Consider the following 144,179-nt stretch of genomic DNA (forward strand, 5'->3'; position numbering starts at 1 on the left):
GACTCCACAGTCGACGACGACGACCAGGCGAGCAGAAATCACAATTCCGCCTGTACATGAAAAGAAATCCAGGACACTTTCACCTTATTCCCAGTTTCCAATTGCCTCCTTTCCACCACCCCCAGCTCCTTACTCCTCCTTTCCTGCATTAATATGTACACCACGAGGCACTTCTTCTCCAACCTTCTCCTTAAAAACACTTTCCAGAAATAGCAGGAAAAAACACACAGCTCCCAAAAACATAGGTATGTCCCCGACTCCTTGAGGAAAAATATTAGAATACGGGATGGTTTATATAGGCAGTGAAGCAAAATGGCGACTTTATTACGAAGGAGGAGTAAAAAAAAAATCCTTGCGCTGGCTGGAAGCTAAAGGGAGGCACAAAAATATGTTTAGTGCAGTAATTTCGACGGCTGCGAGACTGTCGGTGAGAGTAAAAGAAAGCGAAGCGAAGGAAAATCGGCAGAGACGCCAAATCTCGGTCGGTTTTGGTTCACTCCTCGGCTCCTTACCTCGGGATTATTTCGCTTTTTTATACGGATATTATCTCGGCGGCCGTGTACAGTATTACAGTAATGTGTGTTGGGTCATGCGCGTATCCACTCCACCTTTGACAGTTGCAACTACAGTCTTGAGGCAACTTGCAAACTCTCGCGTTATTATTATCTATATCGAGCGGAATAACAGTGGGGCTGTTTCTTTTTTTTTTTTTCTTTTTTCTTTCTGGCTAATAAAGTCGCTGCAACACCGGCTCGTGATACTCTTCCGACGTAACGACGCTGACGAAAAAGGGTCAGGGGCTTTAATTCCGTGTAGCAGCCGTCGCTAAGTATTTTCAATCTGTAATTGCATCGTCCTCCAGCCTTCAGCGGCAAATCACGCGAAGGAAAAATATTCCAGATTATTCTAAGTGCCGCTGCCTCTCTTGTAGGCCGTCAGACACTGCGAGCTGCTCTCTCCAAAAACCACTGGAATAACAATTATGCCTAAAAATCTGCCAAGCCAACTGAGCTGACAACCAGAAACTCCCCACATAAAATGGATTTGTTAGGCATTCTTCCTTGTAGCTCTTGTAATAATCCACCCCTAAATTCAAGGTCAGGATTATAATAACAATCCTGGTGATTTTAATTCACATTTAATGCACTTAAACCCTTTTCATTCCTTCATCTGAAGTGTCCTCATGCTGGCATTTCATCCCCCAGCTAATAATAAATGTTTCACATATGGTGTGAGCCCACATCTTTCTTGTGCCACAGCTCAGATGAATCATTCATGGCATCATCGCCACCTCACTCAGTTTCAGTGAAACAACAGAGGGTCTCTCTTAGTGTTTGATTGGTGCCAGTCATCATGACCTAATATTTCCTATTAGTGGAAATCATCTGAAACCATGATGTAATTTATGTGGGAAAGCTGTTTCCTGCATTGCCCAGTGGAGGGCAGTAGAGTCTTATTATTTGCATCATGTTTAGTTGTCACTGCCATTTAAATATATTGGACTCTATTATGTTTTTATAAATATTACATATACAGAAGGAATTCACAAGGTTTCCCTTCGTCGAAACGTGATGAAAACGAGGGCTGCGGACAAATGAGAATAGATTCATGTGGGAGGAACAAAGTGCTAATGAAATGAATGAATCAAAGGTAACATTAATCTTTTAAATACAGCTCCCAGAAGTGCCATTTTTTTTGCCAACTCCTGTGCTATGTGTCAGTTTGCTATTTAATAAAGATATATCATACCGTGGATACTTATTTAATAGCAGTATTAGATCGTATAACATCAAGTTAACACCTAATTTTATGGCTGCATTGGACAAAAGATTTCAAACAGGCTGGTTAAGGTTTGTCTGCATGGGTTTTCCACAAGGGAGCAGTGCAGTTCTGTTATTTGTCAAGAGTAGCTCTAATTGGGGAATAATTGTGTGGTTGGTTTTTCTGACAGTGTTGTGTGTTGATCCACGTTTGGGATTTCTCTGATATGTTCAGCAGACTCGTGGGGACGCTCTGCTGGTTCGTGACACTCATAGCCTGAGGGGTGTTTCGCCACCAGCCGAGTGACAGCTGCCGTTCCTCTTTGCACTATGTCCAGCTGATAAAGTTAAATCTGCTTCCTGCTTCCTTTAATGGCTGCTGATGAATAGTTCACACAGGGCCTTGTCTGACCCGTGATTAATCCTGCCAACCGTGGCAGTGATTTATGTTCCCATTCCTCCTCTGCTGAGCGAGCAAAAGGCTACTTAATGATTTTTAAAACCGGCCAGGTGGAGTGGTCTGTTCACTGAAAAGCTCTCGAGGATGTCTGTCCAGCAGCTGATTGGGTTATTTATCTTTTGACCTTTCTCAGTGAGAGTTGAGAGAGCATGCATGTGATATTTTTTTTCTCTGCTTTGTAGGAGTATCCTGAATATTAGCAGCTGGGCGGTGGCCAGGAAATTTGCAGTCTTCAGCTGTTTACGTAGAGCCACTCACCAACTCAAGCAGCTGTTACGGGGCTCCTCAGCGGCACCTGATGAGAGACGACAGAGTGTTTCTCATTTGATTTCAGTGCTGTCAGAGGACCGAGATCCAGCTGATCAAAGTCACAAGCAGGTAACGGTAAACAAGCGGGATGAAGAGTTTCTGCATTGGGATGTTTTAGGGAATAATCATGAAAGACAAGCTTTCAGAAAGCGATCGCACAACCTCCAAATGTCGCGCAGAGAAAGAGAAGAGACTTAATGGTAAACAGTATCCAATTAACTGCACCATCCAACCATCTGCTCCTCGGATTTATTCCCTGTCAAGGTTGAGAAGGCCACTGTTCACTGAATCTGTTTATCATACATGTGCCCTGTTTTGAACAGGTGAGATGCTTCATGTCTCCCAGTAATTGGATCCCAGTGTGTGTCTTTGTGAGCAAGAGGCAGACAAAGTGTATTTGTCTATTTAAGCAGGCAGCATTGCTTTGCATTCACAGAGTTCCACTTCTGTCTCATGCAACCCGAATGACAGGCCAGAGAGTTAATCCAAGTTTGAGGCATAATCTGTAGCAAATACATTCCACTGTTATTCAAATTTTTATATTCAGTTTTGGATATGTTTTTTTTTCTTTGTTCAACACAGTCTGATACGCTGAATAGAAACTATGGGACCTTGTATATAAGCAGAAGGGGGGGGGGGGGGGGGGAGTAGGAAAGAGCTACAAGAGCTGTGCAACATTTCTTACTTAGTTATGGCAAGGATAAAACTTCTGGGAGCACTTTGGAGATTTGAGGTGACGGCCACTGATGTAAATCACTTTTGAGGCCTTTAAAATAAAGCAGTTGTGTTTTCATACTTGCTTAGTTATTATCACTCTCGACAAAAAGCCAGAGGAAAGCTTATAGCTGGCTGCTGTTGCTCCGGGACAATGCACCCCTCCACACAGAACAGATGATGGAAGCAGCCAAATGTGGCTTTGAACTGTTGCCCCCATGCACCTTACTCACCCAGCCTTCATTGTTTGGCTTTTCTCTGTTTCCCAAACTTGTGTGTTTCCAGTTTTCAGTGTAATAATGAAGTCATCCATGCTGTTGAGGAGAATCTGGAGGCTTAAGATGAGACCTCCTCCCGTGAAGGGATAATGACACTTCAGTGGACTAAGTGCATTGAAGTTAGAAAAGAGTATGCTGAAAAATGAAAGCAATCTTCTTCTGTGACCTTCTCTGGTGAGGTCAAAAACTTTCTGAAGCACCCTTATATGCATATGCATTTTGTGATTTTCATGTGCTAGATTTATTTAGATGTATTATTTTTACATGCCAAATGTATAGAAACCAGCTATCCTTCCCAACTGAGATTTAACTATTTTTGGAATCTCAAAGGACACTCTATCATTTCCCTCATTATAGAGTTAGTTTTAATGATGGAGCAGCTGCTGGACAAAAAACTGCTTCCAAAAACTGGGTTGTTTTTCCAAAGATGGTTGCAAGAACTGATTTTTGCCTGCATTTGGAAGAAACATCTCTAACAACCTCAAAATATCTGTGGGAAAATTTTTTTAGGAATCTCTCGAACAATATCTTGTGATAAAACTGAAGAGGGTTGGCTTTGGGTTTTTAGACACTTTAAATTGAGTTGAGATGTAGACTAGTTCTGGTGCCATTCTCTCTTATGTTTGCCAGTCTTGTTAATTTATATTTAATTCTAGAGTGGGTCTTTTGTTGGTTCAGTGTTCGTTTTTAATCAGAAATCTGTCTTTTATTGTCTGCTAGCCTGACTACGAAACGCTCCACAATAAAAACAATAACAGTAATACATGAAAGTAAAATCAGGACCGAGGCTTCATCTCAATTAGTTTATTCAAAAAAGACAGCTTTCATCATGTGTCATACCATATGCCTAGATATCTGCAAGGCAGAAGAGTATTTTTCCTTTTTTGCATTTCAAACAGTTCATCAATCATCAGTGAGAGTAAACCGAAAGTGTCAATATTTACAGTACATCAGGTAATCTAAAAATAATACAGCGTGTTTTCTGCCTTTTAACAGTCAATAACTCACATTATCAACAGACAGCTTGTTAAGGGACAGATGGAAGGGTTTTGGATGGGGAAGTTTTGTTTGTTGGAAGTTTATTTCTTTATTTAAATTGTTTATTCATGTGATTTAAGCCTCATCGTCACATATCGGTGTCTGCTGCTGCCTCGAATGACATCAAAGGTGCTGGCTTGAGTCACAGTGAGAGTCTTGCATCTGGGTAGCTGTCAGAGTATCTTGATTTCTGAGTATCTGGAAATACGGCGCCGCTTAAAGGAAAGAAACAGGACAGAATTCAACAGAGACTTGTGCTTTCTCTGTGCATCTGTGTGTGAGAGACGACATACAGTAGACAGCAGCACACACAAAAAACAGACACTACAAGGCTGGGAAATACTGCCACTGTAATGCGCAAAATGTATCCTTCCATCAGCAGAAACTTACAGTGTGCGTCCCGTCTCCCTAGAGAAGATTTCTTAATATTCATACCAGATGTTGCTTTAATCTCTTCACCTATCAACATTTAAATTATTGCTTTATCAAGCATAAACAGTCAGTAATTATCACATTAACTCTCTGAGCCCCTTCCATTAATAAAATACTAAAGTACTGTTACAGTATACACAGATTAAAGTGTATGTTACTCTACAACGCTCATACTGCATATATATATATATTTCTAATTTCTCACTGAAATACTGCAGATAAGTCACAATACAAAAAGTTTTTATTGTGGGAATGACATTCAGCTTAAAGTGTTATTGTTGATCCTCCAAGTCTACAAATCCTAAAACTAAAGTCCTGAGACAAAAATGCAATGTGACATGTGGGTGAGGAATTGATTATATTGATGGGAGTCAAATGCATTTAAGACCAGCTCCAATTCCTTTTGAACAGGCTCAGGATTGATGCTTCAAATTGAAATGGAGATACATTGTCTAAATAGTAGCGTTTCAAGCAAATTTATGCTACTCTTAAATTCAAGGGATTGCCCACTTTTCCAGTCTCACTGGGTTTTTCTTTGATATAAAATATTTTCTTGAAGAAAGTGGAAAACTGTGAATCTTGCTGAAAATCTTCTCCTGAAGTCGCCCAATTAGTCCAGTCGGAATGAGACAAGAAAGCATTTGCTATGATTGAATGTGTACCAGTGTCAGGCCTAAATCATCACTACGATTGAGAATCTTTCATCTTATCGTCATTTTATAGTGGATTCCCCTGCCTCAAGTGGGGCTTTGTCTCCGTCTCAGTGTCTGTAAACCAGATTGGCCGTGTTAAATGAGAATCCTCCAGACCAGTTGGCATGTAGTCTATAGGCTCGTCCTCTCGCCTTTTACTTGTTGATTCTCTGCTCGCATATCTGAAGACAGCAGCTCTTCCATGGCTCCTAGAGACGTATTGTGACAGGGGATGAGGGAAAAGGCTGCCAAATGGATGCAGGGATGAGCTAAGAGAAATTTCCAAAGGAGGCTGCAGAGAGGGGAGAGGAGGGGGATACATAGTTAGCATTCACACAGATAGAAAAAGCAATGGTTAAAGGTCAGCAGTAGTTTGTTCCCACAAAAATGCATTTCTCTCTTTTGGTTAGTCTCTGCTAACGCACCATGAAGTTGTTTTTCCTCTGGGCTAAGCCTCCGTCGCCTACAAAACACATCCGTCTCATTTAAGAACCTCTCTGAAGTGTGGAGCTCCTCACCCTTCTGAATCTGTATGTGACACCTTAATTCCCCAGACTTGACTGTAATATCAAGTAAGCAGCGCGGCTGACCTCGTTTCATGTAACACGCTGCACTCAATTACAGAGCAACAACCTCTGTAACAACTAACATTTTAGAATGAAACACCAGTTGACTGCAAAAGTGACAGAATAATGGCGGCAGGTAGTGAAAAAGGCACTGATATGCAAAATACAAGCTGTGATTAATCAGGACAATCAAACTGAAAACTGAAAACTTCTTCAAATTAAAAGGTTCTACATTAAATCTACAAACAGGCGAAGCGAATGACATTGATCATCTTGTTACACTGGAATGTTCTGCTCGAAAAGCTTGGCTCCTGGCAAGTGGATCTTTTTTCGATATGTAGAACCCATCTTAGCATCTTACCATTGTTGCAGGCTAACCATGCACACCCCCACCCAAATACTGCTTTGGAATGGCTTGAGAAAGATAACCGAGAGCCTAAGGAGTTGATCCAGCCTCCAAACTTCCAAGATCAGATGCATGGAAGCCTCACTATGCAACTCACAGGACCCAAATATCCCAGTGCCACATACAACAGGACACTCCCAGATGCCCAGGCCTGCAGGGGTCGGAGCTGTTCTGGTGACACAAGGGGTACCTATGCAATATTAAACAGGTGGTTTTAATGCTATGATTGACTGATGTACAGTATATCACCATCCATAACAAGCCTTTGTTCACAATGTCCATACATCCATCCTCTATACACCGCTTTATCCTCAGTAGGGTCACGGGGGGCGCTGGAGCCCATCTCAGCTGACTCGGGCGAAGGCAGGGGACACCCTGGACAGGTCACCAGTCCGTCGCAGGGCCACATACACAGACAAACAATCACACTCACATTCACACCTACGGGCAATTTAGAGTACTCAATTAACCTCAGCATATTTTTGGACTGTGGCAGGAAGCCAGAGTGCCCGGAGAAAACCCATGCATGCAAACATGCAAACTCCATGCAGAAAGATCCCAGGCCCACCCCGGGATTCTAACCAGGGATCTTCTTGCTGCAAGGCGAAAGTGCTAACCACTACGCCGCTGAGCAGCCCCTGTTCACAATGTCATTATCTCAATTTCTGTCTTTCGAAACAACAGACGCGACCAGGTGGTTTCCCTGACAACTAGCCAGTTCGTTCCATCCTGAAATGACTCAAGTGTCAGACTTTTCTCTCCCAGACAGTTGGCATTTCAGCTCTAAGCCCTCCTCTCCCGATAGCCAAGGAAGACACACCACCTGTCTCCAGACACAGACAGATGTAGCGTGGCACTGAAGTGAACCTGAACCAGGAAGTGATAGAAGGGGCCGAATGGAGAGGCAGACAGGATGGAGAGCCATTGATATGACTAGAGGCTTTCAAAAACAAAGAGAGAACTGCTTGTCTGTTAGAAATTCTTTTAAATGAGCTCCCTATGGAGTCGTCAGAGCCTAGGTGCAGCAGAGGAGTGCAGAGGGAGGGAGGGAGGAGGACGAACAGCAGCCAGGCAAAATTTGTGCTAAGGAGAAATGACATGTTCCTCCTTCTTTTCTGTCTGTCACGCTCAGAGTTTCATTCATATTCTAATTCACAGCTACAGTTCAGCTGGCAGGCGCCACATGGAGCTCGGAGTAAAGCTCGGCGAGGATGGGCAACATCACAGAGGCAAAATCAGAGCTAAAAGGTTACCAAGACGGTCTCCCACGGCAACCAAAGTGCTGCCAGCAACAACTCTTTGTGGTGGGAGGGGTCAGGTGTTTTATTGAGGTTATTCGCAACATCATCAGTTTTGACTAATTAGCTGAGGCTCCGAGACTTGGCAGATGGCTACACACAAAGGCGTAGAGCGACTTTGATGAAAATTTGATATGTTGAGGGGAAGGAGGTACTGACAGTTTGTTATAAAGACATACCGACAACCAGTGGCTACGAACAAGAAGGAGGGCAAAGCTCCCACTGGGCTCTGATCTGAGTCCTCCCTCCCAAAGCTTTCCAGATGTTGCAACCCCTGCATGGTTCACACTACCCTGAGAGAGCTGAGACTCTGGGCTATGGAAGACATCAACCTTAACTCTCACTGACTGAGATAAAACAGCCAAGCCTGCTGAAAACACATGAAATAGTCTAAGTGAAGTGTCTAAAAATACAAATACAAGACTTCTGCACAAAGAACAAGAGCTTTCCCAACCATGGCAAGAAGAGACACAATAACAGACTGCTGCACTCTTGAGCATACATATATATCTATGTGTGTACATTTGCTTACAACTTTGATGCTTTCATTATATCTCCACATTCTTTTTAGTGACTATGTCATTAGGTTTTGAATTTCAAATGGTCTGCATACTTGAGACGTGTTTGCAAAAAGCTTGTAGTTTTAGTTTCAGTGGATTCCAGAACTTTGTCAGTTATAGTCCAATCCAACATTAGGCCACATGTGGAGGACAGTGAGGTGGGACAAGCTGCAGGAATTGCCTGAGAGGTTTAGTGAGCATTTTTTAAATGTCATCCTTTTTCACCGGAAACTAACTGGAACCATTGGAACCCACTTTATGTTACCTGAATTCAGCCTGTCTGTGATGGATTTTGCCTAAAGGTATCTCCTCACTCGCTGTTTACTATTTACACATGTCCAGTTTGTGATAATCTAATTATTCATCAGCTGTGGAGGAGTTTAGTTTCTAAAACTAGTTTGACTCCTATAGATTGTGTGTATAAACCTGCCACTGACTGCACATTTCAAGCAGCTTTCTCCTCCGGTGCCTCTTTCAAAATCCCCTTCACTACGGGAAACAACAACAACCTCTGGGCAGCAACCTACCACACTGAAGATTTTAAGTTTTGCTGAGGATCAGTGAGTAAGGCAGCTTTGCTCGTCTTTTTTTCCTGTGACTTTCATGCCAGCGCTCTCTTCTCTGCATGCAAATGTTCCACAAAACAATTCCCCATCGCTCTTTTAAAGGGAACACCATCACTGCGTCCTTCACTCAGCCATGCCCAATATGATTTTTATTGGTTTAAAGAAACACAAACAAGTCAGAGTGCTGTTTCCCCCACTATAACAGAGTGATATTAAGGTGCAGTCAGACCATTCTGTGTAACAGCATGGTCTATCTATGCAAGACTAGTCTAAAACAAACCAGCTGTGATTCAGCTCGCATAGCATCAGATGCTAAATGGATCTATGGATGAGTGAAGATGAGCTGTGTGTTGTGTAAAACATTGAATTTATTCTCATGTTTTCCATTTATAGATCTGTAAAAATGTAGGAAAAAACAGTGTGGAAAAGTACCACAAACACTGACTTGAATTTATTTATGAATTGCCTCTGTTAACTCAGGAAGCAAAGAAAAGTCTTGTCAGGCTTTGAAGAGATCATATGTTCTTCATGAGCCAGAGGAGAGGCCACTGTAACAGAATAAAACACCTGACCAGAGAAGTCACAAAAGCTAACCTTAAAAGAGCACTCTAGAGGTTTACGCTTGCACTTCCATAAAACTGGAGGACTTGCCAGAGAAGGATTTTAAAGGAACTTTGACAGCTGATGCAGGGGAGGCTGAGGCATCCCAAAATACTGAGTCTTATCATTGCATCACACCTCCATTTTGCAGTGAAGGTCTCCAGTCAAACCTCGGACAACCCCGAGGGTTTTGTCAGAGTTTATTTTTTGCGCCAGACTTGAGAAAAGTCCCTCCTAAATCATGTAAGACATAATAGAGTAGTTCTCCAAAGCCGAGAAATTCTGCTGACTAAGCTGACTTTTATGTGTTAAATTGGTTCAGGGCTCCTTGAATATAAATTTAATTCTGCTATCCTCATATCACTTCATTTTCAGTATTAATCAAAGTCTCTGTAAACCGCGGAGATCACCTTCAAATACACCTTTCCACAATTTCTATGGAAGCAAAATCTATCAATCCCTTTCAGTCACAGACACATGCTTTTTTAGAAATTACACATTTTTTCCCTCAGTTACTATGTGAACAACATTGTCAAACAACAATTTGCAAGACAAGTAATGTGATTTTATGTTGAGTGTGAAATGCTATTATAGCGCTTTGAGCAAGTGAGCCTGCTCAAGGCAGATTAGCACGGAGCAGGAAGTAGAAGGGCCCCGTAGCCAGGGAATAGAAGAGCCATCAGACGAAGCTTTCTTTCACTATCCATGTCCCTTCATTAACCTCTTTACTCGTCTCATTTCTTTATCTCCACAATCTGTCAGTTTCATCCGCAGTATTTCCCCAGTATCTGGTAAACATCTCACCTTCAGCCGCAGCTCTCCGTCCTTTCTTTTCTCCCTTCTACATATTTAAATCTCACCCCTCAGGTGGTCTTTTCAATCATTTGCCCTGTTAATTCTGTCTCGCAGCTTAATATCGTATGTTATTTTTCATCAAGGAGTTGGAGAGACACTGAGGCCACTTACTGATTGTTGAAGTTTAAAAATCACTGAACGGAGTTTTTTTTTTTACAATCCTGTCATGAGAGCCTTGTATGCTTGATGTTAAAGTGTGCTATCATGGATGAGATCAGAAGCAAAATCACATCAGATTCAGCCGTATTTCTGCATCTGTATTTTCACCCCCTTTTCAGAAGTTATTGTGAGATCAATATTTAATTTTTTGGTGAATCTATTGGAGATGAATCAGACCTGACAGATGGTATGACGGCTCCACTAAATCACACCAGAATTGTAAGAGTATCGGGAGAGTCGCTCAGTATGTGTGGAGTCCTGTGAGCAAAACACGAGTGCAAACCCTTAATGTGCATTAGCTACTGTATGTGTCTGCCTCTTTCTTTTTCCATTTCTCCATCACCATGCTTCGCCACACGTATCAATTCCCTCAAAACATCAGCGTTGTTCTATTTTCTCAACCCGAACCTACAGAGCGTAAGAGTGTACAGCCGTGCAAGAAGCTCTGTGAAATTTTCATTCATCCAATAACCCAGATATTTCACTAAAAAGCACAAATGTGAGGATTCGTAGTCTGGGAGTCATGAATGTGTTAACAAAACTTCATAGCAATTCATTCAATAGCTGTTGAGATATTTCAGCTTGGACCAAAGTGTTAAACTGATTGACAAACTAACAGGCTGACAGACTGACACTGTCACCCCCAGAGTCGTGCTCCTTGTAAGGATAAAGCGCCAAGACATGAGAGGCCCTGCGGCTGAGACACTGACAATAAACTGCAAGGTTTTCACTTTAAATCTGCGTCTTGATTGCTGTCATCTCTCCAGCATCATTTTATACTGAAATAATGAACATGACCTTTAACATTCTGCATCAGATTTTTAGTTGCTGGTCAGGAGAAACTTATTGCAATGCCAGTTTTCCTGCTGCAGATAATGACAAGATTGTCTTTTACAGGTTTGAGTGAAGACCTCCACCTTTGCCCCCATTCGCTGCCTTATCACCATCTCATCACGCTTTCATTTAAAACACTGAAACATCTCCCATTATCACTTTTTCCCACCTCGTTCTGCCTTTATCACCTCTGAATGCCCTCCTACCCTGTGAAGCTCAGGTGTTGTACGAGGCCACCGAATTAGCTTGCCCCTATAGCATCGAGTCAGAGCCTGCTGAACTGAGAAATTACATTTGCACTGCTCAGTTAATGAAAGTGTCCAACAGCAGTTTAATTCTCTCTCCTGACCAGTTAGTCACATTGCATCTAAATTTAATTCAAAACACTTGATTGGCATGAAAGCCCTCAAAAGCCTGAATATCTTATTTTGTATCTGCGAGGAATGAGCTAAAATGATTGAGAGACAAAGCATAAAATGATGAGTTTGTTGTAATTCATCAATGTAAGGCACATGCCACGCAACTCTGACATGCACAGTTTGAATCTGAATTTAAACTGATGTTTATCCAGTTTCTCAGACATCCTGTCCGCATTTTCTACACAATTAAACTACATTGTCACATACGTTTAGAGGGAAATGTATTTTCTTCCAGAATCTAATCAACATATTCCTTTACAGTTGCTCCTTTTTAAGTGAATCAAATGTTAGATGGGGAGGAACTCATTAACCTGGTAACCCAGATAATGGAAGAAAAGCTTTAAACATGTTGTGAAAGTCTCATATTTTAAGTCAAACCATGATATTGTCCTAAATCTACCCAAGTTGTTTTGGTGCCTAAACCTAACTAAGCTTCTAATATGTATAATTATTATTGTGAAAGTGAAACTTTAACCCAAAGCACAATATTTTTCTAAAACATAACCAAGATATTTTCGTGCCTAAACCTAATCAAAAAGTGAGTGAAACCTAAATCTCAGAATAATGCACTTTCATGGGCTTTCAGACAGCATTTTTTGTAACATCAAAGTCCTACCTTGCAGGGAGAAACTACAGTTATCTCAAAATGTAAATGAGAATGCAGTTCAGTTGTATAAAAATGTAAATTTTGTGAGTCGTGTTTGGGAATGAGAATTGTGCTAGACTCAAAGAATTATTAAACACAGAGCTCCATTTCAGTCATTAGGCTTAATCCACGTCTAAGTGCATTACTAAAAGTGTGAGACTGAGTTTAATATAATACATCACCACCAATGTGAAAGGCTGTTTTATTTTTGGTGCCTTTAACCTTTGTCCGTTTTGATTTTGTATGTATGTATCCAGCATCAGAGTAAAATCTAATTTCTTTTTTTGGTGTTTACATTGGCTGATTTTCATCTGTGACAGTCCTTCCAGTTCTTTGATTACAGGCAGCGTCTCTCATCACTTTTGCTCATTAAGTCAGAAATCAACAACTTTTCAAATTAGTTTTTCTAGACAGTTGAAAATACTCTGTTTAAGCACTTTAAATTGTGTTATTCAATGACCTGGAATGACCTCTTCACAATCTCAAATGTCATCGTATAGTCAGAAGTCTGTTCAGTTGGTTTCAGTATTATTTCAAACCGTCCGTCTCACTTTCACAGTGCTGTGGGGTTATGGATCTCTTCCAAATTGTCTGGCCCATGTGCACAGGTCATGTGGTGTCTACAATAACACTCTCAGGTCCCAAAGGACGGGTCATGGAAGGATTAAAATGGACATCAAATGTAATTATCAAACACTTACCTAAAAGTAGTCTGCAATGAGCAGAAATATGCAGAAAACTACACAAGAACAGCATCAGTGGCATGCATGATCAGAAAGTGAGAGCGTGAGTTTCTCAAAGTACAGAGTCCACTTCATTTGCGTGTTTGAATGTAACCGGTGATTATAAGAGCCCTTACAACATCAGTTCAAAATGATCACTTGATGGCAAAAACAACTTCATTGCTCAGTCTGATTTACCAGGATATTCAATTTCTGCCAAAAGCACTTATGCCAACGGAGATTGGGCCATTTAGAGCAAATGGCTATGCTGTTATTTTTGTAAAAGAAAAGAAAAAAAGGAAAAAAAAAAGCCCTGCTCTCCAGGATACTTTAAAACCTCCAAACAAGTTTTGCTCCTTGTAAGTGCAAAATTACAAGGGAGTATATTGGAAGCAACAAGCTTTTTGCAATTCCTTTTAAATACTGCAGACCCCCTGTCATTTGAGGCCTGTTGTCAAATGCATGTTGAGCATGTGCCAGGATGCTGCTGCTGAATACAAGTCATAAAATTGAAGATTATCGTACCCAAAGGAAAACTTCAGTGAAATAGCCATAAGATGTCAGGCGTTTAGCTTTGACTACAAAAGAAAATGAGTAATGCATGACATTTTTGAAGATCATGTTAATCATGTTAAAAAGTTGTAAAAAAAAAAACATTGTACTTGCCACACGCAAGTTTTGTATGATGTAAGCACTTATGCAGTGTTTATTCAGGTAGTTAATGGAATAATTTGATGCATAAACTGAAAGATTGTAAAAATCCATTTTTATCGTGTTTTAGAGGTGTAAAACAAAAGGTGTTGTAAAAGACGCTTACTACTGCCATTCCTCCAGTCCCATCCTCAACCAAATGACAAGCCAGCAACATTTTATCTAGTTTGTAAGTGACAGGCATCAAACCAGAAGTTTGCAAAATCAGTGCACACACTGCCTATTGATGCTTGATGAGCTGTTCAGAGTGAGATGTTGCCCCACAGTCCACCTTTACTTTCTAGAGATTCTCTGTTAATTCTAAAAAGGCTCATCAATGAGTAAAACACACCAAATGTTCCACTGTTGAATGTAAGACTGAACACATTAGTTTTCATGTACTCCCAGGAAATGGGGAACTGAAGACCAGTGGATTACTTTTATTTTTTATGTCAATTTCCACAACAATTGGAAAATCCTTGTGCGAGGATAATGTTGCTATGTTACCATTAGCTTTGATCATATGTATACAGGTCAGAGCTCTGGAGAAGTTTTTTCAGTTAGCGTCAAACGATTGAAAATGTGTGAAATAGTGACTGGAACACAACCTACATGTTAACTAGCAGACACTTAAAGTTGTTTCCACCACCATACACATTAGTTAAAAACATCAGCTGTTCAGTGAATTTGGCGATATTTTCGTGAAGAATGAAAGCTCAGTTGATGCCAATCACAGAGCAGAGGGCTTTGACTATGGGTTATACCACTGTGGTCAAATATATATTCTTTATGAAAATCTTTACAATATTTTGAGCTGGACACATTCTGGGGCCATGTGACAGTACAATAGTTTGCTGAACGCGGGCACAATACAGGACCTTTAAGCAATCCACTAGGAACATTTGAACTGGAATCTAGGTCCACTGAGTGAAAGGAAATCGTGCAGACGTTTTCCTTTGAGGACTCACCATCATTGAAGTCACTAATGCACAAAGAAAAGAACTACCTCCAACAACCACCACATCAGAGAAAAACATGGGAACGATAAGCAAGCCACATCAAGGGCTGACTCCAGGTCAGCAGAGATTGACTGAGCCGCTTCATTGATGGCTGGATAATAAAAGTGTTTACCAAAGTCATCATTCAGAGGCGGTGCAGCAAATCAACAGCTCCCATCAATAAAACCACACGGCCACAAACAATTGCACTTGGATGCCCAGCTCCACGCATGTCACAGCAGGCATGCTCGGTCTCACACTGCCTCCTTCCAATTTAACCAAACCCAACTGCTCTCCCCCTCCGTTTCTCAGAGTCTTTGTACTTCCCTTTGTCTCACAAACGCAAACGAAAACCCGGCACACAATAACGCCCAAAAATAGACGACAACATGGTTACTCACCGCACAACATGGTACTTACTTCTACTAAGGAGCTGCAGGTTGCGAACCTCTTCTCTGACCTGCAGCTGGAGGACCTGTTGGAGGACCTCCTGCCTCAGCGTCTCCTGGACGATTCCCATCCTCTCCAGCTTCTCCCCGTTCAAACGCAGCAAAGCACGTCCTGCCAGGGAGGAGGCGTGGAGGGGTTAAGTTTCTCCATTAATTGAGAAAAACTGTAATATTTACACCGATTAATATGAACACAAGACTTGAATAAACATCTTTAGTCTTTTGTAAATCAGTGTTCAGTCAGTCAGATGGCAAAATACTTGGTTTATGAGAATCTATAAGAAAGCTGTTGGAGCATAAAATGATATTTTAAAGTGTTTACTAATGCATAGAGTTTGTCAGCAATTATAGCTTCCCTTATAAAGTGATATTTTATGTAATAAAAACTGTTCATTCATTTTGTGTGTACGCTTAACTGCATGGGAGTTATAAATACATAAGGAAGATCTAAAGCGAGGAGTTACTTTACTACAAAGTTATTTTATCTATGTACAGTACATAATTAATGTGTCGCATGTAGAGTGCATCAATAGGCACTTTTCAAGTGGTGCCATACACTCTTCACAAGATTAAATTCATCTCTGGATGCTGTTGTGAACATAAATACAGACACAGCACAAAGCTGTGCTCCAGATCAGATTAGACTCCCTCATGTATAACTGACAGATAAATATGAACTCTAATGGTTCGCCACACTTCTCCAAAATGTCTCCAGGTTCAAAACACAACCATTTCTTGAGGGGTTCGCAGGCTTTAAAGATATTTATGTGTTTCCTATTGTTAAATATGTGTGAAGGATACTTGATTTGTCATATGAGGGTCTACATTTTGCATGTGTTGAGAAAGGACAAATATTTGCCTGACATTGACACTACTGCAAAATATGACTTAATTTATGCTGTAGCTTGCAGATTCACAATCTCATTTACATGAATGGGTAATGCGTATATTTCCTAGTTAGCACTGCAGCCTTGCAGTTAGCAACAGAAAAGAGCTTGGCATAGAGAAGGATTACTGAGACTGGCTGCTCTCTGTGGTTCCGTTTTACTACAGAGTTTGATAGTTAACCCTGGGGAGACACACATTTAACATACCATTACCCACAGTAAACAACTTTTACAACCAAGCTGCACTAAACACAATATGAAAAACTTTTATGTGTGGAGGTGTAGGCACAGACACATACAGAGAGGCTACAGTGGGTAGGAGAGCTGCGTCCTTCACCGGTGCACACAGAAGAGGAATCCATCATACCTGCAGCAGCTCTGTACGACACCCAAATCATAATTAGACTCATTATTCATGCAGCTCCCATTCCATTCATTCCCATTTCCTAGCCCCGAACATTAGCACATCCGCTGTATCTCTGTCTTTTTTTCTCTCTTTCTGTACCTGGGCTTCAAGCATGGCCCGCAGAGGGAAAATGCCACAGCTTATGTATGCCTGTATGAATGTACAGCGCGTACTTCATTCATACACATAGTAAATACTCTTTGTTTCTCTTTGTCTCATTCTTCTTTCACACACAAACACAATAAAAAAAACCCTGTTTAGTGTTGCTTTATTTACCCACTTAGCAGAAGAGGAGAAAAGATGAGAACAGCAGACTGCCAGAGAATGGAAAATGGAACGAGAATTAGAGTCCTATACGTCCGCAGTCCTTTTTCTGAGCCCATGAAATATAAATACCCTTATTAGAGAGTCAGTGGTCATATTTTATAAGACAGGCTTTATAGTGGAGAACAGATTTGTGTGTGCAGACTGAGGTAGGTCTGCTGTGACCCCCCAGTGGACCCAGTCTGGGGCTAAGTGCCTCTAAAACCATCTGTAAAGAAAAATGTAACATGCCCCGAGCCATATTATCCTCAAGAGTTTAAGAAGCAGCGGTGCAGGTAAGTTACAAAGTAATAACCTTCATGTCTCCTAAAACTGAAACAATTAAAATACCACACTGCTCCACGAAAAATGTTGGCGAGCTAGTAGCGGCAGTTATCCATAAGAGCCCAACAGTTGTATTTTCTGTTTCTGGAAGCCTTTTGTTTCCATCAGTTTACGTGACTTCTTTACAGTCTTTCCATGTTTTCAGCTGTGTGACTCGGCTGACTCATCTGCTGACCAATGCACTCTCACAAATCAAACTGCAGCGCCGTCTATTCCAATCTAAATTTTATTTTACTTTACATAGCTGCTCTGCTGCAGTGTATGAGCGTGTGTGTGTACGTGTGCACCCTGTGGAGGTAAAATGAAATAGGATTTCAGATTGAAAAGTACTTTTTATGACAGTATTGACATTTAGAACATTTAGCAGTGAATCCAATCTCTCAGGACGTCTGTACTTTGACCATTTTCCACTGTCCTCGGGGAAACTTTTTCATCAAAAGATGCTTTATTAAAAGCAAATGACTGATCCTTTAAAACGAGTAAGCCCACAACTGAGCATTACATCTGAAAGCAGCGATAATTATGATTTTTCTTTTCTCCACAACCGAGCTCTTTCAGATATGAAGCATACAGCTCTCCCTGGAACCAAACACGCCAAATGAGGGCAGAACTGTCAGCCAGCCTTTGCCTTACAACCAGATGGGCTGGAACAATACAGACGAAGTTACCTCCTCTGTGGCTCCAGTCCCTGGGAGAAAAAGCTATGACAAACCAGTTAGCTTTCATAATGGTTGAATGGTTGGAGTGCGTGTGTGTATGCACAGGCAGATTATTTGCTTTTCCTCAGAGTCCAGGTGCTCTCTGTTTCAAACATCGAGTCGAATAACCCATTTTGTGCGAGCACAACTATCTTGGGGACACAACAATAATTTTCCATTCATTTTGTGCACATTTTCAGCATTTTTTTCACACCCTCGCCAACCTCTTCACCCCATCTCCACGAAAGCCCCTCTCATGTGTGCTTGCCAACAGCAGTGCCAGCGCGTCCTCGAGAAACCACTGCCCTTGCTCTGCGAATGTGTGTGTGTGTGTCTACAAATGAGACAAAGCAGATGAATAGAGCTCAAATCAATTCCCTTCAGACAGACTTAATACAGCTCCTAATAATTGCCTGCAGATAGGGAAAGTATGCTGTCAAAGGGAGAAAAGAGACACAAAAACAAAAGCCATTTCAATAGAGATCGCTTCTCTCAATTTGGCTTCAAAATAAATTGCTTATTAACAATGTCTGTGGGCAAATGGGAAGCAGTTCTGCCTTGGCTGGGACAATAATGACTCTTAAAGCAGTCTGAAAGCAATCCAAGAGGGAGGAAGGTAAAGACTTCCTTATAAAAAAAACAACCTTTAGTTTAAACCTTTGATAGTCGACCAATTCAATTCATGCTGTCCCTGAAGGCCTACATACAGTATTACCTTTCTGTATGCTTGTATAAACAGTTCTTCCAAGGTTAAGCACGTAGCCATGGGTACATTTACAATTTAACTCATTACATTTCACTTTCAGAAAATAGTCAGCAAACTGCATATTCTCTCTATCTGTCATTCACAGCTGGTCACCTGCATTGGGATATATTACCTTGATAAGAAAAGAAAGAATATTAATGCAAGGTGTAAACAGGGCAGTAGCTGCAATGCAATCTCGTCTGTAAGGCCACATGTGGAGGTGCACAGTCTATCTTATTTTGAGATCAGATCTCCGCCTGTAAATGCAATCCGTGAAGCTTGCAGTCATGTCATGTCTGTACATGAGCTGAGGACAGCAGATATCCGATTATTGACTTCACACCCGATGACCTACTGCACATTAGCAATCTCTTATCACGATGCAGCCCGAGAGTAGCAAGGAAATCAGGCGAAAAATAAAAACCCCTGGTGTGAACACAAGGCTCATGATCAGGAATCATTATTCAGATTTGATTTTTAAATGCAAAAACAGGGCATCCATGACTAAATCACCTGTAGGTCTGACTATATTTAGACTAATCTCATTATTTATGTGCAGAAATTGCTAAACAACAAGGTCGTGCAGGAAGTATTCAGATCCTTGACTTAAAGCAAAATTATTAACAATAAAATACAATAATTGATTTTGCGATTTTCTCTCCCTTTAAAGGAAGAAGGCAACCAGTGTGGACTACTTGATGTTCTGATATGACAAGTTGCCTAAGCTTGCTAATGCTAACACACTTTTTTTTTTTTTAAATATACATAGACGATATTAGTTCCAGTGCAATCATTAGTTGCAGTGAAACCGACATGATGTTTCATTTACTTTCCTGTTTTACTTCTGCTACCGTCACAGCACATTTTTGAGTTTACCATTATCCTGTAGTTGTTACTTCTGGCTACAGTGGCGACTGTTTAGCAAAAGTAACCTGAGATCGCTTTCAGCAAAAGCAATAATACCCCAATGTGAAATACACCTCTACAGGTAGAATTATGGAATTCAGAATGTTCTGTAAAAGTACTTATTATGCTTAACAGCCACTTCCAGGTATAATCTACTACACCGACTATATCCTTTTATAAATGTATCATATATTTAGCATGCAAAACCTCATGCTGTAAAAAAAAAGCAGCGCCTGCAGCTGTCAAATAAATGTGGTGGCAGGATAAAATTTCTCTGCAATTTAAACACATTTGAAAATTCAATTAACTGCAAATGCTTCAAAATTGTCAAAAATAAAGGGTGTTTCGAATCTTTACCGCAAGTGGATGAGCAATCGACATGTTATGTGTTAATTTGTGATCGCAGGTTCCACATATTTTACTGTGTGGTCGAACATAATTATTATCACAAGTCTTTTGACCAGCACCCAACTGAATTAGCAAAATGTTGTGCATTACTAGTACTAAGAATAACAGGAATCGGAACAGACAGTAAAATCAGTAGTGATAAAATGTAATGTAATGAATTTTTAAAAAAACTACATCAAAAGATTAATTTCCATGCACAAATGAAATGCAGAAGCCAGAGAAGAAGCTGCAGAAGCTACACTGATCTCCTCCGGCAGCTTGTTCTACTGCAGTGGCATCCAGACTGAGAGATGCATTTACTTTTGGGTCACTGAACTAACATGATACAGACACAGAATCCATTCCCTGACTGTTGGCGAGATCCAACAAAAACAGGGACAGAATTCATACGAGAAAGATTTATTGATGCGATCCTTTGATGCTGACCGTATGCATCAACAACAAAAACGTATAGTCAGCCACCATTTGCACAAGAACACACAGCGGCTAACAACCGAGGTGAAATGAAATCCAGCTGGACATCAGCAAGTGAATGCATAAGGATAATTAGATCTGGGCTACTCTCTCACTCCCTCTGTTTGAGAATACATAAATAAAAATGACCAGATCTGAGCTGCTGTAGTTATGACAGTGGCAGCACTGTTAACCCTCGAGCCAGTGTGTATGTACGCGTCTCTAAGTGCCTGTGTGTGTGTGCGCAAATGTAAGTGAGTGGTGGTTGACCCTACGGCACAGAACAGCAATCTGTTCTCTGTGAGACACTAAAAAAGAAACTGCTCGGCCGTCTGGTCTGTCAAGTGTGTGAATAAATGTGTGCTCGTGCGCTCTCGCTCGTGTGTGGTTACTGGCGTCGCAGTCCGTGTACACGAGCGCTCACGTGCTTTTGTGTGGGCTTGCTGACAAATAAATGTGTGCGAGAGCGTGTTGTTTGAACTCAAAACACGATAACCCACCATTTTTTCCGCAGCTTTGCCTTTCTTCTCCAAAAATAGGCTGCACTCCTTCCGTTACCTCACATGAATGCCTTTTAAATCTCCTTTGCAGAGATTTGGGTGTAAACCTGTTTCCAGTTGAAAAAGCTAAGCTGTTGAACCACAAACCTAAAAATAAAACTTGTGCGAGGTTTGCTAAGCCTTTTACGGCATCGGTTCACAGTGTGTCAGTCCGAACAAGCATCACTTCTGTGCTTATTGAAAGGACAAGAGGTCAATGAACATCAGGCAAGACAAAAAGATCACCTCTAGGTTACCAATTTTACACCTTATAGTCGACTAACTGGTGTAGTCATGGACATTTTCTACCAAAACAACACAAGAACAAGGCACAGTCATTACAGAGTTTTACTAAGAACTGATGCTGCTGTGTGCATCTTCATGTATAGTGCACTGTACCTGTAATGGCGTGATGGGAGAAGGCCTCTACATAGGTCAGGTAGTTGTGAGGACAGTGTTTCTTAAGCCACTTGCAGACATCCTGCTGAGTCCACAGCACCACAGGTTTAGACAGGCTGGACAGCGTAGGACTGGTGTGATACACAGTGAAGGCTTCACCTGGACGCAGCTGAAAGAACAGAAAAAGCAGAAAACTTTATATTAATACAGTGCGTATGTAAATATACAGTATTATCAAGACAATGAAAGGGTATGTGTGCTTATTGCCGTTTTAATTTCCTCAGGTACTATATTGCACTTTGGAACATTGCTTTTTTTCTTATTGCTTTTTTCCCCCAGATAAACACCTTGTAATTGCTCCACAGCTTACTTAAATATGCAACACATGGTATTTTTTCATTAGTGTGAAATTAGCTTGGATGATACATTCTGATGCCACAGTTTGGCACAAAGTCCCCTCTGGTAGTCTAGTAAACCACAATTACAGCATGTGCAGAGAGCAAATAGTCTCATAATTAAAAAAAAAAATCACATGTATAAGCATGTATTACTGTGAAGCCTGTGGTGTTATTTTATATTTTGTGGTTTAAAAATTTGCTCATGACCTTTAACCATTTGCAGTTTAACAGATTTTCTCCAGTGGGGAACAAATGAAATGCACCAAATGTACCTCAAAATCAACATAAGGTTTAAAAGCATGTAGGCATATAAGGGCCAATGGATGCTGTTACTTTGATTAAAATGGGAGGCTCGTCTTTCACCTTTCAACCCTAATTTCGAAAGACAGATGTAAAGCTGCGATTTGTCCTGCATCACCGTATTTTCTCCACAATTCTAATTCCATGCAATGTTACACTTCACCTCTCTGTCAACAGCATATATTGATACAGTAATTACATTCCATATATATTTTCTCCCAGTATTTGTGCTGACGTTTGTGTCTTATTGTGACTGGTGCGGTCTTTTAGCAAAGGTAATTTTCCCTGACGGCACCACCTTCATTATGCAGGCAGCACAGCATTAGTGTGATTCCGTCATCTTCATCTTTCGGCTACATGAGCATGTCTCTTTTCCTCTCCGTTTTTTTGTTTACTCTCGCCTCTTCTTCACACACCGTCCTCTGATCCCTGAAAGTTGTCAGGCAGCACGGCTTTTCTTTGTGTGTCACGGCCATGCGCAGGGAATTAATAGGGACATTAATGAAGTCACAACCAGTTCATATGGGCAGTACGCTCAACCATCTCCTCGTCCCCTCGGCTCTCTTGTGCGATTTACTCTCATATCTAATCCATTCATTCATGCTCTGGCTGAGCCAACTTCACAACAAAAGCTTTGGCTGATTTTCAACAGAAAAACAAAGAACCGCTGCCAAACGCTCCACTCCATAACTGACTGCATTTAATGGGATTATGTATGCTGAAATGTCATACACACAAATGCAACTTGCACATTCTCTCGTAGCTTAATATCCAGCGATCTCGCCGTCGCTTCCCCGTTAATGACACAAAGACCAGTTCACAGAACACCTTCACATCCTAATATGCGATGGATACAATTTCATAACTATTTACATCTTTGCCAGCTGCTTTAATGGGATCCTCTATCAATTTAAGCACCAATCAGCCCTGTCAAGTTCTGGCTGGTCCACTAGCTAACTGCATTCTGCTTTGTAGGCCTTGATTGGAAACAACTCCCATTTCCCCGCTCCAGTGTGTTTGCTTGCTTCCTAATTACACACATACTTCTGCCTGGACTCAGTGAAGTGCTGAGGCCATTTTAATAATCTAAATTTACTGCTCACTCCCACCATTAATTGCCATCGAGCTGCGAGAGGTGTGGAAATGGTCTCTCTTATGGATGATTGAGTATGGAGAAGAGAGGGTAAAAATGTTACCTCATCTTCGGATAGCCATAACTTCATCCTGCATCCAAGCTGCAAGTCTGCTGATTTAGCACCTATCTGTTGTCTATGTTTGTCCACATGTTGGCACAGCTGAGTGGATATCTCCATAAGAGGATGGACAGTCATGTGTGCAGAAATTAACAAGACAAATAAATTTTGGTCTAGATGTTAGGCAGGTTTTGTAAGCTGAGGACAGAGTGTTGTTTCCAGTCTTCATGCTAAGCTAAGCTAAGCTAAACGGCAGCATGAGAACATTTCTAAAAAATGTGAATCTATTATTTTAAAATACGACTTCCTAGTACATAAAACTATGTTGGGTGGAACTAAAGATGTTAAATAGGTTGAGTTAATACCAATGTGGCTGTTGGGGGATAAGAACAAGGTTAATTTAGTGTTTGCTTCTCAGTGTGTGCTCCATGAGAGGTTTAACAAGAAATAGACGCATTGGAAACACGGAGAGTAATCGGTCACGTCTGAAGCGGGGACTGTGAACATTTTTAATTGGAACCGAGAAGTGCTGCATTAAATAACAAAAATGAAGGTAGGTGAAATGATGTTCATATGCCAGAGTAATAGTAATAGGCAACGCACACAGGGTGTTGCACTTATGAGTGAAGAGAGCAAATTTCCCTGCTGGCTCTTCAACCCTTAATGTTAAAACATAAATCAACACTATTGCAGATGGTGCGGCCAAAAATTCAGCAGGCGAATTCATTATAATCCAGGGACCTATTTTGTGTGAGAAAATAAATTTGAATAAATAGAGCATATATGCTCCAACAAAGATGACCAAAGAACTGTAATAATGTTTCTTTATCTTTATCTTCAAAAATGGCAAAGCTACAGGGGCGCCGCCTCATTACAGAAGAAATGAAATGTACTTTAGATCCACCGAGGGGTCATCGAGTACCGTAACAAATCGGGGAAACTGATATAGATCTTTGCTTATAAATGCCAGATTTGTATTAATTACTTATTGATGTTTGTTGCCATTTATTTAACTGCGCAGGAACTGAGCGAACAGCATGGAGACAAAGAAAGACAACAGGCAGATGGGGAGGGTGAACAAAGACAGTAAACGACAATAAGAAAGAGAAGACGGTGAGATGGGGAGTGGGCTCCTCTTTGTGTGAGTAATGGCCTTCATCATCATGAAGCCAGACCGAAGGGAAATGGAATGATAGCTCCCCATCATCCCACCCTCTCTTTCTTTTTCCTCCCTCGCTCTTCTCGCTCCGTTTGTTGGCCATCCATCAGACTGTATCTCCTCTGGCCAGTTCTCTCCAGTACCTGTTCGACTCTATACTACCTCCCCGCTCCTCCCGAGACCTACTTCTGTCCAGCTGGAGGAGGTCCCTCATTTGTTATGTACAGAGGAGGAGGAGGACGAGGTGGGGGTGTTGGAGGGGGGAGCCATGGACCTGCAGTGGGTGAGGGGGCATAAGCAAAGTGGAGGCTGGATATGGAGTAGGATTAAGGACACAGAGGGGGAAGGCAGGGAATATATATGCACCGATATGTTATAGTCAGCATCAACTGTTCAGTGCCCTGGATTTAGCATTTAAATATTCAAGTGTGCTTCTTATTTACCCTTAATGTGTCGAACAGAAATTACAGCTGGACAAAATATAATTTTTGGCGCAATAGTCATGTAAAGTACGATGTGAACACATGATGCTACAATTTTTTTTAGCTTCGTCATACAAAAAGAAGCCTCATAACTTTTTCACTGTCGATGACTAATCTATAAAAATATATTTGTCTCCTTTTTATTTATACATTTGACTGTAAAGTAATCAATTTATTGAAAACCCTGTTGTCTGTTTTGTTTTTCCAAATATCTGTGCCCTGTCTGGAAAACAAAAAGGAAAAAAAAAACACAAACACACACAAATTGTAATATTTTTGCAGCCAAGGGCAATAATAGTTCTAAGTGTGAAAACAATGCAAAATTATTTACATTCTTTTAATTGTTTGTACTCACAGGTACATGTTTTTATTGTTATCTTACATCAGACATGTCTACTTCAGTAGCTTTTTGATATATTTGTGTGTTTGAAAAATCTGGGGGAAAAAAATCTGGAAAATAAGGAGAAAAAATATAATAAATGTATACAATAATTTCAGATTGTTTTCAACGTCAGCAAAAGTTCAGAAATGATTTAGCCTGTATGAGAGAAATTCTAGACTGGCAAAAAACTACAGAAAGAGGAATTTTGGTAACTTGCACACCAAGATATGTGGAAACAAGGCCACCTCTGTCTGTACAGTGAATATGAAGCTTCAGTCAGAATCTAGTTAGCTTAGGTTAGCACAAAGACCAGAAACAGGGACATAACCAGCAGTGTTTTGTTAGAAGGTTAAAAACACTCACTAAGTAACATACTAGAGTATCTTGATGGTTTAATCTGTACAAAAAAAACATCAGAATGTAGCCACTGGAGACTCAAGAAAGTCACCAAGAAACAACATCCTAAAAAATCACAATTTTTACATTTTGGTTTTGGCACAAATTAAACTAGTTAGGAGTTATCATATGTCCATTAGTTCTTTAAAGATGCTCGTGGGAGAAATATTTTGCACTTTGTGGACATAAACAAAGAGCATTCCTGAACTTAATGCTAAGTTGCAAAGCTGCTTCAATTGGTTACTGACTGGAGCTTCAGATTTACAGTCGTGTGAAAAACCCGAGCACATTCCATGGAAAATGTTGAACTTGAGATAGAGTTGTTCAAATATGTTGAAAAAGCCAACAAACTCCAATGGGATGTCCTTATTTTTATGTAACTCTCCTAATGAGCCAAAAATGTTGAACTATTCCTTTTAATCTAACTTCATTTTGTGATTTCGTTTTTATAGAAACCAACACGACAGCTAATAAATTCTAATGAACAACTTTTGCAATTTTTAGGCGTCTTTCTGTATTCACTAAGACCACTTCTCAGTTTACTCCATGCTTTTCCCTTCCCCACACCACACAGAAAATCCTCTCTCCACTTCTCTATTGATCATTCTGTTTGTATCCTCGAAACAGCTTATTTGTCCTTCCCTGCTTACTTTGTTCTATCATGTCTCTCATACTCCCGCTACTTGCTCCTCATAAATTTTATCCTCTTCCTGTCTGACACCCTCCCTTCCCCTTGTTTCCCCCCCAATTCGATCTTTCTTCTACCTCGGCTCCTGTGCACTGCACTAGCTTTTGCCCATTTAAGAGCCTGTGTTTCTGTGCGGGTGTGTGTGCAGACCTTGTGTCTGTGTGTGGAGCTGAATCCGGGATTAGCTTAAAGTCAGGGGAGCGTGGGGAATCCTTAAAGTTCGCTCTTTGCGACCGATAGCACCTCTCTTTTGACGGCTGGTCATGTCTTCGCACATCCACACCCTCCCTGAGGTTGATCAATGACGCTACACCAATTAGCAGTAAAAATCTGAGCGTGTGTGTGTGTCTTTGAGTAAATCAATGCTTTATGGTATGCATGTCATGTACAATATCTCACACCTGCCTCCCTCTCTCCGCTCTGCATCTTTTTATCTCTCCACGGGATACTAAAAGCTCGTCCTCTATCTTCCCCCCGTCTGACCAAACAACCCCATCTTTCTCCCAATCTGCTGCACCTATCGAACTCCTGCTCTGCTGTCATTATCGAATCAGATATTCAATCTGTCGCTGTAATCCCAAAGACCCTGACAGATCCTGACACACGATCCCTCATACCTCCTCCACGCCTCTCTCAGCCACTTCTCATTGCATCTCATCCTTCAGTTCTTTCTGAATCTCCTTCCCTCTTTCCCTGGCAGTCTCTGTTGCACCCTCGTGTCTTCCACTGCTCAGTCTAGCTCTGTGCATGTGTGTGTTTGAGTGTTTGCCACTGTGATTCTGAAAAATGTTTCAGAAGCTGTTGATTGCTCCAGTGCGTGTACCTTTGTGTGTGTGTGTGTGTGTGTGTGTGTGTGTGTGTGTGTGTGTGTGTGTGTGTGTGTGTGTGTGTGTGTGTGTGTGTGTGTGTGTGTGTGTGTGAACTGTCGTCCTCTGTCAGTTTTGTGCAACTCCGCCTTTGGTCGTCCCTGAGTGTGTAAATGTTATGCACTCATGCAAATATGAACAGTCTGAGTGGGTGGACAAAGGGCCAGATGGGATTTTCACAAAGCTCTCTATTTAGCACAAGTCAAACATGTGTCTTGGACTGAGCGGCACATCACTGAGCGGCAGAACAAGGGCAGGACACAGCGAAGCATTTCGGCCTCACTGCCCAGCAGCTCTCTTATTCTTTCTCTCCGTTTTTAAACCACAAGCCTCCACTGCATCATCACTACTGATGAACAGTCAGTTGCCATCAAGGTGAAGTTTTATCATATGCTGATAATAAGCAGAAGATGGACGCTAGATATCCATCATCTCAGTTTTGCTAGTTTCCCGAACACATTTAATTAAGTAGCATTCAGTATTTCTGCAGGTTATGAAGGTCTTTAAGATTCCCTCCCACAACAATGAATATCTGTAAAATGATTCATGAAAATCCATCTGATATTAGCTGAGATATTTCACTCTGGTACAAAGCAGCTGATTGACCAACCAATACTGGCATTTATAGAAACCTGCCACTATCACGTTAAAAAAGCAGACATAGCGAATGAAGTCTACATTATACTTTGTGCCACAGTGTGTAATATCCATAAGCAGCTTACAGGGGAATTTTCTTATTACAGTTCAACATTTGTACACAAAATGATAATTAACAATCCAAGAAATATCAGTACATTAACAGTAGTGTGACTTCTAATGTCCACAGTGCGTGATTCAAAAGTGTATTTCCATTTAATTACATTTTTGAATTCCATTGATGTAGTTGTTGTCACGTCTTTGTTTAAGTTTTTGTAATGTTCAGAGAGAATGTAAAGCAAACTTAGAATAAAAGTAATCATTCCTCTTGTATTATACCTCAGAATTGTTGAAGAAATAAAAAAGATATATGTTTTTGTAAAAAGAAGATTAGTTAGATAATAACATTAACCGAAAATATCCTGTTTTCAATATAGATTCACAACTAACATATATATTAAAATGCTTAAATTACTGGAAAATGCTATGTTGGTCCAACATTAAACTATAGATACACTATTTTAGATAAACATTTCCAGTTTTTACAATAATGTCACCATTAAAATACAGAAAATAGCAATTTTTACCTCTCTTTTATTTATTTATTTGACTGTGAACACATAGTTAATTACCAGAAAAAGTTTTTTTTTTTTTTAATTATGGGAGAGTGTACTGAAATGCCAGTATTAACAATGTGCATGTTGATGATTATGACAGCAGTGTGTGATGAAAATAAGATGACAGTGACTATATTTTGGTGACTAAAAATACTACACCATACCGGACTAAAAACATACAGTTAGTTTCATTCATTTCATTACAAGAAGTGGTCAAAGTTTGTGAGTTCCGTGTACTACATTTGTGTGTTTTCTTTCTTTAGCTCACTCCTTTGTGTTGCCGTCAGCACAGAAGGTCAGCCACTGTGTTCTGTAATGAGGAGGGGAAAATAATCACAGGCTGGTCTTTTTCATTCGCCCACCCAGCATGGCAAATTAGTGAGAAAGAGCTTCAGCTCCTGTAACAGGCTCGCTCCTGCTTTGGAAAAAAGGAGGCAGGGTAGCTGCTGTTACTTTCTAAATTGTGTCTCTGTTATTCTACCTATTCCCCAGTCTCATCTAAAGGTTCACCCACAACCTGTGTGTCAGACAGCAAAATGAGCCACCCACAAACCCCTCCTTTCACCCCATCTGGCTATCTGAACCGCCAACAGCCAGTTCAAGGATGGCACAGAAGGTCCATCTATACACAAAAACTCATTATTTTGAAAAACCTTGGTAGCAGATAGGCCTCCACATACTTCCACCTGCAGCAATGTAACACAAATAATACTACATATATTTGTTTATGCTGCATAAAGTCAACTGCTGGTGTGCGGTGACAGACATACGTGTGTTTGAAATAAAGTAACTTATTTACATTTATTTTTTCAATCTTTTATCATCTTATTTCAACATATGCAGATTATTTTCCAGATATATTTAATATTTAATGACAACAATTAAGGTTTTAGACTAAAAACCTATTCCAAACCTGTGTACTGTGCTAAAGAAACAAGTCTATGACGGAAATATAGTTGAATTGCACCAATTCTGTCAGGACAAATGGTCAAATATACATCCAGGAGCTTGTGGATGGTTACCAGGAGCATCCGGTTCAGGTGAAAAAGTGCAAAGGACATTTACCAAAAATGAACATTGCAGTATGTATATTTTTGGTCCAGTAGATTTTGTCTAACCTTGCCAGCAAGTTGATTTCTCGCGATATTTGTGAGTTCACAAATCTCTCAAGAAAGCATCTTGCACCGCTCCCGCTTTCACTGTTCGGACAGAGCCAAGTTGGCACGGGCCAATCACGCAGCAGTATTCGTATGTGGGGCGGGATATCTGGGTGTGAAGACGACAGCACTCTAGACGATACCAAGCGCCAGTAGCTCAAAACAAACATGGCAACGGAGGACAACAATCGTGTAGATGCTGCTATTAAGTCAGTTTTAGCCGAATCTCCTATCGCTTCTTTGAAGGAAGAGCAACGAGAGGCGCTTTGCGCATTTCTGGATGGTAAAGATGTTTGTGCTTTTTTACCAACGGGTTTTGGTAAGAGTTTAATCTACCAATTGGCTCCGCTCGTTGTGAAGATCCCGCGATTGGCTAAAAACAAACCTGTCAGAGGCGGGACATACTGTTGCATTGTCTAATCCGTGCCTCTTTCCTCCGAACGGATTTACATGGAGCGGTCCCAGATTGATATTGTGAAGTACTATCAAGTACTACACAATTATTAATCTGGCTATTGCCAGGTTAGATTTTGTCATGCTTCCAGAAGACCTGTAATGAATGCTGATTCTTTTGAGACAAAAACACACGGGTTTCAGTGATTCCGTCACAGAAATTAAGAGTTAAAGGACTCATTGGAAACTCAGCACTGCCATGATCTACATGGTCTTCACAAATGTGTGGGAATTTTTGTTCCCAACCGTATCCAAGATTTCTCTCCTTCCTCTCTGCCATCATTCTTGTCTCCTCTGACTGAGAGTTTGCACAGCAGAGCATAATGTGTTCTATCAGCTTTGTTAAACAGATAGGGAGGATTCCCCAGGTCCCACCTTATATACAGACGGCGCGCTGTGTTTCACTTAACTGGCTCCCTCATTACAGCTGATGTGTGCACAGCCAGTGTAATGGAGAATAATCTAATCATCACTTCTGAGAGGAGTGGACACACAAATAACAAGCCACACATAGGCGCATGTGCACACCCATATGCACAGACGGTGAGTTTTACAGACGGACCAATGGACACTGAATCGTTCTGTGAATGCACAGACGCACACATATGGGATAGAGCTGGACTTCTCTCCCATGTTGAATAATGCATAAAGAGGCTTGTTGCCACAAGGAAATGATAAGCCTTACTTCTCATGGTATAGAGGAGGTTTAATTATCCAGTCTCTGTGTAATCACATGGAAACAGCTTCCCACTCGTCTTTTATTAAGCCTTTTATAGCTGTTATAGCTGAGGGGGCATTCTTTTATGAATTATTGAACAATTTTTGCTGTGCATATGTACATCCTACAGCCTCACAGTTGTGAACTTCCTTAAAAGCAATGTGGAGAAGACACAAGTGACCTCCACTGGGCTATCGGGTATCTTTCATCGGAGAAGAAAGGAAGAAGGCTGTTGTGTCATATGCTGTTTTAGGTCAAACACAGGCGGGATGCCTTAAAATAGATGATTTTTTTTTCCTCGTTGTTTTGCCTCTCTATGATGCTGCACAGATGGGACTCCATTTTGCACAGAGCGGTGTGTGGAAGTAAATGATGCTCTGGCTACGTATGCTCACTGCTGAGCCCACCAAACAGGCATTCCTCACCCACCAACCAGCACTGAAATGACTTATCTAGTGTTTTTATCATTCCGCTCCCTCAAAGCTGTTCCTGAGCTTCGGGGAAAATCATACATCTGTGGAGTAAATTACATTTTTAGACGTATACTGTGGGTCACATAATATTAACTGGAAGCTTCTGAGCTCGCTTGGGTTGTACAAGCGCGGTTACATCACGAACCACAAGGTAACACTTCTCACACCATTAATCCATTATATAACCCGTTTCTCTCTGGTGGCATCTACCACAGGCTCAGGTGAAACCAGCCGACCTTCTGTAGGCTACAAGAAAAACCATTACATGTCCTGTTGCCTCTGAGAGTTGACTTATAGGGATGAAGCTGAAGCACGTTCTCTTGTGTCTCTCTGACGATAAAACAATATGTGACAGAGTACGTTCGGTCCTGTTTCCACCCCAGTAGTCGAGATAGCCTCACAGCATCATTATACCACACATATAGACGGAGACGCCACTTTAAAAATGAATAACTTTTGTGAAGTACCTCACTTTTTGAGGATATTAAATTACAGCAAAACTCATGATTTTTAATAAGCCTACTTAAAAAAAATCATGTACTTTGTTTAAATATTTCACTCTGATACATTCTGACAGAAAAACATACAAGAGAACTTATTTCTCCAGGTTATGCAACGAAGGATGTTATATGACTGTATCCATCCTCTGTGCTTTTATTGTGAAAGAAAGAGAAAGTTTCTGTATAAAAATGCATTTCATCTGTTTTCTTCCATAATCAAAAAACTATTAACTAGCTGGAACTGTAAAATAATGCCTTAAACTGGTAAATGTATTCTAATTTTTTACTTGGAATTGACTGACTTGGCTCCAAGCTACTTCAAAGTGTGATGAGAGGGGGATCTCCTGTAATCTTTCTTTTTAATATTTAGCAAAAATAAGCACTGTTTACTGTTTCTAAGATGCTGTGATTGGACAGTGGCTGGAATTTCTTCCATTTTGAAAAAAACTAAATCAGAAACAGATGCTTTCCATGTTTGTTGTTGTTCTAATTGCTCAATTTTGAGCGGTTCCTTGTTTAATCAGTTCATTTTTGTAGGCAAAAACACATCCGACAGTCTTTTCCATGCATTGAGAACACTCCTCCAAATGGCCTGTGGTCTGTTTGTATGGATGTCTCTATACCTGGATGCCCTCAGTGCCGGGCTGCTGCAATAGCTTGACAGTGCGAGTGTGCGCTGTCTTCTGGCCGCGACCATCATGCCAGGTCAGGTTGCTGCCTCCGGCGCGACGCGGCAGCTGGTAGCTCAGCTCCTCAGCAGACACCGTGTGCTCCAGGGAGGCACGGCAAAAACTAAAGCTGGATGCCGCTGAGAGGAGAGAAAGAAACAGAAGATGAGAAAACGGACAGAGACAAGCTCACTTTGTGTCTTTGTAGAAGGAGGTTTTCATGAAATTCATGACCTGAGCAACAGGAGCACCAAAAAACATTAAAATAAATGATTGATAATCCTCTAAGAGCTTAACAGGCTGCATTCACTCCAGATTACATGCTTTGTGTATTGACTCCAGTACAGCTACAAACAGATGGCTGTTTCGGCGATGGTGGTGGGCAGCAGTGCTACTCCACTGTGATCTCCAATTATACTGAGTGCACATTCACTGAGACAGCGCGTGATTTTTTGGAACTGTGTCTCTCCTGCCAGATAAGTCCTTGATTATTTAAATCCTGCATCATGAATATTTGATTTTCTTTCTTTGTTCCGTTCGCTGGCTATCCTTCCCCTTCCTCTCTTGTCACATAGCTAACAGTGTTAGCTGTGCAACAGCAAAGTAGACAAGTTGTCAATGCAGGGTCACAATACAGTTCTGTGAGAGCCACAGGGCATCATCTGCAGTCACATCCAGTCGAATCGGCTGCTGTGCTGCGGTTGGTCATCTGCAGCAGTGGATATATTTCAGAGGGGCAGACGTGTAGTCATTGCTTCCACCTGAGTACAAATTTAATGTGATGTAGTACAAATAATAAAAGAGGATTGGAAACAGGAGATGTTTCTGCACTGGCCTGATGTTTTGAAAATGTGATGCAACAAGAAATGTATTGTTTTGGGGTTAAAGGTGGAGTATACAAAGTCAGATTAAGCAAATATGTCATCACACTCTGTTTATACTCAACTGTAGCTCTGTCAATGAAAATCCAACAAACTGGTTTGGACTGACCCACACTGTGTGTCCTGTGCGTGTTCATACAGTCTCAAATCTGCTAAACAGCAACAATCTTTTTCCAGAATCACAAACTCCACCTTTAATGGAAACCTGCTTCACACGCAGCCACAAAAACCACTTGATAAATCATGCATGGATGTAACCAGCTCGCACGTGTTCATACGACTTAAAACAAGGGAAAGTACGGCGGTGAAGGAGGGAGAATGGAAAGATTATTTCAGAGTGGCTAAAATAATTAAATGTAACCAAGACTGACACTACAATAATTAATTTAGAACTGCACAGCAGGCTGGCTCCAGTTTAAAATTGGGTTAGATGTAATACCACAATCTGCAATCAAATGCAGGGCCACAGTGTATTTGAAGCCTTCTCTGATCCTCCAAATATGTGTATTTGGACTTGTTCTTAAGTTCCGTAGTTTTGTCAGTGCTTGTAAACACAGTCAGTGACACAGAGACAGAATTGCTGATGATAGAGGCAAAAGTGGAACTAGACATAATAAATGTAGCATTCATTACTTTTTAATAAGAGAAAGTCTCTTTACATGAGTACAATGTCAGAAGCATTCTTTGTGGAAAAAAAAGTCTCATTTCATCTCCCATGAATGACTTCTTAATTTCTTTTCATCCCTCCTCCAGAGCGAATGGGATTACAAATTGGAGTGAATTGAATTTTAATCCAGATAAGATCTTTTTAATCTGTTTATGAATTTGCTTACCATTTTGTTATGGATAATATTGCTTTCTTAATGTGATTCTTAATGATCATGCTATGCTCTCAAGCTTGCGAAGGCACAACCGAGATGTATGCTTTCAATAAAAGGAGGAGAAGAAAACCACGGAAGTTTCTAGTAACAAGCGAAAACAAACCTTTCATCCCCATTTTCGAACTTCACATCAGACCACTGAAACTTGCAGCATGACAGCTGAGGTTTGTGGGAAACACCTGGCTGCAGCTGAGAGGAGTGCAGAGGAAAAAGAAAACACTTTTTCTCAACCTAGAAGCGTGTTCAGGTGAGCAGTGGTGAATACAGAGTTCACACAGCCATGATGAAGGAATGAAAAAGAGGGTGGAGATGAAAAAGCACAAAGGCCTGTCAGGAATCACTGATGTGTAACCTCTTCTGTCTCTCCCTCCATATATCACTTTCTCTCTCTGTACTCTTGTCTTGTGCTTCACTCCTGCTTTCCGCATTTCTGTACGCTGCCACTTTTGTGTGCCATCTTTTCTTGTTTCCCATCTTTCATTTTCCTCTCGCTCTCCTTTCCGTGTTTCTCTTTGTCAGGTCTTTGGGGTCGTCGGGACAAACCAGGCCCAATGCTGATGTAATTACTGCCAGTCAGACCGAGTGGGAGGAGACAGGAGGAAGGAACAGGGGAAGCTAAGCTCCTTGCAACCCTAAAGACCTGCCAATCTCACGGGAAGAGACAAGAGGAAGCGCAAAAGCAAGAGCAAGACAAACACGGGTGAGAGAGAGAGAGAGAGAGAGGGGAAGAGCCATGCTGTAAATTAGCGCGACGTCCATGCAAACCGATCAAACTGTATCAAGGTAAAAGAGCTCAGGAAGGAGGTGGGGAGACGCATTAATAGACCACGAAACAAGTTCATTTCACAAGCTGTTAAAGACAAAGCTCTGCAGGTATTAGTCAGAGACACTACACTTTATAGACATCGCTTTTAACACGAGGAAGTCCAAGATCAGGACTTCTATCCACTGTTGAAATCTCAATCATTGCCACATTGCCAGACCTCACCACCTCCAGCAGTCATAAAATGAAGACAAAGCGCTCATTTTGCAAACTATAATGGACTTGCTTGGCTTAACCTCTTGGCACAGGATACTGCAGAGAATTTAAAATCAGGCAAAGACTATTAAATATCCATACCTTTCAACTGATGTCTCTTCTAAAATGACATTGCACCATATGCCCCTGACGGTTGCTCTTAAGGACAAAAAAGCTTTAAAGAAAATTAACTTTTAGCATTTTCTAGCTCTGGCAAATCTCTTTAGATCTCCGTGATCTGGGGCAATTACCATCCTTACCATTCAGCGGGCGAGTTTATCTGTCACCTTTCCTTGTCTGTCTCAACATGCATTTGATCAGCTTGGACAACTGCCAAATCTAAATTGTCCTATTTGTCATTATCTGGTGTATTATCTCTCGCTGCCCTTGCTGGTGACTTTTATCACCTCCAGTTGAGGGAGGAGAGAGAAGACAAGGGATGATGGAAAGCGGATGGCAGGAGGGAGGAGGAAAAGAGAAAAGCATGCATTTGTGCACTTTAGTAATGAAAAAGATGATACTCAGTGGTATAGTTTTTAAAAGCTGAGGAATCTTCAGCCTCTCATAGGAACTAAAAAGGCAGAGGAAGAGGCCTGTTAGTGCCAAAACCAAGGGCAAAGTGTCAGACAGGTGTTTGTGTGTGAGTGTGTGTGTGAGTGCAGAGGGTAGGTAGGTCAATACGACTCAGCCCAGTGAAGTGTAACCTCATATCACCTCCTCTTGACTGAGCAGCATATCTGCTGTGCAGAGTGGCTGCTAAATCTCAGAGGTATTCCCTTTTGAAAAGGTAATTAAGCTGTTAGGTACAGCACCCTGGAAGGTCGTTCCAAGCCAAATCCCACAGTAGATTAACATGGCATCACCGAACATTACTCATTTGACTTTTATAAAAAAGAGAGCATCTAAATGAGCCCGTGTGGACCATTTTGCTCCGTAGGCTTTTTTTTTGCAGAAGTTTGATTTTTGCATAACCTCGGCATCAACTTCAGGCTGCATGTGTGTGTTTGCTTCATCCCCTCGCATGGAGGATGGGGCAAGTGGTCTGGTTAATCCACCTTATTTCGGGCATCACAGAGAGGGTGCTACAGTGTATTTCAGAAGCATGATATTGGCATCAACTCGCTCCCTACCGAGCACCTCTCTTTCAGCTCAAAGATAAAATTTCTATTTGCAGTCCAAGTTTTATATAAAAGAGGATAGAAAAAAAATCACAGTCACCCTCATTCCTCTGTAATCTTCAAGGGGGTGAAACTTCATCATGCAGTGATTTCATGCCTGTATAAGACATTAAACCTGGAGTCCTAAATATAGCATTGAACAGACCAATGCAGCCAACTGCGCTTGTACATTTTATCTCTGATCCTGATTTGTTGGTCCTATAGCATGTTGGGAGTGAAGCAAGGGGCTATTTACAACTCTTCCACTCCAACAGACCTGGTTTTAACCCCAGGAATGAGCCATGAAATTACACCATTTGAAAGAGCAGGAAAGGGGGAAAAAAGAAGAATCTGGTTGCAGCTTTAAAAATAAGTATAAAACCTAGGGCCTCGGGGTTTTTCCCATGATGCATTGCGGTCTATTATCCACTCTGACACGAGACATTGTTGCAGAGGCTGGGGCTGAGGTTTACCTTTCACAAACGATCAGTGTCACGGGATCACGCAAATAGCGAAACAGTAGTAAACAATGAACATTCACAAAGCAGGCTCCAACTCTCATCAGTGCACAGTCGAGGAAAATGCCAACTAAATCTGTGCACGCGATTGTGTGTGTGTTAACGAATTCCAGCATGCCCATACATACATGAATGGGACTCAGGATGCCAGCATGTGGACTCGCATATTCACACATCTGTATAATCCCTGTCTGCATTTGTTTAGGCCAGTGGATGTGAAAGAAGCTGCAGAGAAGCTGTTCATGCAGCGGATGGAGGTTGAAATCTGGATTCAAACTGGAGGGCAACTGCAGTTCACAATACATAATGCAGCCCAGATCGCAGGTGGAGCTGGCACTTCTTTTCAGACTCTTGCTACCCTGAGCGGGCATGAAGAAGAATAACAAAGGCTGGTAGAAGAAATGCCAGGCTGACCTTGGTTTCCTCTCTGCAGGCAGCGCTGTGACAGGGAGAAAAAAAATTGAAAGGGGCAGCATTGAGGACGGGACGACTTTTACTCTCCAACACTGGCCCCCACCGCACTTCCACAGAGACAGACAGAACTATTGATTATCCATCAACCCATCAGAGAACATACAATTATAGATCACTTTAGATAAAACACACACACACACAGAGGCAGGCACGCACACACACACGGCCCTCTAACTCCTTCACCCGAGGCCACGGCTGCCATATCCACTCCTGTTCAAAGGAACTCACTACATGTTTCACACAAGAGGAGGAAAAGGAAGAGTGACACCGAAGAGGAGATGGGATACGGGGGTCTTACATGGTCATGGCCTCTTAAGAGGATGAAGGAATGATGCCCGGGGTAAATGCTGGATGAAGTCAGGGAAAGGACGACAAGTCACAAAAGAGAGACTAGATGGAAAATTACGCTTTCGAGCAAAGCATTAATACTAACTGCATTGGGGACAGAAGGGGGAGAGGACTGAAGGTGTGAACTACTGAGGAGATGAGTTTATGGAGATCATGCGTGTCTGTTTTCTCCCCCGCACAGCAAAGCCCTCATATGATATCACGGGAGGACAGATTAGATCTCATCTCACTGACAATCAATAAGCCAGAGTGAATGTCAGAGGAGGATTGAGGATGAGGAAGGACAAGGAGAAGGCGCTGAGTAATAGGATGTGAGGTGTGATCAGGCTTGATCAAAGCAGGGAACAGACAAGACCAGTGAGTGACTCTGAATAAAGACTAGTAACCTGGTTGTCTGGTGTTCTGGTTTGTGGAGCACATTTATTGCCACATATGAGGAATTGGACTTAATTTTTTGTAGTGCATAACAGTAAACATTAGATTAAAAGACTATTGAAAGTCAGTAGGAAATAGATGTTACTCACAAGACAAAAAGGAAACAAGTTTTAGAAGTCAAATTAGCAGCAAGTGTGTCAAATACAAGGGATTGTAAGTCATAAAAAGCAGAGATATTAAATTTTCCAGTTTGCAGGAATGTGCGAGTTAATCGCCTGAGAATGTGAAAGGCTACGACATATGTAACGTATACAAATTATATATTGCATGTGTGGAATAGTGAAATATGCTGCAGCCAATGTAATAATGAAAAGATGCTGAAAATAATAGAAAATCTGACTTTGGCAATCCATAACGTGCACCGTGTGACGAACAAATATATAATACAATATAATTTAATGTAGTCTAACAACTATTTAATAATACTTTCAGAATGTTCAATGTGTCAACTGGCAATGTTACAGCCTTGAATCTGTAGCTGTTTTCAGTGCGAACAGCTCTAACACCCAGTGTACATTACCTGCTCTGCACTAAGCAGATGGACACGAAAGAACAAAAGGGAGTGATTTATATGGAATGTCACATTGACAAATTCAGCTAATCTGCTTTATCAAGCTTGTGTGGGTGCGGATTTGTCAGAATTGGCTGACAAAGATCTGGCAGCACGAGCAAACCACCCCAACAACTAGTGCTAAATCCTGACTGGTTCACACAAGTATGTGACATCACCTTTTCCCAATTCTAAGCCAGTGAGAAGAGTGCAAAGAAAGCAAATACTGAAAACAACAACAAAAAAGCTTTTGCATTTTTGCAAGAATTTGGTATTTCTCAATTACTGCACTCATATGTTGCACAGCGCTTTGATGCTGCTGCCGTGAGCACATCTGCATACAAAAGAGCAACACAAGCTCCAACAGGCAGCTACTTGCATAATGACTCCATAGTGAAATCTGGGGGAAAAAAAACCTCTAATGAGGACTTTCATAAAGTAAGAGATATTGACTTATTATACAAGCCAATCTCAGTGCAGATGAAATCTCATCATCAGTCCGACCACAAAAAGCTACTACACTGTTATCATTCACAACGCATGAAAACCTTTGACAAATTTATCCAAATTAGGCTGGTTAAGGCTTACAAATGACTCGAGGGAAACGGGACGGAGCATGAAATGGGGAAAATAACACGGAAAGGTCAAGGAGACCGAGCATAACTTAATATACATTTAAACAGTTTTACATTCACGTGGCATTGTTATCCACATTTACAAAGATTTAGCTCAATGTAATTCAAAATTTTACACGTCACAGATTCACTTGAAGATTCATATTTTCCGACGTGTAAGTGAGAGAACGGCGTCCTTACGTTGTTCTGTGTATGTCAGTTCAGCCATCACATAAAAATAACACATTATTCCTCCGCCTTCATATTTTATGTGGTGCCATTTAAAAATGTCTTCACGGTTTGTCTGCCATGTAGACGGTCCTCTGCTGGAAGGAATCCAACACGGTGGTGGAAATAAAATAACATAGCTTCTCTGCTTAGACAAGACTGGCTTTTTAAATATTTAGTGTTTGTTTACAACTCTTCCCCTGAGTGGCAGAATATTTTGTCTGAGTGGATTAATGGATGTTCGGGAACAAAATATCAAAGCTCCAAAATACTCCATTTCCATACTAATTTTGCCGGTATCCTTGATAAAGGCGGGAGGAAATGAGTAATTTATCAGGTTATTACCAATAAAAAAACAATGCCTGCAATCGTTTCAATATCAAAATATTAGCTTTTTGGATTTCAAGAGCAATTTAAGCCAATCGTTTGGAACCAAGAGCTATAAGCCAGATGGTCTGCTAATGAACTCTTAAGTGGTTCAAGCAAAGGGACTAGCAGGTTTATATCATTATCGTGCTTTATTTTTTCCAAACTGAAATCAGAGAATAAGTGTACACAAAGAAAATGAAGCATGGCTGCTCCCAGTCGACACATACCTTCAGTGATAGCCTGAATGGCCATCCTGCAGGGATCCACCACACTCTGTCTGCTGATCATAGAAAATCATCCCTTTACGCTGGCACATTGTAACTCTTCATATTTAACCACGAGTGCAAACTTGACAGAGTGATCCGAATGGGGTCCGTGAACAAGTTGGCACTCATACACGCACAGAGACTTATTTGTGATGTTCTCATGTGGTCTGTAAATCGATACAGTGCACTCACGCTGTGGCCTGGTGACAGAGCGGGATGTGGAGAGGTTCAGTGCTCAATAGTTTATTGAGCGTCCTTAAACCATGACACACAAGTACCCTGCTTTGTTTGCTAATGCACGCTCACGGACCTCCGCGGTGACATATTAAAGAAGAAAGTTCAGAGCAATGTAGCGTGACAATAATAATCACGAGTTAGCACAATGTGGACAAGCACACACACACACACACACACACATTTGCATAACTAAACACAAAGGTTATTGAACACTGAGGGGTTTGCAAACAAAGAAGTGAATAAATGACCACTGCAAGAGTTAGTTGATAATCTCCTCCCTACATCCACACAAAAGAGGCCAGCATGAGGGGATAAAAGAAGATAAAGAGGAATGAAAAAGAGCAGGAATTAGGCTTATAGGATGGGTGGGGAGCTGGTGGAGAAAAAAAAGATAAAAGTTAATGCTCTACAGAAGCTGAGAGGTAAACAGAGAGAGAAAAGCATGCAGCGGTGAGAAGAGGAAAATGTGCCAATGAATTTGAAGCTGAGACAGACAGGCTGAGAATGAAAATTGCAGACTGGGAGCCAGTTTGTAGATTCGCAAGCAGCATGAATGATTAGAAACGGCAACTCGGCAGCAGCAGTGTTAGTAATACTTCTATCAGCCGACTGAAATACAACTCGGGGGGCCTTGAAGTTTTGAAAGTTTCCTGCGCTCCTGTGTGATGCGATCCAGGAGGCTTCTTCTAATCTTTTCTGGAGGGGGAGGGAAAGAATGGAAAGAAAGGAAGAAGAAAGGCGGGTGTAGGATGCAAAGGTTGTGGCAGGGGGCCCACACAGAGAGGCTCAGGCAACACTACTGAGGCAGGTGAGTGGAGGACTGCAGCAACGCCGCTGGCAAACACAATCAAAGAGAGACATAAAATTACTCTGCTCTATTTCCTCTGCACATTATTTCAGTGAGCAACTGAAGACACTTTGCCAGCACTCTATTTGTTGTGCAGTTCAGAAAAGACGCAAGAAAACCAAGATTTTTTTGTATCTGCAGCAGGTGTCCTGTGTGGGAATGTGAGTTCTATGTGTGCACAATACAGCTAGCCATGTTTGGTGCAGGCACTTCTGGAGCTTTGTTGTTTCCTGTCTAGCAGCAAGACAAATTAGCTCACACCTGGGGGCACTCATCCATTCTGCTCATCTCCGAGTCCACTCCCTGTAGCCCCACCTGTCTCCGTACCACGCTGTGCTGATTGGGGGTCTGTCTTTCTCAGCTTAATTGCCACGTTATCAGCTCCACTCCTGCACTGCCACTTCGCCCAGGCCTCTCAGTCGGACGGACACGCCAATTACGGCTCGTCCGCACACACTCGTTCCTTCACATGGTTTCCTGAGGCTGCACTGTCAGGTAATGTAGCAGACGGCAGCTGGTACAAAGCAGGCAGTTTGGGATGAAACAGGGAAGAGAATCAAAGCTCTTTGTTGACCTTATGCACACATGCACTGCAAAAACTCAAAATCTTAACAAGTCTGTTTGTCTTATGTTTAGTCGAAGTGTCTCATCCCTCTTGATTTAAGATAAATTCACTAAACAAGAGACATTTCAGCAAGATGGACGGATTTGTTTTAAGACAATGCATCTTAAATGTCTTGTTAAGTCAGACAATCTTGAAATTATCTTGTTTTAAGTTGAATTTTACAAGAAAACTCAAAATAAGTTTAACCCTTGTGTCGTCCTGCGGGTCAAATTGACCCGTTTTAAAGTTTGAAAATGTGGGAAAAAAATATATTTTCACAAAGAAACTTCTGATGTCCACATTTTCAACATTTTTAGGAAATCTTTGAACATTTTTTGGTGGAAAAAAAGAAATGTAAAAAATGTTTCTTTAAGAACATTCACAAAAAATCTAACAAAATTCAACAAAATTCACTGGACTTTGGTAGATTTTTATGTGAATATTCTTAAAGAAAATATTAGTTTTACTGATATATATGTAATATTTTTAGGATTTTTTGGGAAGATTTTTACTCATTTTTTGAAAATATTTACAAGGATTTTCTTGCCATATTTAGGAGATTTGGGAAAAAAAACTTTCAAGGGAAACTTTTAAGGAATTATTGGAATTTTCTTCCTGAAGGTTTTGCAAATTTTCAGAAATTTGGGGAATTTTTTGCTGAATTTTGGAATTTTTTTCAGACAAGGAACCAATATTTTTGGTGCCTGTAAATGAAGACAGCAGGAGGGTTAAAACATCTCAAATTAGGAGGTTACGAAAGTGAAAATCTATTATTTAGTGAAAAACTGCTATTTTTTGTCTGGCTTATTTTTAGACACCTAAGCTAGACAGTCCTGGTAAAATAGAGCTTGAAATAAGTTTTCACAACTAGTTTTAAGATATTAAGATTCTAAATATCACATCTTATTTCAAGTAATCTTTCCAAGTCATTTTTCACTTGTTCTTTCGCCAGATTTTTTCACTTGTTTCAAGGTAAAAGTTCCTTGAAATAAGTTTTTTTTCTTGTTTTGAGAGGGGCATTTTTTTCCAGTGTGCTGACAAATACCCACATCAACACACATAAAGTCTCAGCAGGAGCTTCTTGTCCCGGCCAAAAGATCCCAGGGGAACCTTTCTACTTCTTTCCCTCTTAATCCTCTACTCTAAACACACATGCGCACTCTTTTGTAATAGTTTCCTTTACTTTTTTCTTTGCCTTACAGGCACAGTTCAACAGATTTGCCTATTTGTTTTCTTTCTTTTCTCGGAGAAAATTGACACCAGTGTCATGTCTGTGCATTAAATATGAATCTAAACCCAGCGGCTGATACTCTCTTCTGACCCCACCGGCACCTTTAAAGACTAAATATAAAAACGAATGACAACTCTGGGTTTTTTGTTATTTTTACATTTCAAGAGGCTGCAGATTAACAAGATATATGTGCTAATTAGTAAACTGTAATGTTGCTTGTAGGGCAAATTCTCATGGGCAAGTTTCACTTTCACACTTTTAAGACTAATTAAAGCTGTCAAAGATAAATCAATGACAAAAATAACTTTTAATCGTGGCCCTTTTTGAATTGAGAAGTAGAAGCACACAGAGAATGTTTATATGATATTTGATCGAGAACAAGCTTCTAATGATCATTTCTGTTCCTAATTCTCTGTGAATCTGATCATGCAACAATCTGACTTATTAGCCAAACTGAACACTCTTCCATCCACAGCAGTAATTATAGTCAATCTTCTGGTACAAACTAAGGACTTTCCCTATTTTCTGTGCCAGGTTTTCAAATATCAGCTCTCTATTGATAACTCTCCTTATCTTGACTTCTAATGGCACCAGACTGTTTCATAGACAGCGCCACTTGCTCTGGGCTCCTCTCAGAGACCCATCAATTAACCACCTTCATCCTGTGTGTATACTTGCTTTGTTAACGCTGACACTGGCGCTTCTCATGGTGGGTCTCAGTAATTCTGTTGTAACACTGCAGCGCCAAACCGGCTCTAGTTCGTACTCTCTCTTCCACTCCACTGAACCGTTTCCTTATTATCACCCAGCTACTCAGATGTCACAGACAATCACGCACACACACATGCAGACACAATCTGAAACACTCTGATTATCCTGTAGATACATCATGTTAACAATGGGGCATTAATGGCACATGTGCGAGCAGCCAACCCCCTTAGCTTGCTTTTTTAAATTCACTCTCACTCACACACGCGCACATTGGCATTAATACATCTACTTGTATTAATGCAGTCCCTGATTGTGGACCATTTTCACTTCAGATGAGACAAGACAAGAGAGAACAGTTTTATTATCCAACCCTTAATTATTTCACTTTCTGCCAAATTAGTTCACCTAAAGCCCATCTCACTCAACATCTCTCAGTACAGTGAGTGCTCTCCTCTGCCGTCACTCATCACGGACGCCTCAAAACCGGTTTCCGAAGATCTATCTTTTCTCTCGTGAACCATTTGGAAAATTTATTCCATCTACCGAAGATGCAAACTTAACACATGACTTATGTCTGTTTTTATTCCCAGCTGCAAGTCTTTCTTTGTGCCACATTTGATGACTCAGCCAGACAGTGCAAGTGTGTGTGTGTGCGCACAATTTATATCTATACATGTAGCTTGAGCTATGCATGTAGAAGTGTGTGTGTGTGTGCGCGCCTGCCAAGATTCAAAGCCCGCAGAGCACCAGTGACCTGATATGTAGGGCGAGACCGAAACACTGGGATGACAGCTTAGAGCCCGCCCCCACTAACTCTGACTGACAGCCCTGTAACCTCGGCTGCCTCCCGCGACAATAGTTTGGTCTTGCTTCCACTTTAACGTCTGTCATTCCAAGTTTAATATAACAGCTATTTCTGGAGCAAAGTTCCATAAAAGCATCATAGCAGAACTGGAGGACAAGACCTTATGAAGTGGAGTGAGGACGTTTTTTTAAGGGCGATATACTTGGGCAATCTGATGGCTGTTTATTCCTTAAAGCGGCTGTCAAGACCCGCTAAAGTCTTACATGGCTTTAGGTGCTTGTACAGAGTCAAAAACTACATCAGTGCTCATGTACTGCTGAAGGATTTGTCTGTCTTTTAGTCCCACAGCCTTTGTGACCAGCGCAGCATTTAGGCAATCACATCCAGCTGCCTCTATCTTCCTTCTCTTATGGGACAAATCCATCCTAATCTACGGATAACGTGCAACAGCCGCATGTCTCAGTGGATTCAACTAAATCAGGTCAAAAGGGTGCAGACACTCAAAAGAGCATTATTGTACACAAAGAGCACACAGAGTTGTAGCTGGTGTTCTTCTCATCTATTAATGTAAAGGAAGCAAATGACCAAAGTAAAGGATTAAAATAACCACAAAAGAATAGAAAAATAATGCTTAAATAAAGAGAAAGTGACAAGAAAAGACGATTTTTACGCTTGAACTACTTGGAATCCAGGATGAAGGACAAGCCTGGGATTCCACATCAAGAAGAGATTAGAATAAAATCTTTGTTTCTATTCTAACATTATCTGTCAATGTTGTATAAGAGACTGAATTTAGCATCATGGCCCTGATGTCTTTTTGAGAATGAATCATTTAAAGAAGAAGCCAGGAAGGGGCATATGAGGTAGCAGTTTACATTTAGGCTAAAAAAAAAAATCTCTTCTTTTCAGCCTCCAGGACATCGTCTGGGCTGTGACATTAAAGTCAGTTCCTATTTGTGACTGAGAGGCAGAAAATCTGATTACATGTACACACAATCAGAAACCTGCATGTCATATTAAACCGCTCGCAAATATCCACATACACAGTTTGAGCACGCTATAATCTCTGCAATATGTATTTTGCCACGGTGTGAGGCACTTTTTGATAGTACCATATGGCTTTTCCATCAGCCAGAGCCTCCCCTGGGCTCAGTGAGCGTGGGATGACAAAAGGGAAAAGTTTATGAAGTGAAAATGTCACATGTTCAATGAGCATGCATAGAACCAGGGGATTGATGTGACTAGTGGTGGTGGTAAGAAGGGGGGAGATACTTTTTCTCTTTTTTTTTTAAATGTAACTCCGGAGAGATGCCACAAGGAAGATGACAAGACAGAGCAGACAGGATGTCGCCAAAAATAAATAAATAGGAAGAGGATGAGATGGGGGAAGAATCAAGTGCATTTGAGAGGGAATGTGGAAAACAAATGTGAGAAAAGTTGGTAAAATAAAGACAGCGTTCACCGCAGGGGTTAAAGAAAGCCACACTTAGCCTTGATCTGCATTTGAACAACTCTTCCTCCCTACCTCTGACTGTGGGGCTGACACGCTGACACTTGGCTCGCCTATTGACATGGTAAATTGAGGGCCCATTCGAGCAGCACTGTGACAGGAGGCCATAGACTCTGCCAGAGCTGTATAGTCACAGGAACTTTGTAATAGGGAACAGAGCTGGAGAGGAGGGAGAAAGGCGGTGGAATACAGAAGGAATGCAACAAAAAGTCAGCCATGTGGAGGTATAGGACGATTAAAGAAAAAATTGGGGGGGGGGGGGGGGGGATGGGGGTTGAATTATAGGCGGGAGCCGCAAGAGGGAGGACAGAGAGGAAGGGAGCAGCTAAATGTCTGATAAGGAGGGGAAGAGAGAAAGCAAAATTGATTTCTATTTTTGGAAGAGGTAAGACAGATTGGGTGGAATAAGTCGAAAACATGTTCAATTTCAAAGTCACACAAACTCACGCTCGGATAGCTTTAATATATGCACATGAACTATCCCGCATGCGGGCAAAAAAACCTGCCACAGATCATGCTGCTAGATTGCTAGTGGTAATGTAATTGCTTTACGAGTGGATGAACGTGACTTGTGCTTCTGACTGTGCGAGGATGTACGCCTTGTTAGGGTATAGCTGGAACCATTAGCCATTTGGTTTAATGGCCTATCCGCACCACAGGCCTCGGTGAGCCCTGGCACTTGGTAGGAGGAGAAGGCCAACCTATTAACAAAGACTGAAAAGCTCCGAGCTTACCCTATCACACAAGGCCACACTTAATTAGACTGTTTGTTTAGCAGACTCTAATGGGAAGGAGAGGGGGGAAGAGGTTGACTGCTCTCCTTGAAACTGCAAGCTGAAAGACATCTGGCCAAGTAGGAGAAGGAGGACGCCACGATATTAGCAAAGCGTCGGCCTCATCAAGTTTGGTGCTATCGGACTTTTTCACGACTGATGGTAATGATAGGGAGCGACAATGGGCTATATTCGTAAACAGGAAATTGAGTGATTACAACTCTGCAATTATAGTCAAAATTAAAGCTTGTGAAATGCTTCATCTGGATGGCCAAAACACATTGATTAAGCATGTTAGAGGAGGAAAAATAAAGAGAAGAGCTGAGACAGACAGGCTGTGATCAAATTTATATGTATTAAGTCAGTAAGTAACAACAGTGTGATACATGAGGGATAGAAGCCTTGTATGAAATTATACCTAATTAGTGTAGTCCCTCAGAAAAATTACATCTCTCTTTTCCTTCCATCCCGGCACCCTTTCAGCTCCTCTCCCTTGATCCCGCTCCATGTGCAGAAAGCTAATTAAAGGAGAGAAATTGGATATGGGCCTGTGCACACTCCAGTTCAGGAAGAGGAAGGAGTGAGGAGGGAGTGAGGAGAGTGTTTGAGGGAGAAGTTGGACCCAAGACAAGGACATCAGGGCAGAAAGGTGAAGTCTTGTCATTTAGGGAAGTATTGCTGGCAACAAGGACACAGAGACAGTTGAAGTGTGACACCTCAGAAGAGAATCCAAAAACCACTTCTGATTTTTACTCTCTCTTTAACCACATCATCAATTAATCTTTGAAAGGCCTGTAGGATTAGTGCAGAAATGTTTATCTACTGAATCATTCAGCATCCATCCTGAGTCCTACACACTCGGTCAGGGGTCAAAGCAGCTGGCGGTTGGTCTGACAGGACCGCTTGAAAAATCCATTAGATCAATAACTCATTGCAAATGTCCTCCATCAACAGCAACTCTAATGAATCTGAATTATACTGATTATTGTTTTACTATAATATGGTGTCATCTAAGTTTTTTTGCTCTGAGGCACAGTATTGCACATGATTTTCTAGCAGATTCCTGCAAAATGGAACCCATTTTTATATTTTTTGGACACAATAATGCACTTATTCTCATTAATTTACATGGTGAGATGTGGAAAAGCTGCCAAAATACTGTGAGCAAGTAAGAAGGAGAAAAAAATTGAACAAAAACAGGAACTTGAGAATGATATCTGCATATGGAGCTAAAGACTTTAGCAGTCAAAAACAAGTGTAATAAAAAAGAAGGTTATCTCGTCTTGGTCTCTGCTACACCAGTTTAGATGATTCTTGGTTCTAGCTTTGCAAAGTCTGTACTATGTCTGTAAAGTCTGAAAAATGTTAAGGGGTTGGATTGGATTTGTCTTGAGTTGCTCCACAATCCAGCACGTTTAGCTAAACAGCAAAAACAAAGTCAAACTCTACTAAAAGCATTACTGAGCATCCACAGTGTACAGACTTATGTCCTTGTTCAACTTTGACAAAATGTACTACACACAGATGTGTGATCACACAGGTTTCCTCTCCAATTAGAGGTCATCATTAACATTTCAGGGGCGCCCGCTTTCAGTTTGACCTCCAAAGCGTTTCTGATCTAAATTGGCTAAAGTGATGACTTGTTTACAACTTCTAGAGGGAGAAAGCAGTTATCTGAACAACCAACATGAAAAACAGCCTCATCTGCACACTTGACTGACATTTTGAGAGTAAAAAACTAATCTCATGAACATCCAAGTGGGACTGAAATGTTTTAACTCAAAAAAGGCATTTTCTATAGCAATGAGGTCTTTGTCTACAACTTGTCCAATCTTTAGAATAATTGCGTTTCTTACCAGCAATGTCATTTCTGCAACTTCTTTGAGTAAAATATCATAAATGCAAGAAACAATGGACAAAATTATTTTGAAAAGCCAAGATCAATATCTCTTTCAGCTGACACAATGGTTTATGAACACTTCTCGGGACTCTTATCAAAGCATCTGGAGGATTCCAGTTACGGTAATGCATCCCTCTTCGTCCACTCCCCCCCTCTGTCCACTCTGTCTTCATCCCAATCTCTCTGCGTCTAAAATCCACAGGCCAGGTGCAGCTGGAAAGCAGCGGTGAATCAAAGAGGATGATGGATGACAGAAGTGTGTGTGTGTGTGTGTTTTCAAGAGGAATCTCCATGCATTATAGCGAGTGGCACACTCCCTGCTGTGAGAAAGCTAGAGACGATAATGGATAAGAGAAAGAGGTTAACAGCTTGCATGCTCCCAGCACTGCACATACAGTTGAGCTATAACCCCAACTGTGCCTTCTGTAACTGAGAGGGTTCACACACTATTACTTTACGACTGAGGCCCGAACACACATTTGGCTCCAACACCAAATGCACCAAATGGACGCCGTCTCCAGCAGGCGACGTAACGCACGCCAGAATAACAACAAAGGGTGTGTTTGTCTGTTTAGAGCTAACACTCCTCCCTCCCCCAAACGTCCCACCCACTGGGGTTCTGGCGGCCCTCCTGCTTCATCTGCATGTTCACGCACACAAACACAAACACACGCACACATTCACACGGCACAGACTGGAGTCCGGCGAGATAGCAGGAATACCCCACTGAAACGGGACAATTATTTTATAGTCCAATGAGCCCATGACAGCGTGACCCCCATCAGAAGAGAGGGTGTGTTTATGTGCTGTGGTGATATCGAGGAAAGGGTTAACAACACAACAGATCCTTCAAGAAGACATAAATATAAATTATATTCTGTGTTTTGCTAATTTTATTGTTTTAAAATTATGTTTTCCAACTCATATGTTGCCCTAATACTTCTCTATGAAGAGACATTTCTGTTTTTTATTTCAAGAAATCCTGCATCGTCTCCACTACTGTATAGATCTCTCATCTGTTAGCCCCCGTCCCACTGATGTGTCCATCACAGAGGCAACAAATAGAAACCATCGACCCTCCTACAGCGGACTGTCTGCTGACATGCCCGAAGACAGACAAGGGGGCTGAGATAAATAAATGGGTTGTTTTTAGATTCAGATCGAGCTGTGAGCTCGCCTCCATGAGGGCCTGTCAGGGTGGTGGCGAGCACGGCTTGTTGCTTTTATTTTTTGCTTTCTGTGCATGCACTTGTGCACATGTGCCTAGCAGTGTACAGATGGATGGAAGCCACCCTGGAATTTGCTGCACTGGTCCAGATCTTTAGATATCCTGCTGCTGAGCTTAGTCAGGCCTGCCTCTTACTGTACACTCTCTGGGTTGCCCCTCCATGCCTATTCCTAATGTGAGCACAGGATGAACCATGCTGCTCTTTCCTATGTAAAAAAATAGATAAATGAAAAAAAATCTCTGCTCCTGAACAATGTGTACTGGACAGCACAGTGGCCTGGTAGCATCATTTGTATGGCTGCTTATCTTAGATATGACAATACAGGCAGATGTCCTGGGCAATTCACGCAAACATCTGATGAATTTCATCCACTCTGAATTGCCAAACATGGAGAACATAACAAGGAGAACATAATTACATAGCGTGACTCGCTGTGCAGCAGGCAGCAAGGAAGAAAATGTAATTCTCTTGGCAATTTACATGAAGATGAGGCAAAAAAAATGTCTATTGCGCCATTTAAAATGCAGAGCACCCCTTGTAATTGATCGTGTCACAGGCCTGTAGCTGACAGCCCACCTAACAATAACACCGCTACCTCCTGACAAATGGAAATCAATGCGAGCATTATGAGTCAACACTGCTATTGTGCCACACATACCCCACCTGAAGTTGTCACGGTTCACAAACTGGAGTCTCACGGTAAACTGTTCTCAATTAACAGTTATCTGATTGTGGGTGCACATTCCTCAAACAGTGTAAAACTTTTAGAAAAGTTGTAAATCACAGACAAAATCTTCCTGCACAAGGTGACATATGTGCGAAGAGCACCGGGGTCCATTACCTCCATCATTACGACGGGCTAATCATGCCCTCTTGTGTGTCTTCAAACAGTGCCATAGTCTTTTTTGGACCAACACTCATTAAAGTTTAAGTGGCACAGCACGCTGTCAGGGTGGCATCACCGCCCAGGGCTCTGAGTAAATTAATGATGCTTAAGTAAACTATGGATTAATTATAGATAGTCCAATGTGTCACTAGGCATATATGCATATCTGACTGAGTCTCCTACCTGCAGCCATGCTAATGAAGAGCCAACCTGCTTCGGTAGCAGAGGACAGATGGAAAACACACTTGGCACTACAGCGATGCTCTCACACATATTATTGCCCTTGAGCAGAGAGAGGCTCTGATTAGGCTTCACTTAAGTTAGTTAGCCTGGAGCAAACACCAGCCAGCCAAGCACAGGAGGAGAGAAAGGGACAAGACAACAACAGCACGAACAATAAAAAAAAAAATACACACAGAAGAGGGTTTCATGCACAGTATATTAATTTCTAAATGGGTTTGTCCCCTGAAGGTAGGGGATGTGGGGAAGCCAATTCACAGGCCGATAAAGAGGCTTTTTTTTTTTTTTTTTTTAGCTGAGGCTGCATTAAATGTGACCTAATTTGTAAAAATGCTTGATTTACTTCAACGAAATTTGGGGTTTTCGAAGAAATCTGTGTAATTCAGTAGATCGGTTGACAAGAGAATGCTCTGTAACTGTTTGAAGTGTAATTATTTTCACCTTTTCTACCAGCTTCTCAAAAGGTTTTTGTCTTAAATGACTTTAGAATAACCAATGATCTCTCAATCATGAAAATAATCATCAGACTAATATATAAGAACATGACTGCGGACTTGACCAAAATATATTTAGTGGAAAGTGGTGGCTCTTTTTTATATGATACATTTGGATTTAAAGGAATAAATTCAGTTTTGTGTTGGTGAGAGGTGATGGGCGTGTTTGAGTTTTGCCAACAATACGGATCAAGTCACATTCTATACTTATTTTTTGTACAAAAGCAAAACAAAAGACCAAAAGACAAAGACTGCTGCATTATTGTTACAATCCTGAGCTGAATACTGAATGAATTTATCCAGGTGAGCCAGGCGCTGTTTGACAAATACACACTATCAAGTTCAAACAGACCACGGGAAACACTCAACTTCCAATATAATCCTCTTCCCAGTATAACAAAGACTCTGGGTACTTTGCTGCGCTGAATATCAAACACTGAATCAGGGAAACAAGCTGCTTTTGTAAGCTCCACTTTTTTGTGGGTCATTCACAAGTTTGAGAGTGGATCTTTGGCAAATCCAGGTTAAACTGACGGAGGAGACCGGGTTCAGGTTGTTCTTGAGGAAGATCTAAAATGCTGAGAGTTTGATTTGTTTTGAGGAGGATGAGGGAGAAAGTAAAAACACAGTGGATTGTAGTCACATTTCTAGCAACTTGAGCATCTTTTGAAAAGAAAAATTGCATCAATGCATCTCTGGATGAACACATATGGGATGGCAGTGATGACAAACTGCTGAGATCTGATGTGACATTTCAAGAATAAACACATAAAAAGTACAAATTGTCTGTATGAACTCATGCCACTGTATGAGATAATCTTCGGTGGAAGGAATATTGAGCACTCCTTACCGTCCACAGCCATAGTCGGTCTCAGCGTGTATCTCTCCGTGGTGTCAACAGGACTCTCCCATTCTTGTGGCAGACGGATGAAATGTAGGCTGCTGAGAGGAGAGGATAAAGAGCGCTTCTTGCCCTCCTCGAACCTGCTATGTGGGCATGGAGAAAGCTCTGGATGTGGGAGGGAGAGAGAAAAAAAGGAAAAAAAGAAAAGAGCAGGATCACACTACTCTCCCTCTCTGTCGGTTCACGGCCATTTGTTGTCCGGGACGCCGGGACCAGTCCGATATGAGGCTGCTCCTCCCGTATCTCCGCCCCCCTCTCCGCTCCGCTCCTCTCTCCGTACCTGACCGCCGGGAGACAAAAGGTCATTACGCCCCGACACCAGCTGTTACTGGATCCAGGCTAGATGATGCCCCCTCCCTCCTCTCCATCTGTGCACGCCACGCGCAAACACTTCCACGCCTCATTTTTTTTTTATTACAGTGCCTAGAAGCTCCAGCACACGCTCATGACTTGACATCCTCCTCAATGACAACAATAAAACATCTTTAATTTTAATGAACTGACATCAGATCTAACAAAAAACAAACAAACAAAAAAAACCCCACAAATGCCACTTTAATGTTGCTCCACTTCAGGTGTCCACTTTTACCAGATGTATGTTGTACTTAATTATATTGTTAGAATTATGTTATTTTTCATCAATTTTATTGCAGTTTTAACAAAAATAAAATTATTTTATTGTTCATATTCTCATTTACCCTTATTTCTGCATTTATTTTACTTAGTCAAGCCTGAAATTATTCATATCCCTCGCAAATTTTGACTTAAAGTTGCTTTTATTCAACTAGCAGGTCTTTTTTGATTGGAATTCACACAAGTGTTTCCCAAAAGATTTTTAAAAAAGGATGTACAAGAACTATCATTGTGGAAAAAATTCAAAACTATATTTTATTGTTAATACCTTCTTCAACCCTTCACTTCCTTATGTATTTACTCAATTACTATTATTCTTAGCCTTGTGTTTATGGCGTTACTCTCCATTTTCTTTTATTCCACGAGTTTCTTCCCTTACTTGGACGTGGCATTTTATTTTTATATCTGGTGTTATCACTGGACTGACCAGCCTTCTGTTTAATGTTCTTCCTGTGTACCCTTCCTTTGCTTTGTCTGTCAAGCACCTTCTGTCATACATTTTAAAAGTTACCATATAAATAAAGTTATTTTATTTTTAATGTATTGTCTATTTTTATTGCATGGTTGATTTTTTAAAAAACTTTATTTTATTGTTCATATTCTCTTTAATCCTTTATTTTACTCTGTTAGTACCATTTTTTTAGCCTTGTCTTCATGGCGTTAACCTCCACTTTCTTGTATTCCACTTGTTCCTTCCCTTACTTGGATGCATAGACTGTATATAAAGATTTATATACAGTCCATGCTTGGATGTAGCTTTTTTCTTTTAATTTAAATTTAATGCATTGGACTGGTAAGCCTTTTGTTCAAATTTCTTCCCGAGTATCCTTCTTTTCTTTTTGCCCTGCCAGTAAAGCACTTTGTAAACTGTTTTTCAGTAGGTGCTAAAGTTATTAAAAAGACTGAATAATGGGGATACAGTGCAGAAACTGACAGATGAAACTATGGCTGGCGACAATAAAACAAAAAAAGGGAAAAAATCTGAATCAATTTCAAGGATCCAAAAGCTTTATTGTCATATGCAGCAAAAACAAGTCATTAGTGCAATGAAATTTGTAGTTCTTCACATTTAGTTATGCTGTTAACCCTTACTCATATATGTGACAAATATGAACATGCAAAGAAGTGCAAAAAGAAAAAACTAAAGCAGCATGTGTAACATTTATGATAGCTAGGATCTACTCATACAAAATAATGTTTAACATACAAAAGAACGGTGCATAAATGGCAAAATACACTGTAATGGTATGTGAAAGGTTTTGTAGTGCAAAGGTCAAGATGTGCAAAAAATCTACATATCTGTTAAACATTTTTCAGTTTGTCAATACATGTAATGACTAAGCTTCATTTTATCTTAAAGATCACATCAGAAGATTATTCCAGTAGCGTATTATACTCTCAGAGTGCAGGCTTACTTTTTCTTATAGTTCCCAAACAGAGCAGAATAATGGTCAGAGCTTGTGGCACCAGCTCCCAGACATCACTTCTGCATTCCTTTTTGCACAGAGTACACTGACAAAAAAGAATTACTGGATGAACAATTACTACTTTTTATTCCTCTCAAATGAACAGTTTGCGTTACTCTGACTTTAAGGAAAGTCAGCTTGAACGTTTCCAACTCTTCCAACTTGAGAATTTGCTTTGCCCAAACATAAAATGTGAAGCATGATTTTATCATTAGGAAACTGATCTTCCCTTTCCTTTGCTCTGTAATCCTGTAAATCCAAAGAAAACAGCAATTGAGTTGCAGCAGAAAACTTAAAAAAAAAAAAAAATCAAATATCATAAAATGTAAGCTCTAATTAGAATCCACAGAATTAAACTGATATCACAAAAGCAGAACAGGCCTTCACTTCAACTGTGGCTCAAAATACACCTTTTACAGTATGGAGATTGCACATATGCTGCTATAGGTCCAGGCCACTAGGGGACATCCCATCATGCGCTGAGCATCTGTCCTCTATACTCTCCTTTCTCTCTCCATATATTTATATGCCACCATGGAATGCCGTTAACTTTGTGTCCCATCTCTCTAGTAGTTTGTCTTTTGTCCTCTCTGCAGATATTTCTGCCTCCAGACCTTCACATAACTGATTAATAGTCTCACAAACCTCTCAGGATTTGTTGTGTTTGTTTATTTCTCTCCTCTACCTTTTTTGTCGCCTTACCCCAACCAATCGAAGCAGATGGTCGCCCTCCCTGAACCTGGTACTGCCTGAAGTGTCTTTTTGAGAAAAGGTAGTTTTTTAATCACGCAGTTGACAAGCACTCTGCTCATTGAATTTATTGGGTTTCTCTCTGTAATGTAATACCCATAATCTTAACCTTAGTATGTGAAGTTTCCTGACATGACTGATGTTGTGAATCGTCTCCTAAATGCATAAGTAAATTGAATTGTGTCTCCCTCTCAAGTCCGCACTTTTCCTCTTTTCAAACCAAACCATAATATTTCTATTAGTAGAGAAAAATGAAGGGATTTGTGAAGCTGCATGGAATTTTAATGGGGGTTTTATGACTTCTGACAAAAATAAACACATTTGACAATTCATTTGCAGATTAGGAAATGTAGGTTTACTTATAAACAGCATGAATCCCAGGGAAGTAATAGCAAGTCTACTAGAATCCCCCGAATCTTCAATTTGACAGAAAACTTTGTTTTTGTGTTCGAGTTTGACTGAAAGTAAACATAGAAAGTTGTCCCCTGTGAATTTCACTCTCTGAAAGCTGCACAGTATGTACCTTTTCATTGTATTTTTGCAGTCTGCCAACTCAAACCACATTATATTGCACTCACTTCTTCTCTGCGCAAACAAGCTCAATCACAAGTGAGCCACAGTCTCAGACTAACAAACACGCATTCTTGAATACAGCAAGAAAGGCAACTGGCAAGTCCACACAGATCAGCAGCTTTCTGTGTATACTCAAAGACAAGTCTTTAACATGGATTCTGATATTTATTTATTTGCATGATAAAGGTTTCTTTGCACCTTTGATCCAAATGCTTCCCAATTCTCTAAAGTTAAAGGAGTTAGGAAAAATATGATGCACCATGGTAAACAAAAATATGACAGTAAGGTTCAGGTTAGCAGATCAGTCATTTAGTGTCATATTTCTAAGTTGGGGTCCCAAACGAGAAAAAAAATAAATAAACAGAGCAGAAAAGCCTGAGATTGTTCTCTAGTCAGTCAATGTCTTTTCCATGACAGCAATTGTCCCCCAACACTCAACCAAGTATTAACCATGATGGCAAAGGTCTCATACGGGAATTTATAAGTAGTTGAAGTAATTTTAACCCAAAAACCACAATATTTTTGTCACCTTAACCACAATCTCAGGTTAATCACACATTCATTTTGTAAAATAAAATTTTTCAGTGCTGGTTTTATCCAACTTTGTGAAAACACTTTACATTAAAGCATAAAAGAAAGATCTTGTATGCATTCTCCATACTAGGATGGATATTTGTTTTGATATTTGGGCATATGTAAGGTTTAAAGATTATAGGTAATTGGCAATTATTTGACATCTCCTAAGCTCTGGAACAGCCTTCCTGTTTCAATCAAATATTCCTGCACCATTCCTGCTCCAGTTCTTAGCAGTCTTAAAATTTCCTATTTATTTTCATCAGAGAAATTGATCTTAAAAGCTGTTATTTTGGCAGTACAAAGACGAAGGAGAGAAGGACGCTGGGTGGAACTGCACCAGAATCTAGTAAACCCGGCAACGCCATCTGGGGGAGTCTCACCCCAGGAACTAGATGAAACCTTGACTTTCACTTTGGTCACCCAAGTTCACTAACTGAGACAAGACAGACGTGGTTTTAATCAGAAGTATATTTATAGAACAACTGAGTGAAAGCTGAATGTCTGGAAGTGCCTACAGAGAGAGTAGCCTCAAACAAATACAAATGAATAAGTCCAATCTATGAAACTTCACAAAAAGTTTCCAACAATTGAATTCTGTTTAACACTGCAATTCTTTAAGAAACACTTCCAGACCAACAAAATTAACAACAGGAGAGGGAGATAGATGGAAGTCAGCAGTGTGGAGATAGTCATTGACTTAATAATGTTCCAGGAGAACAAATACCCAACCACTCTTGAGCTCACAGCTACCACTACAAACAGGTGTAAGATACTGTACCTCTGTGCTCTGATGACTACAGCTTTTGAAGGAAACCACAATATAGTGTCTGACTTCCACCACCAGCCGACAACCAACTCCATTAAAGGGGGATGATTTCTTTTATTGCTTTAGCACAAATGTAAGGATAATTATCAGTAAAGGCCAAATCTATTGCAAAGCTAAGGCCAATCTAAGAACAAATTATAGCTAAACTTAGGCAAAGCTAAGACAAAACTATTGCAGAGCTTACGGAATCCAAGGAAAAGCAAAGGCAAAACAGCAGGAAATAAAAAATCCACAATACAGAAAAAGGCACAATACATATCCATACCAGTAATAATAGCCATACCTTGGCATAACAGTGTATTGACAGTTGCAACCTCAAGAGGGATCAGCAGCATCCACATTATGCAAAAGGCAGACAATCTTTCATTGCACAAATCTTAGCCAAACAGACAAATGCACCTTTATCACTGTGTGCATATGAATACACAACACCTGTAAAGTAACCAACAACTTTCAAACAATCCTGATCACTAGTGATGTTACGCTCGAGCCAGTTTGCTCGACACAGTGCCGAGCTTTTAAAGTGAAAGTGTTCCGAGACGGTGTTTCGATCCCTGCTTCAGCAGGCCCACAATCACGTGACTATCGAGAGCGAGGCCTCGTTACGTCACATCGCGTGTCGCGGTGCTTCGCGTGAACTTTGAAGGGGTCAGACATTTCAGTCTGTCCAGGTCAATGACATACGTCATTGGTCCAGGTCTTAAAAGGCATAGGGGTCTGATTCACTCCTCAAATTGTGGGTTTTTGAGAGGAGGAGATCACACTAGCGCATTTGCCATTTGTCATTTTGAGAGAAGTTAGGGAGAGTATACATTTAGTTAGAATTTAGTTTAGATATATCTAGTTGCATTAAATACATTAAATAACACACAGATACATAGGCATAGATTCACTCGTACACACACATAGATTCATAGAAACACGCTACACATATATGCACACAAACATACATATATAACGTTTTAAAACATTTATTGCAAGTACAAAGCAGTGTGAGACAAGCAGTCCTGAGGCTTTTTCATTTTTTTCCACTTAGATGCAGTTCTGACACAGGACCAGCAGATGTCACTCTTCTGATTGTGTCAAATGCTTCGAAGCAATGTGTCATTCTTGAAGCAGATGTGTCAAAGTGGTTCACTGCTTCATGAAGCTTCGATTTCACCATCACTACTGATCACCTACCTCAGAGTCACTGAGGAGCCCATCTGGCAACCAGGAAGCAGAGACAAAAGGCAGCCATGATGACACAGGTGGTTTAAATGCCCTCAATCAGGGGCGAGGCCATGGGAGGAGTCAACATCATTCTCTGGTGGTGCATTCAAGAGCTATCAGGAAATACTTGATTCACCTGAGCACACCTGGTCCTACTACACCATCCTATTTTTCTTGTTCTGGTAGTTATTTCTAGCCTAGCTGCGCTAGACAACCCATGGCAACGAATTTAATTCTCTGCCAGGGTGGGTCTAGTTACCCTCCATAAGGCTCGAGGTTGGATGCTCCTAAAACTGGCCGACGAATCACCATGAAGTGTAGAGTCAGAAGGCGGGTGTAACTAAGTGACGACAGAGGCGCGACAATTCTGACAGAAACAACCAGAAACAACTAGCCTAGCCGCGCTAGACAACCCACGGCAACGAATTTAATTCTCTGCCAGGGTCGACAACAAAAACGACAACAGTTGTTGAGCTCCATTAGCACCGACTCTGAATAATCTTTCTGTTAACGTGTCTGTAATATACTTGAGCTTCACCCATTGACTGAATAAATAAGGCTTCACCAAACTACTGCATCCTCTGATTTCCGGCGCTGTAGGAACTACGTCAGTCTATTCGTTGCACTGATTGGTTGTATACCTACCCAATTGCTGCAGAGTGATTTGAAAGGCAACCGTTTAGCCCGCCTCCCTCCCTGTCGAGAGTTCCTAGACCCTTGTGTCTTCAGACCTGGGTCTAGCGCGGCTAGGCTAAGTTATTTCTGTATTATTTAGCTTTTTTAACTGCTTTTATAAGTTTCATTCTGTCACAGTATTTTCACATAATTTGGTTGCTTAAAACATGTTATACGTATACATTTAAATTGTTTTGACCGATATGAATGCAGCTCAAGCAATGTTGTGAAGAAGCAAATAAGTAATGTAATGAGTTGTGTAACAAATTATCCTCTGCAAGGTGGAAATATGCACAGTAATACGTTACTTTTTGAATATGTCATTATTCGAAACACAGACTGCACAGTCTGTCAATAATTAAAAGTTTCAAACACAACTTGAATTAAACCTAATGACACAATCAGGGCTTTTTTTTTTAATCAGACTCCAGAAAGTGCCCTCTAGAACAACATGAAGATACCTTTGCCTGCTCAAGAGTACTATCAGTGACAAACAAACAAGGATTTTTTTTAAGTGTGTACAAAAGGCTGAGTGCCATCGAGTGGTGAATAAAAAGAGGTTCGCTGAAACAGTAGAAAAATCAGGCTAGAATCTCTGCAAACAAGAGAAGGAGATCCACGGCTTACAATCCTAAATTCAGCCGTCCACCAGTAGACACCCACGTCAGCTGCTATTTGCACGTCAAACAGCCAAGCTTCACCTCAAAGCAGAGAATATGGCAGAGAGTTCTGAACATGCCTTCATGTCAGTGTAATCTCCCTACATACACAGCTAATTGATTCAGATGGCAGTCAGATGCATTCAGACTGCTCTGCACTGGTGCTTTTTTGTAGACCAGCGAACAGATATGTCCCTGAAAGACTCTAGCAGTCCGTGTGAGAAGATGAGGGCCCTCCCTGAGGCCAAGGCACTGCATCATCAAAGAGTAAACAACAAGGAACAAAGCACTAGCTGGTCCACCAGGGCTTCATCAGAATGCATGCTGACTATGAGTGAAAGTACTTCACACTCACCCATAGTTACACAGGGACACATGCATGCACACGCGGATTTACACATAATGCTGTAAACACAAAGAGACACACGCATTTGCAGGCACTCACTCATACTCTCAGAGCTTAATCTAGAAATGTGCTTCTTGTAAGAACATTTTGTCATTTAGAAAACTGAGCAGTCAAAGCATGTATCTTTTATTCAGAGGGCGGTCAGTGACGTTGAATAGAATGGGTCCTGCACACATTAAGGAGTAATATGTTTCAGAGACACAGCAGCTAAAGTATGATCAGCTCTTGCAGAAAGAACTGTTTGTACAGTGCCTGAGCAGATAAACACAAGAAAACAGCAGCTCAGGGGAATGGAAAGAGCTACTGTTTATATCCATTCTTTACTTTGTTGATATTCCTTCTTTATTGTGTTGCTTCTGCAGGGAGTGTGCTTAAAGTATCTCTTCTGAGTTGTATGTAGCAGCTTATCAGTGAAAGCGAAGAGAGATGGTGACTCAGAGAGTGTTGGCCTGTCCACATGACCTACACTTTGGAACATGTAACTGACATCGGATGCCATAAAACATTTGCTGACAGTGTTGTACCATTGCATATGGCTGGTCCTCTTTGTGTTCTTTAGCTTTCGACAGTGCAACACGCATGCATAATATGCATTTGTGCAATGGAAATGCATTCATACATCCTCACATACCACTTAAGTAGTTGTACTTTTTGTAACCGCACCACCACCACCACACACACTCACACACATACGCATACACAGACACATACACAATAAAACAGTATGTTTGTGCTGCTAACAGCCAGATTGTGACTGATAACACGATAAATAAAGGGCTGTCTTGGGGTTGTGTTAGAGCTCTCTTCAAAGACAGAGGGAGAAGGAGAGCACTTCCTCAAGAGACACAGAGAAGCTATTGATACTGGAGTGTGGCGTCGGCCTTGCCAAAGCTGGTGTCATGGTGAATGGCTGTCCCTGAGTTGGCAGTGGGGAGTACTGGTGCCAAGAAGAACAGAAAAATGGAAAGAAAAGAGTAGTTGAGGGAAAGCCTGGATAAAACCTTGGGTGCATCTAAATGCTTAGAAACAGAACAGATTCAAAGAGGCTGGATTTCAATAAAACATAAGAGTTCTCTTCTTCTTGTACTTAATATGATCTGAAAGGGAATGTCTGTCAGGTGGAAGTGAAAGCAATCTAATGAATTCCCATAGGGAGCTATTTACTCCACTGAGATGAGCATAGATGATAGAGAGGGATTCACTTTATAGTGTTAAGTTGTGGCCCTGAGCTGTTTTCCTAATCAGAGACCTGGGGAAGTTTTTGGTAATTCTGTGTGCATATTGGAGAGAGGCCTGCTTTGAAAAAGCTGTGTCCCCTCTCCGGATTTATTCAGGATGTGGAGCAAAAGCTGACAGAACCTATTTGAGAGATATATTCCCTCAGCCCCTCCCTGATTATCACCTCTTGTCTCCTGGTTTGCAACCTCTGTGTATGTATATGCGTGTGTGTACATGTGTATAATGTATTTGTGCTTCAGTGTGTGTGTGTGTGTGTGTGTGTGTGTGTGTGTGTGTGTGTGTGTGTGTGTGTGTGTTTGTGTGTGTGTGTGTGTGTGTGTGTGTGCATACGTGCAGGGAGGGACGGATGGAAAAGGAGCGTCATTCTCATTCCACTCACTCTTTGAAGAGACCTCACTCTTATGCAAATGACCAAAGCGTAACAGACAGTGTCTGAAGCTGAGCTGTGCTACAAACTCTGCCTGTCACACACACACACACACACACACACACACACACACACACACACACACACACACACACACACACACACACACACAATCTATCATCTATCTATCTATCTATCTATCTATCTATCTATCTATCTATCTATCTATCTATCTATCTATCTATCTATCTATCTATCTATCTATCTATCTATCTATTTATTGGTTTATCTTTCTGTCTCATCTGCGTATCTGTCTGTTTTACTTACATAACATAAATGTCTGCTTCCTCCCCTGTAAAAGCCAATACTGCAAAAGCAAGAATGTCATCCTGCGCCTGTGGCTGAATGTCACCGATTCCTTTGACACTGTGGCACAAAACCAAATGCACTGGATTAATGGTATGTCTACATGAGTGGCACTGACCAAATGATAAGTTTTTTGTACAAACTGGGACAAATTTATCCAAGCAAATTGAATAAATCCTAAAGAGAGGAGGATAATTCCAGTAGAAAAATAAGCCACCTGCAGAACATCATGCAATGCTTCAAGTAAGTAATGTTTGGTGTTGCACAAAAAAGAGGTGTTGCTAGTCGAGTGAGGGAGAGCTTTTGTGATGAAGAGAGGTTTGGGAACCTCTGGGGTCTTCTTGTTCGCGCTTTGTTGTGATAGTTTCTGCAGGGCTAGCTTTAGCCTGCTACGTTAGCTTGTAGGAATAGAAGATGTCCAGTTTGGATGATCTGTAGTCCAGAAGTCAGAGAAGCAGACTAGGAAGTTGAAGGATGGGGTGTGAAGCTGGACTGTGGCATATTTTCAATTCTCTGACCTTTTTTATTCATGATCCCTGACATAAATAAGCAATAAGGAGTCGGAACACTAAGTACTTTCAGCCGTACATGAGGTAGAGCAGTGTTTTCATTTGAACTTGAAGTACACTGAGATATGAAGGCCTCATTTACAATATAGATGAGTAAAAGAACAAAAAAAACTTGGATAAAATAGAACTATTAAAGGGCAAAGTTAGCAAACTAAAATCATTAATTAGTGTGTTTAAGTTTTAAAAACTAAGACATCAGCTAAAACTAGAGCAGCTAGGAAGACATTCAAAACCTGAACTGCCTAAAGGGTAAAAATGATTTGAGCTTTAGATGGTTTGACAAGTTGTTCCAGGTTACAGGTACACAGTGAGAAAAACTGGATTTTCCAAGCTCAAGTAAAAACAGCCGCCACCTGCAGTGTGATCCAATCATTTAAGGGTGTTTGGTAAGTGCCTGCCTTGTAAGACAGTAATGAGGTCACATAATGGGGTAGAAAACCAGTAAGAGCCTGATAAATTTAAAAAAAAAAAATCCCATGGCTATCACACCTTGCAGCTTTCCAGTCTTAGCATTCATGCATTCTTTTAAGTATGTGATTTTTTTTCTTTTCACAAACAGTGGAATCTCGTGTGCTTTTACTTGTTCTGAGTGCCAGCTTTTTAAAGCAAACAAGCAAAAAGTACTAATAATTTCAGCATTGACAATGAAAAATGTGATTGCACAATTACTATGATAGTACTGCTGGTTTCTTTTGCTGTATTGTCCCAACCTAAAAAACGCAACTAATGGGAATAACAATCCCCACGAGGAAAAAAAAAGCATTCTTTCAAATTAGCTGTTTTAATGTCTTTACAATCAGAACACATCAAAAGTAAGAACCCATGCATTAATAATAGTGCAGTAAGTGCACTTTTTCATTCAATTCAATTCTACTGCCTTTGAGTATGAATAAACTGAAATGTAGCTGAATGTACTTTTTGTTTTAGCTGGAACATAATTTCATTTTAATCCTCTCTGCTGTCACCCATCCACTCTCTCAGTCATATTGTTTTATCTTGCTCACAATGTCTGCTATTATCTTCACAAGGGAGCAATTCTCTGGTTGTGGAACACGAAAAAAAAGACAACACAAAGTCACATATCTGACATGAAATGACAAGACAAGAAAACAGCATGACACGCATTTAGTCTTTATATATAAAAAGACCTCTTTGTGTTTGAGTCGCACCCCCCAGAGATCTTTCTAACTGGAGAGAATCCAGGTTTATTGAAGCTTTATACTTCTAGGAAACGGCCTGATGCTCAGTTCATCTGTCTTTATCTGCTAGTTCCTCCTTTTTTAAATCCAGCTCATCTCTCGTCTCATCTCTTGTCCTCTTCTCTCCTCTGAAGAAGGCTCGGAGAAGACAGAATGCATCATGATCTGATTCACTGTGTCCAAAGACATGGCTGCCTCAGTCAGACACCAGGTCAGGAGAACAGCTCTGGTCAATAACCTCACTTATGTGCATCAGAGGAACAAATCAGCTCCACTTTGGATCATGTTCGCTGTTGACTTTTAATGTGAAACATATGAAAGCCTCTTACCAAAACAGCATGAGCGCATTTCACATGCTGCTTTTCTTTTCTTTTCCCTTCAGCCTCAAGGTGATATTATTGCTGCTTAAAGACAGCTTTTATCACACAGCAATCAGGCTAATGAATCAGTACATATGTCATGTTTGTCACATTTGTCAGTCCATTTGTATTCACAGCACAAATCCACTATCCTTTTATTTGCCTTACAGTGTCTCAGATCCTACCCGACTAATTATCCGACTGCCCTTATTCAAAGCTTTGTTGTTGCACTAAGCTCAGCGGATCAATGAAACTCCATTTGAACATCTGTTGCCCAAAACGACTGTGAATGGCCACTCCTAAAGCAAGGCCCTTATAGGAATTAAATGCCGTCCTTTCCCAAGGACACTTTACTTTGTTTCAGAATAATGCGCTGCCTGTAATCAGCGCTAAATAAATCATTAATCCTCCCAGGACTTTCTTTTACATATGAAGTCAGACATTGTGCAATCAGGCTGCTTTCAACTAAAAGATGGTAATTGAGCTTAGCATGTGTGTGTAATATTGAAAAATGATGATGTATGTGTCCTATTTTGTGATTTTAATTTTTTTTTAATTTTTTGCCCACATTTCATTGTTGAGGATAATGAGATAAAATTAACTCACAATGCAGTCCAGGCAGCATGAATGATGCGTCTGTGTTTCTTTGTGCATGTAGGTGTGTGTTGGGAGGTGATGCATTACGTGTATCCATAAACCTGTCATCTTGACATATCTCCTCCTGTGTTTTTGTCTTGCAAAAAAAGCAGCTTTCTCTCAATCAGCAGACCATAAATGAGACATGTTGCTATTTGCAGGGATATTTCACCTGTTAATTCTTGGTATCTATGGACTGCTATAGTTCTACATCAACATTTTTTATTGCTACGGACATCCGTTGTGACAGGAGAGGACACATTGTCCAGTGGTCCTCCTCTCCCTCCCGTGTCATAATGCATCGAATAAACAGATTAAATGGAGTTATGCATCCATGCAAGCTGGCTCACACATGACTGGATAAACATGCAAGGACACACATGCTGCTGCACACTTGCAAAGAAATGCACACACTTTCATATGCAGAGTAACTCAGCTGTAATTTCGCTTGTTTATTAGACATTAAATTTACCCATCACACATTGGTTTATCACCATAATAAGTATTATTTACAAAATAAGAGATTTTATTTTGGATCTCCCTCGTCGAAAATGCAGTTCTATCCAAATTAAGTGATTAGTCTTTGTTGAAAAATAAACTGAGCCACTAAATTAAAGCCTTTCAGCTCTCCTCATATGGACAAATCACACTAATGACTGTCTCTAACAATGATGTTATTCCCTTGCCTTTAGAATAATAAACATGTTGTCTATCAAAAGCCAGATTTCTATTATGACTTATTGGACTTGCAGTCAAAAACTTAATGCTTGGGCCAGGAAAATCAGTTTAAAAAAAGCTAGGCAACAGTTTGTATCAATTTCTCTTAAATTAAGTTGAACCAACAAGCTAGTACACCGAGTTGGTGAAATTAAGTTTTTCTCTTATATCAAAGTTTTTTTAAATGACCACTTACGTAAGAATTAGTCGCGTAAACACAAGTTTTTAAGTTGATTATTCTTACAAAAAATAAACTGTTCCAACTAGCATTCCATTTCATTTAACGTGAATTATTGATTATTATGTCCTTAATTACCATAGTGACGAACACAAGTTTTTAAGTCAGCCAGCTCAAAAAAATAAATATAAGCTGCTCCAATGTTCAGTAGGCAGGGGAGTGGGACTTGAAATCCTGAACTTAAAGTTAAGAAAAAAATAATTGTCGAGCCAATTTTATTAAGTTACCTTAACCTGAATGTAATTTTAAATCAACTAATGCAGACATTTGAGTTTAAGTTACACACAATATTGAGTGGATGCAAATACTGACATTATTTTGTTAATAAAACTCATCACAATAATGTTTGCAACTTGTAAAGTTTATCTAAGTAAATCTGAATTTTTATCTTGCAACCATGTATTTAATTAAGTGGTGGGAATGGGTTCTTTTGAATTACTTTTTAGAGTGTGGAAGCTGTAGTTTCAGTACAAATGTATGTTTTGATCAAATCAGTCCTTTTCAGACTTTTGTGTCATGGTGCAAAATTGTCTATCATTCAGGCAAGCTAGAAAAAAAAATGCTTTCAGAGTTTATTCCTTCCAGACACAGTTTCCCACTCACAGCTGCATTTACAGGATGCATTGCCAAATGTTTTGTGGCAGCACATCAAAAACAAAATGATGATAGTATGATCTCCAAAGAGACCAGTTCATCTGTATGCGTCAAAACCACCAAGTAGATATCTGTTATCTTGTGCTACCGCTGCCATCACAATAGCAGATTTTGATGTGTGTGTATGCATGTTTAATGGAGGTTGACGGATTCCTACTGAATGTTTTATGATAATGGAAGCATGCTTTTGTTCCCAAAAATACGAGTCAGTCTATGTGAAACACCTATTCTAGCCATTTGGTTAGTGATATTGTATCTGCCACTTATGTGCTGCAGTAGACATAGATGAATCCGTGCAGATTAATCAGGGGACAACATGTGTGCTTGGATCAAGCTCTGAAAAATGTTCTCTATTAGTGTTACTAATGACTAATTTATTACTAATGAAACTGACCTGGATCACTCATGAAAGGGTCAGCACTGTGATAAGCATGCAGACCAGTAATTTGTGTGTTTTTTCCCCCTTACCACACAATAATTCAAGCTGCACGCTATGCTCATTTTCACATATTATTACAACAATTATTCAATTAAAATCAAATGATCATTGAAGTAATCACAAGAAAGCGAAAGAGGCAGTGAGATAGCTGGATGAAATCAAGGCCTGAGTTGTACTTCATGTTTCAATTGGTCCTTGGCTGTGTGAGCTATATATCTTCTAATGCGTCTGACAGTCCATTTTCATCATAACATCTTCTCCCAGGAGTAAAATAATGTCTGCCCTTCAGGCAATGTAAATGAAGAAAAATGTAAAGGCCTGAGCCGTGGCTCAGACTGCAAATGGGTGAAGTTAAATGTGATTGAAACTAATTGATGTATGGCCTCACTTCATCTCATGGGATGAAGCCCAGAACTGTCATGTTAATATGTAATTACTTCTATTGCGGTCTCCTGTCTCATGTTTGAATATAGCGTAGATATTATGGGTATTTTTCACTCATAATGTTAGATAAATTATCGCTGTAATACTCTAGCACACATCTGTGAAAACTACAGTGAAGTCCCTTTAATATACGGCTCAGTCTGCTCTTTAAATGTAAATATGCTCTCGAAGACAATGGTCTAGAGTCCACTTCAGACATGTATTAACTAATCTTTCTGAGAGCCATGGTGTGTTTCAGCTGGATTTCAATGAAAGGTACACTGCTGTGGAGAACATGCTGATCCTTTTAAATGTAATAGGCCTGTTTCAGCAGTGAAATTCTGAAAAATGGGAAGGGTCTTGTAATATGCAAGATTCAGACTTGGCAAATGTCAGGTGTGTCATGTTTGCTATGACTGGGGAGGCAGGTCCATTTATTACACTGTCAGGAGAGTAGAGGAACAAATGATGTGATTATTAAGATTAATTGAACTATTGACACATTATACATATATGCTTTCGATCCTTGCATTATTGTCATTAGGAAAAGTAATTATAAGACTTCTACAGTAAGGCAGAATATTGGACAAATGTCAGAAAAAAAGTTTAAATTACTAGATTTTACACAAACATGCCCTAATTTTACTTCATGCAGCACATTAAGAACATATAATTAAAATAACATTAACCCTGCAAACATTAAATACTATTCGGAATCAATTTTATAAATGCTACAGGCATTTTCTGAATTTTATCAGTTGTATTAAATACATACAGTCTCTGATTAAATGTAGTATGTGGCGCCCTCCTGTGGCTTCTAATCGGAGACTAACTCCAGCATGAGACGTAATAAATGTACTAAATACAGATCTTCAGACACACAATCACACAGCAAGAGAGGGATTATAAATATGTAACATTCACACTGACATCTTTGAAACCAAACAGAAAACGTTTATAGAGCTGAACATGAAGAATATTCAGCCAGTCCTAAATGAGGCGCTGTTACAAACACTGCCGGATGTTTCTTGAGGCACCGAGTTGCTGTTTGCTGAGACCGGAAGCGCGACTGTTGTTTATCCGCCAGTGAGCCTCCTCGTCGTATTAGCAACGATGGCCAGCGCCGCGGCGAAACAAGCGCCTAAAATTGTCTCCAAGGCGTCTGCGGGAGGCGCCGGGGCTGCGGGGGCCGGTGGCGGACCCCCGATAATGCCCCTCGCCTCTCCGCTCATGGGGAAAAAGAAGAAGCCGTTCCTGGGGATGCCCGCTCCGCTCGGCTACGTCCCCGGTCTCGGCAGAGGGTGAGCTGCATTGACGCTACCTAGCTAGCTAGCGAGCCTAGCTCTTTAGCTCGCGAGCTAAGTTGTGTCGCGAGTTTAGCAAACTGTTATGCAAAGGCATCTGTTGTTGCGCTGATTTGATACCTTCGTACTTTTGTTAAGCAAGCTAAACTATAGAGTTGGAGTTACTCTGATTATTAAACTAAATGTGAGTTACTTTTTGATTCATTGCACTCAGTTATTGATGGGATGCTGAAGTCTGTTGACTATTGAGCTTTGACCTCAAATCTGTATCCAAAATTATAGCACCTAATTTCCAACAGTAACAGTACACTGACAAAATGTAAATGTGTTTATTACATACAGATGCGTGCCCACACAGTTGCTTTTATACGTATGACATACTCGTGGTACACTGCACATTAGTTTTACAGTGTTTCTACGAGTCATTAATTGTGACAAGTTCTTTCCTTTTATTTTTCGGCAATGATTTTATTATCTTTTGTTGTTACCGCACAGCCTTGTTAATGAATCACTTTGCATGTCTCTGCCCATACTGTATTGGCCAGTGACAAGCAGAAACTCGTGAATCTTTTGCTTTAATGGTGTCAATAGAGTTAAAAATATAAAACCTTTGCTGCTCACATGACTGATTTACATTCTTGACAAGTCATTATTGACTTGAGATCAGTCAGTGCGATACTATCAGAAATTATTCAAACAGTGTATGTGATTATAGATATGTCTGTGTTGTCCATATGCATTAAAGTAAACATTCAAGTGCATGTTGATTTGCAAAACTGTGTTGAATTCTGTAATAGCTAAAGGAATGTCTCCTCTCCAGTGCTACTGGTTTCACCACCCGATCTGATATTGGTCCTGCTCGTGATGCCAATGATCCAGTGGATGACAGACATGCACCCCCTGGAAAGAGAACAGTTGGGGACCAAATGAAAAAGAACCAGGATGATGATGATGAAGATCTGAACGACACCAACTATGATGAGGTGCCTATGATTAGATTGTCTCAAGCTGTGTATTGATTTTTCTCATTTCATCAACCATATGGAAACTCTTCCTATTTGATGAGCGCCATTCTAATGTTATTCTCTTATTTGTTTTCTTGCAGTTCAACGGCTACGCAGGAAGCCTGTTCTCCAGTGGGCCCTATGAGAAAGATGACGAAGAAGCCGATGCTATTTATGCAGCACTGGACAAGAGGATGGATGAAAGACGCAAAGAAAGAAGGTTAGAATAAAAACTAGTCTGCCTGCCTACATTATATTGTGATATAACTTGAATTTGACATGGCACTTGAGTGTTATTCATGTGCATTTGTTGTCTGTGAATCTTTAGGGAGCTGAGAGAAAAGGAAGAGATTGAAAAATACCGTATGGAGCGACCCAAAATCCAGCAGCAGTTCTCAGATCTGAAGGTAAGGAAATTGCACATGACATGCCAAACTGTTGCCTTTCTTTTTCAACTTTGATCACAATAAAATTTTAACAATTGCCATAACATTGTAAATTAATTTTGAAATGCAAAACTTTATTTCCAAATGTACTGATGTTTCTGTGTTGTTATAATCAATGATGCAATGTAGATATATGCTGACTTAATGGTGTATTGTATGCAAAAAAATTAGTGAACTATGCAAACTTGCCGTGGTTAGCATCTTATGTTTATAGCAATACTACTAAAAAGTATCGGTCGTGCAGCAGTCTGAATTGTTTTGTGCAGTCTGTAGTACTTAAGTAACTGGTCTGGATGTTATTACAACCCATCATGCAGTCTGTAATTGAAAAGTAACACGTAAAGTGCGAGTGTGGTATGGACAAAACACTGCTGGGACTGTGATTGTTTTGTGAGATGTTTACACATACCACATAAGGTGCCAAATTTTACATGAAGACACTCATGTAAAGTAACCCAAAGTATATGTTAGGGCTTCATGTGTGTTTTTCTACAGACCTAAAGTGATTGCGAATTGGACTGTCAGAGTTTTCATTGTGTGGATGACGTACAACTGACTGCTGTGAATATAAAACTGAATATACCTCCTGAGTAGACACAGATGGAATCCTGGAGCTGCTGCTTCTATTCATTTGCTGCACATTCTTTGATATCACACAGCATGATTGTGAAGAGTCTGTACATAGGTTGGGTTCAGTCTTTCATGATTTCTTGAGGCCATTTGCAATCTCTTGAAAGCAGGTTTGGGAATGCTGTTCCTGTGGTATTTTTTGCTGCTCTTATGACCCACTGGAGGGAGTTATGCTCCTTAGCATTGCTGTTTTTATACCACACTGTCTGGCTGTTTGTAAGCTCTTTGTGGGGATCTTGGGGGGAATGATGAAGTTTGTTACTCCGATCTTGATTATTTTGGTGGTCCTTAATGGCCACGACAGATGATTGCTGACGTGAGCTCCCACTGTTTATATTTTGCCTTCTTCGCACATAATTATGAGAAGAAACTTCAACAGCATTGCTGATATTCCAAGTTGACTCACATCTCTGCTTCATTCTTGTTTATTCTTGAAAATCTCCTCACAGAGAAAGTTGGCAGAGGTGTCAGAGGAGGAGTGGCTGAGCATCCCTGAAGTGGGAGATGCCAGGAACAAACGCCAGAGGAATCCCCGCTATGAGAAGCTCACCCCTGTCCCTGACAGCTTCTTCTCTAAACACCTGCAGACTGGAGAGAATCACACCACCGTTGACCCTTTGCAAGGAGTCAGTAAATTTTATAATACTCATAACTTATGTTGAACACATCGTCATAAAAGCACACATCTCTGAACATCATGGTGCAGTTTCAGTCTGCCCCAGCAGGAGTCACTGCAAAGAAGCAAATCAGTTTACTTCACCTTATGTATGCAGTGTGCCAGTGCTCACTTTTTTGTCAAGCAGCATGTAGTCTAAGTGGACATTCATTTTACAACTGAAAACAGAAATCTCCTCACACTGAAGGGTCCCTGTTGTTGAGAATACAGTGTTAAAAGGTGACATGGTTGTTCTGCTGTACAAATAATATGCACCACCATTTCTTTGAATTAAAAGCAAACATGACCTGTTGATTAAACAGTTGTTAATTTTGGCATCTGTGAATTACACTTTCAAATTTGACATTATCGCTATGATTTGACCCTACTTTTCTGTCTGCAACTGAAAACCACTGCTCAGTTTTAAAGGAATTTTCACACGTATGATTTACAGTAGTGAAAAAAGGGCTATGGTTTCATGAGCTGTTTAAACGTGCTGTAACAAAATCGTCACAGAGAAGACAACGCTCGTCTCTGTTATCATTGTTTGCTGTCTCTACTAGCTGGGAGGCCTGAACACACCTTACCCAGGAAGCATGACCCCTGGTCTGATGACACCAGGGACAGGAGAGCTGGATATGAGGAAAATTGGTCAGGCCAGGAACACACTCATGGATATGAGGCTCAGTCAGGTAAGCGATCATTCTGAGCCATTTTCACTTTCACCTGTTTCTGTCAGTCATGCTATGCTATCTTGACTTTCAGGATTTATTTATAATCTCTCCTGTGTTTGCCTGTTATCTGTTCAGGTGTCTGACTCTGTGAGCGGGCAGACAGTTGTGGATCCCAAGGGTTATCTGACAGATCTGAACTCCATGATCCCTACTCATGGAGGAGACATCAGGTAGAGAGACACTGACGGCATGAGATGTTCAAGAAGTGTGTGTGTGTGTGTGTGTGTGTGTGTCTGTGTGTCTGTGTGTCTGTGTGTCTGTGTCTGATGGTATATTTTTGGCTTTGTGTCCAGTGACATCAAGAAGGCTCGTCTGCTGCTTAAATCAGTGAGAGAGACCAATCCTCATCACCCGCCTGCTTGGATTGCCTCTGCAAGGCTGGAGGAGGTCACTGGCAAACTGCAGGTGGCCAGGAACCTGATCATGAAGGGCACAGAGATGTGTCCTAAGGTAAATGAACGGACAGTACACTAAATCTGATGGGGACCTAATGATGCGTGGCTGTCAGAAAGTTTGTTGGTTTGTTTGCTTGATTTAACCTATTATGTTTAATATTTTACTGGGTGCTGTATTATAACAAGCATTTCAGTTTGCATTGTTGGCAGGTCATTTTAATGACATTTATTACTACTGGACTACGTTGTAAATCGGGAAAACAGTCCTTTGCCTCCTGTTCTTATAGATGTATGTAAGGATTCCTCTGTTGAAAATAATTTCTCTCTGCCAACCAGAGTGAGGATGTGTGGCTTGAGGCAGCCAGGCTCCAACCTGGTGACACAGCTAAAGCTGTGGTAGCTCAGGCTGTTCGTCACCTGCCACAGTCGGTCCGCATTTACATCAGAGCTGCAGAGCTGGAGACGGATGTCAGAGCAAAGAAACGCGTCCTCAGGAAGGGTAAGGCTAGCACATCACCTCCTACAATAGATTTAAAATGATTGAAATTACACTTAGAATTATTATTAGGAATGTTATTTGACAAGCGGCGTATGTTTGTCTGTCTGTTAGCAACATTACTCAAAAACAGACTAATGGATTTAGATGAAATTTTCAGGGAAGCTCAGAAATGACACAAGGACCGAGTGATTAGATTTTGACAGTGATGTGGCTTATAGTTCTGCATCCACTGATTTGTTAAATATTTCTGTATCATTGCAAGATAGCAGTACAGCGTCACTTTATCTGACTAGAAATGAACAATGCAGCAGCTGCCTGCCAACGATCACATGATTGCGATCCTACTACAGATCAAGAAACCTATCGGGACTTATCCGTTGGAAGTGATGCAAAGAACAACTGATTAAATTGTGGAGCTGTTTCCGAGTCCTATCAATTCCCACCGCCCGCTGCATATTTAGATCATGCAATTTGGTATCGATACATAACGTACACTGCATAACACACGTCCGTGCTTGGCGCAAGGTAATTTTGTTTGTATATCCATCCATTCATTTTGTTCCACTTATCCGGGGCCGGGTCGCAGAGGCAGCAGGCGAAGCAGGTCGTTCCAGATGTCCCTCCCCCCAGCAACGCTTTCCAGCTCTTCCTGGGGGATCCCGAGGCGTTCCCAGGCCAGACGAGATATATAATCCCTCCAGCGAGTTCTGGGTCTACCCCGGGGTCTCCTCCCAGACGGACGTGCTCGGAAAACCTCCAAAGGAAGTCTCCCTGGAGGCATCCGAGTCAGATGGCCAAACCACCTCAACTGGCTCCTTTCGATGCGAAGAAGCAGCGACTCTACTCCGAGCTCCCTCTGGATGTCTGAGCTCCTCACCCTATCTCTAAGGGTGAGCCCAGCCACCCTACGGAGGAAGCTCATTTCGGTCGCTTGTATCCGTTGATCTTGTTCTTTCGGTCACTACCCAAAGCTCATGACCATAGGTGAGGGTTGGAACGTAGATGGACTGGTAAATCGAGAGCTTCACTTTACAGCTCAACTCCCTCTTCACCACGACGGTTCGGTACAACGCCCGCATTACTGCTGATGCCGCACCAATTGCCTGTCCATCTCTCGCTCCATTTTCCCATCACTCGTGAACAAGATCCCGAGATACTTAAACTCCTTCGCTTGGGGAATCAACTACCCCTACCCGGAGGGAGCAATCCACCGGTTTCCGGCAGAGAACCATGGCCTCGGAGTTGGAGGTGCTGATCCGCATCCCCGCCGCTTCACACTCGGCTGCAAACCGCTCCAGTGCGTGCTGGATGTCACGGTCTGAGGACGCCAACAAAGCCACATCTTCCGCAAAAAGCAGAGATGCGATCCTGAGGCTCCCAAACCGAAAACTCTCCCCACCACGACTGCGCCTTGAAATCCTGTCCATGAAAACCACAAACAGGATTGGAGACCAGGGGCAGCCCTGGCGGAATCCAACACCCACCGGAAACGTGTCTGACTTAGTGCCGAGTATGCGGACACAGCTCTAACTTTGGTCGTACAGGGACCGAACGGGTTGTAGCAACGAGCCCGGGACCCCATACTCCTGCTGTGCCCCCCACAAAGCCCCTCGGGGGACATGATCATATTCCTTCTCCAGATCCACAAAACACATGTAGACTGGCAGGTCATACTCCCATGACCCCCTCAGCAGCTCCGCAAGGGTAAAGAGCTGGTCCGCTGTTCCACGACCGGGACGGAATCCGCATTGCTCCTCCTGAATCCGAGGTTCGACTATCGGTCGGATCCTCCCTTCCAGCACCCTAGAGTAAACTTTCCTGGGGAGGCTGAGAAGTGTGATACCGCGGTAGTTGGCACACACTCTCCGGCCCCCCTTTTTAAAAATAGGGACCACCACCCCGGTCTGCCACGCCACAGGTACTGTACCCGATGCCCACGTGACATTGTATAGATGTGTCAACCAAGACAGTCCAAGGATGTCCAGAGCCTTCAGCATCTCAGGGTGAATCTCGTCCACACCTGGCGCCTTGCCACCGAGGAGCTTCTTAACTACCTCGGCGACTACCAGGCTCTGCCTCCTCCATAGAGGACGTGTTTACCGGGTTCAGGAGTTCCTCGAAGTGCTCTTTCCACCGCTCGATAATATCCCCAGTACGGGTCAACAGTTCTCCACCCCGACTGTACACAGCCTGAGCGAAGCCCTGCATCCCCTTCCTGAAGCGTCGAACGGTTGCCAGAACTTCCCCGAGGCCGACCGAAAGTCCTTCTCCATGGCCTCCCCGAACTCCTCCCACACCTGAGTTTTAGCTTCCACTACTGCCACAGCTGCCGCCCTTTTGGCCAGCCGGTACCTGTCAGCTGCTTCGGGAGACCCCCGAGCAAACCAGGCTCGAAAAGTCTCCTTTTTCAGCCTGACGGCCTCCCTCACCGCTGGCGTCCACCAGCGGGTCTTTGGATTGCCGCCGCGACAGGCACCAGTGACCTTCAGACCACAGCTCCTAGCAGCTGTTTCTGCAATGGAGGCTTTGAACATGGCCCACTCAGAATCCATGTCCCCAACCTCCCCCGGGATGCAGGAGAAACTCTTACAGAGGTGGGAGTTGAAAACCCTACGGACAGGGTCCTCCGCCAGACGTTCCCATTTCACCCGCACTACACGTTTGGGTTTACCAGGTCTGTCCGGCAGTCTTCCCCGCCATCGGCTCCAACTCACCACCAGGTGGTGATCAGTTGACAGCTCTGCACCTCTCTTCACCCGAATGTCCAAGACATACGGCCGCAGGTCTGACGATACGACTATAAAGTCGATCATCGACCTTTGGCCTAAGGTGCTCTGGTACCAAGTACACTTATGAGCAACCTTATGCTCGAACATGGTGTTTGTTATGGCCAATCCATGACTAGCACAGAAATCCAATAACAAAACACCACTCGGGTTCAGATTGGGCAGGCCGTTCCTCCCAATCACCCCCCTCCAGGTTTCTCCATCGTTGCCCACGTGAGCGTTGAAGTCTCCCAGGAGAACTATGGAATCCCCGGGCGGTACCCCTTCCAGGACACCACCCAGAGACTCCAAGAATGCCGAATACTCCGAACTGCTGTTCAGCGCGTACGCACAGACAACAGTCAGAGTTTTCTCCTCCGCAACACGAAGTCGCAGAGAGGCGACCCTCTCGTTCTCCGGGGAGAACCCCACCAAAGCGGCGCTCAGCCGGGGGCTTGTGAGTATCCCCACACCCGCCCGGCGCCTCTCACTTTGGGCAACTCCGGAGTAGGAGAGAGTCCAACCCCTCTCCAGGATTCTGGTTCCAGAACCCTTGTTGTGAGTGGAGGTGAGCCCAACTATATCTAGCCGGTATCGCTTCACCTCCCGCACCAGCTCAGGTTCGTTCCCCGCCAGCGAGGTGACGTTCCACGTCCCCAGAGCTAGTCTACGCCACCAGGGGGAGGCATGCCCAGGCGTCCACTCCTGCCGACTGCCCGGTGTACATAGCACCCGACCCCGACTTCCTGCCCTGTAGGTGGTGGGCCTACTGGGCGGTGGCCCCGTGTTACTTCTTCAGGCTGTGCCCGACCGAGCCCCACGGGACCCCAAGGCTCGGCCACCAGATGCTCTTTTACGAGCTCCCCCCAGGCCTGGCTCCAGGGGAAGGCCCCGGTTTCCCTAACCCGGGCGAGGTAGCGGCTTCACCTATTTCTGATATCATCGAGGTCTTCTGAATCGCTCTTAGTCTGGTCTCTCACCCAGGACCAATTTGCCTTGGGAGACCCTACCAGGGGCTTATGCCCCGGACAACATAGCTCCCAGGATCACCGAGACACTCAAACCCCTCTACCGCGATAAGGTGGCGATTCGACAGGGGGAACATTGTGGTATTGTTTGTATATTGAATGACAAATTCAATGGTGCTGTGACTTCTGCCACAGATTTTTTTTTCAGTATTTTAGCTGTCAGAAATAATACAACAACTGAGTGCTCTCTAAGTGCTCTTCTTGTTTATTTTTGTTATGTGTATAAATTATGTGTATTGTTAAAAGAAACGTTGCTGTTTTTATTAGCTGAGGTTCACACGCCTTTCTGGCATTGCAAAACATGAATGAATAAGAAATGATTTTCTTTCCAAAAGGAAAAGCCTAACTTCTGCATGGCTGAAATTCAAGACCAGTCTAAATCCGTTCTTCATCTCATAAAAGCAGCCACTCAGAACCATTCAGTCCATGCACACATTAGATTGCGAAAAAAGATTTCATCAAGGTTACATTTAGCAGCTGTAGTTCTGGCTTCTCGTAAAGGCCAGACACCCTATTTAACCACGGTGTCAATGCCCTAACACACACGCACACACACACACACACACACACACACACACACACACACACACACACACACACCAATATTTCCCAGCAGCATACCGCACTGACAGAGATGGATGTAGAGCTTCCTCTGAGGAAGAGCTCTCTCCGTCTCTACATGTCCAGCTATCTCTGCTCTACTTTTCTCTATTACATGTGCTACACTCTGTCTTCCCTCCCATTGCTATTAAACTTTACTGCTAATGCACTGCTAATCTGTTAGGTGTTTTTTTTTTTCATTGTGGTATGGTTTTTGGGGGGTTTTGTGTTCTTTGACTTTTATTGCTTTTCCTTTTCTGATTTTGTACGTGTTACAATGGCTGATCTGTTTATTAGCGTGTTTATATTGTCTGTGCTGAGCCTCTGTTTTGACTGTTGTGTATTTTGTTGCAACACCTGGTAATGTACGGTCTGTCACTGTGAATTAGGAATTGCCAGGGAAGTGACTTAGCAGTTGTTTTTTATCTATGTAGCCCTGGAAAATGTGTCCAAGTCAGTTCGACTGTGGAAGACAGCTGTTGAGTTGGAGGAACCAGAGGATGCCAGGATCATGCTTAGCAGAGCTGTGGAGTGTTGCCCTACAAGTGTGGAGGTACGGTGGGATTTCATATACTATTACTCAACATGAAATATTGAAAGTTCCACTGTACATCACAACATATGGACATTTAGACCTATCTTAATGTCACACTATTTTGTCCTCTTTAGTTGTGGCTGGCACTGGCTCGGTTAGAAACATACGAGAACGCCCGTCGTGTCTTGAACAAAGCTCGTGAAAATATTCCCACGGATCGTCACATCTGGATCACTGCTGCGAAGTTGGAGGAGGCCAATGGCAACACTCAGATGGTGGACAAGATCATTGACAGAGCCATTACTTCTCTACGTGCCAACGGTGTGGAGATCAACAGAGAACAGTGGATACAGGTGTGTTCCCGTGGCTTTGTGGTTTCTCTGATGCAGCAAAGCAGAGAGCAGGATTTCCTACCGTTTATGGCAGAGGGAAGCTTTTTGCGCTGAGTAAATAACTGCCTTCCCTGAGGTCATATGAAATGAATACAAATGCTGTCACTATGGGAAACGACAACAACAGTCCCTCAGGCTAGCAACCTACACATTGAAAATTAGTGAGATTAGGATCGTGCAATCAGCCTTATCTGCTCGGGTTTTTTTGTTTGCCTTTTGTTTTTTCCTGAATTAGCGCTATTTCGTAGGTACCATCCCTTCATCATGGGCTCCGCACTGCCCCAGTGATTAGATCAGAGAAATACAGACACACCCCAGCGTTTTTCCTCTTTATAGCAGAATGACAAAGACGTGCAGCCAGACCAGTCTCCAGTGTTGACATAATGCTGTGTACATGCAAATGCAACGAGGTGCACTTGTGTTCTGTTCTCGTCATGTTTGATGCCAGCAAATAACAATAACATAAGGGTGATGTGCTAGCTTGCACCGCGTAAATCTCTGCTAGAAGTTGTGTATCTTGCTAACTTTGCTGGGCAGTGCATCGCCTGGTCTGTTTGTCTCTTACTTGCTTGCTGTAACTAGTGGTTGGGTTTTGTGACTTACAAATGTGAGAGTGAAATACAGCTATATCCATGAATAATCCTGTAATTATAACATGCAAAATTGAATACCTGTGCCTTTAAACTTAAGTGTTGAAGGAGTATGGGCTGCGTCATTTGTTTGACGCCTTTGATAGCATGCCAACATACTTTGGCAAAGCAGCCCCTTGTTATTTCATCTGGATCCAACAGAATACAAGTCAGCACTGTGACTGATGTTTTATTCTCGGTTATTTTGCAATCCTAGGCTTTCACTGAAATAAATTTGCAGTTTGTTGTTTCTGTTGACTACCTGACTTTTTCTACCTCTGGCAAAGTTTGTGGTTATTGTGAAAGATTTATCTACGTCATTTGCCAGTAAACCATCACAAGTAAAATGATGGGATTTGACAGTTCTTAAAGAGAAATTACACCATTTTCTAGTTGTTATTCAGTGCTCAAAATCAAATAGTTTTTTGCTGGTATATGAAGATGTAGACTATTTTTCAAAAAAAAAAAACACTTCTTCTGTTGGTCTCAAACCCCTGAACTTGTCCTCCAGTATTCCCAAAAATTGTTTAGAGATTACAGTCATGGATTGTTATACTAACACCAGCGTTTACAAAAGTACTAGTTTAATTCAAAACGTAATGACCTTAAGCTGCTATTTACAATATAGAGTATAAAGGTATAAGCAGCATTCAAGGCAAGCTCCTGCAGCAGGAGTGTGATAACGATGCAAGACTCCCCAGGCACAGCTTATATCCGCACCCTCTCAAGTGTAGACGGGTAACACAGTTAAGTCTGTGCACCATCCCAAAACTCTTCAATTGCCATTGCAAGGTCGAAAGATTACAGAGAGACATAACAGTTAATCAAAGGATTCAGGGATTTCTTATATCATGTAGCAAAAGGCATGTTCCTGTGACATCATGTGTGTAAATATTTACATGTAAATGACTTTATTGTTCCATTGAAATTGCTGCCTTAAATTTAGTGTCTGCAATTCCTGCCCTAACTTTTCACAGTCTTCTTCTTCTTCACACCTAGTCTCTTTGCTCTTAAATGCTTCTTCTTGTCCTTCAGGATGCTGAAGAGTGTGACAAAGCAGGTAGTGTGGCTACTTGTCAGGCCGTGATACGAGCCGTCATAGGGATTGGCATTGAAGAGGAGGACCGCAAACACACCTGGATGGAGGACGCAGACAGTGTGAGTGTGGATAGATTCTTGACCTAGACCACATTCAGTTCTCTACACCTATAGTGATTCATTTACATATTAATTTACTGTCAGAGTTTATCTTAATGTGGTGATATTTATTTGTTTTGCTTCAGTGTGTTGCTCATGGAGCGCTGGAGTGTGCCAGGGCCATCTATGCCCACGCTCTGCAGGTCTTCCCCAGTAAAAAAAGCGTCTGGCTCAGAGCTGCCTACTTTGAGAAGAACCATGGCACCAGGTGACCAGCTTTGGTTTCTAAACATGCTGTACAGTAGAAGTCAAAGACTACACATGCACTGTATTACTGCACATCTTTATCTGTTGCTGTTTTAATTTATCACTATACTTAACGTTCTTGTTCGCTCCACTTATTTCCCCTGTACTTCATCTACTGCCACTGTGCTCCTCCTATACATTACTCTTCCACCTCTCAGAGAGTCTTTGGAGGCCCTGCTCCAGAGGGCTGTGGCTCACTGTCCCAAAGCAGAGGTCCTGTGGCTAATGGGTGCCAAGTCCAAATGGCTGGCTGAGGATGTGCCAGCAGCTAGAAGTATCCTCGCTCTGGCCTTCCAGGTATAGTGCAGTCATGCAAACAGTAGTATGTTAAATACTGTTGTGTTCTATGTGTAACTGTGTCTAACTCGCCTTTCCCCTGCTTCTTCCCCTCTTATCCAACTGCTGTCTGTCTTTTTTCTTTTTCGTTTCCTAGGCTAACCCGAACAGTGAAGAAATCTGGCTTGCTGCTGTCAAACTAGAGTCGGAGAATAATGAGTATGAAAGGGCGCGTCGACTGCTGGCTAAAGCTCGCAGCAGCGCTCCAACAGCTCGGGTGAGTGTGTGTAAGAGAGTGGGACATCAACAGAGATTTACCCATTACAAGATCTCATGAGGGCTACTGTGTACAAAAACAGTTTTCTGCTGAATAAAACTTTAAAATTGGTCTTTCTATCCAACGTGCAAAGTTACATACAAATTAACATCTGGTACATTAAAGCCTTTGCCAAATGGGTTCCCGCGATGTTGATCAAGCCCATCAAGCGGCTGGTTAAATCTGGATTTCACACTATGCTAGAGTAGTAAATCTGCTGTCTGTGATGACATTCCCATGTTGGCGCACAGTTAATGATGTGTTTTACATCAACAAGCAATGACCGGTGTACCAGGGCTGAAAAGGGAAGCAACAGAAACCAGAAGTATGGCAGAAAAAGCTAGGAAGCATCCAAGAAAATGTTTGATGCTCCAGAGAAAAAAAGGAAATTGAACTTTCTGGGGAACACAAAAAGTCTGCATTGCAGGTTTGATGCATCAGTGTTTCCCAGTGAAAACCTTCATCTAGCTGGTTTTTATTGGTGAATTATCTCTTTTCATTATAGCATAATAAAAACCCAAAATCTTTTTCTTTTCTTCCCCTATGGCAGAATGTTAGTGTACTGCAGCCAGACCACTATGTTCCACAGAATGGGTTGGCAAAGCGAGACTTGCACAGGCATAGATTGTCTTTGTATAGAAGCAGTTCTGTCCTTTTCTTCTCTAACTACCTGCCTGTGACCTTTTGTACCAACTTGTAGTGTTTTTGATTAGGTAATGTTAGCATTTATAGAGCTGTGGCCCGTGTTTCATGGGTGACTTAACTATCAGTTTTTATTCTTTTCCACTTTAAAGTGTTTAATAGTAGGTTAACTGTTCATTGTCCTTGAGGTAGTTTCTATAACCTTTCTGTCTTTCTCAGGTTCAGACTTGCAGGATTTCTACACCTCGAAACACTCTGTACTCATCCGGTTGACAGATGCTGTCAGCCATGCTGTTTAATTACCAGACTCTGAAATGCACCTTTTTGTTATCTGCATTTTATGCTGACAGATATGACCAAGAGAGCCTGCTTTAGTGATGGCTGTACTGATTGTCCTGTCAGATATTTTTGTGTGGTATTAATGAAGCAATTACACATTAGGCATTTAGGCTATGCCCTTAGAATTTGGTATTTGATATATTTCTTCCTATCCTTTCCTATCTCAAATGTGTTTCTTTTTAATCTAAACAGGTATTCATGAAGTCAGTAAAGCTGGAGTGGGTGCTGGGAAACATAGAAGCTGCCCAAGAATTGTGCACCGAGGCCCTGAAACACTACGAGGACTTCCCCAAGCTTTGGATGATGCGAGGCCAGATTGAGGAGCAGTGTGAAAATATGGACAAGGCCAGAGAAGCCTATAACCAAGGGGTAAGGTGGGGCAATGTTTGGGGCACAGGCTGGTTTAGCCACTGGATTAACTAGAAGTGCAAGGGACCTAAGGAAGTAGAGTTTTTATGGTCATATTTGTTTTTGGTGAGAATGATTGTCATCAATACCTTGAATAAGTGATGATAACATTTAATTTTTTACTGTAGTTGAAAAAGTGTCCCCACTCCGTGCCCCTGTGGTTGCTGCTGTCTCGCCTTGAAGAGAGAGTGGGACAGCTGACCAGAGCCAGAGCAATCCTGGAGAAGGCACGACTCAAAAACCCCCAGAGCCCTGAGCTATGGTGAGAAAATACTCGACAGAGAAAGTGTGGCATGCTACTTGAATGAAGTTTTAGCTTGGAAGATGTTACCTGTGCATATAGTATATTAAACATGTGGTAAATGTGCTTTTACTAAAGCACAGAAACCCAACTGAAATATATAAATTAAGCAGTTCGATATGTAATTGTGTGCCTGTAAATGTATCTGCTTGTGATCACGTTAACCAGGTTGGAATCAGTGAGACTGGAGTTCCGGGCTGGACTGAAGAACATCGCCAACACATTAATGGCCAAAGCCCTGCAGGAGTGCCCAAATTCAGGTGAACTTACAATGGTGCTTGAAAATTTGTGAAATCGTCTATGTTTCTGCACAAGCAACATCAGATTTTCACATAATTCTTCACATCGATAAAAAAATCCAGTTAAACAATTGAGACAAAAATACTACTTAGTCATTTATTTTGTGAGAAAATACTACGTATCTTTGAGTGGTACAAGTATAGGAACTTCTACTTTCAGTATTGGGTTTTACTGTAATATGGTCAACATTTGACTGAACCTTTCCAAATCACTGACATTACTATTTTACTTTGGTAGGACAGCTTGTGTGCTTGTTGCCATTCTTTTGCTGCATGACTCATTCACTCTTGAGATTTAGTTTATGTACAGATGTCCTGATATTTTACTTTGGAATTTGCTGTTTACTGGAAAGCAGCATCTTTCTCTTTGAGTGAACGATGATCATTAAGGTGTTTTGTTGTTGCTTTAGCCAGCACAGACAGCTGCTGCATTAGACATAGTGGTAGAAAATATTACCGTACTTTTATTGTTTTTCTGTGACTCTGCCAGTCTTTTCCTGCCTGATGCGTAAAATGCGCTATTGAACTATTCTGCGTTCCTCAACCAAAATTGAGAAAAGAAGAGGGAGAGAGAGAGAGGTCCGAGTCAGACACACCTAATGATCAGAGTGTAGGTGCAGGTAGGAAGATACTGAACCGGTGAGCTCGCCAATTACAATGACTAGCTCAGCAGCACGGCTGCAAAATTAAGTAAACATTAATCACAATCAATTTGAGCTTCTAACCACTGTATGAAAACAATCAACTGTGGTCTTTACATTTAAAAATGCACAAAGCCAGTAGCTTTCCCCTACATTTTATGAGAATTTTACAGGAATTTTATGGAAAATTACTGAGAATTTTGTGGAAATGTTCCTGGAATTCTGTGGAACTGTTCCTGCAATTTCCTGCAGGTTTGTGGAAAATTTCCTTGAAATTTTAAGATAAATTTTCACTAATTTTATGAAAAATACCAGGGAATTTTGTGGAAATTTTATGGAAAATTTCCCTGAAAATTTATGAAAATTCTGTGCATATTTTCCTTGAATTTTGTGGAATATTCCAGGAATTTTGTGGGAAAATATTTCTTCCACATTGTCTCAGTCTCTCCACACCTGATGTGTAAACAGTCAAAACCTTGTGATCCAATGACAAAACGATCTACATCTGATTGTGTTAAAAACACAGTGAAGAGAGAGGAGGAGGCTGGTTTGATGCGTCTGCTGATAAAATTGTTCAGGTGCGGGATGGGAGATCTCAACTGAGTCAGTTCAGAAAAAAAGTCGCCCCACATTCAGTCATGATGGTTAAAATTTAAACAGCGATCACAGGTTTGACTAAATAAACATGATCGACTGTGGTATTGACATGGAAAACTCTGGTAATAGGAAACAGCACAGTCAATAACAATCACTCCGTTTCAATTTGGGTAAATCTGTGTAAAACGCTCTTTTCACTATTTTCCAACAAATTTGTGGTCGTACATTTGTCAGAGCTGTTATGCTGCAGCATCAACTGTAGCCAGCAAGTGAGGCGTTTAGGGAACATTGGTAAAATTTAGTATTCACCCATATGCAGATGTTCTGTTTTTAGCCTGGTCCCAGTTTATGACTGACATCACTTTTACAAATATAAAACTTTTTTTCACTGAAATTCTATGAAACATACCATTTTTTCAAGCTATAACAAACGTAGTATTTACTTGAATGCAGACCTTCCAGCATTAAACTAGCTGCAGCCACATGTTGGAAAAATTAATCTTTTTCATCAATCTTGAACATTTCCTCCATCATTTATATGTTTTAATTTTTTTCTCAAACAAAATTAAGTGTTTATTTTGATGTGATTAAAAGCTTTTGTTGTGCCGACAGTAGTGCTGTTGTCCGGATTGCAGATTAGACTTTAATGCACAAAAGTATGTGTTGTTGAGGTTACTTGTTTTAGAGACTCTTTTCTGTCTACAAAGGCATCCTGTGGGCTGAGGCAGTGTTCTTGGAGGCCAGGCCCCAGAGGAAGACCAAGAGTGTGGATGCTTTGAAGAAGTGTGAACATGATCCCCATGTTTTGCTCGCTGTAGCCAAGTAAGACTGCATCTTTTCAATGTTTCACTCTCCCTCTTTGTAAGGAGCTCTACTCCTACTAACAGTCAGTATTACAAAAAATGGTATTCACTGACTGTTTTTAAATGTCATCCACTACATATCTCAGGTTGTTCTGGAGTGAGCGGAAGATCACCAAAGCCAGAGAGTGGTTCCTTCGAACAGTAAAGATTGAGCCAGACCTGGGAGATGCTTGGGCTCTTTTCTACAAGTTTGAGCTGCAGCACGGCACAGAAGTAAGGCTCTAATGTCTGGACTTGTGTAGCATAATCAGTGATCACATCTGCTTGGCAGCTAAATGCATTATCAAACTATCCATAATGTGAATTTAACACAATTAGCAAATGCATTCTGTAATCAGATGCCTGTTCTCTTAATGTGGCTTTGGTTTTTCTGAATTGTACGTGTCTGCAGTGACTTCACTGAACAGCTAATGCTTTATAATCTTCCCCTGAAATCATTTTCTATGATTCAGTGCTGCTCTGAACAAAAGTGACACCATTAAGGAGGACGTACAGAACATAAACCTCAGGCAACAAGTTTTCTATGGAGGCTGTTCTCCAGGCATCAATTGTGGATGTTTTCTTTCCAAGTACCGGCATTATATGATGGAAGAGCCTAACAGATTTACTGAGAAGTCAACAATGTTTGCTGCTAGTTATATTAAATGAAATAAATGTATCAGCAAGAATTTGCAGCCATTGTAGACTGAAGCAGAAACATATTATTCAAGGTTACCATTTTCTTAGATGTCACATTTCAAGGGCATTAAAATCGTTAAAATCAATTCAATGTATATGCCTGAAAACTGAATAGCATTTCCAAAAAAAAATGCGCTTCTGCATCCAGACTGTTCCTTAATACTATCTAGGTGATCAGAAACTTGCTGTAAAGCTCCGTGAGGGCACGGTCTGAAATGCAGTGTTGAAAGCATTGGGTTCACCATTGCTCTGCAAGCTCCAAAATGCTGTAAAAACCTGTATTATCTTCATTTATGTCAAAAAATGTATTGCAGATTAGCTGTAATACCTGGTTGTTTTCTTACTGGTTATTTTTGTAACAACTGGCATAAGCAGTCACTCGGATTATGTGCAGTTCTGTGTCGGCACGTAGAGGGTGTGTAGGGGTTTAGCAAGCAACGGGCACCATGACAAAGACTTCTGTGACACGTAATGGCCTCGACCAGCTAGGATTGGCAAAGGGAGTGTTGAAACATCTAGCACAATTACCTCTGTAAGCCATATCATGCATCTGTTGACTTAAACAGCAATATTAGTACATGACAAATATCTAGTGATATCAGTTTGCCTTATCAGTAGTTGATTATTGATTAAGAACTAGAGCTGGACCCGAATATTCGTTCGCTACGGCACTATCCGGATATTAATTTGGTATCCGAATATTCACACACACACACACACACACACACACACCCCCACCTTCTGCCCACAGTGGCTCATCTCGTCCTGTGATCACATAAACATACACATATGTCTATGACATATACACATATGTTGATGTGATCACCCCGACCTCCCCTCAGACGAAAATATTCGGAGCTCGTCTCTTCTCTGCGCCTTCGGCCCATTTCGGCTCATCCCGCCGTGTTCTTCGGCTCATTTCGGCTCCTCCATTCGTGTTTGTAAACATCACCCGAATGGCCGTGTGGCTGCCGACTCTGAAGTCACGCTTCACTTCGTTGCATAAACACAAGACAAGATGCTGAAGACCGGTGTTTGGGAATTCTTCAGTTTAACTAAAGACTAAACGAGGGGAAAATGTGGACCCGGGAGACCAGACGAACGGTTCCGACTATTCGGGCCGTCTCCGCTGCCGCTGCTGCGCCACCGCACGTACCACACGAACGGATCCGAATATTTGGAGAGAAAAAAATTCGGAAAAAAAATTAAAATAACTCGCATGCTGCCACAAATTGTGCTCTTGATTTCTGACCCCTGTGTGATAGTGGATGTAAACAAAGGCTTAGGTGTGTGGTGATGCTGAGTAGTTTAAAATGCTGCCCTCATCCTGATCTTTGGCTTGTAGTCACTCATAAAATCAGTTTGTTTAGTGCAGGTATTGCATTGTGGATTTCTAACCTTTCTGCTCTGCTTCCATCAGGAACAGCAGGAAGAGGTGCGAAAGCGCTGCGAGAACGCAGAGCCTCGCCATGGAGAGCTGTGGTGTGCCGAGTCCAAACACGTCTTGAACTGGCAGAAGAAAACAGGAGAGATCTTAGCACAGGTAGCCAGCAGGATTAAAAACACATTCTGAGACTGAGGAGATTTGGACTGAAAACACCTGGAGGACTCTGGCAGTCACCAGTCTAGCAGGGAACAGCCTCGGACACGCTTTTTCTCCACCAGGACTTCCTCATAATTTGGCAAATACTGTGTACTCACACCACCTCTTACTACTTTCATGTTTTGATATTTTGCAAATTTAATTAATTTCCCAACAGAAAATGGTGATTTAATGTCAAAGTGAAAACATATCTGAGCATATTTTAAAGTTGGTGCTCAGAAAACTCAGAATGACTCGCCGTCCACTTATGCAGTAACAACACATTTGACAGCTATTATACCAGTCAGCCTCCAGTATCGTGCTGCCATCACCGTGCATTGTGCCGGAGATAAGCTGTTTCTGGAAATGTGTCTTGTTTACCTTGTTGCTCAAGTATCTAGTTTAGTACGATCATTTCCCGCTTTGTTTTAGCCTCCTACTTAACCTCTGGCAGACATTGCATTGTTTCCTTTTGCAACTCAGCCGTAAAACCACACCTGGTAGAATTACCTAAGCAGATGTTGTGTGCACAGTCCTGCTCTGAATCATTAAAGAAAAGAAAAGACATCTATTCTAGTGAAAGGCTGGCTGAATTAATGAACTTGCATCAACTTTCTAGCATATCTGTGAAGACAGACTGTTAATTACATCATGAGTATTTCACAGACTGTATCTTTCTTTACTTGGGATATTTACACAGCATCCCCCATCTTCACCTTGAAACTCTGTAGTACTTCCAGTGTTAAGCTATGTACCAGACCACTGAATGCTTGAGGAGTCTAGGACTTATTCAGCATATTGTAAGGTTTCGTGTGCAGTTGCGCAAATTTATTTAGAAGGTTCCTTTGAGTGCTGAAGTTCGCATTCAGATGTATTTAACTTAAAGTCACTGTCTATGTTAATGATCTGTTTGTCGTACACAATTGGACAGAATCCCTCGTAGAAGATAAACATGACAGCTGCTCATATAGACGCTGTGATAACATGGTTGTGAATGGAAATAAAATGTTAAGAAGGGCAAGATTATGCAACTGTTGTTTCCAGTCTGGCTGATGTGTTGATTCAGGCTGTCAGTGGTGGGGTGTAGCAGTACTCAGTGCTGAATTATGTATTAATTGTAACATATTGCACTGCACTGGTCATGATTAGGAGCTTAGTCATACAAGTGATTTCCAGAAAACGAATGAAGTCAATCCTGATGACTGCAAGATGTGTTTAAATGTGTGCAGCTGAATCACAATTTCTGTTGTTTTCACTTTGACATGATCGTTTTCTGCTCATCAGTGTCAACATTCTAATTTCAGTCATTTTAGCTGCTGAGTTTGTTGAAGATAAAGGAAATAAAGTGAATACATTGGCATTTTAAGAGAGGAATATGCAAAACTCAAGTTTGTTCCACCTTTAGGCATCAAGTGATTGGTTGTTTTTGTTAGTGGAATTTTATTTTTTGTGTCCTGTCCCCATGGATGTGTTGGAAGTCCAGATTTGGCAATGTCGGTTCAACAAGATGTGACAGTGTATATAAACTCTTTGTCAGGTGATATTACGTGATTTCTCATGTGATAGTGTTGGGTTTGCCTTTTTTACTAGCTTGCTTGAGATGTGTTTAAAATACTTTGCAGGCATCCAATAAACAAGTAATAAAATGCATGGCACCACTCCCTGTTTCTCCCAAACAATAAGCATTCTGAAGAATTTGTAGTGATTTAAATGAGTGCTTACTAATTCTTTCGTGGTTCGTTCTTTCCCAGACCTTTCAGTCCACGGGGTTGTGCACTAAGCCTCTTGTGCGTTTCCCATACAGGGGCAGCACTTTGGTTGCTCTCTGTGGAAGTTCATTATGCATTTTGGTTGTGGCTGTTTGTGAATCAGGGTCAGTGAATTCTGGACTATTTCCAAAATCCTAACTCTTACAAAACAGTTTGAACGGGCGCTTTGCTCCACTGAGTCAACGCTCCTCCTCGGTTTCACGTCTTTCCAGCGAAACCGAAAGGATGGAGGTAAGTGATTGATTGCAGAAATTTTCCTCGACTTGATGGGACTGGAGTTTGGTGAAATTCTAAACCCAGCGTCAGCAGCGCATGAATGAAAAGGAAATAGGACCGGCAGTCAGTTTGGTGATGCTGGAAACCACGGAGCGCCACAACATCTATCTGCCGCAGTGTTGAGTGCAAACATACTGAAGATTTAAAAAAAAAAAAAAAAGTTTGGATACAATGAGCGCATCCAGATCAGGAATAGCTCCTCGGACCGCCCTGTCACAGATGGGTTTGCTCGTCTGAAGATCCTGCAGAAGAACATGATAAATGGTAAGTGCTGCTTTTGACGCATCGTGCGTATTTACGCAACCAGACGGTCGGCGCCGCTGGTGATACAAACTTTACTTCTGTACAATAAATTTCACTATTTGATCACGATGTCCTCTGATGCAAACTGCGAACTGACGGATGACTGAACGGACTTGTGTGTCCTCCAGCTGGGGTCAACTGACCAAACCTGATGTAGAATATAATTTCCTTGCAGTGCGTTCCGACACCTCTTTCTTTTATAGTGTCTGACCGGATCTCTACTCCGGAGTGTCCTGGTGGTTCTCTTGTTGGCCAACTCTTGGGGTAAACGTAGATGTAACTATACAGACATCCTGAGCTCCTACAAAGAAGTCATCTTCGTTGAACTGCAGAATCTGGTATGATGACAAATCTATGCGATTATATCTCACTTCATAAGACTAAGACTTTGAGCGAGAGATTGTTTTTTTTTTTCATGTTAGTCTTTATTATGTATTGTATTAGTATCTAAACAGTTGGTGTGCCAAAAATTTATGTTACAGTTACTTTTGCCAGGATCAAACATGCACAATAATACACATACACATAATTTCCGTCTGTGGTGACAGCAAAAGTGTGTCCTTGTAGCAGAATAATAATGACCTAGATAGAAAGTTTGCAGGTTATAATGTCATCAGGCATGACTTTCAGGGTGATTACAGGCAGCATCATAGTATTGTTTTCAGTGTTCAGACTACACGTGTTTGGTTTATGTTATATCCTTGTTTAAACTGTAACTGGCATGATTTATACACAGGTTTTTATAAGAATATATATATATATATATATATATATATATATATATATATATATATATATATATATATATACATACATACATACAATTATGTTACAGACATCAATAGAAGTATTTTATTCATTATGAATGAAATCAAGTTGTTTTGATGTGTTAATGACATATCAGTCACAATGTAAGGGCTGCAATCATTTTTATGGCAAGTGTAAAACTGCATTATCGGAGTTGAACTGGTCCTTTAAAGCTATTCCAACCACAAAAAAAAATTATCTAGAGCACAGAGCAGGTAGCAATAACGTACTGACACGAGGATAATTGTATTTGTTTTGGCACAACACTTGTATGCACTATGTTGGCTTTTTGCAGTCAGTCACAGCTGTTGTGGGAGCCTTTATTTAATACCTGGTGATAGGCTGCCCTCCAGTGTTTGCTGTGCAAGTAAAGCTTGTGGCTCTATTTTTTTCTTGTTTGAAAGATAGGCAAAAAAGAATGTCTTACATAACTCCATATTTTACTGTTGCTTTTTGCAGAATTTGACAGTTTCCCCTAATACCTCCAAAGAGAGAGACCCTTGTCCTTCAGGAAAGGTACATTGCACTACATTACGTGCATTTTCAGCACCATGGACAGGGTAATGTGAGTGAACCTGTCACATAATCAGCATGTGCAGCTGTGTCACATGTAAGATTTGGCAAATACAGAGAAAGATTTTTGTCCCCGAAGCAATTATGAAGTGTTAATGTAACTTGTTGTACGGGACTACAATCGACAGATGTGCCAGATGGGCCATTTCAAATGCTGTCTCACTGTAGGCACGTCGCATCCTGGCTTCCATCTATGGTATGACACAGCAGATGCGGTGTCAGAGGGGTAGAAACCAGCCGTCTGACCTGGAAGGGCCGGTTGAGAGCATGGAACAGCTCATCACTCACAAGTGCAGTCCTGATTATCTGGTAAGAAGAAGAACTTTAACCACTACCACGACTATACAAATAAATGAACTAAGATAATGAAATAAATCACGTTTTTCTCATTACGTGTTTTCAGGGAAAGAGGGCGACTTGCTCACATGTCAAGAAAATTCGAGGAAAGAAGAGAAAGAGGATATGGTTAATCAAAGTTATCAAGGCTCTGATCACTTGTTGGCAGAAACTTCAGAGCGTCTATATGCTCCCAAAGTAGGAAATGTGTCTTCCTGTTGCCTGTAAACCTGTGCTACTTTCCCATGAAGACATCAGGTGAATTCCTCTGCAACAAATAGGGGACACTACACGACCACCCTGTTTATATAGATAGCTGTTGTTTTTTTTTAAAATCATGGATGTTTACTGTTGTCAAGTTCTCATAGTTTTGTGTATTAAAACTTATACCGGCCGTTGCATGTCAGCATTGCTACTTGTTTTATGGGATAGTTTTATAGTAACCACAGATAAGCTAAAAAGTACCCACAATGCATTCAAATACTGTCAGAATATGCACATTTTCAAGGCCTCTCCAGTTGTAACAGCTATTATGTTTTGTAATTGTAAGCCATATATCATCATACACATGAAATGTTGGAGTTTATGCCTTTTATTACACATTTTAAATGTCTGATTTATACAATTTGACGTATGTGGTTGTTATTATTTGCATTATTGTTATTGGTAGTAGTCGTAGTAATAGCAATAGTAGTAATAGTAGATAAAGAAGTAGTGGTGTTAGTAGTAATAATAGTTGAAGTAGTAGGAGTATTATTAGTAGTAATTATGCTAGAAACAGCAATAGAAGTGTTAGAAATTGCAGTAACAGCAATAGGAATAGCTTTAATAGGAGTAGTAATAGTAGTCTTAGTAGTAATGTTAGTACAGGTATTAGTTGTAGTCTGTGTAATGGTAGTAGTAATAGTGTAGCAGTAGTAGTATTGTTTGTAGTAGTAGCAGTAACAGTAGAAGTAGTAGGAATATTGGTAGTAGCAATAACACTAGACGGACACAAGACGGCGGAACGTTTTATACTACGACGACGTTTCTACCCGGAAGAACACGTGTGTTACACAACTTCCACTATACACCAAACGAATTCCTCACGACTGGAAACAGCAGCAGCTAACGTGATGTATTTAAGGTATTTTAGCGGTAAATACGCAATAATACGAAGATATTAGTTTAAATCCGGATTCAGCGTTAGTTAAATGTTTTATTTACATTAACGTGTGTATTGGCGGCATATTTTTTTAGAGGCTGAAAAATTACAGCTAACATTAAAAAGCAGCATTACCCTGTCAGCCGTTTCATATTTCGAGAACATTATTATATAATTATTATACATGAAGAACTCACTCAGCAGGTGAGAGCGAAGTTTAGTTTGTGTGTCTTTTGATGTAATTAAGTTGGTAGGTTTAAGTCCAGTAGCTTGTGGAGGCGTAAACATGGCGAGCAGCAGCAGCAGTGTGGAGATGGATCCAGATGTGGCTCGGAGGCTGTTTGAGGAAGGAGCCACCCTGGTGCTGCTGGGTGTTCCTCAAGGCACAGAGTTTGGCATAGACTGCAGGAGTTGGCAGGTGGGTCCTCGCTTCAGGGGCGTTAAGATGATCCCTCCAGGCCTGCACTTCATCCACTACTCCTCTGTTAACTCACCGCGCTGTGGAGGAGAAATTGGCCCCAAGACAGGCCTCTTCCTCACTCTAAAACCCAAGGAGGTCGTTCTGGGTAACTGGGATCCCAAAGAGGAAGATCTGGACTTCTCGGCCTCCAAGAACGAAGAGGAGGTGAGCCGTGTCCGTGCGACCCTGCGAGAGCTGGATCCTCACCTGGGGCCTTATCCCTATGAGGTGATGAGGAAATGGGTGTCCCTCACTGACCGCCTCAGTGAGGAGGTGGCCAGTAGCCTCCAGCCTCTGTCGGGTCGGATTTGCGCATTCGCTGACGTCGTTCCCGAGAATGAGTACAGACACACCAAAGACAGGGCAGAACAGCCGAGGAATGACACAGCCTGCCAGAGCATGAGAGAGGGACTGGACAGGCTCCCCAGGATGAAGCAGAGGGAGGGGACAGAGGTGCGTTTCTCCAAAATCCCCAAGAAGACCTACCCTGATGGGGCAACGCCGGCCCAGATCACCCAGTGCAGCATGGACCTGAGCTATGCCCTGGAGACTGTGCTGGAGAAGAACCACAAGCAGCAGCCTCTCAACCTGCTAGGTAGGTGTTACATGCTCAGTCATTAAAAATAACACACTGCTGCTTTTAATTTAAAAAGCTAATATAATCTAAATTAAATCCCTTACAGGTGAGCTGCAGTTTGCCTTTGTGTGTTTCCTGATTGGAAACATGTATGAGGGCTTTGAGCACTGGAAGAGCCTCCTGACTTTGCTGTGTCGTTCCGAGGAAGCCATGCAGAAGCGTAAGGAACTCTACCTGGGGCTGATCGCGGTGCTGTACCACCAGCTCGGGGAAATACCACCTGACTTCTTTGTTGACATCGTGTCACAGAACAACTTCCTGACCTCCACACTGCAGGTATAAGCTTAAAGGTAGACTGCACAAATGCCAGGGGGAAAGTTTGTCATGGTACACGATAAATAACTTTATTGTGAAAGTGGAAGCTAACAAAATGTTTTTTTTGTCACAGTTGAAGATGTAGTATAACAAAACATTTAAATGCTGTGGATTTGTTCAAATGATTATTTATCATATTGTTTAGTTGTGCTTTTCATGTTAGAATATTTTCTGTTAAAGTACACTGAAGTCCTAGTATTTCAAAGCTATGGCCTTTTTTTTTTAAATATAGAGGATCTCAGAAAAGAAAGTTGTTTTTACCATCTCTACTCTTACATACGTGGACAAAATTGTTGGTACCCCTCAGTTAAAGAAGGAAAAACCCACAATTCTCACTGAAATCACTTGAAACTCACAAAAGTAACAATAAATAAAAATTTATTGAAAATTAAATAATCAAAATCAGCCATCACTTTTGAATTGTTGATTAACATAATTATTTCAAAAAAACAAACTAATGAAATAGGGCTGGACAAAAATGATGGTACCCATAACTTAATATTTTGTTGCACAACCTTTTGAGGCAATCACTGCAATTAAACGATTTCTGTATTTGTCAATGAGCGTTCTGCAGCTGTCAACAGGTATTTTGGCCCACTCCTCATGAGCAAACAGCTCCAGTTGTCTCAGGTTTGATGGGTGTCTTCTCCAAATGGCATGTTTCAGCTCCTTCCACATATGTTCAATGGGATTCAGATCTGGGCTCATAGAAGGCCACTTTAGAATAGTCCAACGCTTTTCTCTCAGCCATTCTTGGTGTTTTTGGCTGTGTGTTTTGGATCGTTGTCCTGTTGGAAGACCCATGACCTGCGACTGAGACCAAGCTTTCTGACACTAGGCAGCACATTTCTCTCCAGAATGCCTTGATAGTCTTCAGATTTCATCGTACCTTGCACACTTTCAAGACACCCTGTGCCAGATGCAGCAAAGCAGCCCCAAAACATTACTGAGCCTCCTCCATGTTTCACCGTAGGGACAGTGTTCTTTTCTTCGTATGCTTGGTTTTTGAGTCTATGAACATAGAGTTGATGTGCCTTACCAAAAAGCTCCAGTTTGGTCTCATCTGTCCAAAGGACATTCTCCCAGAAGCTTTGTGGCTTGTCAACATGCATTTTTGCAAATTCCAGTCTGGCTTTTTTATGAGTTTTTTTCAGCAGTGGTGTCCTCCTTGGTCGTCTCCCATGAAGTCCACTTTGGCTCAAACAACGACGAATGGTGCGATCTGACACTGATGTACCTTGGCCTTGGAGTTCACCTTTAATTTCTTTGGAGGTTGCTCTGGGCTCTTTGGATACAATTCCAACGATCCGTCTCTTCAATTTGTCATCAATTTTCCTCTTGCGGCCACGTCCAGGGAGGTTGGCTACTGTCCCGTGGGTCTTGAACTTCTGAATAATATGAGCCACTGTTGTCACAGGAACTTCAAGCTGTTTAGAGATGGTCTTATAGCCTTTACCTTTAAGATGTTTGTCTATAATTTTTTTTCGGATGTCCTGGGACAATTCTCTCCTTCGCTTTCTGTTGTCCATGTTCAGTGTGGTACACACCTTTTCACCAAACAGCAGGGTGACTACCTGTCTCCCTTTAAATAGGCAGACTGACTGATTATGAGTTTGGAAACACCTGTGATGTCAATTAAATGACACACCTGAGTTAATCATGTCACTCTGGTCAAATAGTTTTCAATCTTTTATAGAGGTACCATCATTTTTGTCCAGGCCTGTTTCATTAGTTTGTTTTTTAAATAATTATGTTAATCAACAATTCAAAAGTAATGGCTATTTTTGATTATTTAATTTTCAATAAATTTTTATTTATTGTTACTTTTGTGAGTTTCAAGTGATTTCAGTGAGAATTGTGGGTTTTTCCTTCTTTAACTGAGGGGTACCAACAATTTTGTCCACGTGTGTATTACTCAGACTGACAGGTACTGTGTGAGTGTGCAAGTAAAAAAAAAAAAAATACTTTTTTGTAATCCTATCTTTACCACAAGTTCAGGGAGCCACAGAGCTGTTCGAACTTGCTGGGAATTACGAGTAAGAGACAAATGCCAGGAAAAACAACACATATTCTTTGGAAAAACGTTATTTATTTTGGGAAGCTTCGCTGAGGGTAATATTCTATTTCTCATGAGCCCTAGTTCACACGCACACAGTTCAACGCGTTACAGCTGGAAGCTGCCCAGTATAATCCTTCTTTAACCTCCAGGCAGCCGTTGCACCGTTGATTCTTCGATTTAAAGTAACACATTTTTGAAAACTCTGCTGTATTCAACTGTTTTAATTGAGAGTGTCGTTATTATAGTAAAAGAAACTGACAAACCTGTGCAAAGAGTTCTGATGAGTTGCAGTAGCAAGAAGGAGAACCATCTAAAAATGTAAAAAGTTTGTTCTTATGACACTTTGATTGTATTTATTCTACCTTGAACAGCAAGTATTTCACATGCAATAAGAGAGGGACACACATGCGTTTTCTTACATTTGTCAGTGTGGCATATAGCTCACTTAACATTATTATTATATGTCTGACATCTATGATAATAATAACTTTTGATTATATAGCACTTTCAAGTCCAAGTGCTTTTACAAGCAACAGGTAAAATACAATAAAATGATTACTGATAAAACAATGGCTGAGAAGACACAATAACAACAATGAAACTGATAAAAACAGTATCTATGAAGACACATTGCCGCACACGTTATGTGAGTTACTGATGCTAGGACGAAGTGAAGTCCTAATACTGGGACTTCAGTGTAGGACCTTTTAACAGAAAACATTCTATCATGGAAAGCACAACTAAATAATATAATAAATAAGCGCTAAAAACAAATCCATAATATTAAAATGTTTTGTTCAGCTACATCTGAGATATTTGTCAAGTAAATCACGTTTATATATATTCATTTCTGAATGTTTGGGCCAAGTGATCTATGTGACACAAAACAAAGTGCCTGTAACAATAAATCCACAGCAGTGTCAAAGCTTTTATTACTTTTCTTGTGGACTTTCGCACTTAAGTTACAAACCATATCGTCGTTTGTCTCATCTTTTCGCAGGACTTCTTCCAGTTTGCCAGTGGACCTTGTGTCGACGGCACCCTGCGTAAGAGAGCAGAGAAGTTCAAAGCCCACCTGACCAAGAAGTTCCGCTGGGATTTTGATGCAGACTTAGACGACTGTGCGCCGGTGGTGGTGGAGCTGCCTGAAGGTGTTACGGTGGACTGAAACTGCTTAACTGTGGACTCAGTGTGCGACGCGGTGACAGAATTAGAGCTGTGAGGTTCTTACCGCTGGGCTCAAAGGTTCTCAGAAGGCTCGAGAAAACTGAGTTGCAAACCTTCAAATACCCTCATGCTCTTAGTTTCACTAGCACCAGTAGCTCTTCAGCAGAGAGGGCTGAGGTCGCTACAAGTGGGTGGCAAAATTCAACGTGTTATAAAGAAAACAGACATGTTGTTTATAAATCTGAAGTGTCACAGTCATGACAGAGCTGCAGTGTATTTGGAGAGTGGTGCCCTCTGGTGGTGATATTTTCAATCTCATCTTTAAAATCCATCCCCTTGTATTTCTAAAAATCAGTTTTGTTTAAGAGATGCATGGTAGCAGTGATGAACAATGCCAAATGCAAACATGTTATTGCCTACCATATACTTCTGTAATTTTGTACTGTAAACCACATCTAAAATGATCTAAAGTCTACATAGTGTTTTTTCAAGGGGGAACTAAATGTAGAGAGTTTTGGGACTACACTTTATGCAACTAATAAAGTCACTAAATATTGTAATATGTTGTAAAGTACTGCTTTGTAACGAGAAACTTGTTAAACCATCGACTAAGCTTCTTGTAAAAACTTGGTTTTGCTTATCTGTGAATTCTCATCTTAATAGAAACAGCACTTCTAAAACAAAATAGGTGTATCATGTTTCTGTCTGTCATACATTTATCATTATTGTTTCAATACCTGCCAGGAGAGGCTGTCTCATTTTACTCCTCTAGATGGCGTACATGTGCTTTTTGTGAAGATTTAAACGTCCTTCAGATTGTCATTGCTTAGATGTCTTCACACAGATGGAAAAGCTGCTGTTTTGGTGCTGGAATAGATTCAGTAGTTGATAGTGGGCTAAAGAGTGTTTGAGTGGAATGATCTCTAAACTTTATCCTCATGTAGAATAAAAATGCTTTTTACGTGTTAATACGAGTGGGAAGTGCAGAGTTGCAACTACATCAAATCAGTAACATAATTTCTGAGCTTTTCGTGTGTCTTCGTCCCTTCTTCTAATAATGATGGATAAGACAGACCTTGTATTTTCCTGTTGGTCCATCACTCATTCCTTTCACTCCTGCCCCTCATGAACCCTTTTCCCCCCAGCTGGACTCCTCTGCTTTGACATGCCCACGGCTCCACAAACCAATCTATAACCATAAAGCTGCTGTGAAAAGGACGAAAGCCATCTAATGCAATTATGGGAATCAATAGAGTCTGGGCTTGTTGATGAAGATCCAAATGCCAATACCAAACATCCATTCTCTTCCCAGAAGACACATGGTATTATGAAAGGGATGGTAATGCCGGGCTTCATGATGAAAACTCCCCCTCAGAAAATTTACGCACAACCGAAAAGAAGATCAGTTCTGTATTTGTGGTCCACTGTGAGCCCACTGGGGGCCTGCGCTGGTTGTTATTTTCCTTTAGAATGCAATTAGATGCAGAAAATGGCTTGGAAGACTTGGTGGAAACATATCACAACACAACATGGGAGGAAATGTACGCCGGTGATTTGTAGATTCATTTTCCTCTCTGGGGGTTGAAATACTCGACATTGTCAATGAAGACGGTCGCAGAAATGCCTCTGCTGGGATGTCCTTGGCATTCCAACCCTTCCATTAGTGTCAGAATTACAGTGTACAGCAAGTCAGCGGACAGCTCATTAAATGTCCAGCTTTTCCTCTGCCGCATGCACCCTTTCACCTCCAGAGAACATTCTCCTGCCCATGTTCCTGGTATGGCAGTCATTTTCCTTCTAATCTTTCGTATTTGTTTTGTTTGGTGCGGCCAGTGAAGCGCGCTGGGAAACAGGCCGCGTTGATTGTGCAGAACCTCAAAGCCTAGCAGGCCCTGTCAGTCACGGTGGAGCTCCATTAGATGTGAGCTGGCCATTTCCACGGGGCTCGCAGTGCTGCTCACTCAGCCAGTGTAAACACAGGCCCCTCTGTTTCTTTCTCAGTCACTCAGCCACTCTCCTCCTCTCTTCAGCGATGATGGAGGTTAGTGTGTGTGACTTGTTGGCCCAACTCTGACTGGTTGTAATATTAATTGTTGACTAAACAAATCAGGTGTTTGGTCATGTGTGTATGGAGTTACTCAAATAATAACTGGGCTGAGATGGGTCGATTAGATCAACTTTCTTTTCCGCTACACTTGAAATTCAGAAATAAACTGGAAGAGTCATTTGACAGCTGTTTTTGCAACATCTTGTGTCTTTGCATATCTTGAAGCGTTATATTATGGCAGATGTTTTAATTTAACGTTGTCTCTCTGTTTCCTTACAGATTAATTGCTGCCTTTTCTCAGCCTGCCAGTCTGTTTCTTACTATGACCACTTAGATGAATAGCAAGATGTGTAATTATAATAAATAAGTTGTCAAAAACTGGGTAATTATTTGTGTCTAAAGATTACTAAGATGTTTGTCCAGGAGTGGAAAGAGTGTTTACACTACAACCTTTTTCACTGTGTGGTAAAGATTATGTAGATAAACCACTTGTGGTGTGACACTGCTGACAGTTCAAAGCCTTACGTTTTAGATCTATCAGTGAAAACAAATAATTCCACATGAAGGTCTCATAAACTAAATATGAGGTCAGAAAAAAAGTTTGTACTTGTCCATCTGCGGATTCTATTCTCTGTCTGCACACATTAGCTTCCAGCTGCTACTCTCTCTCACCTTTTTGTCTTGGACTTTGGTGTCTGACTCACAACTAAACGTATGTTGATCTGTAATCCCTCTCTGCTGCAGCATCGGCGGGGCTTCACATGTCTGATTTGCATGACCCAAATGTGAGTGAGGCACGTGTACATTTTCCCAGGATGCATATATGAGCGTGCGTTGCGTTCGCGTGCACATTTTGAGCTCTGGTGCCCAGACATATGGACGTGGCGGGAGGGGGAGCTGCTAAAAGCAGGGATGGACGAGGTTAAAAATCCCTCCTGGAAATTTCACACACATCGGGGGACAGAGAGAGAGAGAGTGTGTGAACAATATGTTCTGTTATAGTGATCTGCCCAAGTGATTGAAGGCAGGAGCTAAAAACAAGGCGGTAGACCTTTGAGGTCTGTGTGTGTCTTTCTGCTCATATACAGCATTAGGACACAACAGCTGGCCAATAAATTCCACAGGCTAAGTAACTAAATTTGTCGAGGTGAAACGAGCACAGCCTGTGATAAACACACACAGAGACAGACATCACCTCCACTGTCATGTCTCACTGTTGTCACAGAGCTCATAAAAGTGTCTGCGCCTGTGCTATATATCATCCTTGAGAGCTAAACTAAACATCGGGCGGTAATTTTGATTCAAGCACGGGTTAGACAAACCACAGCAAAGACCTTTCCCGGTCCCTATTCCCCTGTCACAGTCCATCAGATATCTTTCATTCTCCCCCACCTGCCCATCAGATGACTGATCTCTGACTTCCATTTTTAGTGAGCCTCTGTTGTCTTTGGCTGTGGCACTCTGAGCATGAACTCTGGCAGACGTCACAGCACAAAGGACCCCAAACACACACACAACTTCTCTCTGTTGCTCACTTTCTCCCCCTAACCCTATTTTTCTTGAACGGTTGTGTGTCTGTGTGTGTGTGTGTGAGCTGGAAGCAGACCCCTCCTGGTAGCCCCTCACCCAGGGGAGAACCCGCTGAATGGCTGCAGCGTGGAGAGGAGGAAGGGCAGAAGGGAAACCCAGAGCAGACGGGGCCTTTCAGATTGCACTCTAAAGAGCATGAAAACATTCATTGCTCACCATTTTCCACTGGGTATTAAACTCATTCCTGTTTTCTTCTTTGTTTTTTCTGCTTTATATCAGTTTTCTGTACTTTTTCTTTGCCTCGTTTCTTTTCACCCTCTGCTGCCTTCACTAGCACCCTCTGTCTTGTGAATAATTCAGACATTTCTGATGTATTATTCAGACTTTTTCTCTCTCTCACTCACACACTCACACGCACACACACACACACACACTCACACACACGCATGCACGCACACACACACACACACACACACACACACACACACACACACACACACACACACACACACACACACACACACACACACTACTTTTGTCTTCATTGATTTTTTTTCTCCTTAATGTTATAATACAGAAATGTCTCCTTTGTCAATGTCGTCTGTGAAGTCCTCCCCCTACCAGCCTGCTGTCCTGCTCATCAGGTATGAAACATGGAATCAAGAAAGGTGAGTATTTCCACCATGGATAAGTTTAAATACAAATAAAACAGTCTTTTCATATCCCTTTCTCTTAATGATTGCAGGGACAGTAAATGCAAATGTGCAGGAGAGTTTCTGTTAAATCTACATTATGGTTAAGCCCCAAACCACAAAAGAAAAACAGATGAGAAATTAATGTAATGTAATGTAATGCTCAGTCCATTTTGGTGATTTGGGCTCCCTATGCTTTTAATATTAAGAGATGACGACTTTACCTTGGCTTGTGCTGGGTATTTTTGTGAGTTTTTTTGCTTGTGTGAAAATAAAATAAAATAAAGGATTAATTAATTTACAGCAGACATAAAATTCTAAAGAACATTACTCTGGCTGAGTGCATTAGTGTAACCTTCATTAATCGTTTTGCAACACAGGGAGCTTTTAAAAAGCCGCAGAACCCCCCACCTCCCCTGTTTTATTCCAGCATCTCTTTAATGCAGTAAATCTTCTTCTTCCTGCCTCCTCTGTGTACTTTTTTTCCCATCCCACTCTTTCCTACCGTATTCCACTTCCTCCTTCCCTCTGCTTCTCCCTTTCGGGGCTCAAGATGAGTTATGGGACCATCGTCCAGAGCAGCAGAGCAGAGCGAGCTGGGTCTGATCTGCTATCAGTATTTTTTAGCTTGCTGTCCCACTTTTTTTCTGTGCTCTCTGAAAGCTCAACTCTCCAACACTGACTGATAATCATTAGCAGACCCAAAAGCAGCATCAGTTATCATCAGGATGTTTATTAAATAAATAACTCATAATCACCATTTTCTTTAGAGTCTTTCCATCCAGCCTTCCAGCTCTAACTCTGCCTCACTGTTGCTGGCCAGAATCCTAGACTCATCTCAGCTGATCGTCCCTAATCTTGAATCCGAGCTGTCTCCCATCCTATCCTGCTGTCACCACTGCTATTAAGTCTGTCTAATTGAACAGGCTTCTGTCAGTGTGTGTGAGTGCATGCATGTATGCATCAATGCTGTGGCCAGGCTCACTGGAGCCAGGTGGCCACGTGTTTGGCTCACAGGAGGCCATTTTTCTATCAGTGTTAAACCACAGGCAATAAACAAAGTCATGTGATGCACACAGTGCATAATCTGATACAACAGTGCACACTTGGCAACTGATGCATGGGAAGACATGAGATATAACCAGAAATGGAACATTCAGCCGATAAGTTTAAAATTTGGCAGATATGACCAAAGCGGTTTGAGTTAAGTCCAAGATTTTAATGGAACTCCAAAGAGATAATGACTCTGGAGCTGAGATAAGTGGCCTAATGACCAAACACAGTTCAGTTGTAGATGAGAATGCAGAGGGTCTCTGATGAGCAGGCTGGATCATAAAGCTGAAATGGGAGAGGTTTGAAAAGTCTGGGGTCATACTTTGGATTATCACAAACAAAACTGACAGACAACTGCAAGTATTAAATCATCTGGATTACAAAAAATGTCTTCTAACTTCACCAACAATCCAGCACCATGTTAGGTGTGGTATAATTGTGGTATGTCAGTTTAGGGTAATTAAGGGGCTTAAGTTACACACCCCAAGTCATAAACAACTTGCAGAAGCTGCTCATCTGCCATGATGTCATTAAATACTGCAGAGCAGCTTTCTGCAATAAACATTTCAGCAAACATATTTCTTTCTCTCCAACAAACCCAAAAGGAGCATACCTCTTATATTTCCACAGTCTGCATTGCTTCTTTTTGCTGTCCTCTCTGTGTCAATGCCTTTCTGCCATGTGGTTTTTGTTTGTTGCTGCTTGTCTTGTTTACCTCTCTGACCCATGCCGCCTGGCCTCTAAACAGACATTGGCTCTTGTCCTGGTTTGGACTGGCTCCACTTTTCTGCTCTTGGCCTTCTCTATGCCCATATTACCACCAAACCGCAGCTGTCTAATGAAAGTAAGGCTCTGACTGCCCTTGAAATGCCTTCACAGAGACTACTGGAGTGTCCTGACCGGGAAAGAGGACTACTGTGGGAATACCAGTGATTTTGAAAATGACTACATAAAGACATATGGCTGGACTGAACACAGGAGCACTAGAAAATGATTTTGCAACAGTGTAATAGTCAGTTTATTTGCTAACATGCTGCATTTAAGTAATTATATGAAAACTTCAGGGTTAAATTATATCTCACTCCACAGCTTCACTCTTAGTTGACACTGAGCTGCAATTTAAGCGTTGGAGACCACAGTATGTATTATATTACATCCAAAATGTATAAACATGTGTACTTTACAATTTTATATGCATGTATATGTGTGCTGGAGGTACACTCACAAACACACACTAAAGCTATTTCCGCTGTTTTGCCAGGTGGGGTGTCAGAACCTGACGAGAGTATCCACCTCTCCGTCCAGACTCTGGTGGTGGTGGGGTGTTCTTGTTCTTGTAGTTTCTTGAGGGGAGAAGTCCAGTTCAAAGTAAACATTTGATATGAGAGCTCACTCAGTCACATGCAGCTGACGCTATGGAAAAGACGGCTCTGGCCATATGTTGTGTTTATATATGGGGATGCAGAGTGAAGGTCTGCTTTATGGCTAATGATATTCTACTCCCACAGCTTCCAGTCTGCATCCCTTCCTGCACCCCCCAACACCAGCGCTGCCAGGATTCATGGGTAGACAAACAAAGACCCCGTGCTCAGACGGAAACACGTGCAGTGATCTGGTCATATTTAATGGTCAGAGACGGGAAAGGAAGAGGTTTTTTAAAACAGAAAATTGGTGCTGACTGCCACCCTTCCACCCCCAAGGTGAGGGGGCGCACAGACATCCAGCATTACTGATTTATGTCTGAATAACTATTAGATTAGTGCTGATATTCGTCAAAATGTGAAAACTCAACACATTGTGGTTCCCTGAGAATTTGCACAGGTTCTGCCATATTTTCTGTCTGAATAAAAGCAGTTGAAAAGAAAGTTTCTGTTTGGGTCTGTTTGTATGCACGCATTTGTTTCTCTCTCTATCTTGTTTAATTTGAAAGGCAGTGTCTCAGTCTCTTTTCCTTTTGGCAACCCTGCGTCATGAAAGCAATGGAATGATTGGCAAATCGGTGGCCATCACACCCAACCAATTTAAAGTCCAGCCTTTCACACAGTTATTTAACACACCCGGATAAGACCTCAGTCTCCAGGAGCACATTGCTGGGTGTGTTTGTTTTGATGTTAAGATAAAAGCTCAACTTTTATGTCAAGCAGCTTGTTAACTGGGATTTCCATGAAGACGTATATCAAACAGATGCCATATGATGAAAGCTGTAATCTAACAGAATGCCTGACTGGTCCAAGTGGGAATTATTTCAGTTGTAGATGTATCTCTGTTTCAGTTGTAGTGCTATGTTAGTAAGAGGATACAACCTGCCTTAAGCTAGATATCTGAGGTCACCGATGCTCAAATTCTTGCCTTAATGACGAATGACCTGACAAAACACAAAGCATTCTGTAGATTGGCATGTTGCTGGGGGTTCTTAATCAAAACCACACAAATGTACTTACATGTGCATGCATGCACTCCTCTCTCTCTTTCCCACATAAAAACACACACACACACACACACACACACACACACACACACACACACACACACACACACACACACACACACACACACACACACACACACACACACACACACACACACTCACACACACCTACACGTGTTTGACTGGCACATGTTCTGTGATTGCTGTGGCAGATATCCTTCATATCCGGTCCACTGAACAGTGCAGATTTGTTCGTCTTTGAGGCTCCTGGATGAGTGGCTGAATCCATGCTGTCACTACTCTGGGAAGATTTTTTTTTCTTAATCAAACAAAATCACCTTTAGGACAGACAAACGTGACCCCCCTCAAAACAAAGCTGCCCTGCAAGTAAAACACTGAGATCATTGCAAACATCTGTCAGAAATGAACAGAAGTGGGAGCAGAAGGAGACAATCTTAATGTGAGAGCATGACTTAGTTATTAGTGGACATATATTATTAAAAATCCAACCCTCATAACTGCCAGGCTTTGTACTTAAAACCCCAGATTGCTAAGAAGGAGAAACAGTGAATTGGAATTAACTAAAAAGGAAGTTCATTAGTCCTGCATGCCTCCAGTGAAAAGCTCGAGAGCTCAATAGGCATGAAGGTATTTTGTATGATTAATGGGTTCAGTAGATGGGGGGCTTTGGGTCACGGGATCAGCGTTGGGGTCAAGGACAAGGTCATGGGGATCGTGGAGTTTTGCACATTCACAGAGAGTTTGTTTATAGACTGCTATGTTTTGGTGAATTGTTGGCAACATTACAATTCAGTTATGAACACCCAACTATTTCTTACTTCCTTTTCATTCTGCTATCGTACTGATTTGAGGCCAACTATGACCACTGGACTTCATCCTCCCACCAGTCTTTTTCTTGAAATGCCAAAAAAAAAAATATAATTTCTTCTGCTTTAAGTTATTCCCATTAAATTTAAACAAATTTTTGTTGGTCTTTTTATAGAAGAATATGTTAAAAAAAAAAAGTCCATAAAGGTTTTCTTAACGTCTCCAGTCACCAAAACAGCTCAAGATCACGCTGAAACGCACTAAAAAACTCTTTTAAACAAAGACAAACTGCAGATTCAGATGATAATTCTCTGCAAGTTCACAACCTAGATTGACCCCTCTCACAGTGTCACAATATTTTCATCTTGCCATTTGATACAGGGTTATATAAATATAGAATTTATAGCTGGCTTAAATAGTCACATTCCAAAGCAGGAAAAAGTGCAACGGTTTGAAGTTACAGCAGCACCTCTTACTGTGGATTTTGGACCCTTCCGGATGAATTAGAGTGAGGATCTATTCAGGCCAATAAGTATTCTTGAGATCTTTAAATGCCTTTATTAGTAAAGAAGGAAATATATGAGATCCCCAGCTGTAACTCCCAGTCAAATCACTGACATTAACAACATGTGTGACGAAATTTTACATTTTCAACAGCAATACAGATATTATGCTCTCCTGTCTATCCATGTGTGTCTTACCCAGTTTACCTTATGTGTTGATCAAGACTTTACAGTAAAAAGCCTTTCTTATAATCTACTATGCAACAGTATATTTCCTCTCTTTAGTGATTCTCTGTCTGTATAATGAATGCATTTTCCTTTCATTAGCTGCAAAAATCAACCATTTAATCAACCATTTGCTTTGTGAAACTATCATTAAGGAAACTTTCTGATTCCAGTGGAAGCTAAACTTTCCTCATCATATATTTGATTTACTTATAGTCCACCGTCACTGACAGGCAGTATGGACCCATCATGAAAAAGAAGACAATTATGGCCACCCTGTGAGCCATTAAAAATTCACACATTAGGAGTTTATACCTAAAGGCAATATATTTACATTACGTATTCCCCCCTGCATCACACTGAATCCAGGCTCGGTCTGGAGAATTCCTGTCTTTATTAAAACGTGAGATTTATTTGGCCAGCACTATGTCATTTGAAGGATTATGCTGCCAGACAAAAGAGTCTGTTTAAACCTCCCTGGGCCTATACTGTAGCTCATCTTTAAACCAACATGCTCCATCTCGCAAGCTTAACTCGTGCACATTATTATTGATTTATTGACCCTGATCCACCAATCAACCTTAATCACATTCCAAACTGTGCTATGGCAACAATCCCTCTGCGCTTTGTCAAAGCTGAGGGTGAGACTTGTCGGCTCCCCTGTAAGTAATGTATGCACACACATGCATGCTTAGGATTTTTCAAGACTGTGATGAAGTGCTATACAGTAGAGTATGCAGAGTAGACAAACTGGCAGCAGCTGCTGCGTGTTCGGAATGTGTTCTAGCCATTAAAACTGCATGTATAACCTTTGCTGTGTCATTAAAACATTCTTCTGGAGTGACAACAGGAAGGCCACAGGAGCTAGACAGTAGAAATCACTACTGAAGCCATGTGTATGATTTTATATGCACTCAGAATACAGCCACAGAACATATTTAAATGATGTCACAATGTTTATGCGACTGTCAGTCAGATTGCATCATCACATAGCTCTAGGAATGTTCCTCCTTCCACTGACTTGCTGTCTCTTTTAGGATTGATTGGTAGATTTTGATATTTGCTTTAAAGATTTTAAATGGGCCTTCAGCACAGCTTACTTACATCTTCAGCTACTGAGGTCAGCCAATCAGATGTTCTTAAATGCTTGGAGATCTGGAAAAAATATTCAAAAATAGAGTTGATTGAACCTTTGCAGTGGCTGCATCTAATCTTTGGAACAGTTTATCTCTTGTGTAAAAACAGCTCAGATTCTGGAAACTTTGAGGTCGGTTAAGACCCTCTTTTTCTAACTTAGGATGACATATCTTAAGATCTGTCTTTTATGTCCAGCTATTTTAACTCTATGACACTTTGGTTCAACTCCTGTTGTTTTAAAGATGCTCTAGAAATAAATGTTGCCTTTGATTTTCTCACTACCATAAATGTAAACCTTACTGGGCTCATAGTAAAACCTGAACTGTAAGATGAGGGCTGGTACTGACAGTGAGAGAAACCCTACCACATCAAGACGGTTGAAGTGACGCATTGTCGCAAATGTTAATCAACACAATTCAGCCACTGAAAGATTTTGGAGGTGGCCTTAGATGAGAAGATTTGGCAGCTGACTGGACTCAGTGTCCTGTCAAGGAAGGATTCTGTATTGGCAGGGGTGCTTTGAATGACTATCAACTCAAGGAGGTAGCTTAGTTACGGTTATATGTGGTCTACCCGGAGATGCTTAATATTTGGGCGTCAACCGAAAAACAAAGTCGTGGAGCAAAACTTCCAGTTTCATTCTCATTTTCATTTTCGGTTTGATATGATATTTTGCTGCTCAATGATTGTTGTTGTTGTTTCTTGTGACAAAGAAAACTCAAACACACAGATCACAGAAAGTCATTAGGATGAGTTCAAACAGTGGCACCACCACGACTGCTACAACACACTGCAAGAACATACAAGCACAAACTGAAAATAAAAAAAAAAAGCACACCAAAAATGCAGCATGAAGCTGTTGAGTTGAAGGTAAACCTACATACACTTCCCACTATTCCAAGTCCTGCAGTTAACTTTATGCTTTAGACTTGTGCAGCTTAGGACACTTCCCTGCACATACATTCAAAGCACCAAAAGGTTTTGAGTGCTCCCCTAAATTTTCTTGCAAGGAAACTCAAATTTCCTGTTGCCTCAACAGAAGAGAGGCCCCTAACACACGCACGCACGCACGCACGCACGCACGCAGGCAGGCACGCAGGCACACGCACGCACTGCAACAGCAGCAGCAACAGCATGTGATTGGACCTCCAGCTTTCAGAATCTCTGTGCTTCTCCTCTGTTCTGACCCTGTGCCAGAGGCTGTGAAATGAGATTATTATGTGTGAAATGATAAGCCCTTCACTTCTTCCTATGATCCAGACAGGACAAATCAGGGTTAAACACAGACGATAGACGGTGCTGAGAGATAGCTGCAGGCTAATGCTGCACCCCAGGAGGTACAACGCTGGGCTAAATTCTTCCACATCACTGCAGCTACAACTTTCTCTGTATCCTGCTTGAGTCGGAGATAGAGATGGTGGATGCAGAACCATCTCCTCCAGCCTGATCTCCCTTCATAAATGGTACCAGGTTGAGCAAACATTCATGCGGGTGTGAAGTGCCGTCCTCACCTCCTAACCTGCGATTCCTCTCGCTTGCAGCCCTCGGCAGCATCTGTCTGGCTCTACGGCGATGGCATTCCCTACATACCTGTGCTCTCAACTGATGGGAGCACATGCACAGGTCAAAGGGCCCGTCGGGGAGCGGATGTACGTGTATTAACTCAAATCTCCAATGACAACCCAATTTTCCCGTTATTGGGGATTAATCTTTCCCAGGCTGTGAAGGTATCGGGCATACAGGTTAGACTGCTGAGTGGAGGGAGGGTGATTGGGTGAGGCAGTGTGGGAGGGGCAGTGGGCGCCTGAGTGAGAAGTTTCAACCCTTATCGCCTGTGACCTCTGACCTCCTGATGTGAACTTGAGGCGAGCTCAGTAGAGACCGACCTCCTCTGACGGAGTAATTAGCGTGAACAATAACGCACAATTGGTTACAGTTGGATTAGCTTGAACTCATCTAATAAGGCATGCAATGCACCAAGTGGCTCAGTGAAGCGCTCAGTTTGGGGAATGATACACTTTCTTTGATGTTTAATGAAAGGCCAGGATCTCTTTCTTCCCAGTTCACTGGCTGTTTGATGGCCATATGCACTATAGATAATGATAGAGGGTCTGAGGTTTCTGGAACAAAAGGACAGTAATGAATGAGTAAATTAATGCAAAAAGACTTTTCACAATATCTTGTACATTTTCCAGTCCTCAGATTATTATCTTGATTTCCTTACCCACTAATTATAGTCATTTATCAATTGTTGCAAAGCCAGATTCTGAATTTTTTCTCCTCCTTTCCTTTTCGCACACATTGTGTTTACACAATCTAATCTATCTGGAAGGTTTTTATTTTATTGCTTTGAGGTCAATCCCTGTTTTAGATGATGCAATGCTATGAATGATCCCCAATCTAGGCCTACAATGTATTCCATTGTAGTACTTTTAATCGTTAAAAGGAGTTTTTATGTGAAACGTCCCAACACAAAAGCACACTATTACACAAATTGCCATATCATGAAATGTAATCCCTGGGACAAAAAGAGTTTTATATCCTATTTTATGTAGTTAGTGCAACTGATATATACAAGTTTCCATCAGTGTAACATATTCTATTGTACGAATGTTGTCTATTAATCTACATGACAGACATACACACCATACAGAATAGTTTTTTGCACAAAGATCTAACCCCAAACAAGCTTTTAAATAAATTGTGACTGAGTAGTAAAACACAGAATTTCAGATAAATAAGACAAATGTGTCAATTTCTGTTATGAGAGACTAGGCTGCAAAATATGAGGACTCATGGGGGAATTCAAAAAGGGCTTTAATTTCACCCAAAAATTGACAAAGCTACAAATAACAATACCAAATTTGGACTCATATAAGAGGTCAGAAGAACAGAATTTAACTAAGGCAATAAGCAACAAAATAACGGCGCAAACCAACTGCACTGATCAAACAAACTCTTAACGGACCTCGATGCACTGAACTAATAAATATATAGGGTTAGGGTTAGGGTTAGGGTTATTGTGTCTGGTCAGTCAATATATATATATAATATATTGACTGACCAGACACAATAAGGGAAACTTAAAACGCCTAAACCTAAACTAACGACAAAAATTTAGAACAGTACAATTGGTCTATTTAATCCAAATAATAATTATAGATAAACCCAAAATATATTCAATTACCAAACACAAATCAAATGAATGAGGTCTTATGTAAATCAAATACACCTGGTGCACCCCTTGAACATGGTACGGTCTGATTGGCAGCTCTGGTATAAAGACCTGGTGCTCCTCTGATGCAATCTTTTGCCTGAAGCCAGTCACCGGACGCCCACCCAGCCAAACTAACAAAAGGTTAGTACAACTTAAAACATTGCTGACCACACAAAAGTTCCCTTGCTACAAATAGAACTTGAGTAATTCAACAAAAGCAAAGTAAAATGATAAATTATGTGTTGCTATTTGTGTGTTTTTGTATGTGTGAAAAGAGTGTTTCAACTAAAACTAAAGTGGTTACCGGCATTGTCGATATTCATGGCTGATGGCTGCAAGTGCGACCACCTCACTGTTTTATTGTTTTAAAGACATCCAGTCCACTAAAAACTCATCCATTGTCTGTGGCTGATTCTCAAACTGAAGCTTCAAAGCATGCTAGCCACCACTATCAAACCTTTCTGAGACTCTGCAAGCAAGTTGTGTTGATTGAATTTCATGCTGCTTTCATTTTATTTCTTGGTCCTGTCTTTGTTCTGTTTTATTTTATTTCTAGCCAAGAATTTCGGTTCCATGCTTTTTGTGGACACTGTTCCACACCTGTGTATCATCTGCTATCTGTCTGATGGTCTGCACTGACAAATGCATCCTGACCTTCTGCTGAGAGTGTGGCTGGACGTTGTTGGATTGATTCAGAGCTGGTTCTCTGCAAGCTTTTTGCAATGTGTAGTTTCATGTTTTTGCCATGGAGAGTTTATCAAGTCATCCCAGGCAAACTCTGAATCATGATGTCCCTGTGTTAAAAGGAGCTGCTCAGTTTAGTTTTTTTAAGATCAGATTTTTATTGCTTTTGTCTAAGTCATGTGGCGTGTGATCTCTTTACCTGATTAGCCATAGCTTCTTCTCACATGTCTGTTATTTGGCCAACTCTTTTCTTTAGCTTCTTCACATTTATTGTCACATCTGATGCATTTAGTGAGTACGAGCCTGACTGATTGGGACTTGTGTATCATAATTTGTGCTAAGGTTAAATATGGAGATGGGTTATTTATTGCAAACAAAGGCTGGGTTTGCACAGTCATTAGAGAAGTAACCACGGTCTGACAGTTTGAACATTCTTTTTGTTACCTTGTTTAATCAGCATCACACCTGCTTTGACTCAGTTCAAGATTCAATAAATATATATTCTTATTAAGTTTCATTGATGGCTTGTGGAAGGTGTGCCCTCCGCTGTCCACAAGGTAGCAGCTTCAACAGGAGGGAGATGTTGGTATTTACCTCATGCAAAGTCTTTTCTCTTCCCTGCAGGAACTCTGTTAGTGTAGTGAACAGTTGCCTTTGGTTAGAGCCCAAAACAAAAGCAGTACTTCCCTCAAAGCTCATTGACAGACTGTGAGTGAATGGAATATAATTTATCCAACATTTTCAGGAGCTACCTCAAATTCCTACAAAGACCTCTGGATCCTCTTTTGGAAATAATTTTACAGTAAACTCTTCTTTTATTGTGCCACACTCATGCAGTGCTGTATAATTTAATGTTCTCTGTTGTGCACCGCTGTACCGTTTCACGGCGCAGTATTTTATCATGGCTTGAACACGAATGATGAGGTGATCACGTTGACTGCACACCGACAATCGCTTCCACAAAGCCTCCGGTGGCAATTTGGTCTGTTTACTGCCTGAAGTGCGGATTGATTGTAGCTCCCTTCTGTGTTTACAGTTGCTGAGATGATTCCAGCAATATGAACTGAACCAAGTGGACTCCAGACCTCTTGAAAACCAGCCTCTGGTGAGCATTCAGTTTGTTGCTATCTTCTGCTCCTGACAAGCTTCCAACAAACTAAACCTTCCTTCCCTCCAGTCTCTTCTCCACTCCCCCTCCGCAGGCAAACGGACTGCCTGAACGGAATGCACTTGATTTATTTCGAATGTTTTGTCTTTCCATCTTCATATTTCCAACTTTTTCTCCCTCTATCCTATTAGCATGTAAATACTACAGGTCTTCTAACAGGACTTCAGATGTCCTGCATAGTTTTAATTTAATTAACTATTGCGGCCAAGAAACGCTCAGTAAAGGAAGTTAAACATTGAAAAGGAAAGAAGGCATCCCTGTTAAATGTGCAGACATTTAATCTTTGGCAGAAGGGGGAATGTCAAGGGGCAAAGCCTGCCAACTTGGTCCATGCAGGCTGGTTCCAGGGGGAAATTACTGACCAGCCCTTCTGGCTCTCCATCGGAGTGGATCAAGACCATATCACCACTAACATATGCTGTTCTCATTCTCCTCTGATTCCTCATTTGCACAGTTGTGTTCATGTGTTTTAGCATACAGTTTAAAAAGGCTGAGAACTTTCATTTGTAAGTTGTAGCAATTATGAAGCCAGGCGACGGACTGGCTGATAAGCAGAAACTCGCTACTTGATTGCTTTGGCCGAGAGGAAGGAGCAATATTTTAATATACAATTACAGTTTGCTGTGTTCAATTATAGTTTCAGGCCATGTGTTACAATGTGGAGGCAAGTTGAAAACTCTTACCTCACAGCAGCAATGACCAACCAAGGATTTATAGTGTAAACCGCTGGTGCAATTTAATTAGAACAGGGGTGTCAGGGGAGGACAAGCCTCTATTACCTCTGATTGGTGAGCTTGAAATTATTTCCATTCCTCCATCAATTAAGTTCAATGGTAGAGGAGCCATCTGTTTGTGGTTACAGTGCCTCATTCCCTGCTATTCTTTTATTTAAATGTGCTGAATGGGCTTTGTTATGCTCAGAGAACTTTAAGAATCCTTGCTTTGGGTTATAAAACAGCGTCCAGTACAGTAAGTGTATCTGAATGCGCGTGTGTGCTCATAACTGAAAACTGACTCCCATTCATGTGAAGCTTCAAGGCAAACTTATCCAACAGCACGGCATGAGATTTCATCAGCAGTTATGTTGTTTACCATGTTTCACTTTCACAGTGTGGGCTTGGACAGTGTCACGTGTATATTGGAACTATCTTGTAAATCAAGTCTCTGGAAGTAGGATTATATTAATGAGAACATCCCTGGCTGTGAAGAAATGTCAAAGTTTTATGATGGGAAAGAAATTGTGATGATGTTTTTTTTGGGTGATGAAATAGACACCAAAACACTTGTTCAGCAAATCATGCAGCTGAACAAAAACAATGTCTAAGGAAGTAAACAAATTACGCAACTTCGCCTCTGCCTTTTCTTCCTTATTACTGTGGGTGGGTCAACAATTGAAAACTAGTGAGCAGTTTTATTGATTGGTTGCATATTTATTTACACAATGTTTGCAATAATTATATCCAAAAATTTGACATGGTGACTCGGCTTTTGCCTTTGATGAAAAAGGACATCAGGTAACCAAAGACTAAACCTACAAACCAAACTGTTTTTTCTTGTTCCTCGGAAAATCAGAGCTCTAGTAAGTTTATGGCTCTGCCTTTGTCACATCACTAGTTTCAATCCTGTGCAGCCTTCTGTGCAGAATCCCACAATGTCTTGCAATTCATTTGTTCTCAGTAGAAAAAACGAAGTAGGAACAAGCTTTGTATTTGCCTCGGGCCATGCTTCAATGCAATCCTTGAGTTTCTGAGAGCGTGTTTCCTGTGGCAGCAGTTGAATGGCAACTTTATATTTGACTTCACAAAACAACCCTGATTCCATCTGTTCTTTTGCAGGAAATATTTATCAGCTAATTACTCTAGATTTCTTGCATTTGCAGTAATTCTCCTAAACATTCATTTTTGTACATGCTAATGTTTCACCCACCGAGTCACTCGGAGAGACCCTGCACCTTCAGTGTTGTTTTTTCTCAATATAGAGAACAGAAGGCCTAGTTAGCATTCATGGTCTTTCATTCAAATGACCACGCTGTCAAACTCATAGCAACAGGTAGGCCTGTGTCTTTGCCATTAATGTGCAATACTCAACTCAGTTAGTCTTCACATTATGTTAAGAGTTACAGTAACATAATGTAACAAAAATGGCAATAAAGGGAAACATCAAGCCCACATAGCTCGTCAAATGCCTGTTAGTGCCTTCCACATATATGCTACACCTGGTAATCGCACTTGGCTCTTTGATTCATGTATCCCAGCCACTTCTAAAGTTACTGTAGATCTCCCAGGCTGGAGAGAAAGAGGGTTGAATGAGTGCATGACGCTGGGCGTCACTGGATCGAACATGTTTGGGATTCTTGGCTATTCTCCAGAAGTAATGGCTTTCATTTTTATGATGACAATCGCAGAACTTGTTGTCATGTGTCATCAACTTGGCCCAGAAGGGCACTGACTTTGAAATTGGAAGCACTTTTTTGTTTGCATTGCCGTGCACACGCCTATCGTGGGAGAATTTGAACTATGCAATTTTTGTGGTCTTGCTAGAGTTTGCGTCATGGTATGGTAATGACGTGTGCATCTCTTCATTTGCAAAGCAGGGAAAAGAAATAAACAAAATACCTTCACTTTAAGCTGTAAACCTTTGCAAGTCTTTACATGTGGCAGTATTCAGCAGATATCACACGGTAATATGTTAACAATTTGAACACACACACACACACACACACACACACACACACACACACACACACACACACACACACACACACACACACCTCCGTTGTTGATTTGTGGTTCGTCCATATGGCAGTCATATTGAGCGAGCAGAGGAGAGGGATAGTGCGGAGCTGTTATGATGTGCTTGGCCAGTAGCCTGTGAATAGGAGGAGTTGTGTGGTTGTATCGAAGTGACCAGAGAGGCTTTTGGTGATTTTCGTTTCCAATTAGCTGTTTTTTATGTGGCTCCAGAGCTTATATAACAGCCTGGCCAGGAGCTGCTGTTACATCAGCAGCACCAGGACAGCGATGTCCTTGGAGTTGCAAGCACAGCTGAAGTCACTCTGAACATCACATGTTTGGGCAATACAGACGCTAAACGACGCTTGACTGTTTTCTGTGACCATTTGAACCCATCATTGATGGTGGGATTTGTTGAAGTGATCTTCCATCTGCATTAGATAGGCTGGGAGGTTCAAAAGACTAAAACAATGGGTTGGGTAGATGGCATCTGGTTGATGATGGACTGGAAGCAGCACACTGGTGGAAAGTACAATTTCGGGGAAATCTTTGGCATGGACGATGAGTGAGGTTAATAAATAATATGGGGAATAATGCGGGAAGCCAGGAGAGCATCTGGCTTGTGTTTGACCAGCAGGTCACAGAGACAGTCTCTATCTCAGACCTGGAGTATCTCTGTTTATCTATCTAGTTTACCTCTCTGTTATCCTCATAAACGGACAGCTGTGTCAATAGAGTTTTTATGTTTGGCTGTCCCTGACAATGTGTCACTCAGATTGGTGTGAGCCAAACTGATTTCAGTAGCCAAAATGAAATGGAGTCAACCTAAAGTGAAACTAAACTGCAAGGAATGCTGTTGCATAAGACTCAGGCACCTGCTGATTCTGAACTACACCTGCTCTTACACAAAGACTGTAATGTTTATAGGAATTAGATATATAAATTACACAAACTGGATGCTTTTGTCTTTCAGATACATGGGAGTAAACTGTGGTTTTGTCTGTAATGTTTAGATTTCATTTGACTGTGATTTTTTTTTTTATTTCTTAGATGTGATCCATTAGGGTCCCCCCCACAATAAGGACCTCACAAGGTCACAAGTCACCCACACCCTTTTGAGAACAGTTTTGCCACTGACCCTGTCATTAAAAACAGGTTAACCATTTTAGTCATCTTCAACAAAGATGAAATGGAGCTCAACCAAGAAAAATACCTCCGTAGCTGTTATTTGCTGCCCGTATGTCAGAATCCATGTCACTGTTGCCCTGAAACACAGAAAAACAATGAAACACACCTCTCCTTTAGAGACCAATTTTCACATAACCCAGCCAATGTTCTGTCACTTGTCTTTGTGACAGAAGATTTACAGCGTGTGTGTGCACTCTGTAACATCACTATTACTGTAACTGTGGCTCTACAGCACTTTCCATCTAATCACACTTACACCCTCTCTATGCTGCACACACATGCTGAAGCTGGTCCAAGTCACACGGAAATCTTGGGAATACCTGCTTGGATAATTAGACATTCATCTTGGCAGGAGACCACAGAGTGGCAGGAATATCAGGTCATTGTTCCGTCATTTCAGTGACCCCACTTCAATGGATCAGCTTAACCTCAGACTTGGAAAGTAATGGCAGGGAGCTTCTCAGATCCCGATGGTCACTGTCTCTAGAGAACACAACAGAGGGGGGTGTCACAGCAACAAAGCTACCACAATTGATGGCCTCTTTGGAAAAATAAAGACAAGAGATGAAAAAAATTAAAATAACATGGAGAGAAAGGAATGCTGAAGGAAGAGTTACAAGGGAAAAGTAAAATAGGAAGTGCTGAAGGAGAAAAAGGATCAAAAGATAAGACCTTTGGTTGGAGTGAATCAGACTGAGAAGGACACAATGCAGGCAGATGTAGAAATGCAATGCAGAAAGAAAGAGATGCAGTGAAAGAGTTGTGGCTAAACTAAAAGTCAACAGTCAGGTCAGTGGTCAAATTGGCGACAGGACCGTGGTGGTCGGAAGCACAGACTGGAGGTCACTGATGTCTTAAAAGGTCGACTCTATTTGCAGGGGAATCCAACCTGTCAATTTGCATTAGTGAATAATTAGAAAAAAATTTGGCTTTGCATGTGTATGGTTGCACTGATGAAGAAAGGAGTCTCTGGCAGATGAAAAAAGGAATAGCTGAACAGGTCACGAGTTGTTTGTGAGTCAGTCAGCTGTGTGACAGTGAGTCTAACAGCAGCTCTGCAGGACAGGTCTCCACCTGTGATATTAGAACAGTGTTGAACTGGATGGTCTCAAAAAGAAAAAGAAGTCCTCTGACCTATGAGACACAAAGGAAAGGGTAAGTAGAAAAACAGTGAACCGGAGATCTTTCCTGGAAGGAAAGAGAACCAATTTGGAATTCTTGAATTCCAGGATTCCCAGGCTCCCCACAGCAGCTCGGAAGCTGCAGGAATCAGATTGGCTCGAAGTGACAGGATCGTGCAAAGTCAGCTTCCTGAGAGGATGTGCGTCTACCAGTATGTAAATGGCAGGAATGTGACTCTTGTCAAGAAAGTCCAGTGACTGAGCTTCTTTATGAGATCCATTTGAAATGACAAATGAACTCACAGCAGTAGGTCGTCCTGAAAACTCAGGCCCAATAAAATGATGTAAATGCGTATGCAATGCAGACATACAGAACTGAATTGATATAACAAATTCTTTTTAGTGCTTATCCACAAAGATATTGTATAAATCCAAAAAATGTACAAATATCAGCACCGAATGTGTTAAAACCAAAATCCACATCCACTACCATGACAGTATAGCGGAAAAAACTGACATTTATTAGATGAATTTATTTCTTTTCCTCCTTACATCCACAGTCTTAGCCTTTGTTCTTTAACTGTTAAATCACTCAGGCTTTCTCAGTTGCACTAACCTTTTATTAGCTGGATCTTGTTATGACACTTTTGCATACAAAAGCCTGCTTCAGAAACACTTTCAACATACAAATGCACAGACCACAAGTGATTAATACAGGCTTCCAGTGTGCTGTTTACTTTCTGAAAACAATGAGTCACTGCACTGGACAGCATCTTTCCTGAATGAGTTTTGATTATTTGGAAAGTACACTGAAGCATTAAAAAAAGGCATTTCGAGGATGATATAATATCTTAATGTACTGTGACTGGGAGGGAAAAAACTGGGAGATTGATCCAAGCACAGCAGAGTTGCAGAGCAATGCACAAACACAACTGTTTTCTCTGAGGAAACCCTGATGTATTCAGATTGCGAGTTCATGGTTTCACTTATTACATGTTGCTAATCAGGAAACGGCTAGATTAGCAGCCACGAACAAATTGCTTGGTACAGATTTGCTCATAATTTGCAGCGGTCCCTGTAGGTTTTAACCTATACAGCAAATAATATGTATCTGTATGCATTCTGCAGCTTGATTTTAGCCCACGTTAACAATTGCTCAGGGCTACTTATCAAGCATATGGAAGCAGTATGTGAATAAAAGCTTTTGGTGTGTTGGCCAGACATGAGAGAAATGGGAGGGATGAAACCCGAAACACTAATCTAGCTGTACACTCAGTGTGGATTGGTGGTTGTGAAAGGTTACATATCTGAGCACGGACACCTTCGTGTGGAATCGCTGTGTCATATTTCACACATGACTCTACAGCTGGGCACCAGCAAGGATTTTTACAGATGAGATTTGTGAGAACATATTACCTTTCAAATAAACGGCAAAAAGGGTGTATCTCATGCCATGAATCTGGCTTCAACTATGTGTGTGTGTTCGTGTGTGTGAGGCGTTGACTGTTGAGATGTGTGTGTAAAAGTCTGCGTACACAAGAATCATTGTGCTTTGCTCCATTATCCATGGGTGGACCCTGATTTCTGGCAGCGAAGATAAATATTGTTCTCTTAAAAACACTGAAAGCCAACATTAAAACCTCCAACTGCCCACAACTGCTGTCCACATGAACCTTTGTTCTAATTGTTGTTGTTGTTGTCCTCTACTGTTCACAGTGGGTCACACGGGATCGGAATTTCTTTCTCAGGTGCCAGGAAAATTACATTCTCTTTTATTTAAAAAAACTCTAATCAAATCAACATAATTTAAAATGACTTTAGTTCAATGATGTGTTTTAACACCGACCCCGTCCACTTTGACATTTAGTGTCAGTCTGTCATCTCAGCTAGAGCAGGTGCCATGAGGCAGGTGCGTTTTGAATTACACTGCAAAAATGCTGCCAGAGGGGAGAGGTCTTAAAAAATGCTTATCAGGTGATTTTCTGACACATTTTCTTACTCATTCCACCCCCTCATCTGAAAAGGCCACTCATAAAAGGCTTACAGACATGTCCAAATACCGCCATCATCTCCGCAGGCTCCGGGTGTCAGGCCATGTTAGTGTCAGTGACCCCCACCAAACACATCTGTCCCCTTGCATTAAGCTCCAACTCTAACCCCGGGCTTCCCAGGCCTGGGACAGACCACACCTGGTTTAACCTGTCCACAGATGTTGACTCTGTTTGGGTGACGAGGATGAGGGGAGAGCTGCTGAAAAGTAGGATTGGACTCATTCACTGGCGGAGTCCCAATATTTAAATCCACAGTCGAGTATCCTGAAGCGACTGGCTGAAGGAATGAAAGCGTTCAGTGGCTGTTCTGTAGTCTTCAAACGTGATGCAGTTAACTTTCTGAGGAGCCAAGCTTTAAAAGACTCATTTAGATCTTTTAATAATCGTGCTTTACAACCAAGGAAGAACAGCATTAATTCTCTGAACAATGAACAAAATCCAGAGACAGGTTTCAAAGGCATGTTGTGTGTAAAATAACCAAAGTTACACCAGTGATCAGAGGCAGAAACTCTAGCTACAAACAAAATCATTGGGTTTTTAACTTTTCCTCTGTTCTTGTGTGGTTTCATCAGAAAACCTAACCAAATTTAAGCTTAAATATGTGATATTTCACCAAAATCAGTCTATTCCACATGTCTGTGGAGACTTTTCAGTTAAACTAGGTTGAACTGCTGGCTATGTTTATACAGAGCAGATAGGAGATAAGCATGGAAAATTATTTAAGCAGTTAAATATTACCAGCATGTGGTGCCACCATTTTTTCACCAGTATTGATAACGATGTTGTTTATGTTGATTCAAGGATTTTTAAATTGTTGTAACACAAATATTTAAAGAAATTCAATTTTTTCTTTTTCTTTTTTTTTGAGAAAAAATATTTTATGGCCCTACAACCTCCTTATACAGCACAAAATGCATCTTTGAGTTCTTTCTGCTTTGAATTATGGTTGTGCTGTTGGTGCAGAGGTGTCCAATTTTAAAATGTACTGATCTGTGGTGCAGAAAGTGTATCAAAAAAAGAGATAACTGAGTGGCTGGAGGAGTGCATATTTGTTTATTGAAACCAGTGTTTTAGCTATTGGTGGACTGGTGGTAGAAGCTGCAGAATCTGTTCCTTGTCACTCCATGGAATGCATCAAAGAACACAGCTAACCTTTTGACAACCCGAGTAAAGCATTTGCCTACCTTGACAAGCTATTGGATGTAACTGAATTTGTTAGTCACTCGCATCACCACTTGACCAGTATCTCTGAAACATACTGTATATCCTGCTGTTTCCAACAACAGAGACATTATGCCTCATATTCAGCTTAGTCAATGCAAACGTTGTCTCCAGAGGTCATGCATGCACAGCTATGCAGCACAGGGCATGGTGGGTTCATGCTAGCTTCCTGGCATATTTAATTTGACTTTGCAGTGTGAAATGGATACTGCATCAAAACTGCTTGAGGTACAAGACTCAGCCTTCTAAGTTAGAAGGTGCAAATAAGGAATACAGCTTCACCATATTCTACCCTAAAGCTAAGTTTTTCTCTAAAGTTGCACCTCTTTAAAGTACGGATAAAACTGATGGCAAAAAAGTCTTATTTGTCTCGTCTATGCAAACAAACACCTGCTGCTGTAGAACTCTGCAATGTCGCTACAAAAATGATTATATTATTTTAAAGTCCTTCTTCAAGACTTGATTAAAGGCTTGAAGAAGGGACAAGCTAACTGAAATGACAAGCTAACTGAAGCTTAGCTTGGATCAGTTTCTCGGCACTACTCGTCCTTACAGTGTCGTCTTTCCTGTACAGTATGTGGCAGTGGGTGAGTGTAGAGCTCAGTACAGGTCAGATCTCATCCACACAGAACGGACCTGCTGATCTGCAGGACTCTGATAGGGTCCAGCTGCCCACTTCTCTCTTCTCTCACGAGTCCAATGCATCCCAGATGTCTCACGCTCACTGGCTGGACAGACTCACAGCTGGCCAGAAAGAGAGGGAGGGAGAGAGATAGAGAGAGAATGGAAGGTACCTGCCAAACCTAGATAGTAGTGCTGGACTGTTAAACTGTAGATTTAGTCTCTTTCAGCTTAAGACAAATGGAACACAACACATAAAATAATAGAAAAGCAGCAGTTGTTGTTGCATACCATGAATATAGTGTAGTGTGTACATTGTGCTTACAATGAGATAACAATCTGTCACTGATATCACCACACAAACCAACTTTTGTTTCTTCTCCGGCTCATCACAGATTCCTTCCCGTATCTTTAATTAACTATGTTTTGCTTTTGTGTTTGCTTTCGGCTCTGCCTATGCAGAAAGTGAACATATTAGTGTTTGAGGGCTTGCTCCCATTGTCCCTGGGAAAACATTTCATTAGCCGTTGCTGCCACAGCGTCTCCAGCCAGCAGAACAGAGACGGACTCAAGAGACAGAAGACCGCCTGCTTTCACAGTCCCTTCACACCAACACTCCCTTCTTAACCCAGATTTGCTTCTCCTCCGTGTCGCATAAAACTCCTGCACATGCTGCACAACCTGCATATGCAAACACACACACACACACACACACACACACACACACACACACACACACACACACACACACACACACACACACACACACACACACACACACACACACACACACACACACACACACACACAGGCGGGCAGGCTATCCATCACGTCCCAAGTGCTTTTGTCTGGAACAATCCACCAAAATGTGGAACACACCTTTAAACTGGTCTTTGGGGGATGATACTTAATGCACATTTCATTAAATGCTTTGACATTCTGTTATTTTATTTATTACAGTAATCATAAGAAAATGTTTATCTGACAGCTTTTTCAGTTAGAGAAGGCAGTTAATGCGAGCGTGTCCGAGTAGGAGGTGCTCGGTGTCAAAACATCTGTGTTGCCAATGTTCTTCAGGTCTAGTAGATAGCTGCTGGTGGACACATGGGAGGAATAGCTTGACATATAAACAAAACATGTTGCCTCTTTGCAAGCATTTTCTTCTTCTTTGTAATCTAAAAGCTTAAACATTTGATGGCACCGGGACTGGATGAGCAGTGAACTTCGGAGACTTGTAAAAACTTCGATTCAGTGTTGGTGAAGGGAACTGAAAAAGAACACTCACTCAGCCTTCCACACTGCAGGTTTTAAGGCTCCTCTGGGGTTTTTCTGATCATCACCGTTTTACAACAATGCATACTTCACTTACTGAATCATGCGTTCGGCTTCAGCTAGACGTTTGTATTCACGTGAGTCTGACCATGTCGGTCCTCTGTGGGATCCTTAGCGGTCTTTAACCGGAGGACATTTGATGTCAGGGGCCCTGTCAAACCAGATGGCCCTTCTAATACTTTTCCCAAATCAGTTTCAGGACCAGAGTTGGCAATACTTGGGAGCTGCTAATGACATGTTGACATAAACGCAACCAGGAGGAATGCATTTCTCCTGCCATTATTTCACATTTAAAACAGATCTGTTATGGGCACATTATCAAACATTTTGGAAACTTTCTGGTGTCTTTGAGCCATACGTTTCAAGGATTCTGAGCAATTACAGTAAATTTGTTTGCATTTGAACAATAATAAAAGACGGGACCAAATATGACGTATTTGTTACATCATAGCACAGATTATGCAATATATTCCTGGAGCATTTCCGTCGTGTTTATAGAAAATCTCTTTTCATCCTGATAGCAATCAATAAATCAAGTGGATCTGCCAACAAAAGAAAGACATCCGCTAACTGTGGCAGCCATAGGCCTCTAAAAAACCCATCCAATCTTAATGTTTGATCTGCATGAGGTGACTGGAGGACTACATACTTGTCAACCTGTGCACACTCGGTCCATCTGTGTCACCAAAATCTTTCACGAGGCGTTTGCAGACACACTGGTAGCGAGCACACAGTATAAGATTTGCAGACAAATTGCAGACACATTTCAAGTCTAAACTACAACATCTTGCAAGTGCTAAACCTCCCAGATGATCGTGTCAGTTTGTGTATTTTCAGTTCTCTTTGAGGCCTCCGTCTTCCTGCAGTTTAATCAGAGTTTGTTAACACGTTTCTGTGTATCTTTTTGTCAACTCTCTGCATTGTAGCTTTGTTGTGAGAAGGTGTCATTTGCTGTTATTTATCTTTGAACGGGATGTTTTGCGAATGTGGTGGTGTCGTCTACATGAGGGAGTTTTAACGCACTGTGCTCATTTGTGTTGACATGTTTTAGAGCTGTGGGATATTTTTTGGTTGTGTACTTTTAAAATACATGACCCTGCATACTTACTTACTTACATACTTTTAAGGCAAACTGATAACTCTTCATACAAAGAAGCTGAAAAGACTTCTGTAAAATTAACACCTGGGCCACCAGTAAAGAAGCATCAGCTAAAGGAAGTGTTGACTGTTTGACTAAACCTTCTCTTGAACAACACGACTCTCAGATTTTTGAAACCTCAAACATGCATAACAGTCCGGTCATGCTTTGTAAACAGCAGGAGGGTGGAGTCTTTTGTTGTCCCTTTGATTACTTTCAAAATTTATGTCAGGCTACTTCCAATAAGCTTGGTGGTGAGCTTACACTAATAAAGCAAATAACACGTCCAAGTATTTTGATTAAAATATGATAACTAGATTATTCTTTGGGACTTCTTCGCTTTCAAAAGAAAGCCCCAGCAATCAGATGCCTACTTTTCCATGCATGGTTGTGGATGCCACTATGTCAGAGTTTAGGGTAATATAAGTGGATCTGACAAACAGGCCTCTGTTCCACCAGCTTCTGTAACTAAATAATCCTTCATTGAGCATTTTTTTCATTGGTTGTCATTGGGAGTTGTTACAAGAAATTGAAATCTGATTTTAATAAAGTTGAACCATTACTTTGGAAGCACAGATTGTTGCTTACCCGTGAAGTAACTACAGTCATGGCAGCGGCATTCTAATTCGGTTTAGTCTGTATCCATAAAACTCTCTCACGCTCCCTCTTCTAATTTTTTATTTTTTTTAACTTTAGTGTTGTAATCACGATTCTCTACAGTCTGTTAGTTCATCCAGTTCTCTCTGTCAGGTCAATGCCCCTAAAGGCTAAAGGATTCCTCCACTGGCTCATCAATTTGCCTCCTCTGTGAAACACATATTTTTTTACTGACTCAGATCAGTTTTACGGCCCAGTAAGTTGTCACACATAAAGAATTTGATTTGGTGTTTTGGTGCATAATAGTAAACACTGACAAGTAGACAAATTTTTAAGAAGGCTAAAACACACAACGAGCAAATGCTGTAAGTCAATAGACAGAAAGTGTTACAAGGCAAATAAACTGATAAATAATGCTACAGCTGTCTAAAGTTTATAGGAAATGGTGTTCAATACAGACCACAAAAATATTAATATTGGATTAAAAACAATATTTGATTGTTTTTCCAAAAACTACCATCCTCATTTAATTATACAGAATGATCTTGACAACAGAGGCAGAAAAGTTCTTGACTTTTTATTAGTGTAGTCGCAAATGTGAAAAGAATTTTGAATGTGTACACTTAAGACTCCTGAGATATTGTTATATCTGCCAAACACACTTCTTCATCCTCAAATTCTACATGAAGTTAAAGGTAAAAAATTCGGTACATTATCCTCTTTTTCTTGTCAGGGTGCTGTAAGATGAGCAACCAGTGTTACAAACAATGGCATGATTTTACTGGAACATTTACTGCACTATTTTAGCGTGATATACTGTATGTAGTGAAAGTGCAGATTTAAAGCCATTTTAAAATGGTTGTCATTTTTGAAACAAGGCACTCGGAAGGAGGTTTTTAGGGAGCCCTCAGAATGCGATTATAGTAATTTTCCATTGAATTACTTTTGCATTATGTCACAATTGATCTTTCATTCCTCCGGATCCATATGAGCAGTCGGTGTTTTGGTCCAGGCCAGTTATAAAACACTTCTAGATAAGAGACACACGCAGATATGGAAAGGAAAGAAGACGTGACGCAGATTCGTTTAGTGCTCATTACTCCTTTTAAAAGGCCCGATGTCTGACACGAAAAATCCATTTGCTATGAGCACAGCTGCAGCTCTGCCTGGCAGTGACGGGTGAAGCTGTGGCTGGATATGGATAATGTTTGGACCTCGGCTGCTGCTGGTGTTCAGCTTATGAAGCTGCGTCCAACTCTTAGTATTTAAACCTGCAGTGTTACCAACACTCACCGCAGGAGTTCAGGATTACCTCAACAGGACACCACAGCCAGGACAACCATGACTGCATACACACATGCAGTCAGTGCTGCACCCATGAACAACAAATGTGTCACAGTCAGAGTCGTAGCACAGCCAAATCACAGTGATGGCTGCAGGACAACAGTGACAGCCATGTCATTCCAAGGCAGCTGTCCTATTTAGAATTGAAGTGCTCAGTGACAGAGTTGGTAGCCAGTTTATGATGCAGCCACAGCTGATGGTGGACAGATTCTTGGTGAAGAATACATAATAATGTATCATAATACAGCTCATTCTTTCTTTATGGGTTGGAGACGAGCAAACATTATTGCGAAGTAAATCAAAACTGTGATGTGATAATGCGAAACTTACTGATTGCCAAATGCAGATTGCTGGTACAGGCTTTCCACTGACCACACATATTCTGTGGCTTTTTCCCTTCTGTTGCACTTTCTACAAGTTATCATTTTTTAACCCATAAGAACCCATGGTGACCCCAGTGTAACAAGCACTTTGAGTGCCACAGTCTCTTCCTGTAAAGTTTTATGTCTGACCTTAACTCATTAAGTCCTTTAAGGAAAAATGGGTCTGTCTTCTTATGGGTTAAAATGTGGGAGGAATTTCTTCTATTCTATAGTAATGTCAAAGACTGAACTGTAGTTTTGGTGTTCTGAAGGATTGCTTCACATCATGTTATCTATTTTTCAGTCAAGCACTTTTTTTTTGAAGTCCTGTTTCTGTAGATGAATGGATAGCGATATAGTGTAGTTTTCCATTAAGCTGGAAATCCTCAAAGTGCCCAAAAATCTAAGCTGATACATCTTATCAAGCTAAAAACACTCCAGTCGCTTTATCACTTGGTCCAAGAGAGGAAACACAAACAGCAAGGACGTAAGAGAAGGGAGGTAGGATTCAGAAGAATGTTTTGCGATGTACAGATTCCTGAGATCACATGTAGCTGTAAGCAGCGGGCGCATGTGTGAAAGAGCTCTTTGTCTGCAGCCCAGGTTCTTGGGTTCAGCTAATCAAATGGATTAGAGATGGCTTTGAAAGTCCGCCCATTGGAACTGGCCATCCGCACAAAAAAACAAACACACTATAGTGGCTGCAGCCGTCCACTTTACACTAAGGTGCCTGTTTGTGTTTGTGCGGGAACATATGTGTGTCTGCATACCAGTGCAGTGGACTGTATGAGCCTTTGTGTTCTCGTCCTTGTGTGTGCGAGCTGCAAACGTGGGTCCGTGTGTGCACATGTCCGATCTTATGAGAGCAAATAAAGCAAACATGTCCTTCAAAATGCTGATCAGCAGCTGTGCGACTCCTTTTCATGAGAAAGAAGTTAGTACTCGCTGATAATTCCTCTGTTCTTTTTCTGATTTGACACACAAACCCCATGTATTGACTGTATAAGTTTCTGGCATTTTAATAAGACCCAGATCCCATTATTCTCAGTCTGTTTTGATGCTTTCAAGTGTATCTGTTTGTATTATGATGTCAGACCTCATCAGCGGTTATGATGCACGGCTACAGTAAATGACGTAGAATGATATGTTGCAGGATGTTTTTCAGAAAGCACCTATTTCACAGTGATTTGTTTATGTCTGAAACAAATTAAGCACATCATATTCATGTGCGTCAGAAAGCTGGATGGGAATGCCTGTTAAGCTGCTTCCCCAGCCTGTGTCCTTCTCATCATTTTAAGAATCTCAATACTATCAGTCCGACAGTGGATGTCAAGTGTTTGGACTTTAATCTCAGGACTTGGGCATCTGTGCCTGATCTTGATCTGTTCAACAAGATGACTGATCATATTAATTCTACTGTCCATCATATCCGCTATTGCACAACCTTGTGTCTCTCCAGCACCTTCTTTCCTCCGCCATTGTTGGAGCCCGGAGGACATCATGCCAGAATGTTACAGTGCAGTAGCCATGCCTGCTTCTCCCGTCATCATCCATCTCCATCCCTCTGCCCTCGTGACTGACTGTTTACATCACGTCACGTCCAGACAGTCATTCAAGCTTTACCGCGACCTGGAATCATTAGCTGCACCTGATCCCATTCCCACGCTCAACATTTCAGCCTCCTTTTTCAGTTTACACGAGCGGCTCCAAAATGTTTGCACTACGTCAAGTATCGGTTTCATTAATCATTCTGATTCTTTTTAGAGTAGGTTGGATCTGTTTAAAAAAAGAGACTTCATTCATCCTAATCCCGAGTGAGGTTCATGCCTGACAGTATTAAACAAGATTTTAAATTTATGTAGCGAGACCTTCCAATAGGTGTGCTTCTTCCCGCCCACAGCAATAAAATACACTTTGACATTACAACACATTTCTGTGATTGATATATCAATCCTCTCTGAACTGCAGTGCAACCTGAAACCCTCAGGCAACAGGGAGAAAAATGTGCTTTATCAACTTCTTCTTTTGGCTTTTTCATGTTCTAAAGATTTTATTGTTAAATTCTGTCGTATTTTAATTCTTACAGTAATCTAATTTATTTTAATATAGTCTTATATTATTTTACTCTCACATTTACTGTTGATCATGATTCAGTTTTGAAAAATCATACGCAAATTAAGCATTTAAGATATTATTGTTATTACTATTTGTTTTGCTTTGGGGAGGTTTCTTTTTTGGAAAACCTGCAAAAAGTCTGGGATGGTGACTAAAACTCCGCGTGAACCAAAAGGTCAGAGCATGACAGGACAAGGGCTGTGGCTTATCAGTGAGGATACAGACTTGTTACACTACTCCTGATTCTCAGGCTTGATTACTCAGCTCTCCCAAAAACCTGGGAAACACTAGGACTTTCCACTCCATCTACTTCACGTGCATGCGCGTGTGTGTTTGTATTTTCCTTCCACTGTGTCGAGGAGTTTCCACTGAGTGTTTGCTTAAGAGAAGAAAAGGTCAAATAGTGCTGGACTCATCTTACACTCGTGTTTCAGTCATGGTACCACAGATGTCTTTGTCTCTTCCATGAAACTGTTGTGTTTTTATGGCTTGGACACCCACAAGTGTGCATGTATACAGGCACATGATCAGCTAACTGCCTGGAAGTGATAAACTCGGGAGGCCCCATGTGACGCAGAGAATGAGGGAAAACAAGCTTCTACATCCAAGAGATGGACTGATCAAGATCACACAGACAGAGACAAATGGCTCACTGGGAGGTGACACGCTGGACTCTGTTTACCAGCACTCACAAGCTGAATAAAATGGACATATATGCATGAAAGAGAGCACGTGTTCAGCTGTGTTATTCAATAAGTGAAACACAAAGTCCTTTTGTCATCACCACCAATGAGAGTTGCAAAATTTTCTGTCTTTACATTGTGTGTGTGGGGTTTTTTTCACTTGAAAAAGCAACTGACTACTGTGTCTGTGTCTAATCAACCACAATGTTGATGCTCTGGGCTTTTTGCGCAATGCGATGAGTTATGGTTGATTGCAACTCACTGTGTTTTCTGTTTTTTTCCCCCCTTGTTTATTTCCAGTATATGATGCAAGATTGCCATAATAAAACCCAGCAGGCACCACAGTTTTCACATGCATGTTCTCACTTTCACTTTCTCTCCCTCTCTCCCTATTGTTGCATTAGGAAATGTAAACGTGTCACCCTGTGTGTATCTCTGCTATACAGATATGGATATTTCTTTTTTCTTCTTCTTTTTTGTGTGTGGAAGATTTATCTACACAGCTTTCTGATCAACCTGTCGGAATGCAGAGAGCAAAGTCATAGCTCACAAGATCCCAACTGGATACAAAACCGATGTCCTGGATCTGCGCCCTTGTTTGACCACAGCGACCTTTCTGGCAATCATGTTTATCCTCTGGAAGAAAACTGTAATGCTTTGTGATTATGTAAAGTTTTGTTTCAAGGAGAGAAAGCAATCAGAGAGGAGAGGAGAGGACTTTTAAACGTGATCAAAGCACAAGAAAATGAGTAAATATTGCATGTCTAAAGGCGTCTAATTTGGAACATGTCTCTCACTGTGTCCAGATGCTTGCGATGACAAATTAACTAAATTTTACATTGAAGATATGGCATCTGGTGTGTCCTTGTTCAGCTGTGTCCTCTTTCAGGCAGTAATGATGTTGGATCACTTAAGCTCCCGTTTTTGGCTTAAATGGTCTCTTCAGCATCAAGAGAGATACTACGCCAATTATTCTAACAGACACACATTGCGGAGGTACAACCGAGTAATGGAGCACAGTCGCACAAGCGGTAGAAAGAGGTGAAGCAGTCAGACAGCTCTCAATGAACATGTAAAACCAGACGGAGACACAACAGTACTCATGGACATGACTCATACGAAGCTCATCTACAAGCACACACACTTGTGCGCTTTATGACAGGTACTGGTGGGCTTTGGGGGCCTTTTGAGCCGCCAGATGGTACAATGTGCTGTAAGTGAGGTAATCTGTAAAGGTGTCGGGAGACATTCTGTGGGTTAGAATCCAAATTGAGAGCAATGAAGTATTAGAAAATCTGTCACTCTTGAGCCAATTCTGCCTGAATTCTCCATGGATTCCTCAGAGCTTCATATCCTTGTCTCGTTCATCTCATGCTGCATTGTCTCCCTTTGTTTTCGTTCCACACAGGAAGACGGAGCCAAAGTCTTCAGTTACTGCCGGCTTTGTCCTCAGTCGCTGCTATCAAAGATGTCACTAATCCAGTGGATGTTCTGAACTGTGCCTCTTCTGTTATTCAACCAATTAAACCAAGAAATCTCTTCCCCATCTCCCTGGATCGTGGTCCTGGTGGCTCCTTGTTGGGCCCAGCTGGCATGGCTGAAGGCACCAGGACAGCTGGGATCCTTGACCACCCGGATTACAGCAACTGACTCATCATCATCATCATCATCAGCCCATCAAGACAAGGAGTTTTCCACTTCAAACCCAGTGGAAATCTCTCCAATTTCCCAGCCATCACGCCAATCGTTGTTTCATAGTTGGACGTAAAACAGAACTTTTCTTAAATCCTTGGCTTTCTATAAGTACTTCCTCCACTAAACGAGTGGTTTGGATATATATGGCTGATTTGACTCTTAAACCTCATACCTAGCCATTAAAAGCTGAGAGAAGTGTCCGTCTTGATATCCAGTATGAAAATGTTTAGACTGAGAGCAGGTTTTGGCATGCAGACAAGGCATCCTCAGTGGATATGGTTCCCTCGCCGGCCAGTGTGATCAGAGTGGCGGTGGATCTGAGAGTTAAGAACAGGAAAAGGCTTTCAGCAGCAACACACCACTCCAAATCTGAGAAGCACATGGCATGAAAAAAGGTCATCTGTCGACCCTGATGGCTTCGAAAAGTCTAAGCTGGGATGTAGCGCCGTCCCAGTTAACTGTCTGTGTATGAGTTGTGTTCATATAAAGAAAGTGTTAAATCAAACTCTGGAACTGGAAATCTGTCAAACTAATGATTTTCGGGTTCTCAGTTACAGGAATGACAGGAGTGCTACAAACAACCCTACAATATCTGTCACCCGGTTTCCAAGAATTAGTTGAAAAAGTAATTTCATCAAGGAAGAAGAGCCTTTTCAGTTCAGTGGAATTCGATTTTAATTCTATAGTGCCAGTTCACAACATAAATTATCTCAGGGAACTTCAGAGCGAGATCAAGACCTTACAAAAACTGACCATAGAGACAAATGTCCTTGTTTGTCACCGATAAATTATTTTGTGCTATGCATCTTAGGGGTGAAAAATAATTAAGTATTGTTTTAATTTACAATCACTAATTAGCAACTTTTTAGGCCTGTAGTGCAAGTTTGAGCAGAAACTGAAATGCATTTAAACCACCTTACCTGTTTGATCTCTCTGTAGTCAATGCTTCTTTTGCTGCTTTGCTGACTACAGAACAGTACTGTGACAAATGTGAAAATGTCAATTGCTATCCTTTATTATTTGTGCATAAAGAAATTAAAGTGAGAAACGGTATTCGCTCTCTGTGGAAGTTTTTATTGCTTTAATTGCTTTTCAGCATTGTTTCATGGCACATTTAATTTGACTTTTTGACAAGAATCTACAAAAAAATCTTTTATGTCAAAGGAAAAACAGATTATGTGGTAGTATGCTAGTAAATTAAAAAAATAAATAATGAATACTATGAAAAGTAAAATGTACGATTGCATAAGTAGTCGCACAGTGCACAGTGGACTGATGGTTAGCGCTTTCACCTTGCAGCTAGAAGATCTGTCCCGGCCTTCCCAGGATCTTTCTGCATGGAGTTTGCATGTTGTCCCTCTGCATGCGTGGGTTTTATCCATGGACATCATCCGTGCAGTGAATGTGTCTCAAGTGATTGTAATATAAAGTCGCCTGTATCTGCAAGGTCTACTTACCGGCGAATCAATACTCCATCTATAGCTGGACCTGCTACAACTACACATTGAAGACAAAAGAACTGTCTAGGCAAAGGTTATTGAAAAGCATAATTCAGTGGATGGATACAAGAAAATTTCCAAGTCACCGAAGATCCCTTGTGTGCAGTTAAGCCCATCATTAGGAAATGGAAGGAATATGGCAAATGCACAAATCTGTCGAGAGGAGGCCAAACGCAAAAACTGAGTGAATGAGAGCAAGAAAGAGACAAGTAAGGGAGGCCAACAAAACACCCATGACTCCTCTGAAGGAGTTACAAGCATCAGTGGCTGAAATTTGAGATGGTGTTCGTATAAAAACTGTTGTCTGTTCATCACCACTCAAAGCTTTATGGAAGAGTGGTAAAGAGAAAGCCACAGTTTTTGAAAATTGTATTCAGGCTCAACTACAGTTTGCCAGAAGCACATGAAGTCAACTGGAAGAAGATAAGCTTTTCGGCCTTCAGACTACACTCTTTGGTGGACATCAAACACTGCACATCATCACAAACACACCATCCCCACCATGAAGCACGGTGGTGGCAGCATCATATTGTAGGGATGTTTCTCAGCAGCTGTCCGTGGAGGGCTTGTACAGGTAGAGAGTAAAGTGAATGCAGCAAAGTATGGAGAAATCCTGAAGAACAACTTGATGGGGTCTGCAAGAGATCTGCGACTTGGGCCAAGATTTGTTGAAATGGTTTAAAAATACCAAGACCTCAATCCACTTGGGAATTTGTGGCTGGATGTGAAAAGGGTTGTTTACACACAACCTAGAAGAATGGGGTAAAATTGCAGTGTCCAGATGTGCAAGGCTGATTGAAACCTAACCACACAGGCTCAATGCTGTAACTGTGGCTAAAGGTACTACTACTAAATACTGACTTGAAGGGGGTGTACACTTGCAGGGCATTTTATATTTTTAAATAATGGACATAACTTTGTAGAAATCTGCTTTCACTTGGATGTGAAAGAGTCTTTTTGTGTAAATTCTTGTCAGAAAATCCAAATTATATTGACAATTATTTAATGTCTGAAAGCAATGAAAAGGGAAACCTTCCAAGGGGGATGAATTCTTTTGATAGGCAGTGTATGTTTATGGTGTCCTCCGTGAATGCACCCTTTGAATGAACCTTGTGTGTACTGCAGCCTTCCCATTATGTGACGATTCAGACTTGAACATTCCCATCATGTATGTTGTTACTGCTGCAGAACGTCCTTAATTATCCATTGACTGAAACACACAGGCGTCCTGTACACTGAACAGCAACAACAATGTGAAATGGTGTCAGCGACCATAGAGGCAGCAATAGGTCCACTGTGACATGAAGAAAACAAGACTGTGTGGAGATATTTCATATTTTGACTTGAATGAATGGAGACAAGTTACAGATAGTAAACCCCAATATGCAAACACAATTCACAATCACACATGGGCAGAGGGCACAGATGAACTGACCCCGGGCCCCTGCTTGGCATGGCTAGGGGCCTCCTTGTGCAGACTAACAGACTCCTGTCTTTGTTGCGACAGCCCAACAGCAAGGGTCTGAATGTTGACCCTTTGTGCTAATGGTAAACACCAGCCAAATGCCAAACAAACAAAAGCAAAACAAGCAAAGAGCTTCCATGCTATGTCTGTAATGAACCACTTTTACTCCATCTGTCTCTCTCTTTCTCCTTCACTCCATCTTCTCGTGTCCCCTGGAAAGCCTCAGCGGTTAGTGTGCTAATTTAACATCGGAACATGAAGTGAGAGGCCAGCACGAGCAGCAACCCAGAGTTCATTCAGATGTCTGATGGAAATGCAGCCCTGCTTTATTTACATATTCATTCAGGATCATTTGGCTCAAAACCATTCGATTCCTTGTCCGTGCTGGGTTCCGTTCACTTTTCCCCTCCATTTATTGTATTTCTGAGAGCTTTGGGAAGGACTTGAACTTGAACCCATGTCTGTACTTTTTGCCCATTTATACCCTCTCAGGGCTCCCATGCACACATTTATACACAAAAGTACAGGAGCATAATTTTACACAGTCATAGTGATGAATGTGTGGTTCTATGAGCGCCAGCACAGCTGCTATGGTGGTTAATCATCCATGGCTTTGCCTTCCATCCGTGCTCTCTCTTCCACTCTCCCTTTTATACACACGCACGCATGCACTCACGCATGCACGCACACACACACACACACACACACACACACACACACACACACACACACACACATACTATGTTTTTCTATCATTGTGGGGACATACCATTGACTCCCATTCATATCTAACCCCTAACCCTAACCTTAACCAAACCCTAACCCTAAAGAAATGTTTTTGCACTTTTACTTTTTTCAGTAACAACAACATGGCCAAAAAAACACTGTTTAAACTTGTGGGGCCCGGAATGAGGTCCCCACAAGTGACATAGTTTTCGGTTTTCCTACAGTTGTGGGGACATTTGGTCCCCACAATGTAGCAAAAGCTAAAACACACACACACACACACACACACACACACACACACACACACACACACACACACACACACACACACACACACACACACACACACACACAATTAATCCAGTGCCAGTGTAACTAAGCCAAATCCTGGTTATGAGGTAGTCTGTGGCAGAACTCCATTAGTTTTGGCCCAAACAGGGCCACTTTGTTCCAGCCTTGACCAGCAGCCCTGGTTCACAAACCTCTGGTTCTGTAAACAGGCTAATGCCTTGTGGATTTGCACTGATTGACTAGAGTAACCACACTCTCTCTACATTCCACAGTCCGTCTGTAACCGAGACTAATCCTGTAAGCCCTAATAGATATTATCACTTTCTTCTGAAAACCACACACTATTTAATTAAACCCGGCTGCTCTGATCCTGCAGCCAAATCGTGGTGTGTTTAAGAGCAGTACACGTCCGTTTGCAAGGATGAACCTCAGAGTGTTAGCCGAGTAATTTTAATGAAAACTGAATAACATTGTGTGATGTACTGTTACTCTCTGGTTCTCAGTTTCTCAGGCTGTTGTTATCCATTCAGAACTTTTAACCAGCGCTTGTCTTTCTCCCTTCCAGTGTTTGCCTTCGGATGACTACGCCTGCTGTTTTAGAGTTCTGCTTTTCATTGGCTTTATGAGAACTGTAAATTCCTGAGTGTGTTCTGTCTCACAGTGGACTCCATCCAGTTTTTCCTTTACTCCACCGAATACTGCCTCCCTCGACTTAACTGACTGGCATGCACTTGGCCTGGCGCACCTTTTGCGCTTTCTGTTTGGCTTGTGAAAACTTGGACTACTAATTACGAGGTGATAATTACTGCGTACAGCTGATGAAGGGTGTGGGGAATGATGCAGGGCTCCCTTGCTGCTCATTTCCCTCAGAAGGTGCTTGGCTTAATGAACTCAGAAAGGCATAGTGTGTTTAACAGACACAAAAGAAAGAAAACGAAAACACATTTGAGTATCATTTATTAATATTTTATTCTTTTCTTTTCCCAGTAGTGTGTTTTTCAGCCCTCAAAATATGTTTCATGCAGAAAAAAAAGGATTAAAGATTTCCCTAATGAAAGGGAGAGCTGCAGAAAAAGACAGAATCTACGATTGCTTTCTTTTGATCATTGTTTTTGGAACAGGATGAGCCTCTCACAGGAGTAACATCCTGAGTGAAAAAGAATGAGTTCGCAAGTTTGTCTGTAAGTTTATGTTTTCTGTGCGAGTATCTGCATGTGTTCGTGCCCTGCGTGCTTTAGCACGTGAGCAGAAGAGATGGAAAGACTCAGAGCCAGACATGGTGACTGAGAAAACGGAATAATATAGTGAGGTAGAGTGTGGGTTTGCGATACGCTGGCCGAAAGAGGCTCTTTAGACATCTGTTAATGATTTTGCAGATGTGTGTTGGGGACAGAGAGGGGCAAGTTTCACTGTAACAACAGAAGCTGCATTGTGCTTTGTCTAATTTAGGTGCATTACATTCTGTTTTGTGACGCAGGAGTGCCAAGTGTTGGCTCTCACTACTTCCTGAATGGTTACAATCACGCAGGATGAAATGTCACGACACTAATGTCAGTGTATGAGGTAGTATGTGTACATAAACATTGTTTATTGAACACACGACTATGCAGGCACACACACACACACACACACACACACACACACACACACACACACACACACACACACACACACACACACACACACAGCTAAAAAGTAATCCCTTATATCGTGGTAATGCCAGTAATGCCTCAGGTATGTCCTGTAACCCTTTGAAATTGTTGCTGCAGCTTCTGGCTATTAGAAATGAGTCAAAGGTCAGTGCTGAAGTCTCTTAACAAGAGAATATAACATTTGAACTTCTGTAATTTGAAAATCTACAGCAGACGTTAGGACATATTAGACTTGTAAAAAGGTTTGACCTTTGCTGAAGGATCTAAGACAAAGCTGCGTAACTCTGGGTGGGTTTTGGTTTGAAAAAGATCCCTTGGAGGAACAGGCAGCAAATGGCATTCTCCTATCAATGAACTGAAATCAGCCCCTCTCTTCACCATATGATCCAGAGAGGAGGAGAAGGGGAATGAATGAATGAAAGAGGTATAAAAAGAGTGGGGTGGAAGGTGAAAGAATGTCATAGACAGGGATAGTAGTGGGAGGGGATGAGGGGCTTTGGAGAGCAACGGAACTGAGCGGTTGACGGGTTGAAGGGTTTGGGTCTGATAGCTCGATGTGCATCACTGATCCCACTCCGCTCTCAGCCCATACACACTCGCCCCCCTATTCTAACTCCGGCATTCAGAAGTACTTTCCCACTGGGAAGGTCAAAGCCCCATTAAGAGAGTATTTTGTTGCTATTTTGTATTTGTTGTGGGGAAAGTGAGTGGAAAGGGCATCCTGGTAATTCAAAGAATTTGCTTCTGCAGCCCTTCTTTCTACCAGTTCAGACTCCGCTAGTTCCCAATTGGGTTGTCCCAGCTCCCACACAGGCAGGCTTTGATACTTGTCTAGACAGGGACAGTTTGTGTGTTCATATGAAACAAACTAATTTACCAGCATGTATTACGTCACAGATATTTCTATAAAAATCAAAATTTTCTATCCTGAAATCAAAAAAATGAGTTGTGTCTGTGTACACATGCACGTTTGCTGCCATGTGCATACATATAGCATGTGCTGATTTTATGCTCTTATGTTTATTGGCACAGGTGCATGCTGCAGTAGTCCTTGACTTTGAACATGCCAGATCAGGAAGTCAGGAGAAATAGGAGGGGCTTTGATGAAAGAGAAGTTGAAGACCAGTGAAAGGTGGCAGTGAAACTTTTGCTTACACCAGATGGAATCTACAGGTGGTTTGAGTATCCATGCTTGAGCCTTAAATATCACAGTAAAAAGTTAAACATAAATGTATGACTGCAGACAGTTCTGTTAACATTTATGGAGAACAATTTCTTCACAGCTTTCACCACTGCAGGCCTGACTTGTGTCCCGTCCTGTCCACAGTCATTAGTGTGTCTAATGATGTTTTTGTGGGACAGTAGTTCTGCAGTTTGACCCCCACACTGTGAAACCTCCTAATTGTGGTTACATTGTGAAGGTTAACAGATGCTGCAATTAGACTCTTATGGGGTTTAGGCTGACGAAAAACTGGGCTGTTTTGGTTTGGGGGTTTTTTGGGGTCCAGATTGAAAATCTCCCGACTGTTTGAAAAGCGCAGTCAGTATGCATAGGTCAGCAATCAAAATCACATAACGGTCTTTCAGATTCTGTTTTCCCTCCAAAATGTCAGTATTTATAGCACCCTGCGTGGCTGTGTTCTTCATAAATGTAGAAATGGAGCTTGGAACCTCTCGGGTAGATCTGCTGCAGCATTTTGACTGGCACCAGGAAGTGATTGGGTGCGACACAGGAAGCCACTATTTTAGTGTTTGGTTTGCACAGAATAGCACTGTTTGAATTAGAGGACAAAAATACATCATCTTTCAAGGACTAGAGTGAGGAAATGCTGAACAATTAAACTGTAGATTAGCCATTTTTTTCACCGAGTGTCTGATACTGAATTGCATACTCATGCATGCGGCCCCTTGTGTGTTGGATTGTTTGGCTGTAATTAAACCGTATCTCTGTTTGTTTCAGGGTGCAGATCTAAGGATAACATCCACCAGATTAGAACTACTTTGACTGCAATCTGTGCAAATCCTGCAACGCTTGTTAGCCTGTGGTGGACATAAACAAGAATACTGGTACTTAAGCCACATCATTCACTGGAAAACAATGATGTCATGCCCGAGAGCTACTATTTGGGTTTTTTATTCACTTCTTTGCTTTCCCCAGCACCCCACTGGAGGCTCTGCATGGTGGTTTCTTTGTGGTGAAGTTTAACATAGCAATGGCTGCTGGCACCGGCCAGTGCGGCCTCTGCTGGGTTTCCTGGTTTTCTTTTATACCTAATTGCTCACCACATATGTGACAAATGACGCCAGATGCCACAATGGAGAGAAATCCAGCTCTCTCAGATTTATGAGCTCCAGAGAAACAGTTGGCCTTATTTATAGAAGGCTTTTTACTAGACCTGGCCCCAGGGAGTGGAGAACGGCTGGACCAAGTGCCAATGCAGACTGTGGCACGTGTGATCCATTAAGCATGCTGGGATAATTCAGCCAGGTATGTGGAGCAGCAGGTTGTCCTGAGTGGCTGTGAGTGTAAATAGAGAGGAGAAATAAATCCCTACACTTAGAAATTATAGCATTTTAGTAAAAAAATGAGCAGTGGTTCTGACAAAAATATTATGCATTTGCGCATTAGTAATTTTATCAAACAGCTGGGTGTTTGTACATGCCTAATATTTAGTCATTATATCTGTAGATGCAGGCTTAAATTTGTAATGTATGACAAGGACACAGCTATGCAGATGTAGAAAGGGGTTTACTGGGATTGCTTAATGAGGCACTGAAATAGAACTGAATCCTCATTACACAAGCATTTAATTTACAATAAACATCTATAAATGAACATAAGTGTATTTATTTGAGCATATTTTGCGACAACAGATTTGAGCTTTCTCCACATTTAAATGTTAAAAAAAAATCTGCTTTTCCTGATATGATGCTTTCATATGTATGAGACACAAAAGACTGCAGTGTAACAAATAAGTTTCTGTGTCATGCATGTTCCTTAATTACACATCAAGGGGTTTTTTTCCCCCCTTTTTGGTCTCTTCCCACTATTGCAGACTGCTTGCTCATAGGGAATCCAAAAGCAACTTTGGATCGTTGGGTTCTCTGCCCTGTTTAAAAGTCGTAAGGTCTGCACCATATGATGTTAAGCACTGTGAGATTACATATGTTATGAATTTCTGCTCTATAAATAAACTGAACTGAGTAGTCGTTGGATTATCACAGTCAACAAGTGGGAAGCCTGAGTAAATGCTGCTAGAATCCACAGAAAGAAGATAACGCGCAATCACAACAAACCGTGTCTGATTCTATCTCAGAGGCTGGTGAAAACCCGCAGCTGAGTCCAGCTTTTGAGCTGAATGTCAGTGTGTTTGATGCTGCTCCTCTGACTCCTCAGTCCTGTCTAAGCGCCCTCAGGTATGCAGACCAGGGGTTCTTGGCATCCACAGCTCTAGGCTGCTGCCCAGATGAGCCCTACTTTACTACATGTCTGCTGTGCTCAGCTCACAGGAAATTAGGGAAGAAGAAAGCTCGGCTTAAACTCAAGAGCACAATTTGACCATTTTAGTGTTTTACTGTATATGAGTTTCCTCCAGTTCAAGCTAAATGACAGATGAAGTGTTGCGGTTTTGCGCTCATTTTCCACTTACTTGTCCACTGAAGTGATGACTTGCGGCACACAAAACAAACACGCTCAGCCTTGCATTTTTCCTCTGAACACTAAAAAAGTCATTAATGAAAATCACGAATGCCACTGGCGGCAGGCCGCTGTCTTTCTGCTTAGCAATATTTGCATGTGTGTGTTCTGGGAGTGTTGCGTGGGTGGTGACGGTCAAAGAAGACAAAACAGATTATGAGTGGTGCCAATTCCACCGGAGTGATAAAAGCCTTCATCACGCTCCGAGATCACAGCACAGTAAATGGTCCCTCTCGGCCTGCAGCTCCTGCCAAATGCTCTTCTGTTCTTCCTTCTTTTTCTCTTTGTCAGTGGTGTTTATAAATCATAAACTCAACACACAGGCAGGAGAAGCAGGACTGCTGAGCTCTATGAACACGTATTCATTTTTCTCCCTGAGCGCTTACACGTGGAAGTAACAAATTCACTCTCCTGGAAGTTTCCGAAAGGAGCACAACCTTTCAAACTGAAAAGCATCTAATGCCCAGAGCATTAGAAGTGGTGAGAATAGTGCATCTATTTCATTAATTAGCAACCTGCATTTTCTCTTTAATCTGAGTTTTAACAAGCATCAAAATACTAAAATCTTAATGATAGTATTTGGGGGCCAAATCTCAAAACAGTGTTCACACAGCGTTTACAATTTGATGACTAACATTATTAACTATGTGCAGTGACTGATGCTGAAAAAGGGGAATCTTGTAGTCTTAAAGGTTTCCTTTGTTTTTCTCCCTTAATAAGCACTTGTTTGCATTTTCTTTAGTTGTTACTGAAATTCTAAGTTGGGAGGTGTTGATTTTATTTATTGCTTTGCAATTTTGCTGTTTTTTAAGACTGCAACTATGATTAAGGGCTCTGCAAATGAATCCAGCTGGACACAAATAATGGGCGACGGTATGAGAAGATTTTCAGAAATCCCACTGCAGCAATTCACGGTCCGTATGGCTTTTGGGTGGAACTTGTTCAATAAGAAATGTTTTTTTCGTTTAGCTTTTTTCCTTCCAAAATCAAACAAAACAAACTCCAAGCAGCAGTTGGAGGTGTTCTGTCAAAAGTTTTAAAAATGTCAAATGCACTAATTAGTACTAGTATGCCAACAAACTAAACTAGGATTGGCATTCAATTCAATTCCGTTTTATTTATGTAACAATAATTCAAAACGTAAGCCGTTTTCAGGCCCTTAACATGAGGTAAGTTTGCATCATAAATCACCTTAAGAGCCTTAAAAGCCTTAAATGTACTGTATAAATCAATGTGCTACATGAATAACAATGACTTAATTTAACATAGTAAGGTGAAGAACTTATGATATTTTATGGAGAGAAACTCTACAAATCCAAATGATTCCCTGTGAGGAAGCTCTTTGGCAACAGTTGGAAGAAAAAATTCCCCTTAACATGGTTGAAGCCACCTGCAAAGCCAGACAGAACCAGCCTCAGGGAGGGCAGATATCTGCATCAGCTGGTTGGAGTGAGGGTAGAGGGGAGAGAGAAGAGAAAACACTTGGGAATTCTGTGAGACAAGTGGCCATAAATCAGAAGCCTGTAACTCCAGAGCCAAAGATGCCTACAGAAAGGACAAAATACAACCTACAGGCGAGAGAAGACACAAAGGTTATGGCATGCAATAATTGTATATAAATGCATGAAGAAAGTAAGACAGACCAGCTGTCTGCACCTATACAGCATAACTAAAGGATGTTTCAGGGTCACCTTAGTAAGTCCTGACCAGCAAAAAGGTAGACTAGAAAAGGTAAGTTTTAAGCCTAATCTTAAAAGTAGAATGAATGTCTGCCTCCCAAACCTCAACTGGGAGCTGGTTCCACACTCAAAAAAGGAAGCTGACAGTTAAATGCTCTGCCTTCCCACTGCCTCTGGAACCACAAGTAAACCTGCAATGTGGAAGCAAAGTGCTCTATTAGGATTACATTGTACAGCAAAATCTTTAGGATATGATGGAGTTTGCTCTTTGAAGGCTGTGTATGTGAGGAGAAGGATTTTAAATTCTGTTCTGGATTTTGCAGGGAGTCAATGAAGACAAGCGAACATGATCTCTTTTACTATTTCCTTTCAGTGATCTTTCTGCAGTATTTTGCATCAACTGGAGGCTTTACAGAGTGTTGTTGGTTGAGAGTTTGAGTGAAAAAGGTAATAGTGGTTGCCAGCATAAACACTGTCATTGTGAGCATGTTAGCATGTCATTAGCCTTTAGTTTAAAGCAATGCTGGGCCTAAATACAGCCTCACAGCTAGCTTGGCTGTCGACTCTTTGTCTTTTTAACTTTAGGTTTTCTGTTGTATGTTTTAACTTTGAGAGGCTCATTGTGCTTTAATCTCTCATTTAATCTTACTGACATTCTCTTATTCTCTGCACTGTGAGACTATTTACCATTAACCCTTTTATTTTCAGCCTGAAAGTAAGTGGGTGGGTGTTTGGAGTTTTGTTGCTCTTGAGTGACACTCCAAAGGGCTTTGTCGGTTCAAGCCTTTTTACACAGACAGGCCAGGAAAAAAACAATTGGCACCAGTCAGTGGTGCTGTGGAAAAGCGAAAGCTTATTGTGACTCCTGGTGCATGGTCTCATTGTAAAGAGTGGTTTTGGACTCTGTCCGAGTGCTTGAGAGGGTGGTGACACCGGCACCGATCACAGTTAACACGCCACAGAATCAGCTTAGAAAGGGAGCCAAGCCTTGCGGCTGGAGAGCTGCATTGGTCGGCCTCAAGAATTAAATTCCTTCATTATGATGTGGTGATGAAGGAGGAAAAGGGGGTTGGTGGAGTCGGAAGGCATGTAAAGAACAGAGAGATTACAGACAGTGTAATCTGTGTGCTGGTGAAGGTGGGGGAGAGGTATGGCACTCAAGAATGAGACTTGACAAGGTTTTCTGCAGACGGATGAGTGATATTCAAGGATATGGGCGAGGAAAGGCAGTGATGGCTTTAGTATTTTGAGTTTACGACCCTTTTAAGTGTTGACCTCACGTGAACCATTAACAACCCCCCAGTGTATGTGTGTGTGTGTGTGTGTGAGAAAAACACACACACACATAGGCCAATTCACTAAATGAGGGCACACACAAACACATATATCTTCACAGAACGTTGTAAGACTGACTGGCCCATTTCTGTTGTTTTCTCCCCCACAAGCCACAGGAAAGAGAACGAACACAATAACACAAGGCTGCTATTGTTTACTCCGGCCTCTACCGCAGATAAGGAAAGGACAACAGGAGCAGTTATCAGTAGAAAACAACTAAAACCATTCGATTGATTTATGTCGTTTTTAGTGCAATAACTCAGTCAAAGTGACTTGAACTGACTTTAGCACTTCTCATACCATAGCCTGCTATAAAAATAAAATAGAAGAAAATAAAAGAATGGGCAAGGTTGCTTCCACCTCATCACCCACTTAAGCCACAACAGCAGACCCTAAACCCACTGACCTTTAGTGGGCCAAATACTGTAGAACGCTCTTTCAAGTCTCTCCAAATAACAATAATCCTTCTTTATCATGTGTCTTTTTTTTTTGCTGTTGGAGAGATTTCAGAGGGAGTGGGGGAAAAAAGTTTGTGTCTTTACACATGTGGAGAAAGTT

General features: G+C 41.4%; 4 protein-coding genes across 8 annotated transcripts in view; 2 read left to right on the forward strand and 2 right to left on the reverse strand.

The window, feature by feature from the left end:
- The window catches only part of znf512b (zinc finger protein 512B), a 26,401-nt gene extending 25,191 nt beyond the window's left edge, over positions 1–1,210 (reverse strand). The window contains exons 1-2 of one of the 3 annotated variants that reach the window (XM_022192073.2): positions 513–1,210; positions 1–50 (exon numbers count right to left, since the gene is read on the reverse strand). The exon at positions 1–50 is cut by the window's left edge and continues 223 nt beyond it. The gene's annotated coding sequence lies outside the window, so the exon portion shown is untranslated. The other 2 variants (XM_022192076.2, XM_022192074.2) reach the window with 2 other exon arrangements.
- Positions 1,211–4,310: 3,100 nt separating this feature from the next.
- samd10b (sterile alpha motif domain containing 10b) lies at positions 4,311–53,054 on the reverse strand. 2 transcript variants are annotated; one of them, XM_022192079.2, is made up of 5 exons: positions 52,683–53,054; positions 32,582–32,766; positions 21,541–21,709; positions 15,423–15,563; positions 4,311–5,975 (listed from the first exon to the last, which is right to left on the reverse strand). In XM_022192079.2, exons 1-5 carry the CDS (start codon positions 52,693–52,695, stop codon positions 5,953–5,955), a joined length of 531 nt encoding a protein of 176 aa, XP_022047771.1. In that variant the 5' UTR covers positions 52,696–53,054; the 3' UTR covers positions 4,311–5,952. The 2 variants fall into 2 exon arrangements, with proteins under 2 accessions (XP_022047771.1, XP_022047769.1); XM_022192077.2 differs by lacking the exon at positions 52,683–53,054 and adding an exon at positions 40,327–40,471.
- A 15,721-nt stretch (positions 53,055–68,775) lies between these two features.
- Positions 68,776–89,369, forward strand: prpf6 (PRP6 pre-mRNA processing factor 6 homolog (S. cerevisiae)). The gene is made up of 21 exons (XM_022192080.2): positions 68,776–69,019; positions 69,843–70,005; positions 70,128–70,246; positions 70,355–70,433; positions 71,552–71,728; positions 72,321–72,449; positions 72,567–72,661; positions 72,785–72,941; positions 73,223–73,385; positions 78,213–78,331; positions 78,448–78,666; positions 80,370–80,492; positions 80,618–80,739; positions 80,936–81,074; positions 81,211–81,330; positions 82,543–82,719; positions 82,887–83,020; positions 83,228–83,319; positions 85,304–85,418; positions 85,546–85,672; positions 87,558–89,369. Exons 1-21 carry the CDS (start codon positions 68,832–68,834, stop codon positions 87,708–87,710), a joined length of 2,910 nt encoding a protein of 969 aa, XP_022047772.1. The 5' UTR covers positions 68,776–68,831; the 3' UTR covers positions 87,711–89,369.
- Positions 89,370–92,808: 3,439 nt separating this feature from the next.
- Positions 92,809–98,534, forward strand: aar2 (AAR2 splicing factor). 2 transcript variants are annotated; one of them, XM_051949927.1, is made up of 4 exons: positions 92,809–92,909; positions 93,175–93,982; positions 94,071–94,300; positions 97,399–98,534. In XM_051949927.1, exons 2-4 carry the CDS (start codon positions 93,214–93,216, stop codon positions 97,564–97,566), a joined length of 1,167 nt encoding a protein of 388 aa, XP_051805887.1. In that variant the 5' UTR covers positions 92,809–92,909; positions 93,175–93,213; the 3' UTR covers positions 97,567–98,534. The 2 variants fall into 2 exon arrangements, with proteins under 2 accessions (XP_051805887.1, XP_022047773.1); XM_022192081.2 differs by having other exon boundaries at positions 92,813–93,982.
- Positions 98,535–144,179: the final 45,645 nt, after the last annotated feature.

The sequence above is a fragment of the Acanthochromis polyacanthus genome, chromosome 6 (genome assembly GCF_021347895.1).
Source record: "Acanthochromis polyacanthus isolate Apoly-LR-REF ecotype Palm Island chromosome 6, KAUST_Apoly_ChrSc, whole genome shotgun sequence".
Lineage (NCBI taxonomy): Eukaryota > Metazoa > Chordata > Actinopteri > Pomacentridae > Acanthochromis > Acanthochromis polyacanthus.

What these genes read in the sequence shown, in the direction of transcription:
- samd10b (XM_022192077.2), bottom strand. Translation starts at nt 40,387, where the DNA reads ATGATCAGCAGACAGAGTGTGGTGGATCCCTGCAGGATGGCCATTCAG. An exon ending in CATTCAGGCTATCACTGAAG is followed by an intron (nt 32,767 to 40,326) that starts GTATGTGTCGAC and finishes CTCTCCTCTCAG; the next exon opens with CGGCATCCAGCTTTAGTTTT. An exon ending in CCGGCACTGAGGGCATCCAG is followed by an intron (nt 21,710 to 32,581) that starts GTATAGAGACAT and finishes CTGTTCTTTCAG; the next exon opens with CTGCGTCCAGGTGAAGCCTT.
- prpf6 (XM_022192080.2), top strand. Translation starts at nt 68,832, where the DNA reads ATGGCCAGCGCCGCGGCGAAACAAGCGCCTAAAATTGTCTCCAAGGCG. An exon ending in ACAGAGAACAGTGGATACAG is followed by an intron (nt 78,667 to 80,369) that starts GTGTGTTCCCGT and finishes CTTGTCCTTCAG; the next exon opens with GATGCTGAAGAGTGTGACAA. An exon ending in CCCCAGAGCCCTGAGCTATG is followed by an intron (nt 83,021 to 83,227) that starts GTGAGAAAATAC and finishes CACGTTAACCAG; the next exon opens with GTTGGAATCAGTGAGACTGG.
- aar2 (XM_051949927.1), top strand. Translation starts at nt 93,214, where the DNA reads ATGGCGAGCAGCAGCAGCAGTGTGGAGATGGATCCAGATGTGGCTCGG. An exon ending in GCAGCCTCTCAACCTGCTAG is followed by an intron (nt 93,983 to 94,070) that starts GTAGGTGTTACA and finishes AATCCCTTACAG; the next exon opens with GTGAGCTGCAGTTTGCCTTT. An exon ending in TCCTGACCTCCACACTGCAG is followed by an intron (nt 94,301 to 97,398) that starts GTATAAGCTTAA and finishes ATCTTTTCGCAG; the next exon opens with GACTTCTTCCAGTTTGCCAG.